Raw genomic sequence first — 144179 nt, forward strand, 5'->3', positions numbered from 1 at the left:
ATTTGATTGCAAACACTTAAGTTATTTTCTTTATGAGAGTTCCAGGCTTGATGCTGATTCATTGCAAAATGTAGAAAAATGTATATTTTTTTTCAACATAACGTTTACTCTTCAATTTACATTTTCTTGTAAATATAAAAATATTTTGTATTGATAAATTATAATTTATCATAATTACCAGGTAAAATGTAACAAAAGCAAACATCACTATGAAATAAAAATGTATATCTCAGGTAAGAAGGAACGATGTGGACGTAAGTATTGACGTCATCAAACAGTTACGAGGCCACACTTGATGACGTCACGTTTGTGGATCTTTGCCATGTTGACGTTATCTTTGTGATGAGGTTGTCCATGTCTTTGAACAACAATGAGGCTAAGCGTATCTTTGTGATTTATCAATAGCCGAAATTGAATGAAATTTGTGTATTAAGAGCGCAATGACTGTTTGTGCTCCTAATACACGTACGATTTTCCTATCACCACAATTAACATATTATTAACTCACAAAACATTTGAGATTTATATAAAATGTTATTTAGGTTATTTTAGCTTATTTTAAGCTTGTTATTTGCTTACCGCTTGCTAACTAACGTACCAGATTCATGGATGTGGTTGGTGTAGAAACGACGACAGTTAAATCACCTGATTTAGTGAGCAGGAATGATCCATCCCCGCTCTAGAGCAGCAATGAGCTATTTTGCGTACTGTTTACATGTATGACAGTATTAATTTCCATGCATTGGTAGGGAAAAGATATTTATCGTTTAACAGTAAAGAAGGACGATTTGGCATAAAAGGACATAAGCTTTAAAAGTTTAGTAATTGGAAAAACTGCAAGGATTGAAGAATACCCTTTTCATATCCTTTCATTACAATCAATTTGAAAAAGACTGCAATAAAGCTAACTATGGTTAAAAAAAAAAACAAAAAAAAAACACGTCCTACTGTGACGCTTACTAAGTCTTTGGAGAAGTAAATCTACAATGTTATCAATATGTCTTCGTAATAAAAAATGTAGAACAGCTATATTTATATGTGTCCGTTAGCACGGTAACTCAAGCAAAAATGATCCAATTTTGATAAGATTTGGTACAAACGTGTAAACCTACGTTTATTCGAATGAGTTCGCCATCCAGCATGATCGGACCACGGGAACGGGGGTTTACGGGGGGTTTTATGGGGTAAAAATAGGGTTTTCCCATATTTGACCCAATAAACATCAAATTTAGCAATTTCTTTCCAAACCATTTTGTAGAGCTTAAAAAAAACAAATAACTTAGTATATTGAAGCGTTATTATGCGCCTAATGGTTACGGAGAAAATTCAAAAAAATGGTAAATTTCAAATTCCCATGTTATTCTTATTGGGAATAAGTAAACTGTTGAATTTGGAAAATTTTGTTATTTCTTACTAACTATTAACATAAAAAAACTGTTTTACCCTCCCTGATGCAGCAAACCTAAGTACTTGTTAAACTGATTCTATTTAAATCGGGAATAAATGTTATATTTTTAAGTAAACATTTCAGTGTAAATCCAATCAGTCAAATGGAAATTCGCTCAGTCTGCAGGTTTGCTGCGGCGGGGGTATTTTTGTTATTTCGTGGTGTTGTGATAAACAAGTGAAATGTATAGTATATATAATACGTTTTTTCAGGTTATAACCAAGGTTAAACAATAATGACAGCCATTAGATAAAATTTATACTGATGTTATCCAACTGCAAAACTGAAATAAACAGAATCTTAATATTTTATGTTGTCTTTTATCACAACAATCCCACATAACATAATTTGCAGTTTAGGATAAAAGATAACATTCTGCTATGTTTTCACAAACTACATTTTTGGAGTTGTGTTGGAGTTTCCGTTACAACACTGACAATTTATTTCAACCTTAGGTTAGAACCGGAATTCTTATTGAGTGGAACACGTTTGCTGTTAATCGTTTTTAAGCGAATAAAGAAAAAAATGGCGATTTTTAAGAGACATCACCAATAAAATTATGTAAAAAAAATTTAAAAATTAAATAGTTACAGAACATTGAAGCATATTACATTAAATAACAAAAGAAACACATACATCTTAGCCTCATTAGTCTTGAGAATCAGTTCATTCACTGGTGCAGCTTTACTCAGAGCTAACATGCCTGGCAGGATATTACATTTTCAAGGACGTCTTCTAGTTTCTATGCTATTACGAAATGCTCGATAATGTTCAATAATTAAAAACGTATGTGTAACCACAAATATAAGTCTTATTTATATAACCTTCACGCTTTTAGTATAAAGTAAGTATAACAAGGATGAAAAAAACACACGATCTGGGAATGATATTTATCAAGGATGGTTTAAAAAATATCTTCATATACATGAATTAATTTTATTCAATTGACATACCTCTACATTCTACTTAAAAAATATAACATTGTACAATTAAAGGATTAAAACTCCTGAAATAATACCACTTGAAGTAAAGAATTACTTTTATAAAACAATTACACATTTGAGGGGCAGGAAATTTTAGCAATCCATTGATTTTGAAATTGTTATGTAACATTTATAATTTTGACTTACTACTAAATTGATCAGGCAAGATTTGTTTTCTGAATAATAAGATTACTTGCCTTGTCATCACTTGTAAATTGTTTGAATCTGACGAGATGTGTCTAAATCTTACCATAGACAAAACTTACACACGAGCTAAATATTTTACATATGGTACATATATTTGTGTTAAGAGTTTTTGCATGTCTTTGACTTATTTTTTTATTATTGTTTTTTGCTATTTTTTTTTATTGTTACATTTTGTTTCTATAATTGCGAAACATGCTAAGAAAATGCAAACAAATAAAATTTGAGAGTGTTACTTGTTTCACAAGTAAAAGAAAAATAAACGTATAACATTCCTAATGTGGCATTGAACAACAGCAATTTCTTGAGAGGGTGGTTGAATATTTATAAAAGCACTGATTATAAACCATGAAGAATGGAATGTAGATAGTGTGAAAGCCACTGAAGTAATATTTATTTCCACCTTTATTCTCCTATGCATATTAAAGCTTAGCAAAATGTAAGTTACAATAAACAAACATATAATTTGAGAAACATTTCTTTCCTTCACTTTTAGTCTTATAATAATGAGTCAACACTTAAAAGTTAATCTTTAGGACTATTAAAACCTTAATTGTTTTGTTTAGTGGGTACCAATGTTTATAGAACCTGCTTAACGCGTATTAAAGCTTTTCCAGTCTACGAGTACACTTTGAAAATTCTAACTTACATATACTGTAGGTAGATTTATTATTAGGGGTAATGTGTTTGATATAATTTATTAATTAGAAGACGGGTAGCATTTGTAATAGAAATATGTATACACAATATAATAATATACGTTATAAAGACGTTAAAATATAACTTTACTATGGAATATAATATTTAGCACACAATAACAATTATTTTTTCATAGTAGGTATTAATAGTTGTTGTAACCACCTTGTTTGACCGGTTAACTGTAAATAGACCACCTACAAAAGGATTTTAAAATGTTTCCAAGCAAGAGTCCAATACTAATGCAAGGTCCATACCAGGGAGGTTTGTGATAATATTAGCTAAGATATGAAGCTGTCAGCTCCTGACACGACTCATTTCCTGGAGACAAGTATCACTTAGGTAATAGAATTACTTATTCCTAAGGAACATAAATGTATTAACCTAGCTGAGTCGAGGCTGACTCAGTACTACTTACTTAATTAAGTAAAGTAGTAAAGTATACTTAACCGTTTAAATTTGTGTCATTCATGATCTCGTTTACTTCCTCCTTCCGTTTTATTAGGTTTTAAATAAATTTTATAAATACAATATTATACTATTTTTAAATCCTTCTTTAATGTTCGATACAGGTAAGTTGCCTTTTAGGATAATCATAGGCGTGAAAAGTTAAGAAATGCATGATTTAAACAACGCTTTTTTCTATATTAGTGACTGAATAAGTAAATAAACGGAGTGTTACATATTCTAAGGTAATAAAGTTAGACTCCAAGTAAGTTACTAATTATTATTAATCGTTTTAGCTAAGCAAAGCCCAACAGTCCTTAAACAGCAGTAGTTTTAAAGAGTGCAGAATAATAATCAAATAATTCCTTTTCATTGTGGCTATTATTTATTAAACCTTTATAATGCAAATGCTCCTTTAATATGGTTAAATTAAAAAATACAACCATGATAAAATACAATTAACGTACTGTTTAGTTGTTATCCTCTAGACCTGAAAGCTTGAGGATGTCCTATGCCACATTTTTTCAACTTCTAATATTGACCCTGGGCATCATATTATCTTTATTATGATAGTTTCTTATTTTTTGCGTTATTTTTTTATTAATCTGATAAGTAATTATACAATACTTATATTAAATATCTACACAAAACTAAACCAATATAAGTGCAAAAGGTAATACGTAAAAGCAGTTGCAAGAAAATACATATAACGTTAAGAAACTTTAGCCACAATAAAAAAAAAACAAAAAAAAAACACTTTCATCCATACGATCAGGTTATTACCTTACTAGAGAATGGCCATTTATGGTTTATATAAGATGAACATTAATTCGTAAAGTTGCCATTTTTAGGTAATTTTCTTTCTTTATTATATTAATTAATTTGTAAAATACGTTTTCGTAAATCAACATACATTCAGATTAATTATGCATATAAACTAAGATTACTTTTCCGTTTGTAGCAACTAATGTAGCTTTGGTAAAGGAATGATAACAATGACACAATTTGAATTTGAACATACAAACTTTACAGATACATTGAATTGCAAGGCTAGTGGTATGATGCATTGCTAAGTATATTTTGTTCCAAACGAGTAAATAATGCCAATTTCATTAACAAATCTAGAGTATGATACTGAAATTGGTCCAAAGATAGATTCCCCTCCTCATTATCAGTGACGTGAGGAAAGACGGTGACCAGAGATAGAAGATAGTGAAAATCACAGTTTTCTTATTTTTATCCCTTCTTTCATTTCCTGCTGGGTCTTCTTAAGCTATATCATATTAACGATAAAGATTTAATTAATACAGTTTAGCTAAATATACATTACAAGATATAGTAAAATTATTTTAGTTTACAATAACACATTATAGTCTAAATAAAATTAGGTAAATGTAATTTTATTAAATATACAGGGTGAATAAAAAGTCAAAACCCCCCCCCCTCTAATATTTTTCCAAGTAAATATACAGAGATATCCTTTTGGTGGTCGTGCAAGCTTAGCAGGAAGTTTCGTTTGACGATTTTTAAAATTTTGAGTGTCCCCCCAAAAGGGGGGATTTGGGGGGTAACTCAAATATTTTAAATGTAAACCCCCTTCAAGTGACACCTCATTTTGAAGTGTTTACAAAAAACTTAGAGAATGGTGAAAACTAGAGGTCGCTATCTGTTCTCTATCCTAAATGGTAGCCCGTCAAATGTTGTAGAAAATCAATGGTAAAATTGGTTCGTAATGCTAATATTGGCTACCATTTTGGATAGGGAAGAGATAGCGAACTCTGGTTTTCACCATTCTTTAAGTTTTTGTAACTTATCCAAAATGAGATGTCACTTGATGGAGGTTTACATTGAAAAAAATTTAGTTGCCCCCAAAATCCCCTTTTGGGGGACACTCCAACATTTTAAATGTAAACCTTCATTTTTTGATACTTTGTTTTTAAGTGTTTACAAAAACTTAAAGAATGGTGAAATCTAGAAGTCGCTATCTCTTTTCTAACCAAAATGGTAGCCAATATTACTATTACGAACCAATTTTACCATTGATTTTCTACAACATTTGACGGGCTACCATTTTGGATACAAAAGAGATAGCGATCTCTAGTTTTCACCATTCTTTAAGTTTTTGTAAACACTTCAAAATGAGGTGTCACTTGAAGGGGGTTTAAGTTTAAAATATTTGAGTTACCCCCCAAATCCCCCCTTTTGGGGGGACACTTAAAAATTTCAAAATCATAAAATGAAACTTCCTGCTAAGATTGCACAACCACCAAAAGGATATCTCTGTATATTTAATGGGAAAAATATTAAAGGGGGGGTCTTGACTTTTTATTCACCCTGTATTATAATTTACAGCGTTTTAATTTGTCATGATCTTTTGTGCAAGCAATTTTTAACTGTAAAAATTCTTTATATGCTGTAAAATACAGTTCTGACATGTAAGAACAAATTGTAAGAATGAATAATGGTGGACTCTTTTGTATTCATTGAAAGGGATATTTTTATGTACTTGAGTAAAATTGATGAAGCATATTCATGATCTATGTTTCATTGTAACCGGGATGTTTTATATAAATATTGACTTTAAACACATTTGCCATCACTCAAAAGTGCAACAACTAAGTATACGAATATACAAATGCATTAGTTTTCTGTATAACTAAAAACTAATAAATTAACATTAAATTGTGTTTCTATTTGTATAATTTGCTTTTATTTTACGGCCTCATTTAATATCATTGTAAATACAGTACATATACAAATATTTAAGTTAATGTATGATCTTACGGTCCGAAAAATGTTTTGACGTTCCACTTATCAAACAAAATTAGACTTTTTCAACCCCCAATCCAAGAGTAAAAAAGTATAAATGTCTTAGTTATCTCAAGTAGCGAGAAGTAAAAAACTTACAACATTACACGGACTTTACAGAACAACTTAGCTTTAGATTACGAGTCGCGCGCAGAGGCTCATGAACAATCTAGTTTATTGCTCTGTTCTCATTACAAAATCCTCTAAGTTATTTCCTTTGCGCGGCCCAAACTTATTACGTTTTTATAAATTCGTTAAATTGCTTTTAAGCTCATTCCTTATGGTTATTCAATTTATTGTATTACTGTATATTTCTAGGTACTAGTTTAGCTCTACAAAATGTAAGAATTTGTGTATAGAATAGGGTGAATTTTAGCTAAATAAATATGTTTTTACCAAACTCGCCGTTACAAAAGATTGACGGCGATGATGATTTTACTAAATCTGACTTATTACCCAAGCCGCGAAAACTGAGCAATTGGGGTCGGTTTGAAAAAAGTGCTTTTTGGAAACATTATTAAGTAAAAATAGCCCATGATGATGAAACAAGTAAAATATAAGTTTCCAGTATAATGGTTGTAAAACACAAAGTGTTATGCGAAACAAGTAATTACGCAAGATAAGAAAAAATATCTGAAAATATAGCGAGCCTTAAAAATATAGCTTATTCCATGAGAAAATATTTATATACCTTCACAAATTCCCGTAGGTATCTTCAGAAATTCTTATTGTTGTATAACACTTCTTTTGTCATTCAATCCGATTCAAGTAATTTTTCAAATTATTTTACTACATTTTCCTATTTTCCCCCTAGGACGCTAGGCACGAGCCTGGGATTGTTTTTCACATTACTTCAGGCTAGACCTAGGGGTTGCGGCATCATCACTTAGATAAAAACTATTGGTGACTTGTTGAGGATCGAACCCGGGACCTCAGGGACAGAAGTCCCGCGCTCACACCACTACGCTAGCTCGCTCCCCCGTATTAATTACAGAACCAATTTAACCTAATGCACTAGATTATAATTTTAAAGCATTTTTGTAAGTAACGGTGATTTGGGATTTAATGTACTATTTCTAAATACCGTGGTTCATGTATACAACAGTTATGTCATATAAATGTTTAGATAAAGGGCTACTATCATAAATATTAAATTAAACAAACTAACAGTTATGTTATAGAACAGTTTTAAATATATTTATAAATTATAAGATCTTACATTTTGATGTTCCTCTTACAACTAGGCTTGAAAATATTGTAATTAAATACTAGAATTCAATGTCATTCGTGGGTATAGGAGCGGAATAGACAATTCATAATTCTAGAGCCTATATAATTCATATTTTTAATTTTATAGTTAGTGTAGTAGTAAAACATATTCAAGTTTAATCAACCCGAGCGCTGAATCAGGGTAATAATTAAGGCACATGTACAATGTAATACAACTTTGCCTATATCTGGCCTAGTTATAAAATGTAACATATGCGAGCTTAATAACTGGGTATAACCTTTCTATATCTCAGCGAAAGAAACGAATAAATCATTCTCCTATAAAAGCGTTACAGGTAAAATAGATTGAGGGAAAACAGTGTCCAAACCTATGTATCTAGAGTAGTTTATTGTATAATTTCACAACTTAACATTACTTATTCAGTTAAGTTAGTATATTTCAGATATACTGCAAGAGCGAACATGTAAAAATAAAAAATAAAAATTTCAAGTTGGAAAGTGAAAATATTATACTGTAGTGGAAACATATTCAATATTTATTGTTTGTTATCCTTGTGATAAATAAAGTAAACATTAAGTTAAATAAAGTTAACAGCCATTTCCAGTTACTTAAAAAAGAGCATGCCTACATGAAAATTGGATTATTTTTTACTTTCAAGTTCGATTTAATTAAATTTCCATCATAGCAAACACCACTGTTTGACTTTGATTTATTTGCATTCAAATGGATTTCAAAGTCGTTTGGTAATCACAAGTGAGATATTTGACTTTCCTCTGAGTTAGCAGATACAAACAACCCATTTAAGTGTTTGTTAGTGTCATGGGGTAGAAACACGTTATGTATGAATTAGCTTTTATTTAAACACCCTCTACTTTCACTAGACTATGAACGATGTGACTGGCTTAAAACCGATAGCTTAAGTAACATATTTCATATTTGAATATATTTTAAATGTTTACAGTTTCAGTATGGATTTATCGAAGCGGTTTGAAAAACATATTGCATCAAATTCTTATAGTAACCCCAACACGTAAAATGATAGAGAAAATAAATAATAATATCGATGACAACTAAACAAGTGATGACGCGTGTCACCAAGGATGGCTTAAAGTTATTCAAGAAATGTTTACCAAATAACAAATAATTGAGAATTTCTGCAAATTGCATAATTACATTTCTTTTTCCAACCAAGCTGCGATAAGTACAATAAATTTTTGTAAATCAGAAACCAATAATTGTATTCTAGAATTTATTTTATTTTATTATTTTAATTAGGCTACTAATTCTATTGTAATATTTTTTTTTATTATTTGTCTAATCATTTTTATTTGTAAAGTGATTTTAATTCTATTTGTTTAGTTGTTTTTATGATTGGAACTCATACAAATTTAAATCCGTTAAAAATAGTTCCTGTAATTTCCTTTTCCAATATCAATGACGTGAGAAGGGTCAGTGACAGAGATAGACGTCAGTAGCAATTAGACTAAGTTGAGCTATTTTTGTCGCTTCTCCATTTACCATTGAATCTTCTTATCCCTTAACATATAAACAATTTTATATTAATAAGGTTTCTATTAATTAGGTTATTTTTCGAATTAATTCAGGATTATTTTTGTATTTAAGTACAATATAATCTATGTCTATGTTATGTGCATACTTAGAGTATTTTTTTTTAAAGCAAGACAATTGTATCTAATGGCTTTAGGTGGAGGGAAATTACCAAGAGACAAAAAGCTATACTCTTTTGGGAATCTTATCCTTATTGTTTTTCAACTTAAAATGTGTCAATACTATCACGTAACAGCATTATTACATAGGTAGAAACAATTTTTTGCTTGCTCCCTGAGCCCTCATTTCCAGTTCCACAAAATATTATACAATGACATACGATTTTATAAGGTTTTATTTCTCATAAATATTGCCCCCAACTGGAAAAGAAACGAATTAATTAATATAGTTAATAATGAGATATTCACAATGAGACGATACTATGTGTGTATTGTTCATTATATTTTAATATTTTTAGTAAAATTCTTTGAACAATATAGGCAATATAAAAAAAAAAGTTTTGCCAAACTGTAAAAAAGAATATTGTTGATATTCATTGTTAGGAGTATGTTTTACAACTAAAATTGACGTGGTGTATTCGTGTTATGTGTTTAATTGAATAATATAATATAACACCTGGAAAACATATATAGTGAATGTACTTATTAATGTGTTATTACTGTAGAACCATTCATGTCAACAATACCTCAACAGAGCAGGTTTTCACCCAAAAATTTTTTTTTTTTTACGCATATAGCTAGTATCTAAAACATATGAACTTTATTTATTTGTCTGTTCCCCAAACCTTATGCATGAATAAAATCAATAATTTTTAAGGAAATTCCACTTTTAATTTGACAGTATTGTAATTTTGATCATTTTCCTCATGAGAATACCTCTATTCTCTAACAAGTTACATCTAATTTATAACCATTATACTCTGAACAAGGGATTTTTTCCCACATAAACTTGCATTACTTTAGAACCATATGTAGCAATATTTTTAATCTGGTGATTAAATAGTAAATTATTATACTTTAAACTGTAAAGCAGCAAAGAGTTTAAAACTTACAACATTACACGGACTTTACAGAACAACTTAGCTTTAGATTACGAGTCGCGCACAGAGGCTCATGAACAACCTAGTTTATTGCTCTGTTCTCATTACAAAATCCTCTAAGTTATTTCCTTTGCGCGGCTCAAACTAAATACACTAACAGAAATAAGCTTGTTTCCAGTCTAAATCACGTATAATTTTACATGTCAACATGAAAATCGCATAATGTAACTTTCCTCTTTATAAGTTTAACTATTTCAAATTTATTGAGTACTTTTGCATTCTTAGCAGTTAAAATTACTTCTTTTGTTAAACGTTGAATAGTCGTGTTATTGTTATTTATATTTTAAGCTTAATGATTGGGACTATAAATAGGCTGTTTAAAACATTTATTAAATGTATCATATAACAAAAACAACGTATTCATAATAGTTTTGTCCAGTTGTTGGGAGAAAACTATAAACCATTTCTTGTAGTAGTGTTAAGTCAAAATAAAAATTATCGAGGAAAGTTGATTCAATCAATGAGTTTTCAAAGTTATGGGATAGGCCTTAGAAATTTAAAAGCAAAGTTAACTCAAACAAATTTAATCATCTAAAATAATATTTGTACAAAAACTTAGATAGATCAAACCTGAGACAATTTATTGTTTTCATTTACTTTTTAAAAGGGTTCAAAATTACATTCTAATTTTACTGTGTTTTTTATCGAAAATAATATTAGTAACACAATTTAGTACATTGATTTAACTAGGTATATATTTCTTTCGCAAAAATTAAGGTTGTTGATTTAACACAACTAGACCTAGAATTTAAGAGCTCTCATACGTAAAACTTATAGTATATATGTTTATTTATACAAATTATATGTTTATGTATAAAAAAGCTAGCTACAGTCGTAAAATGCTATACACAGGGTGATTTGGAACCCAATGATTAATGTTTTAATGCAATGGTAATTTATTATTAAGCTCAATAAGTAGTAAATTTAATTAGCTTAAAGAACTATGCGCAATGCATCTTAATGACAATTTAAGCACTGCAAAATTTAATGCACCTTGCCTGTATCTGACCTATTTGTATACAAATTCTAACATGTATTTCTGCATGTAACATGAGCCATGCCTACGAATGGACAACTATTCTATGTGCCAACGTAAGATACATTAGTTCTGAGAATAGAGTCTCTTATTTTATGTTTAAATATATAACTAAATGCTTATTTATGAATGAAACTTATTATTTACCTACCTAATCGGTAATAATAATAATAGAAATTATCTTATATTAAGATGTGTTAAATGTATAGACATATATTCTTAGGTCACTTAGTTAACATAAGTAATTCTTGGTACATATTGATACTAAAGTTATCATATTGTCCGTGAATCGGAAATACTATCGTAACTAGTTACAAAAACAATAAATAATGTAAATTAATATAAAAATACTATGCTATCTATATTAGAAGAATAATTTAATCTCAGAAAGTAATTCAACAGTAATATGGCAATCATGATCTAACAAAAAATTAAACATCGTGTAATACAAATATAATAATAGTATAATACAAACTACTATTATAATATTTAACCGTAAAATATTTAATATTTAACCATTCAACTCTACCAATAAAAAAATATTATCATTATGAAAGTAATACAACACTTTTGAAAAATACTGACGAAAAGTGAATGGAAGCGTTCGTTACTTTTATGTTTGATCAAGTTTCATATTTGTCATAGTAAACATCGCTATTTGATTTGAATCATTTGTATTTGACTGTGACTTCAAACACAGTGAGTGGTCGTTTTCGATGCCCCTTTCACTGTTGTAAAAGTCTATTGGAAATATTGAATGCAATTTATAAAACCAGATGTTTCCATAGTTTTGCTCAATAATTTGGGAATTCCCTCCATTTAGAAAATTTCTTTGTAGGGAATGCTAACTTCTATTACGGTACCGTAGGCAGCAACTACTGTGGAAGGACCAAGGACCGATTATCTTTTCCATTTTAATTTCCCCAGAGGCACATGTGTATATTCATAAACACAATAACTATAGTAATTTTGGTCCAATTAATATAAAAATTGGTACGAAAGTGCAGAACTGGTCAAACTTGAAGATCAAATTATGAGCACATGGCAATAAAATAAAATAAAATCGGCGTTCTTTCAATTTCTCCCCAATTTTCTTTACAACTATAGAGTAGAGCTTAAAAAAATTTTTGTGTGAATGCATTTTGTAAAAATAAAGGTTACAGATAACTGTGTTTTAAAATATCTTATGTTATTCATATGGAGAAACAATGAAGAACTTATTTATTTAACATTCTTTAAATGGAGATAACTGTAGACATAGAAAACAATTGATTTATCAGTTATTATTTGTACAAACTATGCTTATGAGATATCGACGAAATCTGCATACAATTTAATAACTTTACGTACACTGAAATCTTTTCGTAAAATTAACAGTTTTCTTGGAATTTGGCTTAAATATTTTTAAAACCCGTTGTTTTAAAACGGTTCTCAATATTTTATTCTTCTTTTGCACAAAGATTTGGCCAGTTGATAAAACAATTTTGCTGAACTTTAACGCTGTAGCTCAAAATTTTATGGAGTTATGATTTTCTTTTTAAAAACACACATACAGACGCTAAACTGTTTGAGATGCATGATGGATTGCAGTTTTTGCTTGTTTTGACCTCCCGAATAATTTTGTAAGGTTTGCCTTAGTTGAAGTTGGACACCCTGTATCTCGATAAAAATATTTCTTCAGTTGAACTTTATCAGCAGTATTTCTGGTAAGTTACAGCTAGCTATGTGTTAAAGTGTGTTTTGATTTTCAACTCATCTAATGAAATATTTTTTTAAGTTTTAGCATTTAAATAAAATATTCCCAAAGAGTTCAATTAGACAGATTTGTTGGGACTTGTACACTTTAAGAGAAAGTAGACTTCTCATTCAAGGGCTTTCTAGCATAATACTTCTTCTATGGCAATACCTTCATATTTTATTGCTAAAGACAAAAGTGTTACTTTGGACTTGGTAAGGATATCAATAATTATGATTAAGTGATGACGCAAACTAACCTAGATACCGGCAAATAAAAATTGATACGAACACTTTTTCATAATTTCAAAAATTTGGAAACTAAAATAAAGTGACAATTAACCGAAAACCCATTAAAGGTGTCTAGACCCATAACCTTTCCGATAGTTGTATGGCCATACAGTTTTATTCGCATGTAAAAATGTTTGTGTTCGTTTTAGCTATTTATTTGTCTTGTTATGTGCTTTGAAGACTTTCTGACGACATCCTAGGAGCGACAACCACGTCTAAGCTTGATAATTACACCAGTGGGCCAAACCCTGTATCCATAAGACTACCAAGGATTACGTTGGCAAAAAGGTATTTAACCTCTTGATTAATAATTGTTAAGCAATCCGGATGGCAACACCTCAGAAGTGAAGTAAAGTAAATTGATTTGATCACGCAATGTGTTATTAAATATTTATTATGTTTTATATAACGGATGGTGATTATGCGTTTTCTCTTTAATGCAATAACTTTACAGTATTAAATCCTAAAAAACTATGACCAGTTTCTATGTAGCATATTAATTATAGTTCAATTTTTTTTTGAAACAGATCTATTTACCTAGATACTTTTTATTATCTCTAGAACACATAGTTGTTTTTGTAGTTATTAGATGGACTATTAGCTAAAGTTGAAATCAGGACCACCATTGGCTGGCATCGGGCTTTAGCAGGATACAAACCCGGGTCCCGACGACAATCGTCACCCACTGTAAGCCCTCACTAAATCACTGAATTGAAATGATCTACTGCTAGTCATAATATACTCTCACAACCCTAGATTTATAGATTACTATTGTTGTATGCATGGAAGTTGGACGTTTCAAATATACGTAAAAGCAAAGTTTTGCATGTAGTTTTAGTTTGTTCCGTCGGATCCTAAAAATATACGAAAATCTCTAAGTTGATCAAGCTGAGAGAGGTGGCTGACCTCCGAATGGACTTAGTTTTGTCCAGATCCGATTAATTCTCAAGGGAAGAAATATTTATGTTGTCTCGTCCCTAGTGATCCATCTTCCTCTATCAATATTTTGTTTCAGTCAAATTGCAAAATGTGTTAGTGTTCAAACAAATTAAACTGATTGGTTTCGTTTTTTAAATATAATTATTTTGATGGAGTTAATAAACACATAGGGTAATTGTTCAGTCAAGGTAAGATGAGATTAATTAAAAGCCTCATACAAATGATACATGGATTATTTAAATTTATTTTCTTATAATTTTGAAATATTAATCTTATTCCAGACAATATTAATCAAATAACAAGAACCCTTAAAATCGGTGTCCAACTGATTCTTTTACACCACCAAAAGCAAACCGCCCACTTAATAGCTATTTACTTTGCAAGTGTAGTAAGAGCGTATTTACATCACGCAGGTGAATGTTGTGCAACGAGCGGAAGCGAGTTGCATAATTTACCGAAGTGATGTAAACACGCTCTTGCGTAACGTGTAACGTACAAGATTTTATTTGACCCGACAATATACAGAAGGTTACGAACAATATTTTTCATTATCCATTTCACTCATCTTCTAACAGTAACGTTCATTTGCAAACAAAAGCTAGGTAGGAAAATTCTTCAATAAATAACAATAAAATTCAAGCGCACAGCTGATTTCTAGCTTTGAACGTCGTTGGCTCCATATATTAAGTTAAGCATTCAATGCTATTTAAAAGGGTTTCATTACCTCACCAAGTGAGTTTTTTTCAACTTTACATCACTCGATAAGTAAAGAAGTTGTATACATCACGCTTGGGATAGGGATGTTTAACATGGCGGGTTAGGTAAACAATTTTGCTTTTACGTTAAAAACCATTTATCAAACTTCAGTTTCAGTAACTCAACGAAGAAGGCTAGGATATTGCTTATAGCTCAAACTAAATTCTTAAAGGCAGCTCTTAACATCTTAAGACTTCCGTGCGTCTAAACTGCTCCGCAGTAAACAGACCAGGAAATAACTCGTGAAAGTAACATTTATAAGACGAAAATAACAAAGAAAGTTAAGTCCACACCCATTTTGAAGACTTTTCAGGCAGCTGAAAGTTTATCAGATTATTTTAACAACCTAACTGTATTGATTTTAAATCAATGAATGCTACTGAAGATGAGCTGAAAGAATCTTTAAAACATAACTATATGTGACACCTGCTGACAAACGTAAGTTTAGCTATCTATGCTATTTTTTTTTGTTTATTTTTTTTCAGTTCATAAAAGAACAATCATTATAAAATCAACCATTTACACCTTGCGGCACAATGTTTAAACACGCAGGCTACTCTATATATCCATCTTATTGATGACTCCCGCGCTTTACACGTGACCTTTTAATGATCAGCTGGTGATCAGCTGTTGATCAGCGACGCCACCGTGTAGAGAGGTGGTGATTGATGACGATGATGACGCCTGGCGTCGCGACGCACGCACGCGCCAACACGTGACGACGCGCACACTTCAGTATCGGCGTCGCTCTCGTCCAACCACTATCGCACCTCTCATCTCTAAATTCTTCGTCATCTTAGAACTATCGATAACTATTGGATTTTACTCTCAAACTTTCTCTGTGTTCACTAATAAATGTTTTGATATTCCACATAATAAAATATGTATGAAATAAGTGGTTAACTGTAATTCGTAAATTGTGTTGCGTTCAAAAACTGTGCAATGGGGACGATTTGGGATAAACCGTTAGGATTGAGCTACGGGAAAATGGTTTTGAAAGGTAAGACATTTGTTTTAAGCTATGCTAGTTTACGGCTTAAGATTTAATCACAAAAACTAGGAGTATTTTTTGATGTGTGGTTAACAAATTGAAACAAAGGATTCCACAATTTCACTAATATGGACTGATTCGTTGATTGTCAATGCTTGCCATAATGGATTCAAAAATATGGGTAAGGTGTAAATATGCGTGAACACGCGTGTTTTAAGTTCCTTTCAAGATAATTTGGATAACGTATTATGGAGCATGTATGTAGGCCAATAATGTATACATTAGGTGCAATTAGCACATTGTTTAGATATATAACACAAATTGTAATGCAAGGCTTTTAACATTGAAGATGAATTGTTTCTTCTTTCTAAAAGAAACAAATACTTTGCTTTATGGTTTTTATCATTTAAAAACCCACAATAACGAAATGTACTATTTTTTGTTTGTTTTAATTTATAGGACTGTAAGACTGTCACTCCTCTCATTCCAATCAATTTCATAAACTTTTGAATTTTCAAAACATACATAACTACATAATAATTTATGCAATCAAATGCCTTTACTAATAAAACCAACGCATTAATAGAATGCCGTGTGAGCTCATCTAGTATTTATAAAACTAATGACATTAGTCATAGAAAGTAAGGTTTTAAACATTTTAAAGGATCGTAAAGAGGAAGATTAGTTGTTCGTTTAATTTATTAGAATCACAATTAATTTTGTTTTGATATATATGTGAAGTAATGAGTGGGCTAAAGTACTCATAGAGTAGTACATTTTCTTGGGACTATTATCAAAATAGACCATGGTTAATGTGTTTACAATTTCGTTACATTATAGAAAAATAACTATACTTTGAATTTTGTATGGATGAATAAAGTTGGGTAAAAAATATACGAAATTTAGTTAACTGAGATTAAATAATAAAATAATTATTGTAAGAAATCATTTTTCTAAAGTTTTTCACCTTCAACTTTATGTAGGTACACTACTATAAGCAAGAAATTAAACTTTCTTTTTAGTAAAAGGAGATAACCAAGACTAAATTCTTTTTTACAAACGAATCTTTCTTAACGATACATAATATAAAATTAAAATAAAGTAGAAATAATAGTTATAATTACATAGCTATTTAAAAAGGTAAATATATTATTGTAATGCTATAGCAGTAAGCATATTGGCTAGTAACTTTTGAAATTCCATTTTAATAGAAACGCAATTCAACGAACGAAACACTTGTATTTCTATCGCAGATTGGTATTTGTAATCGAGCAGGTTGGTACGATTGGCGTGTTGTACTTTCATTTCAGCTGGTCGATCTAAACGGAAAGTGAGGATGTTCTCTCGACGGAGGAAAGTTTTTTCACCCAAAGTAAACTCAACCTTAGATTTAAGTGTGTAACATAATATTTAAGCAAAACACAGTTGAGGTCATTGAGTGCGATTACTTAAAGATAAAATTTATTCGGTAGCCAAAAATATAAGTTGTGAATTTTTTAATACCTTTCTTAGACATGTCGTCTAACATAATGTGCACCCATTGTTATGAAATCGAGTCTTTAACTACCTTAATACCTAATTACCTAAACGTTAATTGGTGAGAAAATAGATAATGTAGGAGAATGAAGATCGTAGAAAAACGCATATAGGTAGCATCAAAACAATACATGCATTTGAGGAAAGTGCTGGTACAGTTGTTAGACTTCTTTCTGTGCCAGGAACGTTGGTAAATAACCCACAAATAACCTGTGATGCTTAGTTTTGTGATAATTTTGTGTCCCTGTGGTTCGGGACCGACCTTGAACTGCTGCACGCCTATTTTAACAACGCTAGTTGTAAGCATCTTAAGCGAGGACAATTAATTTTTCTGTATTGGATAACTCACTTCATAAAACCAATCCATTGTTAGTATTTTATTTACATCTGAGCTATGTATTTACTTAGCTATTACTTTCTTAGTATCTACTTACTACATATTTACTTAGCTCACTTACTCCAAACCTGGTTGGCATAGTTAAAAAGTACGTTTTAATATAATTATATAATATACAGTGTGTTAAAAATTTCCCGTAACGGCTAAATATTTATTAACCAACATAGATGTATGCAGTGGTACAGTTTTGTATCTAGATATTTATTATAAAAATCTACCTTTTTAATCAATTATCAGTTTTCCTCTTCTCCAGGGGGACGGCCCACAAGGTAAGAAGAAGAATTAAGAAAATCCTCAATGCTATTATAGGTTGATATAAACGTAGAAAAGGTATTTACTAGTAAAATACAATGCCGCAAATTGTTACTCAAACAACCGAGTGAAAAATTGCAGCCGTTCAAATATATCTTGAAACTGCCATTTTGAATCTTTGAATGGCTGTTATTTTTATTCAGTTGTTATTTTGAGTTCAAATATGTGGCATTGTATTCTTATAACTAGCATACCTTAATATATGTATTCTAATAAGACCTTTAATTTGATGTGTATATTGACATATGTATATGTTTATGATTTTCTTCCGACTTCTAGAGGCCCCTCCCTGAGGAGGTAGCTTACGATAGCAATGCAAATTCAACGCATCTTTGAATAGCTGTAATTGTTGACTCGGTAGTCCGTTTGAGTTTAAATTTGTGGAATTGTATTTTACTAGTGAATACCTTTAATTTTACGCACATATAAACCTAAGCTTACGTTAAAGATCTTCTTCTTACTCGTTGTAAGCCGTTCTCCTGGAAGAGAGGGAAATTGATAGTTGCTTAAAAAGGTGGGTTTTTATTATTAATATCAAGATACAAAACTGTAGCACTGTATCAAATCTATGTTGGTTAAAAAAAATAGTGAGCCGACAATTGGTCATTCGCCTATTGGGTCTGATGATGATTGGAGTGTCCAATCGAAATCGATCACCACTTAGCATCTTTTTTGTATATTTACGTCTTGTGAGAAACAGTTTAAGCGTTATAAAGACGTTTCATTTATTTACTTTTCGTTTTTTAACACACCGTATGTTTGTTACTATGAACGGACATACATAAGCTTTGTCCAGTAAATTTTGTATATATTTCTCGATCTTTGTTTAAGGGGAATAAGCAACTCTCTTATGGATTTATTTTTTAAACCAATACTAATATTAGTTTACAAACTTGGTTACGCATTGATATAACGTAAGCTATAACGTATGTGTATTAACAAATGGACAACTAGCTGTAACGTAATTAATTTCAATCTAATATGACAACTAATTAAAATTAATCATGACAAATCAATTAAAGAATAAAGTGCATATTTCTCAAAACAGATTGAATTCGGATAATGTTCTGAAAATAAAATTCCGGAACAGGTGTGACTAACTGCGTAAAATTAAATCTTATTGACTCTAGATTTTTATCGTTCACATTTACAACGGTAAGTAATAAAATGATCACTTATAGTAAACACTTCATCTAATATTACATAGTATTTCTTAAACAGGATTAATAATTTATTTATTTACTTATTTATTTATTTTTTTATTTTTTAAATACACGGCAAACGCCATTTTACAAGAGAGTTGAGTTGAGATTAATAAAAATTTGTTGTGAAATAGTTAAGTGCGATCAATAATTAAATATTTAACAAGTATGAAATACTAATAAATAATATGAAATATAATAATATGAAATACGATAAGAACACAGTTTTGATGAATAAATATACATGATTTACAGGACGTGACAGCTAAACGGGCATTTTGCACGAAAAACAATATAAATAGACAATTTAACAACAAAAACAATCATAAATAGACTATTAACAACGAAAACTACATAACAAACCATTTTGAACAAGACAATATAGATCATTTACAACAAAAACAATACTGACATGTAAAGTAAAATAATTGGCTTAGCCGAATAGATGTTGTTTACGAAAATAAATCTTACTTAGAAGTTTGCGATTTTTCTCAACAGGACTTAATTCAGTAAACAATAATAGTTTTTAATACATTTTTCTAAAGCGGAAACCCTCTTTCACCACCCAACCACTATATACTTAAGCTAATCAGTATGTAATGACCAAAACATTATGTCAAAACTAGTTTAGGTACATTAGCATGAATCTGGATGATATTCAACTGAACTTGCGAATCACTACACAGAAGTTCCAGCAATACAAATAGAGGTGGTTTATCTAGTAGCCAACCTATTGATTAATACCTGTAGAAGAAACTTTGACTTACATTAATCAATGTAAGCTTACAGTGTATATGTGACTCGCTTATTAAGAAATATGTTTACAAAAAGTATTTTAAAAGAAAAGTAAGCTAATCACAGTCTAAGCAGTTTTTTACCAATGAATGTATTTAATAGCGTAATCAAAGTTCTGAAAATGTTTGGTATGATTGTGTTAAATAAAAAAATATGAGTTATAAAGAATTGAAATAAGTAAAAATATGTTTATTAAAATATATAATATTAAAATAAATGTTAATGACTGGATCAAGTGGATTGCAATATCTTTAGTGTTTGCAGTAAAAGATAATTGCTAAAAAAATCCAACACTCCAAAGGAAATTCTTTGGACCTACTTTAGTTTATTCAATTACTAGTGAACCTGTGCGGCTATATGCCCCGCAAAATATCATATGAATTTTGTTTTTAAATGTACCAATTTTAAGGATCAGAATTTTCCTGTGTTTTGCTAGAATTTTGGAAGTGTCAAACAACGTGTTTTTTACAATAAAAATTTTATCTCTAAATTGAATGCAGAGCAAACCATCAACATCAAAGGGATTGTGTAAAAAAACTAAAGCTTAACAAATTAACAAATTGTAAAATACCCAAGTAACAATTGTAACTAAAAAAATAATTAAAAAAATATAAAAAACGCATATTCTTCTAAATTATTCAAATCTCACATTTCTTAAAACTTGTGTTCAAAGTAAGAAATAGTAAACAATAACAATTAGCCGTATTGAAATGCGCATACTTAATCTCTTATTCGTAACTATAAAATAAGTCAAGAATAAAAACACTGCATTTACAAATTTATAAACCTGTAATTGTACATTTCAGTTTTGATGCTATTGCCAATCAATACTTAAAACAAAAACGATTACAGGAGGTTCATACATATAACATTTACGATATTCAGATGAAGATTTGAGTATTTTGGAAGCGTCATTCAGTTGACAATAGTTCAGGGTGAACTTTGAACAATGGTTACTGCAGAGTGGACATGCAAGGACGAGCTGCATGACAAAGCACATTTTATACTGGAGAGTTCAGAGTCAGCATCAGATATTGGCGACTGTCTCGTCGAAGTATTATCCCACATACTTCTGTTTACGAAGAAAGGGTAAAGAGTTTTCAAGGTACGGGAAATAGTTTGGTCAGCAAAAACTGCATCTTTGACAAAGAACTTGGGAGAAAGAACTGGTATTTTTCAGGTTTTATCATTGTATAGATGTATAACCACTTTAATGTATTAACAATTTCATTCATTTGGGTAAAAAAAATCATTAATGTTAATCAGGACTTTCACAGTTTTTTTCTAATGTAAATTCGAACAATTTTTAATATTTACCTAATTTGTAATACAATTTAACCACATCTACAGAAGACTTAGAAATTTTTTTTTTTTTTAATATAATGGTTTAGGAAATTAGGATACAGCAAGTAATTTACCATAAAGATAAATGAGTGCAAAGTGATATCATAAATTGTCATAGAATAAACTGTAATAAACTGTTATATACTATTTTGTTTAGCAAGGTAGAACCATTCAAATGGCAAGTAACCACTTTTTTACACTATTGACTTTCGTTACCTTTGTGCAGGGGAACGGTAAAAACCCTTGCCTTATTACCACTCATACCATACTTGGTAGACCATTAAACACCATTTATTTGTATCCCTATCGCAAGTATCATCTGGATCCATAATCAGCCTATGTTGGTTCGACTGAAGAACAACTCTATATCCACTTGGCCACCTAGAATGTCAATTAAACTTGAACTAGATCTATGAACTGAGAAGAGTCAACGGGAAAAATGTGTTAAGTCACTTTTTGTGAATTTTACAAAATAGGGTTTTTAAGATTTGAATTTTGTGTAGTAAAAGTAAGTAAAAGTAGTAAAACATTGAAATTTGGCACAAGTGTGGAGAAAACACTTTGTAAAATGTAAAAATATTAAAAACACAAAACAACGATGAATTTTTAAGCCAAACATATTTTATTGGCTTGAGCACACTGTTTATTCGGGAGAAAAAGTGCTTATTCTCCTTTATGCAGCAGCAAAAAACCTGTTATGTAACTCTCGGACTTAACACGTTCTTTCCTTTTTATTAAGAACTTAAAAATCTTTTTTCCGTATTGGTTTCCCGGAATACTATGACAGGCAAACGAAACAACACATCAGCTGTCTGGTCAGATAAAACACTATTACTCCAAAACAGCCACCAGAATGCAGCACAACCACGATATGAGTAAAACGTAACTTGACACGTTTTTACCGTTGACTCCTTGTTTATTTTATATTTAATATAAAATAAACAACAGTGTAAAAAATTAACAAACATACCTAATAGATGTTTCGCTTCTCGAGACCCAGATGAAAAGATTTGATGAAAGAACTTAATTCAAAACAAAAACAGTAATCGCTAACTTAAAACACAAATATTAACTGAGCGAACATTTTCAGTAACTTTTGAACCCCGACTTTAGAAGCTAATGAAGTTAATAGTGTAGGAGTTTATAGCATAGCACATCAACAGGAGTTTATGTATAGAAAGTACCTACTTACATAAAAGTTAGTAAGTTTTTATGGGTCTCTTCATTTTAATTAATTTTTCCTACAGTTACCTAACAATGTACCTTGAACCCTGTGGTTATTTCTGATTTGAGAAAGCAAATTGGCCAATTTGCTCATCAGTGATGAGCAGCTTATGTTAACATTGTCTCACTCTAATTACTTTGTCTCACTCCAGATTTGCAACGTGAAGGCACGAAATAGTGAGCGCGTAACATGCAGGCAACGTCGTATGCGCGCAAAATACGTTGGCAGCACTGGTTGTAAATTAGCTGGTCAGCTGTTGTACTGTCGTATTTGTCACTTCACATTAAATGTTATATTAAAAGTTCACTTCTGTGTAAAAATAGGTTATGTTTCTTCACCAATTTATTTGTTTTATGGTAACTGTAGGAAAATTATAATGTGCAACTCGAGTTCAAAGTACAATTGCCTCACTCGAGAAACCATTCCTCACTCGCCAACGGCTCGTGAGTAAGGATTTCTCTCGAGTGAGTCAATTGCTCACTTTTCTCACTAGTTGCACAAATAACTATTGACTTTATGTGAGTTTTATTCTACGTCGCCTCTGCATTACCAATGAATGGACAGCTGATCTTGTCTTTAAACTAAAAGTATTAAAATTTTAATTTCAATTGAGTTATAAATCAAATATGAAGACCATAAATGAGGGAAAAAGAATACGTTTACTTATGATAACCTTATAGGTTACAATTATTCAGAAATTACTGCATTTTTTATATTAAGTTGTTTCGTTAAGATTTAATATTATGAGAACACAATGATGTTGAACAGAATAAGAAAGGTTGGTTGGAATAATTTTACATCAGTAACTATAATAAGTATACTTTAAGTTAAAGTGGTAAACCTTAGAGAAATAAAATTCCTGGAAGACGTTTTCATCTACGTTCAGTGTTAACATTGACACAGTCCACGTGTATGATTTGCAAACATTGCCTTATTCACACAGCTAATTACATCAACGTTAGCATTAAAAGTCGATGTAAAAATTAATTTTCAAAGAAACTAATTTAAAACAAAATATAATTTCCTTGAAATAACCAATTTCGAAGGTCCATAAAGTTGGCCCCCCCCATTTAAGCACTAACGTAAAAAATGGTACCAATCGTTAGTGCTACGTTAGTGCTGGTTAGTGCTGAAATCCCCAACGTTAGTGCTCTTTTGGTTCAAGTGTTATTATTAAAAAACTGTGGGTGGGGCCAACTTTATATAAAGTTAGCCCCCCCCAGTACAAATAATTGAGCACTAACGTCAAAAATGGTACCAATCGTTAGTGCTACGTTAGTGCTGGTTAGTGCTGAAATCACCAACGTTAGTGCTCTTTTGGTTCAAGTGTTATTATTAAAAATCTGTGGGGGGGGCCAACTTTATATAAAGTTAGCCCCCCCCCAGTACAAAAAATCGAGCACTAACGTAAAAAATGGTACCAATCGTTAGTGCTACGTTAGTGCTGGTTAGTGCTGAAATCCCCAACGTTAGTGCTCTTTTGGTTCAAGTGTTATTATTAAAAAACTGTGGGTGGGGCCAACTTTATATAAAGTTAGCCCCCCCCAGTACAAATAATTGAGCACTAACGTCAAAAATGGTACCAATCGTTAGTGCTACGTTAGTGCTGGTTAGTGCTGAAATCACCAACGTTAGTGCTCTTTTGGTTCAAGTGTTATTATTAAAAATCTGTGGGGGGGGCCAACTTTATATAAAGTTAGCCCCCCCCAGTACAAAAAATCGAGCACTAACGTCAAAAATGGTACCAATCGTTAGTGCTACGTTAGTGCTGGTTAGTGCTGAAATCACCAACGTTAGTGCTCTTTTGGTTCAAGTGTTATTATAAAAAAACTGTGGGTGGTGCCAACTTTATATAAAGTTAGCCCCCCCCCCCCAGTATAAAAAATCGAGCACTAACGTCAAAAATTGTACAAATCGTTAGTGTAACGTTAGTGCCGGTTAGTTTCAAAGAACCATTGATTATTTTCAAAGATAATATATTATTGTTTACTGTATAAACCAATTCTTGGGTTAATTTGCAAATTGTGTGTAGGCTATATATACATATGTGTGTGTATGTGGAGTGTGTATGTATATGCCTACCCTATGAATGATGTATGTGTATATACGTAATCGTGTAGGTAAGGTTAGGCAATAGCCTAAAAAATATATGTAGTGTAGTAGAATAAATAATAATGAAAGTAAACCACTCTGAATGAGCTTTTATGTTTCTAATCTTTTGTACGAATGCGTTTTGTATGTAATTTATTATGTAGTGGAATGTAGACGGTCAGACCCATATGTGCGTAAAATACAATTTGTAAGTTTGTAAACTATTTTGTAAAATAAAAAACTATTCTTATCTTATCTTAGTGCTGGTTAGTGCTAAAATACCCCTTAGTGCTCTTTTGGTTCAAGTGTTATTAACCGGAAATAGTTTACACTTTGTGGAATGGCGAATCGATGAAATTACTAGTTTAGATAGTAAAGCACGGCAGCTGCGGCCACTAGGGCTGCCCCCCACCCCGAGACGGCGGCGTCTCTGAGGTTGCCTGGTCAAAGGATACCGCGGCGCCAGTCTGCAGGGCAGGGATGGTGGTGGGGGCATGCCAAATGGTAGGGGTATCTTATGCGCATGTAATTTGAGTGGTCCTAGTTATAAATTTGTGAAACTTGGAAGAGTGTTGACTCTTGGGAGTTATATGATTTCATTCACCTTTGATCGTCTTCAATGATTGTATAACTAACTAAAGGTAAGTGTTTTTACTTTAAGTTTTGACCACAATACAATACAATGTAAATGCTCCCGTTGGGGATTTCAGCACTAACCAGCACTAACGTAGCACTAACGATTGGTACAATTTTTGACGTTAGTGCTCAATTATTGTACTGGGGGGGGGGGGGCTAACTTTATATAAAGTTGGCCCCACCCACCGTTTTTTAATAATAACGCTTGAATCAAAAGAGCACTAACGTTGGTGATTTCAGCACTAACCAGCACTAACGTAGCACTAACGATTGGTACCATTTTTGACGTTAGTGCTCAATTATTTGTACTGGGGGGGCTAACTTTATATAAAGTTGGCCCCACCCACAGTTTTTTAATAATAACACTTGAACCAAAAGAGCACTAACGTTGGGGATTTCAGCACTAACCAGCACTAACGTAGCACTAACGATTGGTACCATTTTTGACGTTAGTGCTCAATTATTTGTACTGGGGGGGGCTAACTTTATATAAAGTTGGCCCCACCCACAGTTTTTTAATAATAACACTTGAACCAAAAAAGCACTAACGTTGGGGATTTCAGCACTAACCAGCACTAACGTAGCACTAACGATTGGTACCATTTTTGTCGTTAGTGCTTAAATGGGGGGGGCCAACTTTATGGACCTCAATTTCGATATCAATTACGTGAAAAGTGAAGTTTAACTATTTTTAAAATAGTTATTTCTCAATTAAAAAGTCTCTCCTGAAGGTTAATCATAATTATAAATAAGTATCGTAGTTTTGGTATGATGGTAATCTAGAAATAATTAAATTAACGCGATATAATGAAGTAATTATGAGACGGTTTCACTGAATTGAAAAAGTTAGCGAAAGTTGTTTTGACGTTGTTTCATCAGAATATCACAGGGTTACAATTAGGAGAAAAATTTGACGGTTCATTTGATGGCAGGAATTTTCCGATGTTATTAAAATATGGAAATGAACTTCGTCTCACCTCCATACAAATGACAACGTTTGCGGACAGAATGTTTTTGACCTTTTCTACTATCTTTATCCTCTTAACCACCTTTATCCTCTTCATTCTTGTTTATCTCTGTTGGAGGGATGAACCTAATTTAATCGCTTTTCCCGCTGCATGAAGTTTGGGTTTTAGAGGTTTTACTTGAGGTAGGGAATGTAAAATTTACTTTCATAAAACTATGTTATTGTAATATAATCCTAAAAGAAGTATTGAATTATCTTATCTTACGATATACAGTGTATACATTTATGTCAGTTAATTTTATTAAATTTATATCACACATCTAGTCTCTAAAACATAGTTTTCCACAAAATTCTAATTCTGATGCTTTATAAAGGTACTGAAGTTTTATACAAATTATGATAACACATAATTCAACACCAACTCCTAGTTCGATTTATTGATTGTGATAATTACTAACCGGACCACAAATTACAATATGTTATGTATTAAAATGTTTGTTTGATCCAAATATTTCTAGTGGTTTTACAACCTTGAGAGAACAGAATGACAGAAACACCTTTTAACGGTTTTAGTTTTGCCTTAGACAGTGTGCTAAACACATGTCAGTGTACGTAAACATAGCTATCATAAAACAGCACACAACTACTTATTAAATACCAGACCACCAAACAACGTAGATACACCGAACCTTATATTTTTAGGTGTTATCTTTTCAAATACGAATAGATCAATCTCAATTTTGATATAGACTACCTCCTTAAACATTACGGTGTTGTTGACTTACAAACTACATAAACTCTTTACAAAGTGCAGGGTTCTCTTTTACTGGGCGACAGAAAGAACATCCAATGGCATGTTTGGTTCTGTCTCAGTCGTCACCAAAGTTCAACCACCGTGAGACATGTACTCTTTCGACCCCCCCCCCTCACTTGCTATCCTCCTTATAACCCCCCCCTTATAACCCCCCTCCAACCAACTCGACATCGTACAACTCCCCTGAGAATAACTGATCAAATATCTCCTCGTTAGTCTCAAAGCATAATTTTTACATAAAAATGTCTCTCCGGAAATATAGTTTTTCATAGACTCAAAGGAAACCTATACTTGTCACTTTTTCAGTTGCTTGTGACTGAAAAAGAAATAAATATATTTTTTTGTTCCACCTATTAGATGTGTTTTGGTTGCAATAAACAACCTTTTCAATTGTTATGTTTGCAAATTGGTATGAGCATATTTCAGTTTTAAAATTTTTTTAGTATAGAACAATATTAAATAAATAAATCTATTAATATTTTAAGCTAAAATATTCACTCGTAATTTATATAATAGATTTTTGAATTATGTTGTTTATGGAGTGTATGATTATTGTAGGCCTGCATTTTGTTAATCTTCCACAAAAAAACTCGTTCTTTTCGTATTATTGTTGGCACAAAATAGCAATCCCTTTATTTACACGCTTTTTAAACACAAATCGCTTTTCGAACTTAATCATTAATCATAAATAGTATACATTACGAGTAATAATTAAGAATTAATGAGTGTTTCAAAACTTAATAAAGCTCCTAAAAGGTATATAATTAAGTTAAAATGAAGAAATTCCAATACCGAGTTGAGGTGAAAAGTTTCAAGAGGTAAAGCGATATCGGATTTTCTGCTCTGACAGTTTTATAAGATAGCTTTACCTTCTTTACTTCTCAGCTTACGTTAATATTGTAAAACTTGGCTTCCCTTTTGAACTATGTTTCATGTTATACAACTAATTGTGTTTAACAAATAATGAGTATGTTCTTCTAGCCAAGGGTTTATTCTGGTACTTACTCGTACTCTTTTACCTTTATGTTTCAAGAGCATCTACCTGACTGTAAAATGTTAACTGGCTCTAAAGCAAGGATGCTTTAAAGAAGCGGAATAGCACTGTATTTTTAACAAAGCATTCTGCTGTAAAAATTAATTATTTTACTTGAGACCTGAAGGAAGAAAGAGCTAAATCCAGAATAATCTTATTGGCCACTTAAATATCACCACGCATGAAACTGGTTTAAATTCAAAGTTTCCAGAGAAAGTAGCTTTCACTCATTGTATCCCTAATACATCAGGAAAATGATGATCATGTTTGGCTTCTCTCAAACAAAATATTCCTTCCCAGCTGTTTATTAACTTCTTTATTAGGTAAAGTCATTTGAAGAAGAGGGGCACCACTCTTCTACAGCGGTTAGTTTTGGTCCGATTATAATAACCTAACCTAATAAAACAAAACCGCTATATCACATTTCAAAGCAGTAGAAAATTCTTAAAAAAGACCCATTAGGTATTTTGTCCAACTAAAACTTATATATACACTTCTAAATTCATAATACGTTCGTGTAATAGAGAAATCCAATTTTCTCTTGTATTCTTGGGTCAGTTGGAGCTGGGGTAGTAAGTAGCAGTTACCTTGGAAACAGACATAATATGCTTCTTACGTTGTAAACGATGTACACTGCTAGGGATTCTTATTTAAAATTGCATCTAAACTTACTCTTCAGTTGCGTGGTTCTAAATTAGCACATGAACCTTTCAACAGTATTAACCATTAAATGCGTTTTATTTGTGCATCCATGCAATTAGTATTATTTTGCCGCGTAAGAACCAGCCGAAAACCTCATAGGCCTAATTTACAAGTTTTACACATCTGTAATTTTTTGTTCTTTTGTAAAACTACATGCATCAACTTAAAAATTCTTAAACATTCTAAAGTTGACTAGATATCGAAATTGAGAAGTATTTTGATTCAGGGAGTTATATTGTGCACTGATAAAAACGCTGTTATGCCATCAATAATATTAGCATGTATACAGTTTAGTTTTGCATTATAAACCTATGTATAGGCTGTGAAACGAAAAGTTTGCTATTTTGAAAATAATACACGACACGCATCAAAATAATCTAACAATTTGAAATCCCGCATCTGCAACAAATACATAATCTTAAAATAATGTCAGAGTCCCACTTGATTTCAACCAACCATAACAAAAGGGTGTAACATAAAAATAATCGGTTAATTTCGTTAAAGAAATTTTATTTGGAATAATAATTAAAATTGATTCTTGATATTTTCCATTATTATTTAAGTAACTAAATCAAAGTAATCGCCTAATTAGTAAAAATTTTTATTTACCCCTCTCCTCTGCCTTTAGAGGAGAGGGGTAAATAAAAATTTTTACTAATTAGATTAACAAACCATCACCTTACTAATATAATAAATGTGAAAGTTTGTTTGTTTGTTTGTTTGTTTGTTTGTTTGTTTATTTGTTTGTTTGTTTGTTTGTGTGTTTGATTGTTTGAAGTTCAATCACGCATAAACTACTGGAGGGATTGGGCTGAAATTTGGCATGATGATAGCTCACATTCCTGATTAACATATCATTATAGAGCCCCAGTGGCTCTGTAGTTCCCCATGTTAACCTTATGAGTATTCATAATTAAAGGGGATTAAAGAATTTAGTCAGCTGTTTTAACTATTTTTTGTCCCTCCTTTTTGTTCTGATTAATCCGAATTCAATGAGGGTCAGGATTATTTCTTTTTAATATGTATTCTTAATGACTGTAGATTTTCAAAATTGTAAAGTGGTCAATATGTATGGTATATAAATTAAAAGCAGCAACCCCTTCGTGGTACACCCCGTTACACTTTATATTAAACGTAGGTATTAATTTAGCTTCCTTTATAAAATTAATTTATAAAACACAACATTAAATCTGTATACTGCAATTTAAATCATGTTCGAAATGCAATTCGATAGTAAAGTTATAGTTGTTCTTTTTTAAAAAGATTCAAATGATAATGGACACTTATGTTTATTCAAATTTTGTTTATAATTGAATACAATCTTTAATTTATGTAGTAAAATCAAAACTGCTCTGTCTAAAAGTAAAATATCTTAGAGTTTTTATTACCCTTACAAATTCGAGACTTTAATGTACTTAAATAATAAATGCAAACTAATTAGCAAAGCTGATGCTCTTTTGAAGTTTTTGCGATGATATAAAAAATAATTTACTTTGTCCTTTGACAATGTTCTCGAAACAATTATTAAAATCTTGGTAATTGGGTTCTAGCTCGATATAAGTAATTTACTATTACTATTCTATTAGCCACGTGTTTCTCAAAGTAATAAGCTCAGTGCCTTAAGTGATTAAACCACAAGTTCCAGATCATCTAACTACTTCGAAGTTATAGATACTGTAGCATAATTATTGCTTTAGTAATCGATATGGTATTTAATATATAATTAAAAAGGTTGTATTGTAGTGTTAAAATTGTAGTTAAAATATTGTAGTGTCTGAAGGCTCGGGCTAAATAAATATATTCTGCTAATCATAATTGTTAGTAAATATTATTTAAGTGTGAATATTTTAATACATTTTTAGCTTTAGATTAATATGGATGAACACTAATCAAAATGACATGCTTATAATAGAGTAACAAAAGTAATATTTTAACACAGGATTATCGAACTAACCTTAAACAATAAGCTGTCTATAAAAAAAGGTCATAAACAAACTGATTATTTTTTAAATTATTTATTCTCCGATTAACGCTTAAATACTAGTATGCGTCTGAATCATCTAATACAAAAACTAAATAAAATGCTAAACTTTAAAAATGTAATTTTATTTAAAGATTCAACAATTTGTAAAAGGTAAATATAGAAGTTTGTTTTAGGAACAAACAAATAATAAATTCGGTTACATAAGCAATGCATGAGTGGAAAGCCTGCAAATAAAATCCTTTCCATGTAGAGAATAAATTATGCAATCAACACAATAACACAGTCATACTGTTAGGCTTTCAGGCAACGTTTTTTGTCCACATGTTGCCAAAAGTTGTATTCCATGAGTTGAAGTATTTATGACAAATATTTATAAACGAATAAGTTCAGTTACAAGTGTGCAAAATATCTTTCTGCGAAATTATTCGGTGAATGTGCATTATAAAAATGAAATTTATTAAATTTTGCTGATTTAGAGTTCAAGGCAATAAATTGTTGTGTGAAAATTGCAAAAGTATGTAATATGTTTTGAACTCTCGGTAAATTTATTAAAAACAAGATCCATATTTTATTAGCAATGACATTTCAAAACAAGTTTGAATGCTTCACAATTGCCTAGGCTACCAAAATGTTTGCAATCTATAGAATTGTATGGCCACTGGTTCGACTCCAAGTGAATTGATTTCTGGACCAAATGCATTTAGTCAACGATAACCGAACAAAATGGAGGGTAAGTCAGTATAATGCCCTTATTCTTAAGAAGACGTAAAAAATGAAAATACTTTGGATAAAAACTAATAAAGAATGTAAAAAATAACTATATTACAATTTTAAATAGAATTTCTACGCTCGGAACATTTTTAGCTATGCCCAAAAAATTTAATCTAGTAGGCTGTAATAAATAATCCCTTTCGCAATTATTTGAAGCTATATTCTTTACTACAATGTTCATAACCAACAATCTAAAAACCTAAAACTATGTATTTGATTTGCAAATCATAGATCACACAAACTGTAAGTAAGTATGATGCAAATGTATAAGGACACGCCATTATGTTTAGGTGACCATGTAAGCATGTTCGAAGGTGGCACGCTATGATGGTATAGTTTATAGTTAACGATGTAGTGTGGCTTTTAACGACCACGCCTTTAAGTGGTAAGCATCAGCATACATTACGATAATAGTAGTTCATGCTTATGGTACCTAAATATTCTGTGAAATAATTCGATAAATACGATCATAGATTAAAAGAAGTAGACTATACTCCTTAATACTCCTGTCTATACTACTCCTGTCTATACTCCTGTCTGTACTTACCCCTGTCTATACTCCTTTTATCTATGGTAGGATGTACATTTTCCCCAGGCCACTGACAACATTAAAACTCTTTATGAATGTCTAAAACAGTGTTAATCAATTCATCGCCAATTCATTGATTATTGATTTATTTATTATTACTTATTTATTTAGTTTTTTTTATATTTTTTAATGTTGCAGCAAGCGCGAAAACTATTATAATTAAAGAACAAAGTAAAAGAAGTTTTAAATAAACTATGTTTCGTAGTTTTTTTAGTTAAAATACATCTTATAATTAAAGGTAATTATAGAAATGAGAAAGAAGTTAAAATGAAAATTCACCTATTCAAACAATCATAAAATCCAAATTTGAAACATAATCGAGTATCCATTTGTGAACAAGTAAATGATCAATACACAAATGAGGTACAAACATAATCAAAATCTTTGATACATCCCACATCCATGTATTAATATCATTCACTAAACATCAATAGACGTTTCCTTTCATACTGGTTTATTGTTTATTGCCGTGAGAAATTTGTCTATTTTCGAATGATATGGATCTTGTAATTCTGTTTAACAAAGTTCAAAGCATAAGGAACTGACGTGAATTTTGGTCTTCTTAAAGCAAGCTATTTATTTTTATTTCGAGGTTTTAGAACAATAATATTGCTTAACAAATTTTGAAACATTTTTGATATTTCCTTGTATTAAACTAAAGTTAATTTAAGGGTATACGGAAAGTATATTACTTAGCTAGTTGTGAATAATCTTACTAATATTATAAATGTGAAAGTTTGTGTGTTTGTTTGTTTGTTTGTTTGTGTGTTTGAAGTTTAATCATGCATAAACCACTGGACGGACTGGGTTGAAATTTGGCATTATGATAGCTTACATTCCCGATTAACATATAGGCATATTCTTATCTCAAAAATCCTTTCGGGCTCCGCCCCAGTGGCTCTGTAATTCTCCATGTTAACCTTATGAGTATTCATATTTAAAGGGAATTAAAGAATTTAGTCAGCTGTTTCAACTAAAAAAGTTGGTTCTATGATATGGAAAAGCATTAAAAAGTTATAAGATTTACCAACAGGGTGCAGCACTATATTTTTTTTTTTTGCATTTATGAAAACAGCTAATTTGAACTAAGCAGCAACAAAAAACTGTGATTCGCAATGAGAACTGTCAAAGTAGGATTGTTTACAGTTATGTTTATGTTTTTCATTTCATGAATAATTTGTGATATTTTGCGAATTGTTGATAATTCATTTTCTCTATTGTTTAGGTGAAAAGGTATAACATTATGGCTATGGTAGATGTATAATACTACAGAATACAAATTACTGTAAATTTAAAAAAGCAAATTTTATCAAACTGTTTCCTCCCTAATTGCAAACGCAAAGCTTGAGTATAACTGCAATAAGCATTTTATACCTTATATTCCAACCCCGTACGAAGGACGGGTACTCTGCTAGTACTACATATTTTACTGCAATGACAACTTTGTGTATTCATATTGCACAGTGTATTTTTTCATGCTCCTTTTAATATTGCATTTAATTAGAAAATTAGGTAGGCATACGTAAACTGAATTTACTTTGTAACATACCTTCTTTAAAATGATTGAATATACAATGAGGGTTTAACGGGCACAATATATTTAAAAACTATATATGCAGCTTATTCATGTTCATTTAATTTAGTGAACATTTATTATTGTTATAATCTAAGGCTTACCTTACGACCCAATTGATACAAGGTAAACAATCAAGGTACAGCCTTAGATCAAAACAACGTTTAATAACGATCCGTAGGCTATTTATTCAAATAAAACATTGTATAATTTTTAACAACTTGACGTCCATTGGACTGAATATTTCAAAACTGGTCTGGCACATGGTACAACTTCGTGCCGAAACCTAGGTCGCAACAGCCGACTTAATTTGAACTGGTGACTGAAGGTATTTAAAACCATTCTTTTAGTTGCTAACCAGTTCTGGGGCCGAAATGTCGAAATTATATTCATTATATAGTACAGTGGAACGGAGATCTTAACAAAAACACAATGTTTATTATATGTCCCTGTTCCTTTAGTCTATGTAATCAATTTAAGAGTTTCTAAACCAAGCAATTTCATGAAGTAGGCCTATGATTGGTGGTAAATACAAGAACATATGGTTAAACCTCGTTAGCAGCTTATATCAACATTTTAAACTATTAACATATTCATCGCTGGTTGAATATTTCCCTGGTGGGAATAAAATTAACTTCTTTATCTCACTATTGACCCTAAGTTTAACTGCAAATCTAAACAAACAATTAAACAAACTCTAATTTAAACTCGAGCTTATTCGTGTTTTGACCAGATAATCTAAAGCGTTAATTCCCTATGGAAATCACCAAGCTACTGTGTGCACACACGCAGCATTACCATAAACAGTTCTGTCTTGTCCCCCAACATTACAGTTATATAGATACCTCATGATTATATGATAAAACACTATTACAGCGATTAGTTCTCATGTCATACATTACAACTAACCTTAACGTGTATTATCCATATAAAACAGTAGCGTAATATTTGTTTCAACTTTATTAAAGTTAAATCAAAAAGTACTAAGTTTTAGAATAAAATAATACACTGTTGTTGTAGTATATGAAGAGCTATAGACTAAATAAAAAAATTATTTCTGCAAATATATACCAGTCCAGGATAATATAGTGGGAAAAGGGAATTGTGTAGGGCCTTGCTAAGATTCCATTTAGGGCTCTAATCAATATGATAATGTTATAAACAATAGGTCCAGTGTCTGCTTTTAATTATAGGTCCAGCCAGGGAGCCCAGGATATCCGGCTGAATAGTTTCACTGTTTGTATGCTAATATTATATACCATTTATATTATCATCTAAAGAAGGTCTTTTAAGATGAGTAGGTTGAATTATGTAAGGAAAAGCTCTCACTACTACTAACCGAACTTATTCTGAATTAATATTAAATTTTAAACAGCACGAGATTATGAAAACGGACAATACCTTAGAACAAATTAAATCGTGTAAAATCTCTTTTAGGCGATCTTACTTTTAGGTTAAAAAGGTATCAACACGTAAAAAATGTAATATCAATAACGCTTTGAACCTATGTGCTTGAACCTCTACTCATTGTGCACTTTGCCGTACACGTATAGAAAATGTGCCTATTAACGGCAGTTTCGTTCTCACATAAATTAAGAAATTCTTTCAATAAGCAAATCATAAATATCAATAATAAATTAAAAACTCTGTAATTAAAAAAAGATAACTAACATTAACACTAACAAAGTGGTAGTACTTTCTGTATTACGCATATAATTTATCTAGCATTTATAGTTTGCTTATATTTATATTGGATTTTTGTGTCATTTGCAATCAGGGTAGTTCGTGTTTAAACTTGTAAAGTGGGGTTTCGTCTGGTATACTAAATATTTTACAAAAATATTTTTAAATATTTATTTCTACATGCCTGACCAATCTTTTGTGCCTTTAACTGAAAGTTTGATAGTAAGTCTACCGAATCAAACCTTAGCTAAAGGGAAGCTTAATCTTACTTTGCTGTGAAATTACCTCAAACTAATTTTATAGTGTTAATTTTCACCCTGTCGTGTCTACTTAATTCCGCTGTTTAGTTTGAAATTCTAGCAGACTTTTTTAAAAACCTAAAGGTTTGATGAAAAAATCGTAACTTATCATGTTTCTCTTATAAGATTTACATCTTCAACCTAGAACACTTAAACTTTGTTTTGAAACTCATATAGTTACTCAAAATGCGAGTTTTTCACTTTTCCTACCTATTTAGCAGAATTTTTCCTAACCTAAAATTAGCCTAATTGGTTCAAAGTTATACAATATTTATTTGGTAATACCACAAATTGTTTTTAATTTAAATAAAAAAAAAAAACATTATTTACAAAATACTAAAACTAATGATTTGATGCATTATACGTGAGTACATTAATTCCATTTACTCATGTATTTACGTATATCCAAATTTCATTTAATGTATTTTCACATATTTTCAATGCGTCGTCCAATGCTTAGGATTAGAGGCCATGTTTCAATGATTGGCTTGGGAGGACTGATTTCTCCTCCGGGATTACCAGCCACTGTGTCAAATATTGCCATAAATCTAAAACATTAATATTTTTTTATGGTTAGTCCATAAAAATGAAGGCATAGTAAGTAATTTAATTAAATTACGTTGGTACCTACACCTTAAAACTAATTTGTGTATAAAAACCATTGAGGGAAATAGGTTTACCAATTATTTTCTTTCTGAGAAAATTGGTAAAAATCTATAATGGAAACGTCGGCTTTGGGCACGTGACAAGTGGCTGTCATTTATCTTTGCACAAGGATGCGGGCAGATTTGAAAAATGCTGTAGAATATGTTTTATCTTTCAATAAAAAACCTTGCCCTGTAAAAAAACTTTTTTTAACTTACGCTATAAACCAAGAAGCCAATTTTTATACTGAGAAGTTGAACGGTTTAAATGGTATTCGGCGTATTACAAAAATATTGGCTCCACATATGCAACGTATTTAGTTAAATAGTGTTTAAGATGATTGTGTTGAAAACATGGAAAATAAATTACTCTATTGGAATATGACATTAATGTTCAGTTGGTTTTACAACGTATAGATTACACTTACCATTCCATTTCAAGAAAAAAGTTAAAACACATAACTGTTATTTCATTAGGATATATGGGTACTGCTCCTGATCTGGTTAAGACACTTATAATGGTTTAATTACCTCCAGTCATCCAGTTCAACTGTAGGAGTTTTTTGACAATCAATCTAAGGTTACTCCCTTTTCCTTACTTTATTTGCTTATTAAAAGGGTTTACATGATTTTTGGTAACTAATTATCTATAACACCAAAATCCACCGACTTGGAAAAGCACAGCTCATGCAGTGGTTGTAACAACCTTTCGTAAAGAATGACCGATAGCTTTATAGGTACTTAGAAATTCTCTTCTGACTTAAGCTAGATTCAACAGTAAACTAAAAAGCTACATTAAAAAAATAACATATATTCAAAAGCGTTAAATTTCCGCCAAATTTAAATATTTTTAATTTAAAGGAACCCTTATCATTCCACTAACTGCTTAATGATCATGATAAACAGTTTCAATCTTAAGATTGATGTGTGGCTTATGGTAATGATATTAATGAATTTAAGTTATTTTCCCCATAACTTTTTAAAACAGCAAAACCAATATTAAACCAACAGAAACATCGCTCTTACGATTGTTACAACGTTAATGGAGTTAAGCCTAGCGATATATTGCAATGGCACGAAATTGGGTTACTTAAAACCCATTAGTTACTGTAACTGTCCCATGAACAACACCACTCAAGTGTTCAAACATTCACAGTAGCGTTCCATAAATTGAGCATCAATTCACACTGGTGATATCAATGTTTTATCTAGTATAAATAGTATTGGATTTTTCTCTTTTCTATATTGTGGTGACTTCGTGAATTGATTGAGCACTCTCGGATTAAAACTTAAGATTTTTACTTTTACCCTTTGCCCTCCAGAATGTGATTTAAATTTAAATAAGACTCCTGGCTTCATTACGTAGGAATTTATACCGTAACCAGCCTTAATTAAATGTTATACTAATACAGATTTGTGTATTATTTAGTTCAATATGATAAATTATTTCGTATACATTTTAATAAGTTGACTGTAACATACGATTACTTAAGTTATTGGTGGTTAATAAGAAACGCAATTAAATTGTATTTGGGAAAGTAACAAGTTAGGTAACATTACACAATGTAACATTGGCCATTAGTATAAATTATATGAGTTTTTCCGGTGTTTTGAAAGTCTTTGAGGCAATAATTTTCCTTAATTGATTTCTGTTGTTTCTTTTGCAATGTAGTCAACAAAAATCCTTATTAATTTCTTAAAGGTTTAACAACGACGAAGTATAAATCTTCAAGATTCATGTAAAGAGTGCATCCCTCAACGTAGCTAAAAACTTGTTTTCTACATTTCTATATATTATTTTTATTTCATTAGTTAGTTTTGGTAATCTTATAATATCACGAATAAAACTTTTTCAATAAAAAAAAATACCTAGGCTTATTAAATACACTTATTATTGAAACCCATTATTTTTAAACAATATTTTAACTAAGTTAGTAAAACTGTTACAAATATGTGTACAAATCGAACACAGCTGTAACCAATTGTTACTGGTTAGTGTTACCACGTTCCTTGGTGAGGGTACATTTTCCTCAATACATGAAATACAGTGCATGTTTTTGAGCGCAGCTTTGAAGTTTGTAATATCAGTTGCCACGTGGACTGAGGAGTAATTACTATAAACCAATCCAAGCGTGATCTTTCAAACCTCCTGAGAGATATCCCTTGGCACTTTCAGGAAAACTTATATCTCTCTTAGAACTTGGGGAATAATATGTTAAATCTATAAAATATACAATAAATTACACTTTTGAACTACTTTTTTACACTTGAACACCCTCAAAGCCCATTTTCGTTTTTCATTTTATACATCAAGTAATAGTAAAATATGAGTTTAATGCAAAGTATACCTTTGTAAAATACAAAGAAGTGATATTTTAGTATCAGAGCAACGCAATGAATCAAAACATTTTATTACTGCTTAAAATATGTATAAGAGTCGTATGTTGGGTTGAGGGTCAAAAATGTGGGTCACCGGTAAAAGTTTGTACCATGCCTGTTTTCTTTTTATATTGTCTGACTTTATCTGCCCTATGGACCAAGTTTTGTATTAGCTTAAAACAAATAACTTAAATTATGTGATAGGAAATTAAACAATGATTCAACTATTTGATTATTAAATGAACACTATCATCGCACTGTAACATCATGTAACTGCCTATATATTAAACCTTTTGAAACATCAAAATAATTTAATTTAATAATCTTCCTCAACACGTATTATATATATAGATTTAACTTATTTCAATATAACAACATTAATATTAAAAAACTAATTTAAATTTTCTGTGGTTTATGTTAAATGTTTCACCAGTCACTACCATTTTCTGTTTCATTATGACCAACATAACTTGTGAGCTTGCTTTGTTCATATCATGTTATGATACTCTAGCAAAGTTCCATTTCCCAAGTGAAAGTGCCATTGTTTACACCATAAGGTTTCACATAAACATTCCTGTACGGTCCCAAGACACGACACTCGCTTCGTGAATTCTTTACAAAGTCAAACACCATACATGCTTTTGAGCTGAAGAAACTTTATGTATTATTTATATTTTCAGAAAATTTTATATATGTGTTGTGCAAAAAATCTACATTATTTTTCATTTATTAATTGTATATTGTTTGTAGTAAGTAGTTATAACGTAGATGCCTATTCCTAATCGTCACCGTATCCAAATTGATAAGTTATATAAAAAGTTAAAAGCAAAGATCCATTTATAAAAAGTGTATGTAGAACAAAAATTGTATAGATATAATTAAGAGAACATGTTTAGTTAAACATTACTTTACTATCATAATTGTCCGTACTTAATTATACATTGTGTATTTCAATATAACATAGCAGAAACGAAAGTATACAATTTGGATTATCTATAATCTATTTTTAATTTTGAAGTCTATAATAATATTCTCCTAATGTATTAAAAAAAACTTTGCTCTTTCCTTTCCTGTAAAGCATCCTATAACTTAAGTCAGTATTCCTGAATCACCAGGGCTCTTGCTTGAGATATGTTCTTAAAAACTAATTTAATTGAGAAGATTTAATTGCAATAAAATATATTTCGCAATGATTATATTACATCATGTTAAAAAGATTTATATTAAACATTTCTCTTCGAGTTTATAATAAAGTTTCTCAGAATTTGCATTAAGTTGAAAAACAAGTATGCAAGTATTTAATTAGTTTCACGATTAAATAAGAAAATTTATTAACATAAATGGGAAATTCCATTAAGGTGTTGAATAAGACACGTACACGAAGTAAAGTGATATCCGTTTTTCACCCTCGACAGTTTTAAAAGCTAGCAAAGTCTTCTGAACTTAATGTAACAGATTATGTTCAGCTTGGAAAAGTCTACATTCTAGAACAAACTGCAAAAATTGTTTATTTTGGTAATTCTATGTAAAGATAGATTTTTTTCTTAAGACATTACATACTTATTGATATATTGTGATCCTATTATGAATAATATAGTAAAAGCATAAAAGCATTAATATAAACTCATTGACAAACATAAAATTATCTTCTAAAATGCAAACAAACTGAATAAATTATTTTAAACTGTTGTTTTTTGTGGTGTAATTTATTCAGAATGTTCAGTTATTATTTATTGGATTGTTTATATTTTCCAGCATTATTATAATGTAATTATGCTTTATTATTCATTTTAGTTCATTTCCTCTTTGGTCTCATAGCTAACATTTATTTTAATTATATTAAATTTATCGTGTTTACTACAGACATTCTTATTCTTTAAATGGAAATTCTGTTTAAAAAACATAAATTGTGTGCAAATTTCAAATATTTGTTTCAATAAACCGATAAAAATATTTACCGTATTTTACAGAATTATAACTCACTTACCTTCTTTAAGAATCTACCGTTACTGAAGTTGTTCCATTAATTAAACGTGTAATTTAACTTAGACACAGCTTAAAACTACTTCTTGGTGTAGTTAGGATTGTACTTGGTTGTAAAAGATGGTATTCAATTTTCTATTGTACTGAGTTCAATAGAAGTTGGAAGCCTTATTGCCATTCTCATTGGAAACTGGACAGAATAATATACTTTACATGCCGTAAACTCTTTGGCTTCTCCTGTTCTCCACAGGCAAAGTGCAGACATGGGATTTGTATTGTAATTGAAATATTTTGCAATAATTTTAATAGCATTAGGTTTTAACGGGTAGCATACTCACTTGCTGCTACAGGGATGGTAAATCTTGTATTTAGTAAAATGGTACAGCAATACTTGTCACTTGGTAAGAAATAAATACATTTTCCTACAGCCACCCGACAATGTGGGCTTCCTTGTACAGATTATAGTACAGGAAGCTACAACAGTTTAAATATTATCCATAAAAATAATATAAAAATTTTATATTTACAATTTTTTACTTTTCTCTCCGTAACCAATAACCGTACAAGAACCCTTAAAAGTACTAAAATTATTTTCATTTCTCAAGATCTTCAAAATGGTTTAGAGACGTTGGGAAATTTTATGTTTTGAGGTTCAAAAATGAGAAAGCCCTATTTCTACCCCCATAAAACGCCTTTCCTATGGTCCGATCATTCTGGTACTTCGAATAAAAGTAACTTTAGACTTCTGTACCAAATTTCCTAAAATTAGTTTATGTTATCTCCATTTAATGTTATCTCTAAAATCTAATCGGTTTTGAGATGGCGGCACATTTAGAACGTACACTCAATATCTTTTATATTCGGAATCCTAATGCTTAAATGAGTAAGTTTGGAGAGGAAATTCTAAGAATAAAAAGTCTTAAAAGAACATTTAAAGTATATAGCGATAACAAATAGAGAAATTACTATGAGACATTTTAAAGTTCACCACCATATTGGAAAATAGCGGCTATTAAAATATTGGAATTTATATAGTTAATGTCATTTAAAATTAGTTAGAGTTTTTTTCATTTAAAGTTTTCTCTCAATCGAATATTTTCTAAGATACCGATGGTGGCAAAGTAAAGTTGCTCTCCTTGTACATAAAAATAAATAAATCGTATAACTATTAAGATTAGAGCTTTTACAAGGCTGAAGGACAAATATAGTATACTTAATCAGTACCGATTAAAAGTAGTCGTCAATGATACAAGAATAAATTACTTATCTTCTTAGAATCGGTTTCAAAACTTTATATTATTAATAACTTTTACAATACAATGCTACGCGAGCTTCTATAAACCATCTAACTGCTTTGAAGCTGAAAATAAATAATTAATAGTTTGTTGAATGAGATAACGGTTATTGTGTTGGAAAGTAATAGCTCTAAAAGGTGGCATAATATAATATACAATATAAGAATATTTTGTGACCTCTAGCATAGATGGTTGTGGGGGTGAGGGTGATACGGGTGAAGATGTCTCGTGTCTTAGAGTCGAATTAGTTTTATTTTAAATATTATTTGTATTTATAATTCTATTGAACCACTCTTTTGGGAGGACTGGAAACCTGGCATATTAGCTGCATCGGCAATACAAATAAGCAATGCAAATATACCTTGGTTTTCTCGGGTTATTATAACCAATAACATCACTATAGAATAAATAAACGATGGAATAAATAAATAAAGTAAAAAAACTCAGAGTTAGAAGGACCAATTTATGAGGACCAAGATAAACAAATTTCTTGGCATATAATACAAAGATTAACAGGGTCTCTGGATGGTCAGTTTAGTAAGTGATGGGATAAACAATTATGCCAACACAGATAAATACTTTTAACTATACTCTTGACTGAACTTTCTACCATTATTTCAGAGCATCATTTCTAGGTAAAAAACATATCTAAATATCATATTTAAATTGTTCAGAAGTCCTTAGTTACTCACATAGCCACCATTATGTCTTATTCACTTATAAATGATTTCTAAAAAGTAGTTAAACATATGAAATTGAAACTTTGTACAAACATTTATGACAAGTAGACAAAAACTATGACAATTTGCCAAATTCATAACACAAAATTGTGACTGTGTGAGTAACTAAGGACTTACTGACGATTTAAATATTGTATTTAAATATGTTCCTTACCAAGGAACAGTGCATTAAAATATTGGTTGAGAGTTCTGGGACACCCTGTATATACATGTAGGTAAGGCATTAAGAGCCAATAATACAATGTATAACTAAGGTGAATAATGCATTCTGAATTCGAATTTTTGCTTACATAAACAGTTTTGTAAATATGGATTCCATCAGTAACTAGATTTGTAGGTCTTTAAAATGAAATTGTTACTATGAACAGAACCAGTTATGCAGTCGGTTTAACAACATCAATATTCGATACAACAGGATTTTTTAAGATTCCAAAATGTGAAATTTGAAGTTTTACAAAAACCGTGTATTTTATCAAAGAGCTGTGTTCTTGATATAATTATATTCATACACAAATCCAGTTTTCTAAGACAAGAGAAGATATTTGATCGTTTAAATGGTAATTTGTATGACACCAAATGCAACAACCGAAGAATTAAACATATTAAACAATAATTAAAATTAATCAAGCCATAATTAAAATATAAATCTGTTACACAAACTATTAAATAAATATTGCAAATACATATCCAACTTAATTGATTAATTATATTTCACTCTTATTATAGCCAAGCAAGACTTGTGTCTTTGCGCAGTTGTCAAATTGATTTAAGTATGTTTGGATGCACAGAGGAACTTAAGCGTTCCCCCCTACAATGAATTGCTTTCAACCAACTTCCATGATCTCCAGTTTCAACCGACGTGAGACTTGATTACTTTGTTTCCCAAATAAGGTTTTGCAATCATTTGACTTGAAAATTATGAAAAGTTGTCAGACAAGTATTTCATAACCAGTTATTTTGTAGTTATTGTTCCTCACAACAGGTAAGCAATTTGTTGACAGTTTTTTTTTTTAGACCTTCACAACCATTTGAGGTAAAACAATTTCCTTTCTAAAGGTTAGAAAGAATTGGGTTATGATAACCAATGAAACCACTATATAATAAATAAACGGTGGAAAAAATAAATAAAGTAAAAAAGCTAGGAGTAAGAAGGACTAATTGATGAGGACGAAGATAAACAACTTTCTTGGCATATAATAAAACAATTAACAGGATCTCTGGATGGTCAGTTTAGTAAGTGATGGGATAAACAATTACGCCGACACGTATAAATACTTTTAACTATACAGGGTGTCTCTGAACTTTCTACCAATATTTAAGAGCATTATTTCTGGGTAAGAAACATATCTAAACATATTTTGCAAACATTTGACTTAAAAATTATGAAAAGTTGTCATACAAATATTTCATGACCAGTTATTTTGTAGTTATTGTTCCTTACAACAGGTAAGCAATTTGTTGACAGTTTTTTTTTTTTTATATAGATCTTCACAACCATTTGAGGTAAAACAATTTCCTTTCTAAAGGTTGGAAAGAATTGGGGATTTTTGTTGTTCAAAATACTAACATAGTACTATTTTGTAGAAATCTGTATACAAAATCTGCGAAAATGGGGTTTTAAAATGTATAACCAGGCTGAAGCACTAATAAAATATACGTAAGGGTGCACCGATAATTAGTAGTTGACGATGATGCAAGAATGAGTTATTTATCTTAGATTTGCTTTAAACATTTATCATAATTTAATTGAATTCCTTTGACATAATACACGTTTATTCCACAGCAACTGTGAACTTCTCTAATTATTCCAGATTAAATGTAACTGTTATCCTCATTGATATGGTTATTTATATACTTATTGTACGTCTATATTATTGAAGTATTCTACATGCAATTTACTATTCATGTTTACAATTGATCAGCATCTGTAATTTAAATTAATGCTCGGGTAATGTAGTATTATATAACGTTATAGGTGATATACTCAATCCCTTTTCCTAGAAATGGGATAACATGAAATTACATAATTTCATAATACGTTATCAAATGATAATGGTTAAAATTATTACTAGATAATGGGGTTAGTTGTCCTTTATGCTCTCCCATTCTTGTCGCTAAGCTACTTTTTATAATTATATAAAGTCTACTTACAGTTTTCAAAAACCTGAATAATTATGCAAGTGTGCTTAATTAATCAGGATTGCGAAGAATGTAAGTAGACTTTATATATTTATTACACGCAATCTGCTAAACTGAATAATCATTTTTATATATTATTGTTGTCATATAATTAGTGTGGACACATTTTGTTATTTTTTTTTATTTTGTTGTTGCGTTCAAATTCATTTTTTCTTATTCTGAACTCCAATTCAATATTAAATATTTTATTATTAGAAATTTAATACTTTATTGTTATTATATTATTGCGGTATATTTTATTTAATTGATGTCCTAATGTTTGTTATTTTTGTTGTAATGCAGTTTCTTATCTATTAAAAACCTATCTATACTTATACGTACTTCTGTTGTAAATGTGCAGTGAAAATGACTTATTAGAAGGCCATGAGCCCAAAGATTGATCTGGGAGGAGACTAACCTTACCTCTGCGAGATGTACTTGTCCTTCTGGACCTTTGAGACCGAGCTGAGTAATGTTTAACTACTATCAAACTTGTTCGAGGTATTTTCTAAATGCTGTAATAAGAACGAACAAAAGAACACAAAACTAATTAACATATTAAGTACAGTGAAACGACCATATTATGATACAGACCAAGGCTATTTAATTGGTGAAATGGTTTATGTGGTTATATGAAGTATTGCACTTATCACATTTAAGGTAAAAAAAATAACATAGGGACAGGGGTAGCATAGCTTGAAATCAAATTTGCCCAATAATTTGTTGAATAACAGGAATGTTTTTCTAAGTTAGAACAAATAGTTAACAAAAAAAAACATATTTTTTCATTATTGGTTGCTTGTATATCATCCGTTCTATACTATTACTTTGTTGTGTTCTTTGAAATAGTAACTATTATAGGGGAACTAGTATTGTGGTTTTACGCAATAAAATCACAACCACTACTAAGTAAAACACATAAGTTTGCTCAAATCGATGGTATTACACTTTAAAGAAAGTTGGGTGAAAAACAAAACTCAGATCCAAAATTCATGCTGTTTTTAAACAAAAGGAAAAACTACATGGAGTAATAATTCTACCAATGGGGTAAGTTGTTTAAGTAACAACATGTACACCAATACAAAATTAGCAACAAAGAGGTTAAGCTTGGAGATTGGCAGTATCGGCACGAAATCCAGTTGCTTAAGCCTAGTTCCATCAGAAAATCCATTCAACGAACAAACAGAAATCAAACCTTCAAACAATGTCAATATTTACAGTGAATGAAACGTTGATAAATGTATGTATTATTTTATTCAACTGGTTAACAAAAAGGTGACATCAACAGGGTGCATATCGCTGTTAAATACAAATGATAAACTCTTATAATATTAATGTCATCTCAAATTTAATTATGCAATTATATGCATAACATTATGTAAATTTGATGCCGCGAATCAAATTTGCATACACAGTTTTTATTATTTTATTAAAACATAAACTTATACTCTTAAGTTGTGGCACAAAAGGTCATAAAGACGATTAGTTACTTGCTATAACGACACCAAAATATGCCATCACTTCGTAAACTTTACTGCCTACTAGCCTACTGTAAATTTAATGTCATAGCTTATTTGTAAATCACAAATAAACTAATATGTTAATTTTGAAATTTTGTCAATTTGAAACACATAACCACATTGTAAGGGTTTCAATGAACATGCTGTACTATTTTCGAAGCAACATGCATATGGCAAATTGCCCACTACCTCGTAATATTAACTTGATTTTCCCTTGACATTCACTTACATAGGTAGTCCATGTTCGTTGGTTTTGGATGTGGATGTTATGGCACGTTATATGTCTTTTATGGCTACACGATAACATTAACTTCTACAGTGCTACACTTTGTGTACAGGACACAATGACTGCAATATAAATAAAGCATGATTAGCTCGTGTTCTTGTTGAAGTAATCGTAATATTATCTAATTTACACATTGGTTTAAAATACAAACAGTTTTCCCGTTTTACGGCCTGAAGGATGTGTTCAGCTGAATGTTATCACTTCTTATGTTTTGACGTTTAAATTATAAAGAATAAAGTTATTGAGGGGCAATTAATATATCTTCAATATATTTATCACAAAAAGTGGTTTTAATTAATGTCAGAAATGAGGATTAATAAAAAGGATTTCCTTTACTTTTGTGTTTAAAATCTAAATACGTAAAACATTTCTTTTACGTCAATATTTCTAGTTTGAGATGGGTATTTATATCGATAAATATTCGAATACCTTAAGAGACATTATAATACCAAAGGCTGTGGTATCCCATCGTATACATTGATGTGCGATCCCTAAGAGTATAGGTCACTTATTGAATTGTCCTGAAAAATGTGATGAACGATTCCAGGTGTAAATCCAGCAGTATACAGAGTTTTGTTTGAGATATATTCTGATCAATGCAGGAGACTTGCACTATAACCTGACGGCCTGTGTGCGTAAATTCCTCCCCCCCCCCTTTTAAAAGACAAATAAATAAATGTAAATGAGAATAAATAGTTCATGGAATTATAAAAAAAATTCACTTTATTTATTATTGTTCTCATGACAAAAAAGTAATTGAGACACCAAAATAGTTGAAAATTTTAATTCCCATACTTACATGTAATTGCACGCATTTGCTTGTTCATAGAAGAAAAATCTGTGATGGGATTTTTTCGCTTGTTTTACTATAGGCACACTTACAATTTTCTATTCTATTTCTTCTTTTAAAATGTTTGCAAAATAATCAGATTAGTTTTACATTAAAAACTCTAGTGCTTTGCCTGGCTAGACATTATACTCTCTATGGCAACCATTCTGTTTGTTTTAATCTCTAAATGTTTTCCTTTTAGCGAATTTCCCTATAGGGAAGTAGCTATTACCGTAGGTCTCATGGTAAGACCTAGGCCCGGGACCGATTTACCTTTTCATTTTGATGTCCCCAGAGGCCAAAAACACCATTCGTTCAAATTTTTATATATCTATATATAGAGATATATATACAGGGTGTTTCGGTAAAGCGTAGCGGGCTATGCAGATTCAGATTCTACATGCAAAAATAAGTCGAAAATATAGAATAACTTTTTTTCGATTTCGGCTTAGTTTAGCTGTAATCCGCCATTTAGTATTTTTTTGAAAATAATTAATAACTCAAAAACTTTTGGAGTTATTTTTATGAAACTTGGTAACAACTTTTAGGCTACAGGTATTAATATTCTCTGAAAATATCTTTGATCAGGCTCATCAAATTTCAAAACGGCGGCCATTTAAAATTTTGTTTTAATGGCTGTTTTTAATTGAATTTTACTTTTTAAAATTTAAATGGCCGCCATTTTGAAATTTAATGAGCCTGATCAAAGATATTTTCGGAGAATATTTATACCTGTAGCCTAAAAGTTTATACCAAGTTTCATAAAAATAACTCCAAGAGTTTTTGAGTTATTAATTATTTTCAAAAAAAATACAAAATGGCGGATTACGGCTAAACTAAGCCGAAATCGAAAAAAAGTTATTCTATATTTTCGACTTATTTTTGCATGTAGAATCTGAATCTGCATAGCCCACTACGCTTTACCGAAACACCCTGTATATATGTGTGTCCATCCGCACGATAACTTGAGTAATTTTTGTCAGATTTTGATAAAATTTGGTTTGAAGGCGGGATAAACTCGAACGAGTTCGCGAACCAGCATGATCGGACTATGGGAACGGGGGTTTACGGGGGGTTTTATGGGGTAAAAATAGGTTTTTCCCATTTTTGAACAAAAAAAAAATAGAATTTTGCAAAATCTTTTCAAACCATTTTGTAGAGCTTAAAAAAACAAATAATTTAGTATATTGAAGTGTTACCATGCGCCTAATGGTTACGGAGAAAATTTCAAAAAAATGTAAATTTTAAATTCCCATGTTGTTCTTATGGAGAATGAGTAAACTGTTGTAGTTTGCTTGTTTATGAACATATTTTGATCAAATTTGGAAAATGTTTTTATTTCTTACTAACTATTAACATTTTACAAAAAAAAGTTTTACCCTCCCTGATGCAGCAAACCTAAGTACCTGTTAAAATAATTCTATTTAAATAGGAAATAAATGTTAAATTTTTAAGTAGACATTTTAGTGTAAATCCAATCAGACATATGGAAATTCGCTTAGTCTGCAGGTTTGCTGCGGCGGGGGTATTTATATAATTATTTTAAGAAAATCGTAGGCTGGAATGGTGTTTAAAATATAAATTAGCAATTGAGTTTTCATATTTAAGTGATATTTTATTGATTATAATAAAAACCGATTGTATTGGGTCTGCGTGTAATCGTAAAAAGGCACAATACTCATCAAACACGTTAGACTTCTTTAAATAATATACAACAAAAGGCTGTACTATGATTCTCAGACATCACTTCAGCACATAAAACATAATAACGAACTCCCAGGTATGAAAACCATTAATACCTTTTTCTTGTCGATTTTAAAAGCTTTTAGGATTTTGCTTTGCAGACTTAGGTGAGATTATCAGCACAGAAACTTTTAATATTAGCCCGCCATAAATTTTAAAAAGGATATAACATTTTAGTTTTTTACCACTAAACCTGAGATCTAAAAATCTGAGATGTATTTCTTACAATTTGAGTATTGTTATAAGCATTTTTTTTTTAAATACAGTAAAATAAGTGAATAACATCAAACGTAATAACAAATTATAAGAGTAAAATAAGTGTCAAATGACAAAAATTTAAAAATCAAATTTTATATTAAAGCCATACTGTCAATAATATCATACATTTTCTTTTTAAGATATTAAGTATGGTTAATAAATTACAGTAAATTCGTCTAATCCTATTTGATTTCAGTCAACCCTGCGAAGTACAAGACAGCATTTGTTTATTGTGCGATAAGTGCATAAACAAAAAAATATTCCCTTGTAACAATAAACTAGAAGCAAATGCTAAGGTTTGTTGAATTTAAAACGAATGTTTGAAGACTTCATTTACAATGCTTCAAAGTGTTTATTTATTTATTTATTTATTCATACCAACGGTCAAACCAATACATAAATATGACAAAGCATTATGACTTAATTTAAAAATAGACATTTTTGAAACAAATTAAGCCAACTTGAAGTAATCAATAAATAGATTAACAATAGACAAGAAAAAGATTAAGATATAACAAGATGAGGGACATAAAAAGATATAAGAAAAGGATTTAAGACATAACAAGATATAAAATGTAACAAGATATAGATAACAAGATATAGATATAACGATGTGACAAGCAACAACAGTATAAATAGGAAATAAATATACAAAATATAATAAATAACAATATAAATAGATATGTAACAATAAAGCATAACACGGACAAGAAAAAAAAACAATATTATTCAATGTATGAGGAACGCATGCTGCTAACAAGTTTGATTGCGCTATGTTTTTTATAACATTTTCTATTTCCTTACACAGTTATTGAGCTTAAAATCCGTTAACACGATCTTCCAAAAATGCATCCAACTCGTTTATAAATTGTATTAATTGTAACAACATTTATATCACCAAAGGGAAATATCTGTGCCAATATTAACACTGAAATACTATTCCATTTTGCACTTAGATTCACTAAAGATATTAATTACAATAAACTAACTAGAAATAATTAATTTGATTTTAAAATACTTATGGAAATAAAACACTTCCTCACAAATACTCGTATTATTGGTTAAAAGGTCCACACAAATAAAATAAAATCAGGTATGTTCTAAAAACTACTCCAAAATTACGAACACCTTTTGCTTTATAATGTTACCAGATCCCTAATAAAAAAACCTATGTTACAAGTAAACGTTTACTGGGATTGAAATCATTTTTATATTTACTAATAATGTTAGTCCTTCTAAGCTTAGTTACGTATTTTGAAATCCAAATTGCCACTGATATAGTTTTTAAAACTGAATCCACCCTTACCGGTTAACCCCACCCAAACAATCAAACTAAGTAGGTCCATCCCCTTCCAGATCGTACAGATTCAATGGGACATAGCTGTTTGGTTAAGTTAGGAACTAGGTTAATTGATATTTTCGTGAAATGACTGCACTTCTATGTGATTATTTACACCTCTTGGTGGACAGTAAAATATGTTATGATTGAAAATTCCACTAACTTCTTTCAAAATTATATTTAATTAAAGCCAATTGTGGGTTGTTTAAACGATGCCCTCGTTTTTCATAGGTTACGAAGTTTTTACTTAAATATCAAAATTCACTGTTGTTAGCGATACTAGTTTGTTTATTGAAGACCAGGCATCAATTCAATGATATTTATTTATTATGAAAATACTGTCATCATAATGTTTAAAGCAAACTTGCAAAGCATAGAAAAGGTCTATAGGCAAGAAAAATTAGTTTTATATTGATCCAACATTATTTTGTAAGTAGAAAAATCTCTGTTAGCTAGGAAAAGCACTATTTGTACAACACTTACATCGTAATAATACAAGATTAATTGTAATGGTCTATAACTGGGTCAGTTGCAACTCCATTAGTACCCATTAGTTGGGGATGTCCGATGTCAACAGAACAAACAGAAATATAGTGACCAAACATTTAAGACGTCGATCACTTAATTGATCACCCTAAATCCTTTGACTTAGAATAATTTCGTAAAATCAACATATTATGAAGATGGCTTTTTTTAAATCGTATTATAAACATATTTTACAATAATTAACCATACTATTAATTATACCTGTTTATCGTACTTAACATGTTTATACACATTTAAAACATTTTAAAAACAATGTCTAAAGAAACTGCTATTTAGGCTATTTTTATTACCCACCTCAACGTGTAACATAAAAGCATGTCACAAACAATCTCAGGCCTCTTTCCAACAAGGTACAAAGGGGGTTTAGGGAATGGTTAAAGCAATTCAGGTGTCTGTGTGTAAAAGCAACTCCTCTTCGGAAATTAAAATAAAGAAATAAATAAATGTTACATTACATTATTTTTTCACATCTTCATCCTAAAGGAAATACAATCTGGGTAGAAACAGCTGAAAGGCGCAGCTCCAATCTAAATATGACTGATGATTGGACGTTGTTTACAGTGTTTAGTGTTTACAAGTTAAGTTGTTCCCAACAACAAGTTCAAGGTCAAGGGTTCATGCACTGAGTGAGGTCGATGAAAGCTCACATCTGCCTATTCATTTTAGACATACCCGACATTCCATCGCTCTCAGCTCGCCTCAAAATGTATCAATTATTGGGTTTTCACCAGCTTACGAATAATTGACAGCGAATTTGGTATATCGTTATTAGTTAATTTTGGATGAATTTACAAAGTTTTCTGATTGTTTGGATTTGTCTTTTTTACGTTAATCTGCTAAGCTGGACTGATGTTGTGTTTTTTTTTTCTAAAAAATAATTTCTTTGACAGGAATGATGAATAAAACTTTTTCCGATACGACAATACTGAATAAATTGCTTACACAGATTGAAAAGTACATTTACTCTCCTTTGAAAACACCTTAATGTCAATCGTGCTTCAATATTGATTTTTGAGAGGCAGCAAGGTTCTGTAGATAAGCAAAAACCAAACAAAGATAAAGGACTGACAGGTAAAACACCTACGGTTTTCTTTGGTGGTAGTTTGTACCTACCTAAAAATTGCTGTAATTTTCTTCCCTATGTAGACAATTTTAAGTTGTCGTTTTAAACGTAGAGTGGACACTTGTGAGGCAAAATAAATCTTTTCTTTGCTATGACAGAGTAGGCCTACTTGCTATATCACAGCTATCTTTAAAAAAATAAAATAAACAGATCTTAAATATCACTTATTTTCAAGGCTAATTTGTACAACTGTTTTCGTTATACATAATCCATAATATGTATAATCCACATTACTTGTGAGAACGGCTTGTTTTATCATGATATGACACACAAACTAGAAAATTTCAACTCAAAGCTTTTGTTTACACCCTAAACTATTCACATGAACATTCGTGTATGGTTGTAGAACATAGCTTATATTCTTGAATAGCTTACATATAAACCCAAACATAACATAACGCTGGGTTGATGTACCGTAGCGCATCGTGGTTTCTCAGTTTAAAACTAGTTTCTTCGATTAATTTAGGCTATATCCGAATGGAAATAAAATATAATCCTTTGTCAGAATAAACTTAAAAGCTGTGATATAGCAAGTACTCTGTCACAGCCAAGAAAAGATTTATTTTGCCTCACAAATGTCCACTCTACGTTTAAAACAACTTACAATTTTCCACATAGGAAAAGATTACAGCAATTTTTAGATAGGTACAAATTACCACCAAAGAAAACCGTAGGTGTTTTACCTGTCAGTCCTTTATCTTTGTTTATACTTTGTAGTTGACGGCCCTTTGCTACGTTCAAAGGTTTCCTCAATTAGTGTATAAATGGTAAGGTTAAACATAGTATAATATTTCCTTGAATTTTCTTATATTATTATGTACAAACCTGTATTTAAAATATATTTCACGATATCTACAAAAATTGGTGATGTCAAACCACTTTTGCACATTGAATTATTAGACTGTTGAATATGTTTATACGTGATTTCTCAAATATAGAGTTGAAAATAAGCAGTATTTTTGTTGAAATCAACGACCAAGACGATTGGTCTTAAGAAAGGAACGACAAATTTGGCAAAGTGATTGCTTCCAAAAAGAAATCATACGCGGTCTTTTAAGGGGATATGGCAGTGAAATAATAAATTTTTTTCAAAAAAGTGATTTTTAAAATTTGTCTATTATTTATTATTTATAATGCTAAAAATAAGAAAAATTGGTCAAAAATAAAAAATTTTTTTGGTGCTTAGTCTATATTAAGAAAAATACGGAAAATATTTTTAAAAAGTCCGGTCATTGACTTATTTTGGTAATAATAATAATAATTATCATTATTATTAATATTTATAATATAATAATTAAGTAATAATTACATAATAATATAATAAATAATAATAAAGTGCTTGCACAAACAAAAAATTGATCCATAACTCAACAATAAGTATCACCATGGTTACACTGACAAGTGCAACTTTAGCGTGCGATTCCCGCTAATCAGTTTTTAAACGTTTTTAACTACTAAATTTGACATATCTTCAAAACGGTTTATGCTACATTATTCAAATTTTTACCAAGTGTTTAGAATGTTATTATCTAAATAATTAGGTAGAATTGTAAATGTATGTCTATTCTAAAGTGAAAAAAGATTTTTTTATTTCCACAGAAAACCAATTTATTTATTTTTAAATTACAAAATGACCCATAAAAAAGTAATAAATAAAGATACTGTTATAATTCTACCTAAATATTTAGAGGGCATTATTCCCTGCAAACTGATAGTTTAATGATTAAAATCCAATAGTTAGAACTGAAGTTATATCAAATTTAGTTAATTACAAAAAAAAAAAACTAAAAAAATAAGGGTGTACTTAACGAAAAAATTTACTTTTAACTATGTTTATACATATTCTTATGCATATAAAACACATGGTATAAGTTTAAAGGCCTAGTGATAATGCTAAGGAAGTTAGCATTTTCACTGCCATATCCCCGGTAATAACGACTTTTCTGCTTTCTTCTCTCCCTTACTATATGTCCGTAAAAGGGTTTACAATTAATACACTTTTGAAATCATGTAGTCACTGAAGTAAATATTTTATTCCTGCAATTATTTTAAAAACGTAATCACAACACTTGTGTAATAAGTTTAGTTGGTGTTATAAATAGGATGTTGTATGATTAAAAGTTCGGGGAAAATTACAAAATAATTAAACAAATAACAAAAATAATATTATTAATTTAAATTCTTATCTTTCTCTTGTAAAGGATGTATTAACTGCTGTAGATTGCTTGTTTATAATTATATTTTGATCAAATTTGGCAAATGCATCTATTTAATACTAAGCTTTTGAAAAAAAAACGATACTACAATACTTTCCTTGTAGCAGCATACCTAAGAACTCTATTAACCTAATGTTAGTTTAATAGGAGAATAAATTCCATAAGTTCAGGAAATATTTCAGTGAACATGAAATAAGGCAAATGGAAATGCACTTTTGCAGGTTTGCTCCAGAGGGGATTTTTATAATCATCTTATTTTGCTTTTTAGACTTAACATTTTCAGCACAGAGGATGATATTGGACTGCCATAGAATTTGAAAATGCTTTTACATTTAGGTTTTTAAAATTGTTTTCCCATGAATAAAATATGTATTTCTTACAATTTCCGTATTGTTAAATAAGTTCATACACTTAAACGTAACAGCAAATAGTGTGATTATAATTAATTTCATTTGACAAAAATAAAAAGTAAAATTGTATATCAATGCCATACTGCCAACAATCTCTTATATTTTAAAATGTAGACGACCTATGTGAGTGCGTACAACGTATTGCGCTTAAAACTAAATGCTAGGTTTGAAATTTTTTTCGTTCCAACAAGAGTTCTATAACTCAACGTAAATTGTTTATATCGTGTGTTATGATACGCTACCTCGTGATTATCAACTCTAAGCTATTGTTTACACCATAAAGTTTCACATAAACATTCCTATACGGCCCCAGAACACGGCATCTGTCTTATGAGTACTTATAGAGCTAAACGTGTAGACTATTCTAGCTCACTTTTGCTTAAAGCATTTTAACATTGTGTTTGATGTTGGGGATTTGTGTACTAATGTAATCTAATTGCATATTTCAACTCCATTTTGTATTATAGTTAAGGAAAATCCAAACCAGGCCAAAAGAAAGAGAGGTTTCTTGTCACCAATGTTGAGGTGATCTAGGATTCAGAAAATGAAAAATGGCCAAAAATAGTATTTTATTTTAATTTTATTTCTATATTAATAGGTCATTTCTGAATTACAAATTATAAGTTTTGTAGCAATCTAATAAGGGTTTCATGTTTAAAAATGCTTTTTTTCTATGATACTGCAGACCGGCAGCATGAATAGTAGGTGCTTCTATCACAATTATCCACAATCCTTTCCTAGTGTTTTGTAACAGAAACGTTGTGATATCTCAGCCAAATATTTTACTATCTAGTGAAAATATTTACTAGACGTTTTTCATTGTATTTATAAAAGCGTTGGGTATAAATATCAAGTTTTTATTTTATTTTTATTTTATTTTACAAGAATTAAAATTATTTTTTGTTTATTTTTAAACTACCATAAAATGCAAAATAATTCTCCTTAATATAAAATAATACCCAGAATTTCAGTCAGCTGCCACAGGAACAAAATGACATCCAGTAAAAAAAATCATCAATCACTTTAGGAATATATAAAATTTTCAAAACTGTTAAATTTTATTGCATAAACATAAATAAAATGGTATGCATAGTATATTAAATGGCTATAATGATGAAAACTATACTCTTTAAACCCTATCAATGTAATAAACATATTAAAAAACAAATTAACCCAAAAATAAAAAATAAAATATGTCTGAAGCCTGGATACACTTGATGACATGACATTGCTGTAAATATAGAAACGATATTAGTACTGATATGTTACCAGTTTGGTAACATAAATATTGTTGATTTGAATGACTGGTTTCCAAATAGAGCTATCGTTGAATAAATATTAACAAGCCTTAATTATTGTCATATTATTTTTACTAAACACATTACAAAAATTATTGTAAAGCGTCAAGTACAATAATTTGTATAATGATATCATATTAGCACCATGCCACACATTACCAAGCAATAAATACTTTGCATTAGCTTACAGTAATTTGTTAAACGTAGATAATGGATATACAGGGTGTTCAAAAAAGGTACGGACATGATTTACGTAGTGATTCCTTGGGGTTTTCCAAAATCACTTCGTTAACCAGATATCTGACTTTTTTACATACACATTTTTATCTTTGAATTAATCAAACCGATCCATATGAAACTTGGTATGTATGATAAGGTAAAAAACAATGCAAATCTGACTAGCTTAGCTCCATTCAACCTCATTTTACGAAAAAAATCGTGGTGTTTCAGTAATTTTTTATACGATCTTTTTGAACTTGCTTTTTTTGCATAATGCCTAGGGAGGGCACTTTTAATACTAATAATTTGTTTGTCATAAAATCAGTGATTTTTTAGATAGTTATGATTAAATATTTAAAATGGCCGCCATTTTTACATTTTGAATTTGATCAGGGTTAAATGTTTTTCCCACATGGGTCGCTTTTACCTTAACATACATACCAAGTTTCATAAAGTTTCGTTGGATCAATCCAAAGATAAAAATGCTTATGTAAAAAATACAAAATGGTGGATATCTGGTTAACGAAGTGATTTTGGAAAATATTTTATTCGGGACTTTCTCTTTATTTTCACGCCCGAAATCACTACAATAATTATTTCTCTACATTTTTGAACACCCTGTATAAAAGTAAACAATTTATTAGACTAATTCCCTTCAACTATTGGTTCTGTACAGCTAATAGAAGAATGTATTGCAGAACTAAGAGGTGTCAGACATGTTATAACCTTTATCTTTAAATCTGTTTGTGGAGCGTGTGTGCTCTTGGCAATTGACAGGTCTTTGCTAGTTCAAAGCATCTTTCCTTTTCAGAAGGCAAAGCTCAGTAAAGCCTTGGTTTTATCGGGTTTTTTTTATTTCAAAGAACTTTTTATTCAATTCACTTTTTGAGGAAGTAATTGTATAATATCATTATCATATAGGCCCTATATCATAACGTGACAGGGGTTTTTTTTATTTCACGATTCTGAATTAACCACTTGACGGATTTTCATGATTTTTGCGTTAAAAGACATAATTTTGAGAACTAAGGAATATTGAAACCATAATTTCAGTTTAGGTTTTCAGGTTTTAAATAATTGAGTTTTAATTTTTTTTATCTAGCAGCCGACGCTAACATTCTACACTATAGCTTTTGGCATAATATCATTTGCTCAACGTAACAGCTGTAAACATTCAGCGTATGTGACACAAATTTCGCATTTGGATAAAATGATATACGAAGGTATGACTTATCTATACTTCTGTATGTGTAATGTTATAATAATTGATACATTTATTTATTCGTTAATAGGATGACATATTAATTATTTAAATATACATAGTAAAACTTTAGATAGTCTTTTTTATTTTTTAGAGCAGTCTATAAAATCTTAAGTTTAGTGCAATATATTTTTTGCTAACTAACAGCTGGTTGAAAATACTAATATTATATATAATCATGAGATTAGTTTATTATTTACTCTGGGATTTAGTAATTGATAAAAGAAAATAAGTAAATTCTATAACCATTGCTGTATAAAATCGATGCTCTCATTTTATGTTTACTAGACTGTGTTTTGTCTTTGTTTAAAATATGATTTCACCCATTTAAATGGCAGAATTTGTCTATATGTGTGTAAACTAGCTGTCCTAAATTGTATTCAATTTTATTTGACTACTTGATTCCCTACGTAGGACGGGCCAACAGCTCGTTTTATTTTATACGTTTAAATTTGTATGGTGCTTTGTGTACACGATACTTTCTGTAAAATAATTTATCTGTAAAAGCATTTTTAGATTGTGTTGGACTAATAGTGTTTTATATTCTATTCTGTTCAAATAAGTTCCTAATTGCTTAGTAATAACGTTTTATGTTTTTTGGGTGATTATAGTTCGGTATACCAAGTAAAAATATGTAATTCAACTTTGTCAGTTAATTACTTATACCTCATCCAGAAACATAATCCAGTTGTGATTAGTATACCTTATTACTTCAAAAAAGGGTTTTAACGTAAATTGATTTACAAAAAGAAGATAGGTAAATTCAATGCATATTGTATTCTCAAAAGTTAACCAGACTTTGGCAAGTGATTTTTTTAACTAAACAATGAAAATATGAAAATGTGAACTAAATGTTCTCTGATATGCCTATTGGATGGCGTGTAAGTACATTGATTGCAAACGATTCGTTTTTAAATCATTTTTTGTTATTTTTACCACTTAATTATTTTGTTCCTTACGATATCGTTATATGGAATGAACTTTTCAGATTAAACCCCGTTTAAATTACATTCCTAAAAATACCAAACTTCTTTCAGAATTTTACAAAATAACTCCAAGCACTCATTTGAATAATTCATCAAATCCTGCTAAAAAACGAAGTTTTTTACATTGAAATTAAATTTTGTACGGTTATCTTCTCACATGGGTCGCGTTTACCTTAACATACATGCCAAGTTTCTTCAAGATCGTTTGGATCAATCCAAAGAAAACACTTTTTGTGAAAAATACAAAATGTTTTATATCTGGTTGACGAATTTCTGGTACTTTTATGTCTGGATATCTTGCTCATGAGTGTTGCTTCACCAATCGAATCTCAATCAGTTGCAGAACTAGACACGACGAGATATGCGTCTACGCGGCGCCTCGTTGTAAACAACATTGTGGACGATTATATCTCGGTATATTTAGAAATGTCTGTGAAAATATTCGAGGAGCTGCCATTTATCAAAGCAGGGTCTTCCAGAGAACTAGGTTTATAGAATTTTATGCTTTATTGGTTTTGCTTCTAGGTTGTCGTGCTGTAAAAAAAGATAATAGATCAAAAATAGGCAAAAGACAATTACAAATAATTTGTTTTGTATATATACTTTTTATATACATTTATTTATTATAGTGAGAATTAATTTACAGTTTTAAAAATACAATTCAAAAATTTGTATATTAAAATGTTAAAACTACTTACATCACTGTCTAAAGTGTCTAAACTATTTTTAGACGAACGTATCTATCATTAGTGTTATTAGGCGTCCGATTATATTCACTTAACAATCAAGAGTTAATTCTTTTCCAGTTTACTTTAGATTCTGTTCTAGAAAAGTAGTTACAATTAATTATTACTGTACAAAGAAAAAAAGTAACGTTTTTGTATAAAAATAACTACTAAGCACTGTTAACAACATAACTTTGAACAATGTCAAAGAGCTTAAAGTTAAAGAAATTGATATTACACTTTTTTATTTTGACAACAAGTCAATCAAGTAGTTTAACAATCAATGTCTAAAAGTTAGAAACAATTTCAATCGGAAAAAAGAAACTTAAAAAATTAAATTTCAAAAAGGACATTCGTTCATCATATAATTAATTGTCTAAGTTTCATGAGTAATATTTTGTCGATAAGGGAGGATAGTAAATGTGATAATGAAGTACTGGCAGGACCTTTACCCATCCACTTATTCTTCATTCAATCATTTTATGTTGATGATAAACAATTGAGCTGTGGAAATTATGGGTTGTATTTCTGCAATGGTTGCTAAAAAACCTCAGGAAGCTACTACCATTGCTGAGCACCATTCAGTAGCATGCTCAACTGGTGTGATTACATTATTTTGTACCATACTTTCTAGTTCTAGACACATTAGGGGTAAAGGTACTGTCCTAGGAGTGGTTATTGCATATGGCTTTGCGCCATCCTTAAGTGCTATTGTGTAGGGATCAAGAATGACGCCCAGACCACTAAACATTTCATGGTATTCGGTAAAAAAGTCACTGTCTACCTCTGCAACTGAATTAACAAAAGTTAAAATTTTCAAGTCCTATATTAAATAGAAATTCCATAAACAAAAACACAAAGCAAATTTATACTGTGCAATGCTAAATTAAGGTCAGTCCGACAGAAAAATCAAGGCCACTCTTTGGCTGAAAAAGTTGAATTAGTTTTGGGTGAAAAGTTCTCTACTGTATGAATAAGGCACTAAGAAAATCCTTCCTGTTTATTTGTTATTTAAAAATAGTTTTTTGGTGACAAAATATGTTAAGACATGTTGAAGCGGCTTTCGTACTTGACATTTATGTAGTTTTAAAATTATAAATTATCTCTTATGAATCTTTGAGCAATGTAGGATTATGTTGATAATCCAAGGACCTATTACGTAAGTGATTGCAATAAAGTATTATAGGTATCCGATATTCTATCCGACTAAATGTTCAATTAAAAACTCAAATAATAAACCATGTGTGGTTATTTTTGTGGGTTAACCGTCTTGGATATTTCCTATGTGTAGAAAAAAATTAAAAAAAAACATGTCCACAGTTATGAGCTTAGTTCATGTTAGTAGATAGATATCCACCTCGACCATCTATGAGTCGGTTGGGAATGGATTACTGTGTTTACATTTTAAGACACGCGCAGGTGCGACTATTGGCAATCAGGTCCAGCAGAACACACAAACACTTTCTCGGTTCCCTTGGCAACTGGGGAAAGTAGATTTTCAAAACATGCAACAGTGCAACGCAATTTAATATAAATTGAGACCTCTTAGCAGATTTCCCTATAGCGAAGCATCTATATGTTCTTAATGATGTAACCTAGTTATCACTGTGCCAGGACATTAAAAAGCACCATTCATTAAAAATTCTTTTGTGTATATGTTACAGGCAAAGTTTATAATGCAGAATGACTGGGAATTCTATGAAGCTTTTGGGGAAATAAATAGAATAATAACGGTAGGATTTTATAAGCTTTGACTAGGCATTGTATATAATGCATCGTCATTTTAAAGAATGCCCGTAGGTGTGTCAAGTAAAGTATAATTTAAATATATTTGTTGAAAAACATTTATTTTACAGTATTGATTTATTTTGCATATGATTGGTTCAGGTTTGTTAATTTGACTTTATTTTACATTATTATAAAAAAAAATGAAATTAAATAAAAATTATTAAAGATTTGGCTAGTGCCAAAATAGGAATAATATGTCTAAAAAATCCTTTAGAATAATGAAATATTGTGTATAGGTTAGGTTCGATTATTTTAAATTAGATGAATTAATGTCAAACAAGGGTACAAAAGTCTGTGAATGACCAATCACAATGATTTAATTTAATACAAAATTTAATACATTTCTTATAGTGCCAACAGGCATTCTATAGAATATGACTAGGCAAAGTATATAAAGCTATATAATGAACTCTGCTTGGTGCATTTTAGTCATTGCATAGAATGACTAGGCATTCTATTGAATGCCTGATTATAAACATTTTCTGTAACATCTATATATATAAAAGGCAAAGCCCTCACTGACTGACTCACTCACTCACTCACTCATCACTAATTCTCTCACTTCCCATTTACCTAGGAGGTTGAAATTTGGTACACTGATTCTTTAGGCATTAAATAGGAAAACTAAGTGGTTTTTATTCTGATCGGACTATCGGGCTCCGCCCCAGTGGCTCTGGAGTTTCCCATGTTAACCTAACGAGTACTCATATTTAAATGGAATAAATGAATCTTAACAGCTGTTTCAATTAAACAAGTTGTTTCTGTTCTATGATGTTCAATAGCATTAAAGTTACAAGGATTACCAACAGAGTGCAGCACTATTATTTTTTTAAAATATATTTGACAACAGCTAATTTTAAACCAAAAGGTGAGTGAGCAAAGCGAACGAACTTCAACCCGGGGGCGAGTTAGCGTAGCGAACGAGCTAACCTGAAGGCAAGTGAGCGCAGCGAACGAGCTCCAACTTAAAGGTGAGTGAGCGTAGCGAACGAACTTCTACCAGGACGTGTGAGCGCAGCGAACGTGCTCCAACCTAAAGGTGAGTGAGCGTAGCGAACGAACTTCAACCAGGACGTGATTGAGCCATGCGAACGAGCTCACATATGAAGTTAAACGGGGCAAAGCCCGCGGGTACAGCTAGTGGTTATATATTGATAAAATTTGGCAAATTTATTTATTTCATCCTATACTATTGACGTATGGTCAAAAAACACTTTTTACCTTCCCCGTAGCAGTAAACCTAAGCACTCGTTAAATATAATGTTATTTAAATAGGGAATAAATCTATATAATTAATACGCTACATGAAACTTTGTCGGTTGAACTCCTTCGCCATTTCTTAACCGATTTTATCCATTGACGTCTCATTGGAAAGAGCGTGTCGCGTAGATTTGCAAACTGGCCTTACATTTTCGAAAAAGCCCCTTGGGCTCTGCCCCAGTGGAAAGTTGAAAGTTCCCATGTTATCCTTATGAAGAACATAATTGTTTACATTTTGATCAGCTGTATAATTTACTTGCTGTTATTTATTTTCCAATTCAAGGAAACGCATAGGTTACATTTACTGATTTGGTTGAAATTAAATATTTGCTACTTTAATTTACATTCGTACTTTATTCCGATGTAAAAAATCGAGAAAGCCTGGGCAATTTGATATATTTTACCAAAAAAGAAAAATGAATTGACAGGTTACTGTATTTCTTGAGCAATAATTGAAAGAACCGATTTTTTACCATGGAAACATAGGAGTCATAGAACACCACCAAGTAGAAAAAATAGAGATAAAAAAACCATTTACTATCGTTATCATCCTAAATAATGAAGAGCATTTACAATATAAAGATTCCCACAAACAATGAACAGGGATGTTAGCCAAAGTGTTACTATTTTGTAGTTAACACTGACTTAACTTTATGATGATTGGCAAAGGAAAACACTCTAGGGCTGAATTAAACTGGTACGGCAAGGACATTAAATATATGTTTTCATAAAAGTCAAGTGATTTTAAAATAAAATGACTACATCCAAGAAACCCTAATAAAAACTTTCACTGAAGGATTTGCATTATTCACATTTAAGGGAAACAAAAAACCATCTGAACGACATTTGGCCTTTCAATTCTGCATTTTTTTCAGGTATATATAACTTACGTTATCAGGCAGTTCTTAAGTAATGTAAACAAAATGTCATCGCTATAAAAAATTACTGAAATTTGTAAACATACTAGCGACAACGGGTAGTACTATGCAGACTACATTATCATTGACGAAGATCAACCTGGACCACCTAATTCGGCTATAAGTGGGAAAGATATGTAGAATATATAAAAAAAACCAGATCAGCTTTTGAAAAATGATCAAATATTTACTAGAAATGTTGATTATATGTAACTGTTGGCACAGAAAACATACTTCTCTGCTGTTAGTCACGTAATCTATGAACTGAGTCTTTTAAACTCATCGGAAATTATGACTTTTATTCGTTTTTAAATAAGTTAATTATTTGTTTTTAAATACTGTAACTACTTTACTTCTTTGCAATTGCTCGATTTCGAGCAACATGTACACTAGTATGTCTTATTTATGGAAATATTTTAGTAAAAATGTAATCAGACAAGAAATTTCCTGTATCCTTCTGTATCACGACCGTCTATACTTCTCGTGATAATAATACTTAGGAATGATCTAAATTGGTAACATTTTATTTGAACATGTCTTTTGTAAGAAGTCTCTAACACTAATAACAATATTTGTTTACCTCTGATCATAATAATATAATATCCTAAATAAAACATATGTTTTATTTACAGTCTTGAAACATCCCCCTCCTTAAAGGTCGAGTCTCCTTGGAGGATGTACTTGACGTCCGTGTCTAGACGTCATAATTATAATGATATGTTAGTGTATGTAATAATATGTTAGTTATATATATATTATATTATTATTTAAATTATAACTAAGTTCATATATAATTAAGAGATTAACAAACATTCAAATAAGCTTACAAACGAATTCGCCTTGATTATGGAATTAATGGTTCATAGATAATTATACGGTTACAGTTGTTAAATAAAGTATTACAATACTATTCCTATAAACGCATATGCACTTTTAAATATTAAAAGTACAAAGCATTTTTTCCCATTCTTTACTAGTTATAGATGAATTATTTGCTTTTCTTTAAATACAGATTCTAAACATTTTTCCAGTTCATTTATTTTATTGTTGGCTTAATTCAAAACAAGAAGTTAGTAGTTTCGCTAAATTAGTTACGAATCCCATTCACTACCTTCTTAAAAGCTGTTATTCAATTTTATTACAGTATTTGCATTCTTAATGCTAAGTTTCAAGAAGCAAACGTGTATTAAGTCAAAAATAATTCTTCAAAGTCAAAGATAAAAATCTCAAGTCGTATCAACGTTGTGGCTTCAGAATTTATGAAACTCCTAAACTGTTCTGATTTATTACCAGCGGAAGCGGTGTTTCAGACTCATTCAATCTGAAAAAGTCATCTGAAGAAGAGTTATAAGCTTGTTTAAGACAAGGTTAAGACTTCAAGGTCTCTTTCACATTTATTTAAAGGAACCTTCGTTCTATTAATAAAATACTTCGTTACGCCATATGGTTTTATTTATTTATTTATTTATTTATTCAACGGTAACACCATTTTTACATTGGAATATACATTAAATAGGATTAAATCACTTTATAAACATAGCATAATTAGGTAATAAATATGAGCAATAATAAGAATAAATTAGAAAGCAGACATGACATGCAAAAGACATAACCAGTATAAAAGAAAACAAAAATACATTCAAAGGCTGAATCATTTCAAGTGTAAGACATACAAAGACATAGCAAATTTGGTACAGGCTACTAAAATACGTGCAATTAATAAGAATGAAAATGAGAAGCAGGCATAAGATGCAAAAGACATAATAATATGGCGCAAAGATAACAACAACAGGTAAAATATGAATTGCAAAAACATAACAACAACAATATTTAACAATATGCAATCGAGACATAACAACAACGAGAAAAAAAAGGAAACAACAAGTGCAATACCGGTAGGCTAACAAAAGAAATAGTATTTTAGTAGGTAATGAAACTTAATTGCCTACAGGCCTACAAAGACAGATTTAGTTACCAAATAATATTATAAAGTAAGTTTAATTTTGGTTGGTCGCTTTAACTGATATATCGACCTAAGGAGTAATTGTGTCACTGCATCAAAAATAACTTTTTTTTGCTGGATTACAACCAATTCCCTGTATTGGATTTGGGTTTAGAGCAATTTGGTATTTACGTATTAGGTATTTGCTCACCACCGTACAATACCAATCGTTTTACCTCATCATGTATTACTCTAGCTTTTTTGTACTAAGTATGAAACCAATACATTCGCTGGTCAAATATATTTCCATTTAGTGTAAATATTTCAAAATATCAAAAAGGTGTACTTTTCATCTGTGATCGTACAAACCTACATACCTGAAGCTTTTGGGGAAATAAATAGAATAATAACGGTAGGATTTTATAATCTTTGACTAGGCATTGTATATAATGCATCGTCATTTTAAAGAATGCCCGTAGGTGTGTAAAGTAAAGTATAATATATATTTGTTAAAAAAACATTTATTTTACAGGATTGATTTATTTTGCATTTAATTGGTTCAGGTTTGTTAATTTGACTTTATTTTACATTAGTAAAATAAAAAAATAAAATAAAAATAAAATAATTAAAGTTTTGGCTAGTACCAAAAAAGGAAAAATATGTCTAAAAAATCCTTTAGAATAATGAAATATTGTGTGTATGGACATTAGATAAGTTAATGCCAAAAAAGTGGCTTGTTCAAAAAGTGGCTTTTTATTTTGGTTTTACTAAAGTTTTTTTATTATCTTTACTCCTTTACAAAATTGTAGCGAAAACTTAGTATTTGATTTTTGTTTCAGACAGAACCTGGGATGGATTCAATCGATAGCGACACGTGTGTGTTAACCTTCCCCAATGGCTGAGGTCCCGATTGCAGTATTTCTGTTGGAAAACAGCACAAATATAACAACCTCTTTACCAAGGTAACAAGCATCTTAGAAGAGTAAGTTCGGTTAACTCTGCAAACCCCTTTTGGTAAATGTGTGTAGATTAAACTACTGATTTGAATCTGTTAATAAATCAAACAATAATTTTTATTAAAAAATTGAGTGAGTTGGTTTGGCATTAACTGGCTGTTTGCTTGATTTGTACAGTACTAAAAATTTTCTGTTTTAAGAGATTTTTACTACATAATAAGGTGAGTGGAATTAAATTTTATTCGATAAATTTAGAGTTTGACGCAGACTTTTACGTTGAATAAACAAACTAAATTTCTCTGTTTTATGACATTATGTTATTGAAAATACTTTTAAATTAAAATTACTTTCCTGATTTATACAACAAACACGTTAGTACTAATAACCAAGCCATTTAAATAAAACACAAGCTGAGATGAAAAATCACGTGAAACTGCAATCTATCCTTGCCAAAGTTTCCTGAACCAGTTTACAAAGTGAACCAAACACATTATTCTTTAACAACTTTTAACAGGTGTAACTTAATCTATATTCCTTTTTACTCGACAATTTAACTAGTTTAATGTAATCTGAAGCTAAATATTATTTAAACAAACAGTATGGTAAAGATAACATGTATAGGGTAGCTCAATAATTTTCTACAGGTAAGAAAAAAACAATTAGTATGTATTTTCGTAGCTTTACTTAATCATTCTGTTTGGGCACAGATTGTTTTTCTTTCTTTTTTTTAAATTCTATTAGAGTCTTTATACTTACCAGTAAAGCAAAGTTGGCCATCATCATAAAGTGCAAGGAAAACAACGCTTTTAGGGGCGTTGCACTAAACATCCACTAAACTCGTTTAGAGCTTAGAGTTCTAGTTTCACTTAACAGCTGTGAGTAAATGACTAAACGTTTAAGATGATTAGAGATTCGCTTCCCTTTAACTTTACAATCCAACATTAACATGCCCGATTGATGTTTAAATTAACGTCAAATGACTTCGAACCAAAGTGTTTAAATTTGAAATAGGTAGTGTTTTTACTTTGTATTAAATGACGATTTATTTAAAAGATAATACAATAATACCAGAATAAGAAAGGTAAAGTCTAGGGGAAATGTAGCTTTGGGCTTCAATGTTATACTAATAATATCATCTACTACCTATTGACAGGGAAAGTACTCATGCAGTCAGGGATTCATTTTCAACTCAGAAATCTGTTTTTTTTTTATGTTTACACCTTTGTGTAATTAGGGAAGTGTTCACAATTTTCTTGTTACTGTTTTTTGGCCGATTAAATATTGCATTGCTTTATTGATTCTTTAAAAATGGAATACATTTTATAACTTAAAAACGTATCCTGTCTGCTTAATACACCAGACATATTGTTCTAGATAAGTTGTTTTAGTTTGAACTAAAATGTTAAGTATTGACAGAAATAGTTTAAACGGTAAAAAAGTAAAAGTAATACTGTAAATTACGAACAGTGATTTGCAATAATGTTAACGTAGATAGAACAGCAAAGAGGAAAAATATAATCATAATATGTTGAGTGTAAAGTTGAAATGGCAATGAGTTTCTTTGTAAACGTGTTCAATCTCACAGGTGGATGCCGCCAAGAGTTCTAAAGGAAAATTCATGTTGCAAACATTTTGACGATTTACAAGAATATCTTTGGCATAGTTATCTATGTAACAATTTGTAGTAAATGCTGACATTATTATTTGTAATTTTCATTCAGTATTTCTTTATTCTGTTTGTTCATTATTAACCTTCTCGGTCTTAAATGTGTCATAAATAATTAATTGGTAATACAAAAGGTTTAAAGTATAAATTTAAGGATATTATAATTTTCAAGTACAAAAGGGTAATTTTGCTTCAGTAAACCTTAATGTAATCGAGATTGGAGAGTTAAATTTGAATTTTAAATGCCGTCTCCACATCACCATAAAAACGTAATCCAGAGCCCATTTTTTATTAACAAAATTGGATAATTTAAAGTATATGAATACATGGAATATAAAAATCACATACCTAAGGGAAATGTGTGTATTTTGCGTTGTAATAACGTGTTTTTATAACAATGTGTTACCAAATATACTTCAATTTAAAATAACTTAATAAAATACTAATGAATGTAGGTTGTCAAACTAAAGAACCAAATACCATTATGTGTCTGGACAATGGAAACCCAATATTTTTCTAATTTACGGTTTAAACTCATGAGATTCTCGAAAAAATATACATTAATTTCTAAATAGTTGACTTCATTAGAATGTAAGCCTAATCCATTCATTTTTCGTGGAAGCGTGTTTTAAATGCGTGAATTAAATCTGGTAAGTATGTATGTTCTATATTTTATGAAAAAATTATTAATATTAGGTTTCCATAGTAAGTGCCTCAGAAAATTTTTTATTACTTGTAAATATTGTTTTGTGTGTTTTATTTTTATCTAATATGTGTTTTTACTGTACACAAATGTCCTAGAATACAGCACTTATTTCTTTCTTTGTTATGTACAATTAAAACCCAATGACCTGGCATGACGCTGTCATTCCCTACATTATGTTTTTCACGAAAAATTGCGGTTTCAATATTCCAACAAAAGATGTTATTACCTCTCAACTTAACGAACCTTAATCCTCTCGAATCTCAGATCAGCGTGTCACACGAATTCTGCAGCCCTATTTATATCTCAGCGACGTTACTTTCCCGCTCTATTGTATACTCAGTGGGGGGCGAGCTGGTCTAGTGGTAGAGCGTTGGGCTTCGGTGTCCGAGGTCCTGAGTTCAAATTCCGCCAATCACTAATGGATTTTATCCACGTGGTAATGTCGAAACCCTCTAAGACTAGCCTTAAGTGGTTACAGCAGTTCCGGGATAGATATAGCGTCCCAAGATGTGAAGGTGGGACAAAAATGTTATATTCAGTAAATCTTCCTGTAATAAGTTAGAGCCAAAGCTACGACCATTGTCTTACTATTTCACAATCATCTATCAGTAAAATTAAGGTTAAAATATATATTTTTAGCATCCCAATTTCACATCAATGATATAGTCATATTTTTCCAGTCACTCAGCAACAGGCAGGGAGTCCACCGAAGGAGGGGGGACCCAGAACCTGTGGGGCCCCAAGCGGGACCCACTGTGGGTAGTGGTGCCTGTGACAGTATATTACGTCATCATCTTCATCAGTGGCGTAGTCGGCAATGTCAGCACATGTGTCGTCATCGCTCGTAGTAAACACATGCACACCGCCACCAACTACTATCTGTTCAGCCTGGCTATCTCGGACCTACTACTGCTGTTGTCCGGTCTACCACCAGAGATGTACCACATTTGGTCCAAGTAAGCAGTTTAGACTTAGGTTATAATTGAAAAAAGACCGTTAAATAATCTTGACTTAACAGTAATGAAGAGTCATTTTGTGATTCGTTAACGAATTTGTTGTAGCTTAATGTTATTCCATGCACAAACATAAACCAAGAGTTTTAAGTATCAAGGGTTTAAATTTTTTTTTAAAGATTCGCAAAGCTATTTATAAAGAATATTTATGCGAATTTGAGCTAATTTAAAAGAATATTCCGATCTTATGGATTCAAATCTAAGTAGTAATTCAATTAATTACTTATGTCATGTGTAGGTTTCACAAATAGGCTACATGAGTGAATTCACCTTATTACAAAAACATTACCAAATCCGCTAATGTGTCTAATAATGTACCCAGCAATGCTTTAATATTGTGTCTGCACTATTTGTATGAGAAGTAGTTTTATTGTTTAGTCGGTATTTGATTAAAAACTAAAACACCAACTAGTATTACTTCCTTAAGTAATTACTAGGTAGTTTAAGTTGATGGACTTAACATAAAATTATTCATTCAAAAGTACGTTCCCCCAACCACCTTCTGATATATTTCTTCCGTCCAATACATTTACACGTTCCAGCTACCCCTACGTGTTTGGCGAGACGTTCTGTGTGCTGACGGGGTTCGCCTCGGAGACCTCCACCAACGCGACTGTCCTCACCATCACCGCCTTCACTGTAGAGCGATACGTGGCCATCTGCCATCCCTTCCTGTCTCACACGGTCAGCAAACTGTCCAGAGCCGTCAAGTTCATCATGGCCATCTGGATCTTCTCGATGATCCTTGCTGTGCCTCAGGTATGCATCTGTAAAAACAACTCCTTAATTAGACCGAATAGTCGAGTAAAATGAAACTGTTATAACCTAACCTAACATGATCATTAAGAAAAAAAAAAACTAATGAAGGATTACTAATTGAATCGGTATTAGGACAGCACTGACCATACATCTAATGAACAACACGGCAAAAAATAGGACGGCACTGGCTCCACTTCCCTGAAAAAAAAAAAAAAAAAAAAAAAAAAAAAAAAACACGGACAGAAACACAAAAAAGATCTTATGGTACTTATGACCGGTGCTACTATAAATTAAATGCATCTTCTGACACGGCTCAATAGATTGGAAAGATATCGTGAAGTTTACAAGACAATCATGTAAATGTTTATCCCACATTTGGCAAAACAGACAGGACATTATTGACAGTAGTAGTTGAACATCACTAGGCCCAACTCGGTACTAGAAATAAAGTGGCGTTTCGACTAAAAATATAATTGGTCACAGATACCTTCGATTACGATTGAATTAAAGTTTACCTCAGTAAAAAATTGAAATTTAGATTAAATATATGCCCCTCCATTACTTAAGTATGGCTCGGATAAGTGTTTTCCTGGAACATGTTTTAATCCAGAATTACGCATCATAACCCCCTTGAAACAGGTTTCATTTGAGTGATTGTAGAGAGATGTAAAATTAAGTTTACACGTTGCTTTTGTCATAAAATATCATGCTTTATGGTTTTGGTAATTAATTGCCCATAGTAAAAGTTGTACGTTTAAAAGTTAAAGTTACCAGATGAAACACAGTATGGAAAAGAGGTTGACTTAAAGAACACCTTCTTCTCAAACAAAATTGAATTAGCACGTTATTATGCCTACATCTTTGGGAACCCAGATTGAACACCCAAGTAAGATATAGCCCACAATGAAACCTAAATTGTATATATTACTCAAGAATCACGACTTCCTGAAGACGAATCTGATTTGCGATATGGGTTTTATCAGTCAGAACTTAATGAAGACCTTCAGATTCTTGAGCGTGTAAAGGGATGCCGTAAAAGATAATGTAAGTGTTCAGAGACTCAGAACCAACTGTAGAAGTTAGAGTGCATTTGAATACTAATGTAATGAATGCAGATGAAGAGTACATTCTCATAGTACTGGAACAGATTTTATGTCTTTGTAATTGTGTTGACGAGGCGAATTTAAATATGTGCTCTAATTAAGCTTCACAATCCTGCAAAAAATGTAGTTACAGTTAAGATACATCATATTCCTGTGAAACTAAAAGAGGTTAGTGATAGTTTACTTTCTATTCATCAAACAATCTTTACGTGGTCATACAAAACCAAACAAAGATTAAAAACAAATTAAACATTAGAATTATTTTATGTTTTGGCTATTGTAAGCTGATGAATGTAAAACTATATATCTATTATGCATTTTATACACATTAAGTTTGCACCACTGAAGCCTATAAAGTTAAAGTATAAAGCTTAATAATAATAGTCATTAATTATATATTTTATAGTTCCTTGACTTCTTTTATAATAAAAATGTCTTCATTATCCTCTAATGGTAGGTAAAGGTTTCATCAAAAGAATTCTGATGGAAAACTAAACTAATACGCTAACGAAGATTGGTTGAGGTGTAACAATATAGTTATAGTTAAAACTGTAGTTATAGTTTTTTTCTGTTTATGGTTTAGAAAATAAGGTTATTTTTTTTCGTTTCTCGTCACGATTTTTGATAGAATCTTTTTATTTATTTTTATGTTTTAACAAGCTGCAAGCTTTGGCAATGTTACGAGATAGGGTAGCCTATTTTGAAATTGTTTGTTATGAAAACTAATATTTACTTTTCCAACACATGTTTGAGCCTGTGCTGGACTACGAAAGCTATCAAATGTAGCAAATATTAATCAAATTGAGTCTTAATGATATCTTATATGGTTTTTATTCTTAATAATAAACAAACAAAATGACACCAAAACGATTTTTAGTCAAGAAGAATACATACATCTTTCCTCAGGCTATCCATTTGGGTCTTATCTGAAAGACGAGTTATTATCGAAGTAAAACAGTGCTATGTGATCATAGAATTAAATTATAGTGGCAAATATTTAGTTTTTACCGGGTATAATCTATCGTTTACTTTTGAAAGAACAACATTGTAGTCAAATTAGTTTAAGGGTTTGAACTTAAAGATTTTATATTTTTGTCTACAAAAATAAACCACGTAAATAGATTAATACCACACCAATTAAAACTAAAGAAACTCTCAATTTAAAATGTGAACTACCATAAAACACTACTAAAAACAGTGCAATGCTATTTCACCGATGTATGGTTGGATCAATTTTGCACATCTACAACATGCTGAACTTTGTTTGCAGGCTATCCAGATGGGCCTGGTCTACCTGAGAGACGAGGATGGCCACATAGTCAGTGAAGAGTACACCTCGTGCACCATCAAACACTCCATCATCCCCTACTCCTTCTTCATCTCCACCGTCCTGTTCTTCCTGACGCCGATGACGCTGATCACCGTGTTGTACGTGCTGATAGGAGTCCGTCTGCACAGCTCCAACCAGATCACCCACGACAGCTCCCAGCGACGTCGCAGAACTCTGGTGGTTGACAAGGAGACCCATGTCATCGTGAGGGGCAGCCAACGCAACGGGCAGCACTCCAAGAGCACCAAGAGAGTAGTCAAAATGCTAGGTTAGTGTATGGGTTTGTGAATCTTAATGAATCAATGGTCGATACAGTGACTATATTAATTTTTGTGCTATTTCCAAGCTGAGGAGCAATTATTGATGTAAGTTCTCCTTATGCCTCTAAGTACCATATGAAGGCTGATACACATTTTTTCCACTTGGCAAATCATATTTCAAGAATCAGAACGTGGTCTTCTTCAAAATAAGAAACTTTTGCCCCATGATTGTGTTAAATAAAAAAGGTTTACGTTGTCAATGTCATTATCATGAAAATTATACTTGTTGCTTATGCCTGGTGATATTTTTTACATTAAAAAACTGCTTTAGAGGTATATGAAATTAATTAAGCTGTCTTGTTGCAAATATAATTAGATGCATGCATTAAATATCTAGGAATATAGTAGTTGGAATCTTAAATTATAGCAACTCCAGGAATTGTATTGAATGGTTTTTAAGTGTGAACCTTTTATTTACGTATCTTGTCCTTGAGTGCAGGACCGAGTGCCAATTGCCTAACAACTTTGACGAGGGTCATTTTTAAGTCTGAGGCTTGACGGTGCGAGTGCCAGCCAGGTATCAGTGACCGGTTCCACTGTCAAAGGGTATGGGGATGGACAGATCAACCAGGAAGGTACAGGATGAGCAATACTTAAATTGAATAAAGATTTACTAATCAAATCGATATTTTCAATCGATATTAGGGTAGTCCGGTTTAAGAATTCGTACCCGGTCTCTATTACATCCTGCCCAATACACCCCCTTCCACTAATACCCCTCCCCTGAATCACTCTTACGCCCTGAGGAGTCAAACAGCACTGGGGCCTATGTGACGGTTTTGACAGTTTATGACCCACACGGCAAAGAATATAACGGCACTCGCTCCTTTTCCCCTTGTCCTTACTTTTTTTCAAACATATTGGGAAGAAGAAAGGTGTTTTTATTTTGGCATTCATATCGTGAATTCATATTTAAACTTGATATTAACCTTAATGCCGAAGTAGGATAAATAGTTTTCCAAATTTTGTTAAAAGAACTATTATTAGGTAAATTGTATCGGTAGAACAACAAAAAAGCTATAAATAGGACATTTCAATGTACGTTTTTTGTAAAGCTGAGTAATATAAAATAGCTCATTAGTAAAAAAAAAAGTTAGTATTACGGTATTTGATCAAAACCAAGCAGAACCTATTCTGTATTCATTATTCGTAATGAAAAACAGAAAGCATTACTAACTCCCAGTAAAAGGTTTCAGTTCATCAAAAGTCGCCAAGGTCAAAAAAGAAATGTTCACAGCCAGTAAAACACCCTAGTTGACAGTTTGTGTGACACAATGTTTTGCCTCAAGACGACAGCAAAGTAGTTACTCACCAGTTGGTGTGGTTCCAGCCCTCAGTCTGTGTCATAAGCCCACAGCATAAGCTACTTGTTGACGATACGAGTTCAAACAGCTACGTCATCTTGTGGGGATAAATAAATTAGATAATTACTTCCGGAATTGTGAACAAACCTTGGCAGTAGTATGTCATATTTTGTTCGAAATACCTTTTTAGTATCCTGCCTAACATAATACTAATTCAAGCATATTAGTACTACTGACTGGTAGCCTATGTTTTTAAGAGCAGCATTGAACCATCAACACATTGATCACACACACATTCCACATTTCACATTCATTTCACATTCACATTTCATTGATGTAATGAACACGAGAAAAACATTTACAATGTCAATAAAATGTTTTGATTTATCGTCATGTTTAAAAGCAACATGGCGATAATTAATTAAGAACAACGTTCTAGTCAGATGTCTTTAATGGGTCGGAGTATTGTTGACTGCTCACATTGACTTACCAATCAAAAAAAAAGTTTAAACATGAAGTAGGATATAAAGATACTGTAGATGCAAAATAAATGAGAAGATAGTAAAATCAATTTATTGTTATCACAACGATATCCTTACACTATTATAATCCCTAGCAATGGTTGCAAATGCAATAGATTTCTCTTCTTTATAATGCGTTTTATGACTTTTATAATTAGATAAATACTATTGAAAGGTTAACTAAACAAGTAGGTTTATAATCTTGCACCACTCAATTTCTATTTTTAATGCAACAGTTTATTCTGGAGACACGCTTTTATTTTCTGTAGTTTCCGCTCTTTTGGGTCTGCTGTCAGTTTGTTGATGTCATGCAATATTTGTATACAGTGGCTGTTGAGTGCGTTCTTCATCTGCTGGGCACCATTCCAAGTGCAGCGACTGTACGCCATCTACGGGTTCGCGGGAGAAGACACCACAGCCACCGAGATCCTCGTATATAAAATAATGTCTGTAACTATCATGATGTTTATTCACAGTGGCAGTGGTAGTGGCTTTTTTCATCTGCTGGGCACCATTCCAAGTGCAGCGACTGTACGCCATCTACGGGTTCGTGGGAGAAGACACCACAGCCACCGAGATCCTAGTATATAAGATAATGTCTGTAGCTATCATGATGTTTATTCACAGTGGCAGTGGTAGTGGCTTTTGTCATCTGCTGGGCACCATTCCAAGTGCAGCGACTGTACGCCATCTACGGGTTCGCGGGGAAAGATACCACAGCCACCGAGATCCTTGTATATAAGATAATGTCTGTAGCTACCATGATGTTTATTCACAGTGGCAGTGGTAGTGGCTTTTTTCATCTGCTGGGCACCATTCCAAGTGCAGCGACTGTACGCCATCTACGGGTTCGCAGGAGAAGACACCACAGCCACCGAGATCCTCGTCTATAAGATTATGACCTACGCCAGTGGCCTCCTGTATTACCTCTCCACAACTATAAATCCAATTCTCTACAACATTATGTCGCTCAAGTTCCGTCAAGCCTTCAAGGTCAGTCTGTAAAAGTGTCATAGGGTATTGTTTTGGAATCTCGAGGCTTTTACACGATTTTAAAAATTGAATTGTAATGATTAATATCAGTTTCTGTGATACTTTGCTCTTATTGTTTCTTACTTTTGATCATTTTACCCTACCTATAGGGTCTATACTTTTTTTAAATAAACCATACTTAAAACAGAGTGAAAGAATGTTGCATGGTATGGGAATGGACATAATAAGGCTGGAATCATATTTAATGGAAACTGCCACATTTGAACTAAACACCCTCAATCAATGTATCATAACAAATATAAAACATATAAAATATCGCAATATTAGTTTTAAGCTTTATGATGATTGTCAAGGTCATTTTACATCACTTAAAAATCAACATAGCTGAGTTATTGTTACAGAAGGATTTATGAAGTAGATAACAATCTGTAAATCAACAAATAAATTACACATTAAACCATATTGTCTTAGTCATTGATTAGCCTATTAACTAACTCAATCTCATTCATTTACCGTTTTCTTCTTATTTTACAAAATTTCCGAGAACATAAGAGAATTAGTAGCCTAAATTTGCTATCAAAATATGCTTTATCCTACTAAAATATGCAAAATTGACTGTTTAAATGTAAACATGTATCGATAATATCAGGGCGAAATAAATGCCTATATATTAAACAATCAATTTATCTCCCAAATATTGTTTGAAGTTAAAGCAATAGGTCATTGAATCACTTCAAATTAAAGATTATATACATAAACTTACTAAAATTCGTAAACAAATTGTTTTTAACAAATGCCACTTGAAAAATATTATATTCAGAATTGATTTGATAAATATAAAAGCTTTACGTAGTAATGGTTAAGCAACAATCATTGTCATAACGATTTCCAAATAATATTTTTACCAAAAGTTGTAAAGAAACCAAAATACTCGATGGTGGAAGATGAATCTTCCCGTGGTTGGCAAATCGTTCTATTTGTAGATTGGCGAATCACGTTAATGGAAAGCTCTAGTGGGCACTTATGACTATTCATCAAACAGGATTTTGAAATGTGGCTATATTAATAGAATATGTGTATGAATTCAACATTGAATATTACATCAAGGGAAGATTCCAGTGCTGGAGTAATGTAAAACGATATTCAAAATTTTCAACTTTATGACACTGCATAAATTTGTGTTATATTTGTTCAATTATGGGTTGATTTGTATTTAATTGTGTCATAAACATTAATTTTATTGGTTTAAATATTGGGTGTCACATATACTGTTAAGATTAAGATTAAGATTATGTTAAGATTAAGTGATGTGAATATGCAGTGTTGTTATTATTTTCGGCAGATTTCAGGTCTTTAGTTTTCTTAATAATAAGGCAAAAAATTAATTATATTAACTAAACCACTGTAATACTTGAGGTTTTTTTGGATAAAGCTAATGTATTTAAATGAAAATTAATTTAATGCAGAGTTTGATTTTGATTTTTAAATCAATAAAACTAATTAAAAACTGTACACGGTCACCCCCAAGCATGTTCCTTGTTCCTTTCAAAAAGCAATTTATGAATTCAGAAATCAAGACATATATCGTCCTGTTTCCCGTTTTTAAGTGCATAAGTTGATAGGAGACTATTTGATTGGATTTAATTTATAGGAGTCTAGAAACATAATAAAATATTTCATTATGTTTTTGACTTAGTTAATGCATTTTTTTGTTAGTTTTCACCGAATAAACTACTTATGACTTATTTGTTGCCTTTGTAGGATTTAAAACCGTCCAAACTGCAGAACTTAGGTTATCATTATAAGATGTAACTGTCAAGCACAGCATATGACACCTTTATAGGATATGAAATAGCATATTTACTTTTCTTGGCGTAGAAACACAAATAGCTTATTATTTTCTCTTCTAGAAAATGATTTAGTAATCAAAACTAACGTAAATTGACAACGAGCGAATGGTCATTTTCATGGCTAGACAATGTTACACAGTCCAAACTCACGAGTCAGCGAATTTTTTTGAAATCATTTAAGAAAAAAGTTGACGACAAAAAATACTGAAAGAATCACCTCCAGTAGAATATTGATTTCTTTTATCGCGTTTTATGAATGGAAACTGATTGTCGATTAGCACAGCCACTGCAACAGTCGTTGAGAAGTGAAAGCTGCAAATTGTTGCAGTGTTATATTGAATGAGAATTTTTCCACCTGACCTCTATTAATATAATGATAGTCAAATTATTATTAAAATTAAAATTAGGGACTGTTAGTTAATAACTATTAAACTCCAGATTTATTAATAAAAGCAGAGAGTTTATGCAAATATTTATATAGCTAATTTATTGTTTTTTCTCTCAAATGGTAGTATATATGTATCTGAATTCATGTTAAGGACAGACTATAAAGTTAAAGTCAGATTGTACATTAATGGTGGTTTTCAGCACATCTTAATATAGCACTAAAATGCTGATCAAGAAGTAATTTAGGTCTATTTATAATAAAATATAATTAGCCAATTTTAGTGTAGTTTTGTGCTATACTGTATAGAACGAAGCAAAATTCATAAAACCTATTTAAAAAGTAACTTACAGTACTAATTTGATGGTAGCAATAACTATATCCAACAAAATTTGCCAAACATAATAATATCATGCAAGTCCGAAGTAGTATTATCTACTCACTAAGCAACCAAGGGCTAGGAACCTGCTTCTAAATTTCTCCGTAGTTGATCTTTTTAACCTCTTTCCCCAAGGCATGTCCAATCAAAGAAAGTTAGCGAAATGAAAGGCTATAAGATTCAGTAAAGAATATTTATTTATTTCACTCACATCAAAGTTAATCCTCCTTATAACTTTTTTAACTGTAATATTTGTAAGATAATGTCCACGAGCATTTGTTGCAGAGCTCCCTGACCAAGTGCCTGGGTCGCGACCGCCTCCGCAGGTCCGGGGAGTTGGCTAGCAGCGGAGGCGGCGGAGGTGGCAGTCTCGGCGCAGGTAGGTTCCACTTTGGTCGGTGTTCTTCCAGGAACCACAACAACAACAACAGCCTAAGCAGCGGCAACAGCAGCTACGTTGACCCCGGGACGGACCTGAGCAAGAGGCCACTCGTGGTGAGCTTCCGAAGAAGAAGTGTCAGAACCTCAACGAGCTCTCTACCACCAACCACCCAACCGGCACCTCCGTATCTTCTGAACGTCCCGGAACTCAGTGTAAGCTCAGGGGACGACAGCCAGTGTCCTGTGCCGTGTCCTCGCCTCACCTCCACCCCTGTCCCCCGCAACCCCCGCATAGAGGACATCGAGATCTTCCAGGAGTGCCAACTCAAGATACAAAGGTCGGTCAAGCGACACAAGGACTCCAGCAAGTCCTGCTCTGTCATCCGTCCTGAGAAGAGCAAGTTCCATCCTGTCGACCAGGATCCGCTGAGATACGTTCACAAGTCCTTTACTGTGCCGTGCTTAGTGCTCCACTGAATATATAGTAACCACACACTTTTGCTTACGAAGATTTCCCATCTATTGTATAAACCAGCTGTAAGAGGTTTTCCATTCAAAGAGAACATATTAAGCCAATTGCAGAGTACGTTGATTTAAAAATTCAAGTTCCTCCTTTATTTTATTTTGGTACTACGATATTTTTCATTTTTTGTCGATGCTGTATACACAAAAATCACCATTCAATTTGGTTTGTGAACTCAACTTCAAATCAGTAATCTATATTTTCTTTTTTATAGTTTTAAAAAGAAGTTGGTGGTCTCTTTTAACCTTGCTGCCCGTCCACATGGACTTTAACATAGAATTGACATTAGTGTACTCTATGGGTGGTTCAATTCAACTACTTTTGCACTCTGAATTGCCTGTAACTGTACAAATGGGAATGTGATACTGTATCTACATCCCACAGGGCAGAGATTGTTGACTAGACTATTTCCTATTCCTAGTCAAAAGTGAAGTAGCTAAGATTTTTTATAGAAATGAATATACGTAAATAATCAACTAATCTTAATGTTTTTACGTGATCATCGTAGCGAATTTTATGCAAAGATTTTTTTGCATATTTAAGAAAAAACTAGTACTGAATTTTTAATACAAACAAACTGATAATAAACCCGCAACTAATCAATACTTTCATTGTGAATCAGTTTTCATGAAAATTGAACCTTATTGGTAAGCTATTTTGTACGTATGTAGCTATAATTACAGATTGAATAAGCCTATTGTTTAAAGCTTCGAAGCTCAGCGGCTTAACTTTGTGGCCAAAAATTAATTATTTAAGTTAATAACGTTGAAGTTATTGAAATATTCGTTTGCCTCTATCACCAGTACAGTTTAATATTTATTTGCATTAGGCTAACACCAGTGACAACATTAAAAATTAATTATTAAATAAACTACGTTTTTGGGTTTTAAAGAGTTTTTAAGTATTAATGGTAAAATATTAATAGATAATGTATTTTATTGTCATTTACAAGGTATATCTATATTTTAGCAATTATGTGATTGTTATTCAGGTAAGTAAAAATTAAAAATAAGTAATATAGAAATAATTATTGCTTAAATAAGACTATGTGTGACAAAACTATATGTTTTATGCTGTACCTATTGAAATTCATGTGATATTTAGCGATGTATTGAGGTTATTGTTTTAGAAACTTTTATAATGATGTTTTATAGATGTATTAGAATGTTAAATTAAGTGACTTAAGTAATTCAACTTTTAATATTGTTAGAGTAATTGTTTAACTTACTTATGTATGTATGTCTCAATAAACTCTGCAAATGAGTACGACCGAATAATATAATAAATTTTCAAGTGCAAATGCTAAATGTATTATCTTAAGAAAATATGAAAATAACTCACTGTGAACTTATAAGTAAGAGACATATATTTCCTGTTTTGAGAATGATGTTAGTATAAAATATTCATCTGAAACATTCGTTATCATTTACGTATAGTTTCAGCATAATATCAACAAGTGTAATTAGTCAATTCAATTTAAATCATCTAAGTTGCAATGGCCATTTTCAGAATAGACCTGTTTAGTAAAAAAAAATAAAAAAAAATAAATTATTAGTTAATTTTTCTATGAAATATGTTTGAATATAGTTTTGGTATCACTATTATCTTTGCATACTAGAAATGAATATTCAATCGGTTGTGATAAAAAATCTTTCGAAATAATTACAGTATGTAGAATTTCTTTAATGACATTTTGTGAGGTTCTTTATACATTGGCTATCAAACAAAATCGTGTAAGAGATTTTTTCAAAATATGGTAATCTAGAGCTAAAAAACAACTTATTTATATATACATCGTTTAATTTAAAACCGTAAATTGGATTGTTTATAACTTACTTTGAGTTTTAAATATACAGTGATGTATAGGTGTTCTCTGTTCCAGAGGAAATCACAAAAATCGGGGTAAAAATGCACAGCATCACGATGAAATGGAAAAGCCCGAAGAAAATCAAAGAGACGGTCCTTTGAGGACGTATGAATGTTATAAAAGTCCTCGAGAGAGATTGTGTTGTTGCCTCCATGTTTCGGACTGTGTCTAAGTCCTTATTGGGCCTAACTGTTTGCACATGATTGTTCGTAAGTCTATTTATATACTAAATAAAGTGTTAGCTTTGTAACGAGTAGTTTTTTAAGCCCTTTCAGCCCCCTTACAGAGTGTCCATAAAATTTCAGGACTCTGGTAAAGTATTCTCATACCATATTCTGCAATACATTCTCATACTTAAAGAAAGAAAACAGTTCATTTGAAGGCATGTCTGAACATTCATATTTACCCAGATATCCGCCATTTTGTTTTTATACGTAAAAATCTTTATCTGCATCATTATGTGGAAACTTGGTGTGAATATTACAAATGAAAGAAGTCATAATTAATACCAGACATTCCTTCACATAAACTGTTTTCTTTTATTTTGGCATGATGATAGGCCCTACATAAACTAAAGTCCTGAAACGTTTCTTATGGACACCTAGTACACCAATTGTTCTACTTCAGTTCTTCTTCCTACATTTACAAGTTTATTATACACTCCAAAAGAGTGTTGAGAAAATATTTATTTTTTATATGGAAATTGTATAAGGTCATTTAATAATTTCAATGAAGTTAGAGAAAAAACTTAGTCTATACTTTAAACAGCACGACATCATAACTGTAAACGGTAATTTCATTGTTTGAAAGATTAGGCGTATAGAAATAACAATTCCACTATATTTAAAGACAATATTTATGATAGATTGCATGTCTTAAAGACTGCATACATATATTTCTTTTCGTTCAGTCCAACCAAAAAAATATGAATTTTCAATACATATTAAAGATTATAAAAAAATATCAGTAAATGCAATATTGTAATAGATTTTTGCAAGATATTACTAGATTTACCGGAGTATTTTGGCCAACACAATAGCCGCTTGCACGTGGAGTGTAACAATGTTTGTCACATCTGACACTTATCCGACACGAAGATCGATGAAAGTATGTGTGGGAAGTACTCAGGAATTCGGTGGTGAGTCCATACTGATAAAGAAACACATTCTTAAATCCTTAATAATAATAATCCTTAACGCATTAGTTAAAATAGCTTAGGAATAAATAATATATAAGTAATTTTTAAATATCCTCTTCAATAAATAAAGTATCATAGTAATAGAGAAGTACAAAACCAATATGTACAGCTTTTAGCCATTTAGACCAGATTTCTATGAGCTTTTTTGGTTTAAGCTGGTTGGAGATATTATAAATATAAATGCCAGTGGCATTTTTTAAGTTTTGAAAGGGAACGGTCCAAACCGTGGTCTTGTTCCTAACGTCGACCTTTTTGGATTTAAGCACACATTGTAGGTTTACAGTCGGAATTAACTTCAATAATAGTTATAATCTATATACAAATTACAGTACAAATACAAGTAAAACACTTGTAAACCTTGCGACTTTGGTAAATGGTATGCACATGAATATACTCGTATTGCACTCGTATTAATTATTAAATAACTACTTTACCAGCATCCTACGTGTTAATAAATTTTATGAACACACAGCAAATACGTCAAATAGCCCCTTGCGAAGTGTTTACAAGTGTTATTTTTGTGCTTTCAGGTATTAATTATTGTGATTTTATACGTGCAATTTAGATCAATTTAGGAGACGTATGTAGCTGTGAAGTTTAATATTTAAAATCCAAAACTTGAGTGAGATGTAACACGTATGTTTGGAAAATCTGTATTCAAAACAAATCGTAAATCGTAATAAAAGTAGTGAAAATAACTTAAAATATCATATATAACTTATCATATATTTACAATATAATTATTCGCATTCTTGCATAATCAGTAAACTGGAAACTGTTTCCCTTCAATGTATTTTACGTCAGTTTACGTTTTGATATCAGGATGGTTCAATGTTTCTGAAATGACTAAACTTGGGTTGTAATCTTGAAAGAAACAACAATAGCTGTGTTTTATGAGTTTTGATATAGCCATTTGACATCGAGCTATCTTGTATCGGAAAGTAATAATCTCGTAAACATTCCTTCATACGGAAGTTTATGTTGAAGAGCTTAATCCCTCGTAGTTAAGTTGTTACGATGTGTAAGAACTTATCATCATTGTAATATTTCTATGAAACCTCAGAGAAACTTTTTGTAAGATTAAAAAAATGGGATGGAACCAATAGAAATTTAAATGGTACCATAACATAAAACTCAGACAAATAGTTTTTTTACACCAACAAAATTCTTAAACCCATTCAACCATTCAAAATTATTTTGAACAAATTATGTAACATATTAAACAAGCATTCTGAGTAGAGTTATTTACAGAAATCGCTTCTGAAAAAACAAGTACTAAACTGAAATAACTTCTTACCCGGAGTGTAGTTTTAGATGTAGTGACATATGTTATAACACCTCAAAATACCAACGGATCTTAGTTAAGAGAAAATACTGTGGCTCGTGTTGTGAATGTTTTGGTGTCCACCCAAAGCAGTAGGTCACCCTACTAAATATTTAATAAAATATACCTCTTTTAAACGAGTAATCATTATGGAAATTTTGCTAACCTTCTTAAAAAAAATGTAATAGGATACATGAAATGGTAATTTTTTCATCAAATATTTACTTTTTAACGACAATGGAACGCTATTTTAGCATAGCGAGGACTAAAATCAAAATGTTATTGTTGAATATTGCAATTCAAGATTTAGTCTGTGTTAAGGCTGCCTAAATTAACACAATACTATTTCCTCTAGTCTAAATACAATGATAATCAAGCATTACGCTCTAATGATCATAGAACGTTTCAAGATAAAATAAATTCGGTTAATTAGAATGAAAATCATCCTCGATACAATGGAATGTATAGAGGGAAAATTCAAAGTAAGCGTATATTTACAGTGCATACATTTCAAATTGCGAACCAAATTCGTTATAAAATAATTGTAGCATTCTGTATTTTTATACGTATCATAATAAAACCTACTACTTTAAAATATATTATTCCTACCATTGCATGGAAATGAACACACAACGATACCCAAAATAGCTCATTGCCGCTCTAGAGTGGAAATGGATAATTCCCACTCACTAATCAGCTGATTTCACAGTTGTAATTTTTACACCAGCCAAAGACAAGGATTCGGTATATTACGTTATTTAACAACGGGTAAGCAAATAATATTATCTAAAGAAAATACATAACCTAAATTATATTTAATATACATCTGAAAAGTTGATCTACATGTTAATATAATGTTATTTAATTATAGTGGTTTGAAAAATCTTGTGTGTATCACGTGCACAAACAGTCATTGTACACAAATAGCCATAATAATGAATTGCCAAAATATGCTTGTAAATAGTTCACTTCAGGTAACTAAAACACCTTGCCAAAAGTTTTCTAAGAACAAGTAATCGAACTTGGCAGTGTTGTAACAATCCTCCTTTGAGACAAATTCCAAACAGTTAATCAAAGTAATTGTGCACGAATATAAATACAAATGGAATATATGAAATATCTACCCTTACGTTAAATAATAATTAATGAACTCAAGCGTAACGAAACAACATCTAGAGAAATGCTTTTGTAGCAGGTTTGTTGTGGTTGAAAATGTATTCCTATCCATTTCCCGGCAAATAGCCGCATATGTCATGGGGCTTTAGGTAGCATACTGGTTTCAACATCTTTGACTGCTTAGTTTGGTAAACATTTTTCTTTTGATAATTGAGATTTGTAAACATTTTTTTTTTAAACGTGGCTAAAAATTATTAATTTAGGATTTTATATCACCACAAAAAATTTACAATCTCAAGAACAGTTCAATGTTGCCTTATACAGTTCTACTCTGTTACTTCAATTGAATTGAATTACAGCTGGGTAGCTCAGTGGTTATAGTGCTCGCCTGGTAATCAAAAGGTCACCGGTTCGATCCTGACAAAAGTCTGTAGCTATTTGATGGCTCGAAACTGGACCCAGCTGTCCTTGATCATTGAGCTTTCAATAAAAGGTGAAACAGCTGGTCTTAGTCAGTACCGAAGCTGAACAATGCATCTCACTTCATTCTACCCTCATTCTGCACTCATATTCGGGTTAAAATACGCACATAAGTGCCATCCCCATTTCATATGGTAATATTAAATTAATTACCACAGTATTAGAACGGTAAAATTAATTAAGTGCAGTTACAGTAATTATTGGCTTACAGCTATTCATTGTTGGTTTGCGACAAACGAGTAGAAAATAGAATTTCAATTACAGGTCGGTTTGATAAAACTGTCACTTATTGACAACAAATAAACACATGTTTGGTGATTGTAAATAACAAACTCTCATCTGGACCACGTCACACTCGCATCAAATATTCCATCCATATAAAGTGTTCAAGTGCGACTAAATCTGTCAATGCGGTTTATTGGAAAGGGTTTGAAAGTTGTTTAAAAATTGTTTTTGTTTAACTATAAGTCATATATACAGTTTTTTTTTAGACAACAATACTTACTTACCCCAAAATGTATATAGTATTTAATAATTTAAGAGGAAATCATCGAGTTATATCCCATAGTTTCTAGCTAAACGTACTAGTAAACATTCATTTATATAGTTGAACTTATTTATACTACATGTAATTCACACGACTACCAGTTCATTATTATCACCAGAAATGCATCATCAATTACCTAAATTGTGTTATCTCAACTTTAATATAAATTGTATTACCAGTAGAAACTTTCTTAGTAATTTTATTGGTATGGACTGTGTTACGTGACACTTAGGCTAATGAGCTAATTAATTACTTGCTAAAACTCCCTGATCTTGTTACTAAGTGACGTCATTGTTATTGTTTGCACTTAAATTTTAGTCCATCAAAGCTGAAAAAATAAGCGAGAAACAATTAATTAGAATAACCGTTCAAGGTGCAAATATATCAATTTTATTCTCATATATCTTGATTTTCAATTGAATGTCAATTGAACTGTAAGGGATTTAAATAATCTATGGAGAAAAATCACCTTGTAATGTCAAAAAATATTATAAATACAAAATGTTATTACTATTTGCAACTAAACATTAATACTTGTTACTAAGGTAATTTGAAGTGTCCAGACCCCAAGGAAATCATCGAGCTACTGCGTATACACACCATAAACATTAGTGGATTGTCATCCCAACAGTAGTGTTGAGGGACACTTGACTTTATGGGAGTAAATACGATAGGGAGTTGGAGCATACGATTATTTTGCATCCTATCAGTTCACTAAAAGCAGTAAAAAACAAACACCAATAGAAAGAGAGAGAGAGTTTTCTATACTGTATATAATGTGGTATGTTACATGAATCGACGATTTATTTGTAAAGTTTTGTTAATGATTTATTCTGTTGACTTACATTAAATTGAAACTTATGAAATTTTAAAACTCTTTAAAAAAAATTATGAAATACCAATGGATTGAGCGTTTATCTACAAGATATAGACTTATGATCATAACAGTGTATTGCTAGTTAGAATATTCGCCAATCTGGTCCTGAGAAAGGAGTGTAGCTTTAATTGATGGTTCTTAGTTAGTAACAAAGTTACACAAGGCATCTCACTCCATTCTACACTCATTTCCAACCCATTGCTTTCAATACACCCCAAGATGAAGTCCCTAAATGAATTGATTATGGTAATGACAAATTTTAGGGCTAAGTGGGGTGAGTAGGGTGAGGAAAAACCTTCTCTAAATTAAAAAAAACTTCCTTCCACAAAATCCTTACAATGGTTATATCTAACTTACAGGCATTTTATTGTCCATTTGTAGGTGGGGTGGAGTGTATGAAATTCGTGTACTAAATTATAGGACGTGCTGTTAAATATCACTCTTACACACCATCAACGCACTTGTTGCTTATCGTTAATGAAAAGCTTTTAGGATGACACCCTTTGTGGCTGAAGTGACTGTATCAGTTGCACGCAGAAAAGTAATGGACTGGTATGGACTGGTAGGAGACTTTCTGTTATTTTATAATTTTACTAAAACATGATATTAATCTGATTTTGACATATTAACTGTGACTGTGGTATATATAAAGACCGTAAAACATCAGTAAAACTTAATATACCGTGATACATAGACAAACTTTACCGTTTGCATGGCATTTTAAATTATATTTATCTTTTACTCGTTACCGATTATAATCAATGACATACGTTAATACATATTCCGCCTTCAAAATAGAAACAAATTATAAACTTGTATCATTATTCTTCAATTTGCAGTTACTTTTGATTTGCAGCGAGTTAATTTGAAATAATATTATTTAAAAAGTTAAATAAGTAGTGCTTGCAATTATTACAATTTTAAATAAACCTAATAACTGATGATAGCTGATAGCTAGGTGATAGATACATGTTTACCTAAGATAGCTAATGGTGAAAAATAAATACTAAGATTATTTTTATCCTAAAAATGTTTTTTTACGAAACAAGTCATTAATTGTATATGATGTTTTTTGTTTAAACTTTTGAAGTAAAAAAAACTTGTAATTTGTATAAAATAATTAAATAATGCATTTGCTTCGCTTACTATTTACCAATTTATAAGCACTCTTTCGTTAAAGATTTATCATATTACGTCATAACGTATTTAATCGGGTTGTAAAAGTTTTACTGAACTTTTTTACATTCAACCAATGTTCAAGGTTCGATAAAGGCCAAATCCATTTAAAGGTTTTTGGTTATCTTGTTTATTGGTTTGGGGTCTAGAACAACTAATAAGACTTTGAACGTGATTCAATATGTATGTAAATAGAGGTAAGTTCTACTCGAATCTTTATGAGTCTATGTAAGAATAGGTTGAATCCAGAATGTTTAATCAAAAATAGTATAATTCATCGCTACGTAAGTGATTATTTTCGACCTGAGCTCAAGGTTCACGTCAGAAAATGTACGAGGGACTGAAAGGACACTTTTGACCGTAGTATGAACTATGTTTTACGTCATATTGCTACATTGAGTGTATTAATAAATTTTCTGTTACTAAGCTAGAAAACAAGTATTACTTTTCATGCAAAAATAAACCTCTCAAAATGACTTCCAACCCGTTAATAATTTTTCAGTTTCAATCAAAAAGCTGTTATTCTATTGTTTCCTCTTTTCGAATTGTGTTGTGTGTGTATGTGTGTAATTGTGACTGTGTTTGTGTAGAATTTTTGTGTGTTTTACTACAAACATGTCAAACTATTGACAAATCTCATCAATAAGCTAGAACCTAGTTTCGATAAATGCGATATCTTACAATCGAGGTTTACAACTGTTTACTTCCTAGGGACTAACAGGCTTTTTACTCCCTAGGTAGTAAAACAGCTATTTCAGACTTACAACGCATGCACTAAAACGCTGCAGTATGACATAATGATGTCATCAAAATGTTTTATTGAATTATTTGTCCGCTGTTTAAAGTATTTCCTTCAGAGCGAAAACAAAATTAAAAGAAATAAACAATAAATCTTACTTTTGAAATTTGCTCAAACATTTGCATCAGTATTTTATCATCACAATAAACCTAGAATGTAATTTTGACTATTATTTTTAACATATCAGACAGCACAATGATTTATAGAACCTCTAAGCCACTTCTTCACCAGATATATTGCTGTTATCTTTGATATATGACAGGTAGCTTAAAGAGTAATAAAATATTGCTTAAAAGTTTCATTACAGCTGTAATATATTGAAAACCATACAATTGTTACCTTCTCAAATTGAGATTTTGTTCCATAGCTAAAAGAAAATATAAAACTAAATAATTAAAATAAGATTATTATTATTTTGTACATTACAGGTATGAACATGTATGATTGCACTGGAAACTTTTAATTTTTCAGCATTGATGTTAATTTAATATTAGTTAACAAATACTAACTAGTTAAAGCAGATCCTATTTTGGGGTAAAAAAAGTCACTGTGATAGTCGTCACAAACACTTTCAGAAACACAAAATCATTTAACTAAAACTACCTGTTCCCTTCACTCGTGTAGTAAATATTAGAAAATATTAACTGGTAAATATTGAATAAATATTAACTAATAATCAGCTGTAAATATTAACTACCTGTTATTAAATTATTTTTATTTTGTCTATGCTGTTACCCACGGGCTTCTCCCCGTTTGACTTTATAAGTATTAAAAAACTATTGATTGTTTAAGTTAAGCTGAATAAAACAAAGCAGAATACAGTAGGTAATACAAAAAAATAATCACACCTGATTTAAATAAGGTAATAAATTGTAAGAAAACATATAAATAAGTGCAGCAGAGGTATTTTTAATATTATAAAATGGAAAGTTCCCTTTAGAAAGTAACTACGACCTTAAAGGGCAATTTATGAAATAATGGATAGTTTTGCGCAAGGTCCCCATGACGTCTCACCATGACGTACATTTAAGTATATGGTTTATGTGGGTGTGACTTGTAGCTTTCTCAAAAGTTCAAGGGGACTTTGATATTTATATATGGATTTTCCAAATTATAATAGCAAGTAGTGTAGCCAAGTAGTGTAGGCAGAAGTGGAGCTGAAGGATGATGTGACCAGATCCCTTGAAAGAAATGTTGAATGGAATGATGATTTATGCTTAAAGACTCTTATATATGACTTTCATATGGTAAACATTACTTTGCTTAGAAATTGAAAATAATTTTGAATATAAATTTAATAATGTTTTGTGTATAAAGCTCGTATGGGTTCATTTATACAGAATAAACGTGTTGTCAGCATGGCATATGTAATATATTATTTTACTAAAAGCATCTCTGCATATTGAAACGGATCAACTATTGATTCTTGTCACGAACAACACTCCAACGACAATGTGAGGCCTGACATGAGGCCATTCTCGTATATCGCATAAATGTTTAATCAGAGTTTTATAAAAATTAATTTTAAAAAGTCTGGCTTTGAAAGGCTATTTAAAAATTGAAAAATATAATAACTCTTGTGTTAATTAATCGTAGTTTTTTATATTATTAAAACTCTGAAAGATCTTGAGAATAGCAATCTGCTTTGAAAGCGGATACATTTTTTTGAGATTTAAATTTCCCAATAATCCAAACCGTTAAATTAGGCTGACATCCACAGATTAAAGGAAAAAGCCCCTCTTGAAAGAAATGCGCCCACTTTCCATTTATACAATAATTTTATAAGATTTGAATCTTTATCTTTATTCCAAGATATTTTAACCAAAATGGTAGAAGATCTTTCAAGAAATAAATAGGATTCTATAAACTGAACTACACCGATTGTCATACTTTAGGCTACATTAAATAAATATATATATTTGTTCCCAGTTTCTGGCTTTTAACTTATTTAAAAAGGAAGGAAATTTTAAATTTGTGATAGGACAGGTAGCAAATTGAAAACTGAACGATAATTTTCCGAAGCTTTTCCAATCCAACCGCTTCTCTTTACATCGATTGACGGCCACCACCCGTCACGTGACTCGTAACAATCGTTTCCTATTGTAGTTTTATTATTACCACAAAGTAATGGAAAATTGTTTGAGTTTTTCTCAGAGGTTTTGATCTAAGACAAAGTTCTAGACCAACGATTTTCAAAGTATTTTAGTACCAAACAGAGTCTAATAAGCTATTGATGATTCGATAGACACACATCAACATTTCAGTATTATCTCGATTGTTAAATGTATCACGAGAATAGCGAGTTGGAAAAGTTGGTACATTAAAGATGTGTATAGATTTTGCAGAAAATATTTGTAGCAAATTAATTTAACGTACTTATTTGTTTTTACTAGTTTAACTCGTGTAAAAATAAGTTTTTAGCTTATATACGACATGTAATATGGAAAATTCACAACATATGATCTATTATTTATTTTATTTTATTTCAAAAGGGTTTATTTGTATCCTTCCATGTCGTATTAGTCTACTAAAATAGCTCTTTGTTGTAGGTTTGGCTACATAAGTAGGATAATTGAATTTGATGTACATTTAAAAAACGCAGGAAATATTGCTTATTTATTAATCTTATTAAAAGATGTTTAAATACTTTTAGGCCTACCTAGAATTTTTCAGCAAAATTTTGCTGAAATTAAATTACTTTCAACCCTACTAATAAGGAAAAAAGATAAATTTAATCTAGAATTATATTAAATTTAAAAATAAATTCATTATACTGTCAAAAGCATGAATTAAACATCAATTTAAAATTTGTAGAATATACTGTAATACAAAAAAAATGGAGAACCTCATTTTAGAACAACATAGAATTGACATTAGTGTACTCTATGGGTGGCTCAACCCAACTACTTTTGCACTCTTAATTGTCTGTAACTGTAAACATGGAAATGTGATACTGTATCTACATCCCACAGGCAGAGATTGTTGACTAGACTATTTCCTATTCCTAGTCAAAAGTGAAGTAGCTAAGATTTTTTATAGAAATGAATATACGTAAATAATCAACTAATCTTAATGTTTTTACGTGATCATTGTAGCGAATTTTATGCAAAGATTTGTTTGCATATTTAAGAAAAAACTAGTACTGAATTTTTAATGCAAACAAACTGATAATAAACCCACAACTAATCAATACTTTCATTGTGAATCAGTTTTCAAGAAAATTGAACCTTATTGGTAAGCTATTTTGTACGTATGTAGCTATAATTACAGATTGAATAAGCCTATCGTTTAAAGCTTCGAAGCTCAGCGGCTTAACTTTGTGACCAAAAATTAATTATTTAAGTTAATAACGTTAAAGTTATTGAAATATTCGTTTGCCTCTATCATCAGTACAGTTTAATATTTATTTGCATTGGGCTAACTCCAGTGACAACATTAAAAATTAATTATTAAATTACGTTTTTGGGTTTTAAAGAGTTTTTAAGTATTAATGGTAAAATATTAATAGATAATGTATTTTATTGTCATTTACAAGGTATATCTATATTTTAGCAATTATGTGATTGTTATTCAGGTAAGTAAAAATTAAAATTAAGTAATATAGAAATAATTATTGCTTAAATAAGACTATGTGTGACAAAACTATACAGACTGTCCCAAAAGTCCCGGACCGGTTTAATATTTTCTGAACGACAACAGAAAAATCAATAAGATTTTGCACATCAACACCACACTTGAAAATCTACTTTCTTAAGGAACTATCAATTTTCTGTCATATCATGGGGACGTCCCGCAAGGAGTCAGAAGAAAATCTTAAATAGAAGCATAGGTTGACATGCACATCAAATTAAAGACCTTTACTAGTAGATTACAATGCCGTAAATTCAAGCTCAAAAGAACGGCTGAGTAAAAAATGGCAGCCGTTCAAAGATTTCTAAAACCTGCCATTTTGAATCTTTGAACGACTGCCATTTTTTACTCAGGCGTTCTTTTGAGCTTTAATTTACGGCATTGTAATCTACTAATGAAGACCTTTAATTTGATGTGCATATCGACCTATGCTTACGTAAAAATTTTTTTTTCGATTCCTAGGGCTGTGCCCCCAAATGCAAATTAAACGAATCTTTGAACCACTGTCATTCGTGACTTTGTTGTCCGTTTGAGTTTAAATTTGCGGCATTATATTCTGCTAGTAAAGACCTTTAATTTGATGTACATGTCAACCTATGCTTCTGTAAAAGATTTCCTTTCGACTCCTTGCGGGACGTCCCCATGATATGACAGAAAATTGATATTTCCTTAAAAAAGTAGATTTTTAGGTGTGGTGTTGATGTACCAAATCTTATTGATTTATCTGTTGTCGTTTAGAAAATATTAAGCCGGTCCGGGACTTTTGGGACAGTCTGTATGTTTAATGCTGTACCTATTGAAATTCATGTGATATTTAGTGATGTATTGAGGTTATTGTTTTAGAAACTTTTATAATGATGTTTTATAGATGTATTAGAATGTTAAATTAAGTGACTTAAGTAATTCAACTTTTAATATTGTTAGAGTAATTGTTTGACTTACTTATGTATGTACGTCTCAATAAACTCTGCTAATAAGTACGACCGAATAAAATAAAAAATTTTCAAGTGCAAATGCTAAATGTATTATCTTAAGAAAATATGAAAATAACTCACTGTGAACTTATAAGTAAGGGACATATATTTCCTGTTTTGAGAATGATGTTAGTATAAAATATTCATCTGAAACATTCGTTATCATTTACGTATAGTTTCAGCATAATATCAACAAGTTGAATTAGTCAATTCAATTTAAATCTTCTAAGTTGCAATGACCATTTTCAGAATAGACCTGTTTAGTAAAAAAAATTAATACAGTAACAAATAAATTAAATAAATTAATAAATTATTAGTTACTTTTTCTATGAAATATGTTTGAATATAGTTTTGGTATCACTATTGTCTTTAAATACTAGAAATGAATATTCAATCGGTTGTGATAAAAAATCTTTCGAAATAATTACAGTATGTAGAATTTCTTAAATGACATTTTGTGAGGTTCTTTATACATTGGCTATCAAACAAAATCGTGTAAGAGATTGTTTTCAAAATATGGTAATCTAGAGCTAAAAAAAACTTATTTATATATACATCGTTTAATTTAAACCCGTAAATTGGATTGTTTATAACTTACTTTGAGTTTTAAATATACAGTGATGTATAGGTGTTCTCTGTTCCAGAGGAAATCACAAAAATTGGGGTAAAAATGCACAGCATCACGATGAAATGGAAAAGCCCGAAGAAAATCAAAGAGACGGTCCTTTGAGGAGGTATGAATGTTATAAAAGTCCTCGAGAGAGATTGTGTTGTTGCCTCCATGTTACGGACTGTGTCTAAGTCCTTATTGGGCCTAACTGTTTGCACATGATTGTTCGTAGGTCTATTTATATACTAAATAAAGTGTTAGCTTTGTAACGAGTAGTTTTTTTTTAAAGCCCTTTCATTATACGGAGTGTCCATTCAAAATTTCAGAACTCTGGTAAAGTATTCTCATAGCATATTCTGCAATACATTCTCATACAAAGAAAGAAAACAGTTCATTTGAAGGCATGTCTGAAAATTCATATTTACCCAGATATCCGCCATTTTGTTTTTATACGTAAAAATCTTTATCTGCATCATTATGTAAAAACTTGGTGTGAATATTACAAATGAAAGAAGTCATAATAAATACCAGACATTCCTTTACATAAACTGTTTTCTTTAATTTTGGCATGATAATACGCCCTACATAAACTTAAGTCCTGAAACGTTTCTTATGGACACCCAGTACACTAATTGTTCTACTTCAGTTCTTCTTCCTAGATTTACAAGTTTATTATACATTCCGAAAGAGTGTTGATAAAATATTTATTTTTTCTATGGCAATTTTATAAGGTCATTAAATAATTTCAATGAAGTTAGAGAAAAACCTTAGTCTATACTACAGCTAGACATCTTAACTGTAAATGGTAAATTAATTGTTTGAAAGATTAGTCGTAAGGAAATAACAATTCCACTATATTTAAAGACAATATTTATGATAGATTGCATGTCTTAAAGACTGCATACATATATTTCTTTTCGTTCAGTCCAACCAAAAAAATATGAAATTTCAATACATATTAAAGGTTATAAAAAAGTTCAGTAACTGCAATATTGTAATTGGTTTTTGCAAGATATTTACTAGATTTACCGTAGTATTTTTGGCCAACACAATAGCCGCTTGCACGTGGAGTGTAACAATGTTTGTCACATCTGACACTTATCCGACACGAAGATCGATGAAAGTATGTAATGGAAGTATTCAGGAATTCGGTGGCGAGTCGATACTGATAAAGAAAAACAATGTTAAATCCTTGACGCATTAGTTAAAATAGCTTAGGAAGAAAGAATAAACAAAAGTATAAGTATAAACAAAAATTATATAATTTTTTAATATTATCATCAAAAAATAAATTTATCATGTTAATAGAGAAATACAAAACCAAAATGTATAGCTTTTAGCCATTCAGACCAAATTTCTATGAGCTTTTTTGGTTTAGGCTGGTTAAAGATATTGTGTTTTTTAGATTTTTTTTATTTTGTGTTTTTTAACGCCAGTGGCATTTTTTACGTTTTGAAAGGGAACGGTCCAAACACTGGTCTTGGTCCTAACGTCGACCTTTTTTGGATTTAAGCACACATTGTAGGTTTACAGTCGGAATCAACTTTAATAATAGTTATAATCTATATACAAATTACAGTACAAATACAAGTAAAACACTTGTAAACCTTGCTACTTTGGTAAATGGTATGCACATGAATATATTGCACTCCTATTAATTATTAAATAACTACTTTACCAGCATCATACGTGTTAATACATTTTCTGAACGCACAACAAATACGTCAAATAACACTTGCAAAGTATATGACGAAGCCCGAACATCGTCCCGAACATATCACCAGTTTACATGTGTTATTTGACATATTTATTGTGATTTCAGGTATTAGTAATTGTGATTTTATACGTGCAATTTGGATCCATTTAGGCGACGTAGGCAGCTGTGAAGTCTAATATTTTAAATAAACTTGAGTAATATGTATGTAATACGTATGTTTGGAAAATCCGTATCAAAAACAAATCGTAAATCGTAATAAAAATAGTGTAAATAACTTAAACTATCACCCAATCATATATATACAATATAATTATTCGCATTATTACATTATCGTTAAACTGGAAACTGTTTCCATCCAATGTATTTTACGTCAGTTTACGTTTTGATATCAGGATGGTTCAATGTTTCTGAAATGTCTAAACTTGGGTTGTAATCTTGAAAGAAGCAACAATAGCTGTGTTTTATGAGTTTTGATATAGCCATTAGACATCAAGCTATCTTGTATCGGAAACTAATAATCTCGTAAACATTTCTTCATACGGAAGTTTATGTTGGAGAGCTTAATCCCTCGTAGTTAAGTTGTTACGATGTGTACGAATTTATCATCAGTGTAATATTTTTATGAAACCTCAGAGAAACGTTTTGTAAGATAAAAAAATGGGATGGAACCAATGGACATTTAAATGATACCCTACTATAAAACTCAGACAAATACTTTTTTAACATCAACACAATTCTTAAATCCATTCAACCATTCAAAATTATTTTGAACAAATTATGTAACATATTAAACAAGCAATCTGTGTAGAATCATTTACAGAAATCACTTCTTAAAAAACACGTACTAAACTGAAATAACTTCTTTGGTGTAAATGGTGACCACCCAAAGCTGTAAGTCATCCTACAAAATATTGATAAAATATGCCTTTTTAAGAAACTAAAACCATTATGGCAGTTTTGCTAGCCTTCTTTACCAATAATAGAATAAGATACACGAAATGGTACTTTTTCCATCAAGTATTTCTGAATGAAATACAATGGAATGCTATTTTAGCACAACGAGGACTACACTCAAAATGTCATTGTTGAATATTGCAATTCAAGATTTAGTCTGCACTAAGGCTGCCTAAATTAACACAATACTATTTCCTCTAACAGTCTAAATACAATGATAATCAAGCATTACGCTCTAATAAAACGTTTCAAGATCAAATAAATTCGGTTAATTAGAATGAAAACCTTCCTCGATACAATGGAATGTATTGAGGGAAAATTCAAAGTAAGCGTTGTTCAGTAATATTAAATCAATAAATAATTTATATAGTTTATACATATATTTACAGTGCATACATTTCAAATTTCGAACCAAATTTGTTATAAAATTATTGCAGCATTCTGTATTTTTATACGTATTATAATAAAACCTACTACTTTAAAATATATTATTCCTACCATTGCATGGAAATGAACACAATACGCTACCCAAAATAGTTCATTGCCGCTCTAGAGTGGAAACGGATAATTCCTACTCACTAATCAGCTGTTTTTACAGTTGTCATTTCTACACCAGCCACAGACGAGGATTTGGTATATTACGTTATTTACCAACGGGTAAGCAAATAATATACGGAAAGTAAATAAAAGAAACGTCTTATAACACTTAAAACATATATTTACGCTTATACTGTTACTCAAAAGACGGTAAATATACAAAAACGATGGTAAGTGGTGATCGATTTCGATTGGACACTCCAATCATCATCAGACCCAATAGGCTAAGCTACAAGCCTATTCATTAGCCTATTGGGTCTGATGATGATTGGAGTGTCCAATCGAAATCGATCACCACTTACCATCGTTTTTGTATATTTACCGTCTTTTGAGTAACAGTATAAGCGTAAATATATGTTTTAAGTGTTATAAGACGTTTCTTTTATTTACTTTCCGTAAATTTAATAACACGTACAATGCTGATCAAGAAGTTATCAAATAATATAATCTTAAAAAAATAAACATAACCTAAATTATTTTATATACATCAGAAAAATTAATCTACGTGTTAATATAATGTTAATTAATTCTAGCGGTTTGTAAAATTTGTGTGTACACGAGCACAAAATGCCAGTGTACACAAATAGCCATAATAATGAATTGCCAAAATATGCTTGTAAATAGTTCACTTCAGGTAACTAAAACACATTGATAAATTTGTCTAAGAACAAGTAATCAAACTTAGCAGTGTTTTAACAATACTCCTTTGAGACAAATTCCAAACAGTTAATCAAAGTAATTGTGCACGAAAATAAATACATATTTGGACATTTAAGGTGTGATATGAAACATCTACCCTTTCGTGAAATAATAATTAATGAACTCAAGCGTAGCGAAACAATATCTAGAGAAATCCTTTTCTGAGAAAACCCGGTTTGTTGTGGTTGAAAATGTATTCCTATCCATTTCCCGGCAAATAGCCGCATATGTCATGGGGCTTTAGGTAGCATATTGGTTTCAACATCTTTGACTGCATAGTTTGGTAGACAGTTTTCTTTTGATAATTGAGAATTGTAAATATTGTTTTAAAAGGTGACTAAAAATTAGTAATTTAGGATGTTATACTACCCCAAAATATTTACAATCTCAAGAACCGTTCAATGTTGCCTTATACAGTTGTACACCGTTACTTCAATTTAATCGAATTACAGCTGGGTAGCTCAGTGGTTATAGTGCTCGCCTGGTAATCAAAAGGTCACCGGTTCGATCCTGACAAAAGTCTGTAGCTCTTTGATGGCTCGAAACTGGACCCAGCTGTCCTTGATCATTGAGCTGTAAAAGGTTCTGACTAATGAAACAGCTGATCTCAGTAAGTGACAAAACTAAACAATGCATCACACTCCATATACCCTCATTCTGCACTCATATTTGGGTTAAAATACGCACAAGTGCCATCCCCATCTTATATTGTAATAATAAAGTAATTATGACAGTATTAGTACGGCAAAATTTATTAAGTGCAGTTACAGCAATTATTGGCTTACAGCTATTCATTGTTGGTTTGCGACAAACGAGGGGTAGAAAATAGAATTTCAATTACAGGTCGGTTTGATAAAACTGTCACTTATTGACAACAAATAAACACATGTTTGGTGATTGTAAATAACAAACTCTCATCTGGACCACGTCACACTCGCATCAAATATTCCATCCATATAAAGTGTTCAAGTGCGACTAAATCCGTCAATGTGGTTTATTGGAAAGGTTTTGAAAGTTGTTAAACAATTATTTTTGTTTAACTATAAGTCATATATACAGTTGTATTTTATACAACAATACTTACTTACCCCAAAATGTATATAGTATTTAATAATTTAAGAGGAAATCATTGAGTTGTGTCCCATAGTTTCAAGCTAAACGTACTAGTAAACATTCATTTATATGGTTATTTTATTTCTACGATAGGTAATTCACACGACTACCAGTTCTTTATTATCACCAAAAATGCATCATCAATCACCTAAATTGTGTTGTCTCAACTTCAATATAAATTGGATTACAAGTAGAAACTTTCTTAGTAATTTTATTGGTATAGACAGTGTTACGTGACACTTAGGCTAATGAGCTAATTAATTAATTTCTTGCTAAAACTCCCTGATCTTGGTACTAAGTGAAGTCATTGTTTGTTTTCACTTAAATTTTAGTCCATCAAAGCTGAAAAAAATAAGCGAGAAACAATTAGTTAGAATAACCGTTCAAGGTGCAAATATATCAATTTTATTCTGATATATTTTGATTTTCAATTGAATGTCAATTAAACTGTAAGGGATTCAAATCATGTATGGAGAAAAACCACCTTGTAATGTCAAAAATTATTATAAATACTAAATTGAATTACGATTTGCAACTAAACATTAATACTTGTTACTAAGATAATTTGAAGTGCCCAGGCCCTAAGGAAATCATCGAGCTACTGCGTATACACACCATAACATTAGTGTATTGTCATCCCTATAGTGGTGTTGAGGGACACTTGACTTTATTTGAGAAAATACCATTGGGAGTTGGAGAATATGATTATTTTGCATCTCATCAGTTCACTAAAAGCAGGAAAAACAAAAACACCAATAGAAAGAGAGAGAGAGTTTTCTATACTGTATATAATGTGGTATGTTACATGAATCGTCGATTTATTGGTAAAGTTAAGTTGATGATTTATTCTGTTGACTTAAATGAAATTGAAACTTTTGAAATTTTGAAACTCTGTTTAAAAAAAATTTATGAAATACCAATGGATTGAGCGTTTATTTACAAGATATAGTTTTTTGATCATAACAGTGTATTGCTAGTTAGAATATTCGCCGATCTAGTCATGAGAAAGGAGTGTAGCTTTAATTGATGGTTCTTGGTTAGTAACAAAGTTACACAAGGCATCTCACTCTATTCTACACTCATTTCCAACCCATTGCTTTCAATACACCCCAAGATGACGTTCCTATATAAATTGATGATAGTAATAACAAATTTTAGGGCTGAGTGGGGTGAGTAGGGTGAGGAAAAACCTTCTCTAAATTAAAAAAAAAACTTCCTTCCATAAAATCCTTACAATGATTATATCTAACTTAAAGGCATTTTATTGACCATAAATAATAGGTGGGGTGGAGTGAATGAAATTTGTGTGCTAAATTATAGGACATGCTGTTAAATATCACTCTTACACACCATCAACGCACTTGTTGCTTATCGTTAATGAAAAGCTTTTAGGATGTCACCCTTTGTGGCTGAAGTGACTGTATCAGTTGCATGCACTGGACTGGTAGGAGACTTTCTGTTATTTTAGAATTTTACAAAAACACGATATTAATCTGATTTAGACATATTAACTGTGACTGTGGTATATATAAAGACCATAAAACATCAGTAAAACTCAATATACCGTGATAAATAGACAAACTTTACCGTTTGCATGGAATTTCCGATATTTATCTTTTACTAGTTGCCGATTATAATCAATGACATGATACGTTAATACATATTCGGCCTTTATATAGAAAAAATTATAAACCTGTATCAATTTGCAGTTACTTTTAATTTGCAGCTAGTCAATTTGAAATAATATTATTTAAAAACTTAAATAGGTAGTGCTTGCAAATTATTAAAATTTAAAATAAACCTTAAGTTAACAGATGATAGCTGATAGCGAGGTGATAGATACATGTTTACCTAAGATAGCTGATGGTAAAAAATAAATACTAAGATTATTTTTATCCTTAAAAAAATTTTTTACGAAACAAGTCATTAATTGTATATGATGTTTATTGTTTAAACTGTTAAAGTAAAAAAACTTGTAATATGTATAAAATAAGTAAATAATGCATTTGCTTCGCTTACTATTTACCAATTTAAAATCACTCTTTGTTAAGGATTTATCATATTACGTCATAACGTATTTAGTTAGGTTGTAAAAGTTGTACAGTACTTATTACATCCAACCAATGTTCAAGGTTTAATAAAGATCAAACCCATTTAAAGGTTTTTTTGGTTATCTTGTTTATTGGTTTGGGGTCTAGAACAACTAATAAGACTTTGAACGTGATGCAATATGTATGTAAATACAGGTTCTACTAGAATCTTTATGAGTCTATGTAAGAATAGGTTGAATCCAGAATGTTTAATCAAAAATTTTTATAATTCATCGCTAAGTAAGTCTTTTGACCTGGTCACTCTTTTCGACCTGAGCTCAACGCTCACGTCAGAAAATGTGCGAGGATTGAAAAGGCCACTTTTGACCGTAGTATGAACTATTTTTACGTTATATTGCAACATTGATTGTGTTAATAAATGTTGTGTTACTAAGCTAGAAAACAAATAATAATTTTCATGTAAAAATAAACCTCTCAAAATGACTTCCAACCCGTTAATAATTTTTCTGTTTCAATCAAAAAGCTGTTATTCTGTTGTTTCGTCTATTAGAATTGTGTGTGCGTGTGTAATTGTGTAGAATTTGTGTGTGTTTTACTACCGACATGTCAAACTATTGACAAATCTCATCAATAAGCTAGAACCTAGTTTCGATAAATGCGATTTCTTACAATCGAGGTTTACAACTGTAGCTGAATTTTACTTCCTAGGGACTAACAGGCTTTTTACTCCATAGGTAGTAAAAGAGCTATTTTAGACTCACAAAGCATGCACTAAAACAGCTGTTCGCTGCAGCATGACATAATGATGTCATCAAAATGTATTATTGAATTATATGTCCGCTGTTTAAGGTATTTTCTGCAGAGCGAAAACAAAATTAAAAGAAATAAACAATAAATCTTACTTTTGAAATTTGCTCAAACATTTGCATCAGTATTTTATCATCACAATGAACCTAGAATGTAATTTTGACTATTATTTTTAACATATCAGACAGCACAATGATTTATGGAACCTCTAAGCCACTTCTTCACCAGATATATTGCTGTTATCTATTGATATATGACAGGTAGCTTCAAGAGTAATAAAATATTGCTTAAAGGTTTCATTACAGCTGTAATATATTGAAAACCATACAATTTGCTAACTTCTCAAATTGAGATTTTGTTCCATAGCTAAAAGAAAATATAAAATTAAATAATTAACATAAGATTTTTATTATTTCGTACATTACAGGATGTAGGAACATGTATGATTGCACTGGAAAATGTATATTTTTCATAATTGATATAAATTTATTAATATTTAACCAAAACCAAATAGTTAAAACATATTTCATTTGTAAGTATAAAAAGTCACTATGATAGTCGTCACAAAAACTTACAGAAACACAAAATCATTTAACTAAAACTAGCTGTTATCCTCGGGCTTCACTCGTGTATCAAATATTAGTAAATATTAACTAGTAAATATTAAATAAATATTAACTAATAATAATCTGTAAATATTAACTAGCTGTTATTTAATTCTTTTTATTTTGTCTATGCTGTTACCCACGGGCTTTACCCCGTTTGACTTCATAAATAATAATAAAAGTATTGATTGTTTAAGTTAAGCTGAATAAAACAAAGCAGAATACAGTAGGCAATACAAATAAATAATCACACCTGATTTAAATAAGGTAATAAATTGTAAGACTAACATATAAATAAGTACAGCAGAGGTATTTTTAATATTATAAAATGGAAAGTTCCCTTTAGAAAGGAACTACGACCTTAAAGGGCAATTTATGAAATAATGGATAGTTTTGCGCAAGGTTTCTCACCATGACGAACATTTTAAGCATATGGTTTATGGGGGTGTGACTTGTAGCTTTCTCAAATATTCAAGGGGACGTTGGGATTTATATATGGATTTTCCAAATTATAATAGCAAGTAGTGTAGCCAAGTAGTGTAGGCAGAAGTGGAGCTGAAGGATGATGTGACCAGATCCCTTGAAAGAAATGTTGAATGGAATGATGATTTATGCTTAAAGACTCTTATATATGACTTTCATATAGTAAAGATTTTGACTTTTCTTAGAAATTGAAAATAATTTGGAATGTAAATGCAATAATGTTTTGTGTACAAAGCTCGTATTGGGACATTTATACAGAATGAACGTGTTGTCAGCATGGGTATGCCATACGTAATATAAAATTTTACTAAAAGCATCTCTGAATATTGAAACGGATCAAATATTGATTCTTGTCACTTCCAACACTCCAACGACAATGTGAGGCCTGACATGAGGCCATTCTCGTATATAATATAAATGTTTTATCAGAGTTTTATAAAAATTAATTTTAAAAAGTCTGACTTTGAAAGGCTATTTCAAAATTGATAACTATAACAACTCATGTGTTAATTAATCATAGTTTTTTTATGTTACTAAAACTTTAAAGATCTTGAGAATGATGGTCTTCTTTGAAAGCAGATGTATTTTTTTGAGATATAAATTTCCCAATAATCCAAACTTTAAACTAGGCTAACATCTGCAGATTAAAGGAAAAAGCCCCTCTTGAAAGAAATGTACCCACTTTCCATTTATACGATAATTTTATAAGATTTGGATATTTATCTTTATTCCAAGATATTTTAACCAAAGTGGTAGAAGATCTTTCAAGAAATAAATAGGATTCTGTAATCTGAACTCCACCGATTGTCATACTTTAGGGTACATAAAAAAATATATATATTTGTTCCCAGTTTTTGGCTTTTAATTTATTTAAAAAGGAAGGAAATTTTAAATTTGATGATAGAACAGGTAGCAAATTGAAAACTGAACGAAAATTCTCCGAAGCTTTTCCAATCCAACCTCTTCTCTTTACATCGATTGATGGCCACCACCCCTCACGTGACTCGTAACAATCGTTTCCTATTGTAGCTTTATTATTACCCCCCACAAAGTAATGGAAAATGGTTTGCATTTTTCTCAGAGACTTTCATCTAAGATGAAATTCTAGACCAAAGATTTTGAAAGTATTTTAGTACCGAACAGAGTCTAAAAAGCTATTGATGATTCGATTAGATACGATAGGCACACATCAATATTTCAGTATTATCTCGGTTAATGTATCACGAGAATAGCGAGTTGTAAAAATTGGTACATTAAAGATTTGTATAGATTTTGCAGAAAATATTGTTAGCAAATTATTTTTACGTACTTATTTGTTTTTACTAGTTTAACTCGTGTAAAAATAAGTTTTTAACTTACATACGACATGTTATATGGAAAATTCACAACATATGATCTATTATTTATTTTATTTTATTTCAAAAGGGCTTATTTGTATCCTTCCATATCGTATTAGTTTACTAAAATAGCTCTTTGTTGTAGGTTTGGCCACATAAATAGGATAATTGAATTTGATGTACATTTGAAAAACGCAGGAAATATTGCCTAATTATTAATCTTATTAAAAGATGTTTAAATACTTTTAGGCCTACTTAGAATTTTTCAGCTAAATTTTGCTGAAATTAAATTACTTTCAAACCTACTAATAAGGAAAAAAGATAAATTTTATCTAAAATTATATTAAATTTAAAAATAAATTCATCATACTGTCAAAAACATCAATTAAACATCAATTTAAGATTTGTAGAATATACTGTAATACAAAAAAAAAAAATAAATAAATAAAATGGAGACCCTCTTATGATAATGCTACTAAATAAAACTACTGGCAGTGCAACTAAAAAGCTGAAAAGATTTGCTTAGGTTAAATATTAAATACCTCATACTAACAGAAACAACAATGGAAGATCTGTTATTTGTAGTACAATAAATAAGGTGAATTTAAGATATTACTGATTCTAAAAAAATTGATTGTATTACTTTTAACACTCCGTAAAAAATAGCGTTGTGTAACAAGCAGAAACATCGCTCTTACAATTGTTAAACGTTTATGTAGTTAAGCTCCATGATGTACAATAACTTGACAAATATCAACATAACATAAGGGAACATAGCACATTGTATTGCAATGGTACGAAATTTGTGTACTTAACACCCATCAGTTACCGTAACTGCCCTATAAACTACACAACCCAAGCGATCAAACATTCACAGTATCGTTCACCTGATGCTCTTCATATACTAATGTTTGATATATTTAATATTTCTATAATTAAAACATACTTTTTTACCAAAGTGTAATGGTAAAACAAATTTTATGCACACTGTCGGGTTCAAATGCAGATTTGTAACCGTATTTATTATCCTCTTCACTTATAAAGGCTTGGTTTCTTTGAATCACGCAGCGTCACTGCGGGATGCGGGATGCGTGATGACGTAATCACGCAAAAGTCTGTCGCAGCTATTGCTACGGGGGTGTTTTCTCTGACTTCACGTGCGCAATTCTGTGATTCCCGCCAATTTAGTAATGCGTGATTCCTTTGCGCGACGCACTGAAATCTGGGATCCCAGACTTTTTGCGTGGCACGCAGTAGTTAATTCCCATCTGTTCATTGTTGGTGACTGATAATTGTGTTGTTAATGAAACTGCAACTATGAAATCCAAGGTTTTTACTGCCCAGTTTTATGAAAAGCTTTCAGTACTATATTGTTTCACCCAAAAGAACTACAAGAAATCAAGAAGAATCGTTTACAATCAATAGTGTCAAGCACAACTTTGTAAATGGTGAAATAGGTTTTTAGCGAATTTCCCATATAGGGAATAAGCTATTACCGTAGTACTTATACTCATACAAAAAAAAAACTGTTTTGAAAGCCTAAAAAATTCCCTAAACATTGTTTCAATGTTTCATTGTTCAATTAAATGCCTGGTAATCAGAATTCAAAAACACCCTTCTTCCTCCATGCCAAAGAGTCTTCATTTACTAAATTCACTAGTAAATTTTCTTCATTATCTTCTTCCTCCAGCAGCAAAGCTACGGCAACGAGTCTGACATCCATGTTGTCCATGGCTGAAGATATAATCGCGAGCTGCAAGGATGGAGTCATAGAAAACACCCTAATTTTGTATCACGTACGCGTGATTACCACGTATCACAAATCACGGATCACGCAATAACGCAGCGTGGTTCAGAGAAACCAAGGCTTTACCTTGGTAACAGGACACAATACACTTATACTGTAAAGTGTGAACAATGTAAGTTTTGGTGGCTTCTTAAGATTGCTTGTAAACGTGGCACTCGAATTTCTGCAGTTATTTTTCCATTTGAGTATTTGTACATGTAATCTTACTATTTCATAACATCCAAGAGAATGATGACTTAAACTATTAACATATTTTAATCAAAATACACAGCATTAGTTTTCTTTATTTTGTTTCAAAAAGTAAAATGTTTTTAGAGATTACAATGTCCAAAAGGTTTTTGAAGTCTAACGTAGCATACTATCCTAGTTTTATTCAGGCGATTGACAAGAAATTCCCTTACATAAAGATTCTTTGATTAATTTTAAATCACACTGGTTTTATATTGGACAGTTTGTTTGTTGCTATGAGATTTTCTGGTGAAACGTAGATTTCAACTCGTTAACTTTACAAGAACCAATATGTCAGTCTACAATTTATCAGTTTGAAGTTAAACATGAAGATCGTATATAACAAAAGTGATATAATAGACTCAATTGTAAGGTGACTCAATAGTACCATAGGAAATCCCACTATTTTTTTTTTTTTTTTTTTTTTTTTTTTGTAATTCCCTACATCAAAGTTGAAAATAAGTTAGAATTTTTTTCCAAATTAGACTCTTTCCTTCACTCTTTCCTGTGATGTATTAATTTTTTAATGCTCATAAATAAATCCAAGGTTTTATAACCATCTAAAAACAGTTTTAAAGGCTATTTAATGGTTCGATCAATATTCCACACTTTAAATAAGGTTAAAACATAACATTGTAAACACTTTGAGGAACGGAATGCTTACTTTGGTCGTAGGTTATGGTGCTAGAGAAATTATTATAGTATCATTTATCATGGGTCTCTCTGTTGAAGCTGAGTAGAATATTAATCTGATGAATGAATTATGAATTAAAAAACATTAATATTATTCCCTCTTCAAACAATCGATATACAAATTATGGTGTGCAGTAACATGAAAATTTAGCTGTTTTCATCTAATGTATTGAATTAAATTGCCACAATGAGTAAATTATACCACCTACTATCTTCAGGTAAACAATTTTACTACATCTTGGAAAATTAGTAAAAATCCTTGTAAAACTTATAATTGCACAAATAATCTTACATAGAACGATCTCTGTTTTACATTTTTGCTTTGGTTTCTTCCTAGAAATTGTAATAAATTATTAGAATTCCATTCTCGTGTAGAATGTTGCGCCATAAAACGAAGAAACCTCGATTGCGTGGAAGAATGGTCTCGTGTGTTGTGGTAAACCTTGTTTTTACACTACAGTGTAAGTTGAAGAAACTGACCGTGGTCTTTGCGTATTTAACAAATACATTTATTATAGAGACAACACGCAACTAACAAATACAGTGTATTTTATCGATATAGAATATAATACACGATATTTAGATTCAATAATTGATACAATTATTTTAAACTGTATAAAATAAAAACAGTGTAGATTACGAATGGTGTTCTAAGGAATTAAATAGCACATACAATTCTTATAGCAAATAAATTACACTAGAAAGTGTTTTAGCGAATTATTCCATTAGAGTGTGCCTACTGCCGTAAATACGTCAAACTACCCATCGTAAAACTAGATTAGATTTACAGTAGATTAGAGTTAAAACGAGACACTTCTGATTTTCGTTTTAGGATTTTACAGGAATTAAAAACAATTTGCTGAAAAAATGCCAAAAATGTGCGTACATTATGAAAAGGATTTCTAGCCATTTCACTCAGACGAATAAATCTGCAGTTTTATTGTTTATCATAATTTTTAAGACATCTGTGTAAAATAAATCAAGGAATGAAGGCTGCACGTAAGGTTTTAGAAAATAGCTGACCAATGAAATGTGAGAGCACCAAATCCCATTAAATGAAAGTGCGTTACCAATTTTAGTAAATTAAATAAAGATTCAGTTACACGTGTCGTTGCTTCTCAACAGTATTTTATTAAATCATCGTATTCAGCACATGAAAATTAATACTGTTGAAGGGTATACTCTACTTAACAAAGCACATACCAGAAGATAAGCTTGTATCAACAGTTCAATGGTCAAGGTATTTTCACTGTGAGAGTAGTGGAAGGTCAAATGTATTCACGTTTCACACATATGTGTTTGACGGTCACCTTTTATGAACACAGAGGAGATTAGTTTGTTATTTGAATTGTTACTGCAAGCCATGTATAGTATATTAACTATTCCAGGACATTTTACATTTTAAAATGAAGGTTACTGCGATGCTTGATTTTAATAGAATAGTAAAGAAATTATTTAAAAAAAATCATGTACTCGTATTTAATTTTTAAAAAATCTCCTTTGTATTTAAACCTGCAGATTTGCCTAGCCATAATAAAAGAATTAAAACACTCAAGTGTACCTGCCGTTACAAGCTTCAAGATCCTATAATCCAATTTTTTTCCTAAAAACTGAGTGATTATAATTATTAAGTTGTGAGATTGTTTTTCTTATCAAACAAAGATTCGAGCACATTTGCACTAAAATCACTAGCCAAGTGCATTTAAAAATACCCCCGCCGCAGCAAACCTGCCGACTAAGCGAATTTCCATTTGTCTGAATTGATTTTCAGTTAAATATATTTTAATAACATTAGGTTTAACGAGTACCTAGGTTTCCTGCTACGAGGAAACTAATAAAGTGTGTTTTTGAGTAAAATATTGATAGCTTAGTACAAAATAAATAAATTTGCCAAGTTTGATCAAAATATAACCATAAACAAGCAAACTACAACATTTGACAATATTCTCCACAAGAATAACATGGGAATTTTAAATTTACAATTTTTTTTAATTTTCTCCGTTACTAATAACCGAAAAAAAATACTTTTATATACTAAATTATTTGTTTTTTAAGCTCTTTAAAAAGGTCTAAAGAGAAATTGGGAAATTTTGTGTTTTGAGGGTCAAAAGTGAGAAAAACCAATTTTTACCCCATAAAACCCCCAGTAAAGCCCCGTTCCCATGGTCCGATCATGCTGGTTCGCGAACTCATTCAAGTTTATCCCGCTTTACACCTTTAAACCAAATTTCATCAAAATCGGACAAAAATTACTCAAGTTATCGCGTTCACGGACGTATATATATATATATATATATATATATATATATATATATATACCTAAGCAAATCAAAATACCACAGTACCCTAAAAACATTTTATTTTATATTACTTACATGTTTCGGACATTAATGCCATGATCACAGTATAGTATATAACCTATTAGACAATAAATAAATAATTACAGAGAACTCTCTAAAGATCCCACACTAGAATACAGTAAAGAAATTAATAGTACAATATCTAAATGTAAAACTTTAAATAAAAGTGACATGATACAACTAAAAATGATAAATCCAATAATACCAAAATTTAGAGGACAACCTAAAACACATAAAACAAATGTACCAATACGTCCTGTTGTTAACTACCGAAATGCCCCAGCATACAATGTATGTAAGTACCTAAATAATAAACTAAAACATAAGATAAACTTTGAATCTGGATACAGTATCAACAATACATATAAATTAATTGAAAAAATTAAGGATGAATTAATACCTGAAAATGCAATTTTTATCTCCTTTGATGTAACTAATATGTATTCAAATATTCCTACAAAAGATACCCTTCAAATCCTTCAAGAAACTTTAAACAAAAATAAACAGGTTTCAAAAAATGAGTTAAATGATCTTATGAAACTATCTAGAGTAGCAATCAATCAAAGCTATTTTGAATTCAATGGCAAAATTTTCAAACAATTAGAAGGATTGGCTATGGGTTCTCCACTTTCTGGTATTCTAGCAAACATATATATGCAGCATCTAGAATCATCAAAAATCATAAACGACGAAAATCCATTTAAAAAAGATATAATCTATTGGTATAGATATGTCGATGATATATTATGCTTATACAACGGCAATAAAGACTCATATCAAGATTTTTTGAAATACTTAAATTCTATCTCCCCAACAATTAAATTTACGATGGAGACACAAGAAAAGAAGATAAATTTCTTAGACATAACAATTACTAAAGAAAACGATCGACATAATTTCAATATATATAGGAAACCTACCCAAACTGACCTAATCATTCCATTTGAGTCAAACCATCCTTGGCAACACAAAATTTCTACATTCAAATCAATGGTATTTAGATTACTTAACATACCAATGTCTAAAGACAACTTTGAAATAGAAAAGAAAACTATAAAAAGAATTGCAGGAACAAATGGATACAAAGAAAAAATGATTGAAAAATTAATAAAAAATGAAAAAACAAAAAGAATGAAAGTAGAAGAACAAGAAAACGTAAAGAAAGAATTTATATGTATTCCATTCAGCTCATCCTTAAACAAAACCTTAAGAAAGACATTACCGAACTCAAAATTTAAACTAAGTTATAAAACAAGGAATAACGCTTTCAACATAATACAAAAAAGAACAAATACGATACCCAACCCACCAAATGTATATAAGAAATCAGGAATTTACAAATTATCATGTAACAACTGTGAAAAATACTATGTTGGTCAAACAGGTCGAACATTTGAAGTCAGATACAAAGAGCATATACAGGCAATCAGATCAAACAATATGACAACACAAAAATCCTCATACGCCGAACATATACTTAAGACCGACCATACATACTCAGAAATGAATAAAAATATGCACATTCTGGATATTGAAAATAAAGGTGAAAAAATGAATACAAAGGAAGACTTTTATATTTATACTCACCATATTAATGACAAAGACAATTTACTAAACTTGACACAAATTCAAAATCAAAACGTAATATTCAATGAAATTATACATCTTAAAGAAAACACCTCCTTCCCTTAATATAAAAGTTATCACCTGTTCTTTAATAAGAAATATCTAATAATGTTTGTAAATAAAAGAAACTAATAGGTTATATACTATACTGTGATCATGGCATTAATGTCCGAAACATGTAAGTAATATAAAATAAAATGTTTTTAGGGTACTGTGGTATTTTGATTTGCTTAGTAACATTTAAAGTAGCCCTCATTGATGTATACAATAACAAAATATATATACCTATATATATATATATATACATATATAAAAATTTGAACGAATGGTGTTTTTGGCCTCTGGGGACATCAAAATGAAAAAGTAAATCGGTCCCGGGTAAATCGGTGCCACCTACGGTAATAGCTACTTCCCTATAGGGAAATTCGCTAAAAGAAAATTATGTTTAAACATCATTCTTAAGTTACTTAAGAGTTAAAATACCTAACTCAAGATAGAATAACATAAGTTCAAGGGGTAAAGGTTTCCAATATAAAGTAAATATTTGTTGAATAATAATTTAACTCTCCCTTTTACTTGCATTGAATCGGCTAACATTATTTTTACGGTAGCTTTCAGTATAATTGCCTAGCTATTCTCTTGTAAATAAAACCACGGGTTTTTACAAAGGTATTGTTTACAATTTCAGTTTTTATGTAACAAACGACTTGTCAGTATGAATCGGTCATGTATCGTGTTATGGCGCTACCTTGAGAGTTCCAGCTCCAAGCTATTGTTTACACGTCAATGCTTCACATAAACATTCCTGTATGTTCCCAAGACACGGCATCTGCCTGGGGAATTCTTTATTGACCGAAAACACCATCGTATAGCACTTTAGGTATTGCACGATAATATAGTATTACACTATCTCTTATTTTATTCATAGTGTTCATAAACCAATGGTTAAATAACGTTAGGTTTGTAGCATAAACCTATTCTACCGCTAGGTTAAAAACAAAATCTACTTTTTTGGAACATGAACACAGTTTCTTTTTCTGAGCATCTGAAATGTTTATTTCTAAATGTTTTATATGTGGGGTTCCTGTACATGTTTGATATAATGTCATTATTAGGCCTAATTATTAGAAGATCAACATAAAAAAGAGAATAATGTCCCCTACTTTAATTATTGTAATAAAAAATAGTAGTTTTTTTTTAATGTCGTACAAATACTCTATCTCTAATTTGACATTGATTGTTACCATCTAGAAGTGATGGTTCAATAACTCTAAACGATTTGTTGGGTTTATTTATCGTTTAGCCAAGGCCGCACTAGATATACTAGTATAACTAGTGCGGCCTTGGTTTAGCCCAATACTGAAGAACAATACTGTGTATACAAGCATTTTATGCTATTTTGCAAACCCTTAAACAGTTGACTTTTAACTACTATCCAGTACAATTATTGGATTGTTAAAACTAATAAATAATGAATTTAGATAAACTGCCATACTACGGTGTTGAAAAGAGCTACCAGGTAAAGATTCGATTCACTAATATCAAAGTCCACTAGTTCAGTCTTATTTTAACGTAGTGTTAGTAGTATATTAATTTTTTTTTACTTATCAATCGATCCATTTTCCAAACAGAACGAGTTCATGCATGTGTTATAAATTGGTACAAAAATCTGTTGCCATAGAAACGATTAATGAAAAAAAGCGTTTTAAATTATATATTAACAAGGATTAGTCAGGAACAAGACAGTTGTTGAGTGACCTACACTATGTTCCCCTAAAACTATTCCGAGCATAATTTAAATAATGAACAGGCCTCTGCTACTAAGTTTTAAATCTCAGAGAAAATAAATATTATGAACGAGAATTAAAAACAACAAATACACTTTAACAAATAAGCAACACTATCTTATTAATAAATATTAATTTTCCTTAACTTGGTACAGTTTGACCATTTGACTTGTTCTATGGTAATGAAAATAAAATATACAGGGTGGTAAAAAATTCCCAGTACAGTTAAATATTTTAAAAAATAATGCAGATAGAGCTACAATACTTGGTACAAAGTTACAGGGCATGAAACTCTATTTTAACACATATTCAGTGATCCAATAACTCTTCAGGGGGGCGGCCCACAAGGAGTCGGAAGAAAATCTTAAATGGAAGCATAGGTCAATATGCACATGAAATTAAAAGTCTTTTTTTAGTAGAATACAATGCCGCAAACCGCACTTCAAAAGGTTGATCCTGTGAAAAATGACAGTTGTTCAAAGATTCATTTAATTTACATTGCTATTATACGCTCACTCCTCAGGGGGCACAGCCCTAGGAATCGGAAGAAAATTTTTAACGTAAGCATAGGTCGATATGCACATCAAATTAAAGGTCTTCACTAGTAGATTACGATGCCGTAAATTCAAGCTCAAAAGAATGCCTGAGTAAAAAATGGCAGTCGTTCAAAGATTCAAAATGGCGGATTCGAGAAATCTTTGATCTGCCATTTTGCGCAGGATAAGCCTTTTGAAGTGCAGTTTGCGGCATTGTATTCTACTAAAAAACCTTTAATTTGATGTGCATGCTTCTATACCCTATGCTTCTACCTATGCTTCTATTTAAGATTTTCTTCCGACTCCTTGTGGGCCGTCCCCCTGAAGAGTTATTGGATCACTGAATATGTGTTAAAATAGAGTTTTATGCCCTGTAACTTTGTACCAAGTATTGTAGCTCTATCTACATTATTTTTTAAAATATTTAACTGTCCTGGGACTTTTTTACCACCCTGTATAATTTTCTGTAACAACTTTTATCAATTTAAAGAGTAATTTATCAGTTTGTAAAGTTAAAATTAAGTCCTGTAAACACAGAGCAGTTTTTCAACTATAAGAAGAATATATATTTATTTTCTCCCAGTAATACAAGTATTACAGTAGTACATAACTCTCACATAATCCCTTTACTACAATGCCATCATAATAAAGTACGAGAATACTTTTAGTGGCGTTCCAGTAAACTCGTTTAGAGCTCAGAGTTCTAGTTTCACTCAAAGTTAATGACTAACTAAACATTTAGTTCTATTACTTATTCAATTCACTTTAACTTTCAAACCCATTACGAAGCAAATTCAAGTATCAGTTATTTTATACAACTTTCTTCTACTTACAATTTCATTGGTTCATGTTTATAATTAGGCCTCCTAGTTTAGTTTAAAAAAACAAAACAAAAAACAACTGCTGGAACAATTGATCTAATTAGTATTTCAAACTTATTGCCACCCAGGCTAAGTTATAGAGATAACGGTATGGTAAAAATAACTGTTATCTCCTTCTTCAGTCTTTTTACTCGTCATGTTGCATCTTTTGTGCTTACCTTTTTATTGTTATCTTGCAAAAACAGTCATGGTAACCAATCAACTGATAAGGTCCATGTTAAAATTCACGTAAGGAAAACCCGTGTAAGCTAATTAATACATTTCAGATTTATACGTTCCATAGTACGTAGGTAGCAGGGCCTATTACCGTGCTAAATTACATGCGGATTGCTTCAGGCGTTCAGGAAGAGTATTTGTAAAATAAAGTCAGGAGTTAAGTATAAGTAGTAGTATCTACGTAAATAAAAATATCGTTCAAGGCCGTTTTCAGTCTTTTAAATAATCAATGAAGTTTTTGAGATTGCCTGCCATCAAATTAAAAAAAAATTAATAGAATTTAAATTCAAATACATCTTCATTGTAATACAAAAATCAAGATAACACAACGGACCGGAGCCATTTAAATGCAAAACGAATGAATAGTAAATACACCACTACCTTTTTTATATTCTTTATTTTCGCTCACGGTGGCAACCACGTTTAAAATGGTAAATCTCATTGGAAAACAGTACAGTACAGAATGAAAAACATTAGGTGGTAAAGTTTCATGTATTCTAATTTACGTTACGATTGCAATAAAGTTGGATCCGGAAATGGAACAGCAAAGAGGAAAACGTGATCATTATATGTTGAGGATAAAGTTGAAATGCCAATGAGTTTCTTTGTAAACATTTCCAATCCCACAGGTGGATGCTGCTAAGCGTTCTACAGAGAAACATTATTGTTGCAGATACTTCATCGAATTATATTATTTGTTGTAATGGTTTGCTTATAATGGTTATACAGATTTGTTTTCGTATGCAGTCACATATTGTTGTAGTGAATTGTTAGTAAATTTCCTGCGCTATTAAACTTAAACAGAAATAGCAAAAATTTAAGTAGGGGGTTATTAAGTATGGAATTATATGTATGGAGATATAGCATTATAACAATCTAAAATCGTATTTAAAAGTAAAATCCAATTCCGATGCAAAGAACAGTTTAGTTTTAATTTTAAATTCTCTCCTCAATCAATTACCATAAAAACTAAACCTAGTAATGAAAAAAACCTCTTTTGTGAAAAAGTATGATGAAAGGTCACTACGTAACTACAAATAGTAACCCGTAAATAATAATAAATAAGTACTAATAAAAATTACCCTTTTCATATAAATAAATAAAAAAAAAACAGTATTACATCTCCATCACACATTATGAGTTCGACGTGATTGACGCATTCAGGCATCTCGGCAACAATACACCTCTATTGTAGACAACTTAACTCATGGTTACCAACCTTACATTTTTGTTTTCCAACATTGAGTACCAAACATGAATTTAAAATCGTCCAAATTGCCAAACTTGGGACGTTATCTTTGAACCCAACAATCTAGCGATCGTATATTTTGTGTTTATGGGAATCAAAATCATTCTGACTTTAGTTGGCTCTTACCTCTGGTAATGGTTAAGCCATAAAGACAATCCTTAAAGGAATATCGATAAATACAGTTTTCTTTGTCTAGACAATGTTAACTAGTCCAAATGTATGCGTTACTAGAATTGTGTTTTGAATTAACAAATACTATCGAACGTGACCAATTAGGGCTCGTTTTCATTGAATTCGTTTATTTAATTCCCTCCACTGATCTAATGTTATGCACTATTTGCTTGCTATTGAGGTAGTAGGTCCTTTGTATACGGTGGGAGTTTGGAAGTGAATAATCGTTTCTCTATACAATATGAGAGAGTATTGTTCCGAGTTGCCTTAAAAAGAGTCTTTCAAAGAACGTGGTGTGAAATAAGAAACTTATTAAAAGTCACGAGCTTCTTATGTTATCATAAAATGGATTATGATTTCGTGTTATTTTAATTTTAACAGAATTTCATTGAAATTCACACTATGCAAATACAAAGTCGTACATTTTCATTCTGGCTCAAATGTTTATGTTCAACAGAAATAAATATGAGATCGATCAAACTATTTTTACATTTTGGTTAACACAACAAAAGCCAGCTGTCACACGAGGCTTAACAATGTTTGTCGTATCTGACACCAATCACACAAGAGAACATGGCGGTCGATAGAAGTATGTGTGGTCAGTACTCAAGGAATGGTTGGCGTATACATCATGGCAGTAAAAATATAACAATTCTAGATAGGCTAAGCTTGTTAGATGTAACAGCATAGGTATAATATAATTAAAAGATAAATTATTATGTTCCTACTAACTCGACCTTAATGTCAATAATGAACAAAAATACTTATTGTATTTGTAGAATGAAATAAAAACAGGATTGTATACTGAGGCTTAAATTGGTTGGAAAAATAGGTTGCTATCGATATAGAATATCACAACTAAAACATCTTGAATATTACAATCAGCATATAATAAAAGTTTGCATTACAAACCGTTAACTTTAGCATTATCCTTGTCCCTATCTTAATGCACGCTGTGATTTTACACTGAGAATATAATATGTCTAATAATTAATACATAATCTGTAAACGGGGAATAAAAATATTTTTAATATTCTGACCCTTAATCTATGGTTATTACGTCCTATAAAATCGAATATAACCTACTTACAACTTTGGAAAATTATAAATTTATATTTTTTTTATTTTTTTGGACATACAGTACTAGGATTACCGTGTAAATTAAATTTCTTTAAAAAAAAATTAATGAATTCCATCATTGTGTACTGCCGTTCAGTACCTATCACTACAACAGAAGCACTTCAAAAAATGAAAGGCTTGTTTGTGAAAAATATTTTTAACGACCATTTACGTTTTGATAACAGGAACACTCAACAATCCTGATATGGCTGAACTTAGGATATAATCGTGGAAAGCAGCAACACTTCAATAACTGTGCTTTATGAGTTTTGATTCAGCCATTTGACATCGAGCCATAACGTATCGGAACTAATACACTCGTAAAGATCTTTCATACGGAAGTTTATTTCGAAAACCTTAATCGATCTCAGTAAGTTTGTTGTTAAGAAGACATTTTTTTCTAGTAAAATCTTTTAAGGATTTGCAAGGAAAAGTTGAAAAGGAAAAACTTTCAAACAGAATTTACCTTTTTAATGTTTTGTTTTAATCTTTATTTTGTGTTTTTATGCCAGTGGCATTTTTTACTTTTTGAAAGGGATCGGTCCAAACCCTGGTCTATAGTCGAAATTTTTGTTAGATATCATCATTAATAGCAATCATCGTATATTTTTTTATTAACAAGTTTCGATAGGATTTGGCTTTGGGTGCTAGGAGGGTTCAAGACTTACTAATGACTTTTGTAATAATCTTTTTTATGACATCATGTTGTTTGGAGACCAATCTGAAATATGGTTACATCGGGAAAACTAAAAAAATGTATTTTTTAAGTAGATCACTGTCTACTAAAACACATATATGATAAACAAATTTGTAAGTAAAGGTTTGCTTGGCATTATTATTTTATTACCATAACTGAATTACGAGAATTGTACTTGCAATACAGTATTACCGTTTATATCTTCGTTGTATTACAGTGAAAAGATTGATGCTATATCAAGATAGCTTACCTAGAAACGATACAACTAATTGGGCCTAAAGGGTCCTTGAGATATTTACACCTCAATAAACAGCAAAACCATTCCAGACTAAATATGCTGTATTGTTTGATTGCCAAATTAACCATAGGTTAGGTGTCTTCGACCAAAGGTGAACATTGAGCCATTTGTTCAATGTAATATATTGTGGCTTATTTAAGTAATATATATATATATACATATATATATATATATATATCTATACTTATTACTTATTTACTCATTTTATATATATATATATATTTATTTATTTATTTATGTATAACTTTACCAACTAAACAAATTGCACCCACACCAACCTCATATCGATGACAAAAATGCTTTGAGTAACTGTACAAGTGTTTCAAAGCTGAATGGTATGTTGGCTTTTGTCGTCGAGATATTGTATCACTATTCCTTTCTAAAACATCCCGAAGAAATATTGTAATAATACCAAAGTTTTTATTAAAAAATACCACTTGTATCTAATTTAATATGTCCTTGTGTCTCGAAAAGGTAGCTTTGACCAAGTAATTGTGTCATTAGCAGCAAATGATATAACCAAACCGAGCATGTAATCAATTAAAATCGTAAATACTCCTGTGTTTCTAAAGTATCAACTACAAATATAGTAAGAAAATTATGTTAACAATTCAAGGTTTTTGTTCAAACATTAATCTTATAAACGGACTAACTTTTCTTGGAAAGTTTGCGGCATTGTTAGAGATAATGTAGCAAATCACTTTGGCTGATGAGCTAATTAATCACTCGCTTAAATGAAAACTTTTGAGCCTAAATTACTGAAAGACTTTTAGCAACGCTTGTGTTTCCTTCATTAGGCTGGGAAAATAATGCACGACTTGTTTTGTATTGAAACAGTTATAAAACAACTATAACTTATTACATTATTTACCAAAACTCACTAGAGCATCGCTTTGAGAGTTAAATAAGCATGCTCTTCAATAAGACGTACGATGTGCGATGTGCCCATCTAGATTGTGGTAAAACCGATCGATGAAAATAAATTAAAGTAGTTTCGGATAATATATTTTCCGAAGAATAGATCGGTCCAAAGAGGTCAACGGTAATTATTTTATTTGTTATTTAATTACTATTAAAACGTACTATTTTGTATTCTTGAAATGTATTTATTAACTGACTATGATTTCTTAAATTTACCTTACATTTCGTTGGCAAACCCGGGCCAACCTCTGGAGCCTAAAACCACATATGCTAGTAGTTAAGACGAAATGATTTATCATACGGTTTCGGTTAACGCAGGTTTTGATTAAATAAAGCCCGGCGAACCCGGGTCAATATAACGACTATAGCAAGGAAACTTTATCTTTCAAAACACTTTTCTGCTCATTTTGGGAAACTCTTGTATTGTAACTACCCAGCTTAGACAGACGATGCTAGGAAAACAATGAATATAACATGAGCATATAACATGAGCATATAACATGAACATAATATGAGAACTGAGCTATCACCTATTTCTCAACATATTTGATAGTTTCAATGAGTGGATTATTCATTCCGTCGTAAAAAAGTTTCCAAAGTAGACAAAAAGCTGTTAGGACGATTGCTCTACTATGAAATCCTCAAAAAAGATTTATATTCATCAGGAGTTCAAAATATTTCATAAGAGTCATAGTAAAACAGAAAATAAATTAGGCTGAATAGTTTTATTTTATTATTTTAAAGTTTATAGTTTAAAAATACATTCGAATTAATTGCGTACCTTAATATCATGGGACATGTTTTTTAACTAAACTGATTGTCAACTGGATATAAGTTATTGCTCATAATTTGACTCATAATTTTTATTTTCGGAACAATTCTGAAACCAAATTACATCGTGTGTTCCAACCAACAGCATATTCACGTCTAGATGTAAACATACACAGAGAAGGTAAACCAACTCAAACAGACTTATTGTTGTTCAAGCTTTATTGTGTTTGGCTGAAACAGTTCCTAACAACAATCAAATAGATCACGGACAGATTTGGATACTGTTGGTTTACGGTTAAATTAGAACCTATGTCTTAAATTAGAACCAAGTCCAACTTTATTGAGCTAAATGCCTGACGTACCAGGGCAATATTTAATGGGCCGCTTTACAAATAGTGAGCAAATAAAAGTGTGTTTATTGATATTAACTTTTGATGCATAATACAAAATGACGAGCAACCGTTTTATGTATATTTTTGATCGCCTTGACGACCTCATTAAAAAACACTGAAATTACTATTTTTATTATTTACTAAACAATAGTTTACTCATTCCCACCAGTTTCCAACGTTCAAATAGAATCATAAAATAGTAACAACCATGAATTTGAATGGTAATAAGCTTTAGATTATGTGAATACATAATAACTGGCTAGGGACCCTCTTATCATCAATACAATAGTATTTACACTGGAAAATATGTCGCCATCATAGATAAAGGAAACTTGTTTCTTTCACTACCTATTAAAATTAGTAAATAAATTAGCTGTAAACATTATCTTAACTTTTCATGAAGTATGGACATTTTAAAGCCACCTAAGAATATTCTAGAACTCCCGTTGTGCAATTGCTGTAAACAGTAATAAATATAACTATTAATTAGTTAGCCTAAGCTGCCTTACGTTTTCATACCACAATAAATCTTTCTTCATGTACTTTTTGTGAAAGTATATGCAAGTATGAAATTTCCATTCCCCTAAACACCTACATTGAAGAAAATTAATTAATTAAATGTCGTGGTAAACATATTTTTACTTTATCGTCTTTATTTTTACATATACTGTACTGTGCAAAAAACCCGCAAGCCAGTTAATTATAATATTGATTTCATACTTTATCTATGAAAAGCCAATCTTTCTGTTTAAATCAAATACAAAACGCTTCTTAATTGTAATAATTAAAATCCAAGACCGAAAATACCATACCAACAAGAACAAATATATATCCACATTCCTTGAAATATATCTTTAAAATTTAATACAACTATACAAGAATACAGCATTCATTTTTATTTTGCATCCAAGTGCAAAGGTTTTAGCGAATTTCCCTATAGGGAAGTAGCTATTACCGTAGGTCTCATGGTAAGACTTAGGCCCGGGACCGATTTACTTTTTCATTTTGATGTCCCCAGAGGCCAAAAACACCATTCGTTCAAATTTATATATATATATATATATATATGTATTGTAAGAAAGGGGATTAACCCCGTACCCACGGTGCTCATCTATGCAGACACTCTGTTCACATTACACTTAGTCGACCAGTTGGTGTGAACAGAGTTGAACAGTAGCATGAGCATCGATTTACAAATTCCTTTCCCAGCTGATGTGAGCTAGGCGATGACCGGTAGGGCTGACTTCCAAGAAACACCGTTAACCTATAAGCCACACACCCTATCGGTAATCAGCCTATGAGAAGGGCTAATGAAGAAGATGGAGGGGTCAAGACTCTTGGAGCTGGAGGATCTGAAGGAAAACATCGAGGAGATCACCACGTGCCACCGGAGAAAGAAGATCAGGAGTTTGGGAGTGCGTGTATCGGTGCGTGTGCTTCTGGGACAATAGACAGTATGTAGAAAGAATAAAATATCTAACTAAAACTTTGTCAAACATAAAAGTCATATAATTTGTCAGTAACTAATTCTTTTATATTTTCAATTGATTTTCTTTTCTTGTAAATTTAACGTTGTAAATTAATTTATCTTATTATTGTTGATTTTTGCCTTTTCAAAGTTTTCTTTTGCTGTTGTTACACTTTGTAACTTTTGTAGTTTTTCTAAATTTTAATTTTTGTTCATTACACGTTGAGTAACACCCTTAAGCAGTCTTATGTCTCATTAACCTAACACCTCTTGACTAAGCTAAGCGAGTGAATCATTTAGGGAACTTAAACTTAAAGTGAGGCATGGGACTCGCATGGTGGAGGCAGCCGCACGGCGAAGGCTGTCTTTGCATTTTAACTTAACAGTAACGATCCTACATTTATTTTAATAAATTATCTTGAAACAAATTATATGACTTGTGAATTATTTTAGTTTATTTATAGTCAATTATAGTCACTTAAGTTAATATCAGACTCACGAATCGTAAAATGTATAGGGTGTTAGTTTAAGATAAAACTTAAAGATTATGAACAAAACAATATAGGCCACTAACTCAAATAAAAACACGTATTTTAACTAGGCCCATAACCTTAATAAAACCACCAAATGAAACAATAGCTTATGTAGGTTTGTCACATTACTAAAACTTAAAAGATAATTTATGGATTTAGATTTTGAAATTGTTAACATTGACATATATAGCTTAAACAAAACTGAGGCTTTACAACTAGCTTGTCAATATAAAATACAACTCCCACCCATCCCTGAAACCGAAACCCTAGCCAACCTAAGAACAAAATTAGCTTTCACCAAAGATGTTTTCAAGACTGCATTTAGACATCCTAGTTTTGTTGAGGCATTAACAGACTTGTTCTTTAACAACATACTAGAAGACAAAACAAAAGAACAGTTTAGAGATTTGCTAAAATTCAAGAAAATACTTCAAGAACCAACATATGACACTATAAACACTTCTGACGACCAAACACAACCTGAACCTGAACATTCACAAAACCTTTATGAAAACAGGTCAATAATAGAACACGAACAATTGTTACATAGCTTTAATTCGTTAAACTTAAATGAAGAAACCCATCAAAATCACAACCAACCAGAAACCCCTAACACATTAACACAAATCGTATCTCAACCTAAATCATATATAACCAACAAAAACATGGCTGATGAGTCAAAAGAGAAACTTCCCCTAATAAAAGCAGGCACATACTCAGGTCTTCCTTCAGAAGATGTACATGAATTTATTCAAAAATTCAATATTGCATCAAGGTGCAACCATTGGTCCGAAAAAACTAAAATTGAACTTTTCCCCACACACTTAACGTCTACCCCGTATAAATGGTTTGCACTCTACAAACATGAAAACAATGAAACTAGTTGGGCAAACCTAGAGTCTGAATTTATTAAAGCATTCAGCCCAGTTGCATTAATTGATGACTTACAGACGGTCCTTGAAAATCGAACACAAGGAGAAAATGAATCTCCAATGCAATTCCTATACGAAATCATTCACCTTTCCCACAGAATAGATCCCAATATGAATGATGCAAAAATAATAAAATTCGTAATTCAGGGAATAAAACCGGAAATTTGTAATGACCTAGTGAGAATGGAAAACAACTCACTTAAACAGCTAAACGAAAATCTGCTAAAAATTGAATCTCAAAAAGCTATTAGGAATAAAAATCAGAGAAAATACCAAACCTCAGCCGAACGCGTTACCCTAATAAACCCTAAACCAAAATCGGTAACGTATGAAACTGACGAATTAGACAACTTAAAATCTGAACTTAGGGACATAAAAGATACATTATTAAGTCTCAAGGTCAAACCTGATGAAACAAACTACCCTAGGGACAACCCACACAAAGAAACTTATCATCGTTCAAGATCCACACAAAGAAGAGACATTTCCCCTCATTCCAGATATGACAGGTCAGCTGAAAAATATAGGCCCAGAAGCACTTCTCGAAACTCACAAAATTTATCGAGAAGCTCTTCACCTCACAATTCACATCACTCCAACAGACAACCTATCCCAAGAACCAGATTAGATTATAGATCACCACACCGATCACAAAACACTCCACTCTTTTGTCACATATGTAACAAAAATAATCACGCCACAGAAAATTGTTGGTACAATGCTAGAGCTAACCGTAGGAATCCAAAATACTCAAATACACCTTCCAAATTTTGTGCATATTGCAAAAAAAATAACCACACCATTGACCAGTGCTTTAGGCGTCCTGCTAAAAGGGAACAGTTTCCAAAAAACTTCTAAAGCAGGGAAGTCAACTACCACAAAATAGATATTTGGCTTCCCAAAATAAACAAACACACACGAGATATTTCTGGAACACAACTAAACGTTTCCCACATTTCAACAAATCATCAATCTTAGACGCATCCAATAATTCAAAATGTAATATATTTTCACCATTAAGCCCTCAATACCAATACAACTTTCCAACAATTGAGGATTCGTTTCGTGTAAAACATAAAGTTAAAGTAACCTCAATAACTAAATCACTTCCTCCAAGAACCACAATAACATCAAGAAATATTCAGCACACACAACTCAAGAACCAGGTCAACACCATTCCTACAGCTACGGCTGAACCTAAGACGACCTTGCAGCCAGCTGATGGAGAAGATAGCGCACCACAACAAACGCCTACGTCACAAGCGTCGACCCACTGCTGCCTAGGAACACCGACTCAGCAACTGACGTCACAGCACCGCACAGCTGATCAGCCCAAGACTCTACGTGCCACATCTGTTAACTCTTCACGACCTTCAACGTCGGATGACAGCAACAGCATCAGTATGAGTACATCACTTCCAGGAACCTCTACGGATAGACACGTGGATTCATCAACTGCAGGAGTTTGTTTAACAGCTAGCGAAGCAACAACCCTCCAGAATCAAATTGACAAAGAAGTTTTCCAACAAAGTTCTAAACACCTAAATTTGAGAACCCTAATTAAATGTGATAAAAGACAATCTAAATGCACACTATCGGATATTTATGACTGAATTTTTAATGTTAAGCAAACAAAAACTTTCCCTACATTGACACTAAATATTGATATACCAGAAAATGGACAGACTTATTCAGCTACCTTAGATACTGGTTGCAACTATTGTCTGATAAAATCATCAATTGTAAATAACCTATCCTTTCAAACAGATAACTTACCCTTAATTGTAGCTGCTAACGATCAACCAGTCAAAGTATTAGGAAAACTTTTACTACCAATAACAATTAATGGCTCTGTGTATCCAACCGACTTTTATGTAATTGAAGATTTGGCAACTGACGTAATCTTGGGAAATTGGTTTTTATTCCAAAACTGCATGGAATTGGATTTTAAGAAACAAGAAATCAGACTAACGAATAAAGATAAAGTTCATTGCATCACAATGGACAAATCTTGGTTACTTAATTTAAAACCGTTTGTTCTAACAACTATAGCGGAGTCTAGTAATGACATGATTGAAATTAAAGTTCCTACGGACACAGTTATTGCTCCTCAACAACACTACAAATTAATGGAAATCTTGCCAGAACATCATCAATATGAACTTGATATAGATTTAAATTACCGAGACAAAAAGAACCTCCACTTTTATATCTCATCAGAAAACGAAAATTCACAAAAGTTTATTTACGCGTACAATGCAAGTAAATCTCCAAAATGGTTAAAACAAAACGTAATATTAGGTTATTTAAAACCAAATGCCGGAGTAAAAACAAGAACATGCACACATCCACCTAAAATAAAACCACTTCATCCTTCTAAAACAATTGCACTTGACAGAAATGGCAACCCACTTGATATAAATCCAAAATTAACGGTCAAACAGCATAATAAGTTAGCAGCAATATTATTTAAATTTAGCCACATGTTTACTAACAAGACAGAAGATTTAGGTCCAGCTAAACTACCACCAGTTAAACTTAACCTAAAATCAGATGCTAAACCAGTATATCATCCTCCTTATAGGCAAAGCCTAAAAGAACGCAAAATCCTTCAAGAAGAAATCGAAAAACTAACAAAGGCAGGTATACTCGAAGAATCGCCCGAATACACAGAGTTCGCCAGCCCAATGTTCGTAATAACCAACTCTGACAGCTCATCGCGTGTAATATCTGATTTGAGACCAGTTAACAAATGTTTAGAACAACAAAATTTCCCCATAGTCTCAGTAGATTTGGTCTTGTCTTGTTTATCTGAAATGACTTATTTTACCCACTTAGATTTGAAAAACGCTTTCTTTCAGTTAGAAATAGCCCCAGAAGACAGAAAATATTTAACCGTTATCACACAAACGGGAAAGCATCAGTTTAGAAGAATGCCACAAGGGCTATCCATTGCTACAGTAGCTTTCCAAAGAGCCATAACTAGAATTTTATCAAAACATTTGTATAGCAGATGCATACCATTCATTGATGACATCACCGTGTTAGGAAAAACATTTGACGAACAGTTGGAAAACATAGAAATTATTTTACAAGAGCTAAACAATGTTAACCTAAAGCTTAACTCAAAAAAGTGTCAACTCATGTACGATAAAATAAACATACTTGGACATGAAGTAAGTTCTAAAGGCTGTTTGCCATTAAAAACAAATATAGAATCCATAATTAAATTTAAAACCCCAACTACCATTAAACAAGTAAGATCGTTTCTTGGAGCTGCAAATTACTTCCGTAGATTTGTTAAAAACTTTGCAAAAATAGCCATGCCCTTAACAACACTCATAAAGGAATTCAACGCAACGAAGAAGTTTCAATGGACAAACGACTGTGAGACTTCATTCCAGGAACTCAAGACGATTCTCACCTCACCGCCACTTCTCAGCCACTTCGTAGAACACAGAGAGACCAGAGTGTACACAGACGCATCAAATTATGCTATAGGAGCAGTAATGACCCAGTATGATCCAGAAACATCTACAGAACATCCTATTCAGTATTTAAGTAGAAAACTAAAACCAAATGAAGTTAACTACAGCGTTTCAGAAAAAGAATTCTTATCCTTAGTCTATGCATTGGTAAAATGGAGAGAATTTTTATTCGGAAGAAAAGTAAAGGTTTTCACTGATCATTCTGCATTGCAATATTATAAATCATTTAAAGGAGCTTCATCTAGACTCACCAGACTCTCGAATTTAATATGTGACTACGACCTGGAAATTACTCACAAGGCAGGTAAATCCTTAGTCTTGCCTGACTTCTTAAGCAGAAATCCGGTTGACAAGACTATAGAAGATGATTTCACTTTCAACCTTACTTCAGTAAATGCCCTTCATCTCGTGGACTTGAAGAAATTGCAAGCTCAGGACGATGACCTAAAATGCATCTTACTTGCTTTGGAAAATCCTGATCTTGTGGAACAAAAGTACAGGAAAATGGCCACGTATTACAAGACGGAGAATGGTGTACTCTACCGAATGTACAACGATTCTGATCCTCACAGACATGTTATAGCAATACCACGAAAACTCGTCAACAACATCCTTCAGGAGTACCACAATTCACCGTTATCAGGAGGACATCTAAGTACATTCAAGACTCTCGGAAAAATCAAAGAAAGATATCATTGGATTGGTATGTCAACAGATGTCGAAAACTACGCAAAATCCTGCGAAAGTTGTCAGAAAAGAAAGAACTCTCCGAAGAAGAAGTATGGCTTCCTTAATCCTATCCCTCCCACTAACAAAATATTTGAACGAATCCAACTTGACATAATTGGTCCATTAAATCCTAGCAATAGATATAAATACATTTTAACAGTAACTGATGCCTGTAGTCGATTTGCATTTGCTTTCCCACTTGTAGTTGCAGATGGTAAATCAATTGTAAAATGTCTCTTAAAACTAATTTGTACTTATGGAACACCTTCTATTATACAATCAGATAGAGGTACTTAATTTAACAACAATTTGATTCGTGACTTAACCACAGCAATAGGTACATGCCAAATTCTAAGTAGTGCTTTCACACCACAAGTTAATGGACAAGTAGAAAACTTTAATAACACGTTGATAAATATGATTTCTCATTATGTAGCTGAAAAACCAAACGCATGGTCACAATACATTGACTATGTACTTTTTGCTTACAATAATAGTAAACACCAGACAACCAAGTACAAACCATCGTACTTATTTTTAGGCTTTGAGCCAAGCTTTCCAAGTGATACTTTGTTTGTAAATCCAAATGTAGAAAAAGATCTGTTAGAAAACTTAAGAATTGTAAATGAAATTAGGGACACAATACCTTCTATCATAGCTAGTGAACAAAAGAAACAAAAAATGTATTACGATAGGAATAGGAGAGACTTAATCTTACACCCAGGAGACCAAGTTCTCATATGGTACCCTAAAAATTTGAGGGAAAATCAAACAAAATTTTCTTACCGCTACAAAGGTCCTTATACTGTATTAAAACAAGTTACACCAGTCTCTTATCTAGTGGAAATCTTAAAAAATGGAAAACTTGTCAAAGAAGTAATTCATGTCTCCCGAATGAAAGTTTTTCAAACAAGACTTGTAAAATAAAAATATTTAGTTACGTTAGGTCAATAGGTACTATGTTTATTTTATAAGATAATTCTGGTAACATACATTAATTCATAAATATATTTCACAAGCTAGCTATTTAACTGATTTTGATTTATTGCTACACAAAATAATTAACCAAAATACATATATGATTCATATGCTTTGACCTTACCTAGTATTCACTTAGGTTTAGTTAGTCATACGTAAGCAATGTGTATTCTAAGAAACAATTAGTACGTTTATTCCCGAAGCACACGCACTCCCGCAAACTCGTGTAAATGTTATGTAAATAATGTGTAGCTACACAAAACTCAAGTGTTAAGTCGACTTTTAATACAAAGATATCGCGTGGCCACGCAGACACACACAGACAATCGTAATCAAGTATACCATTGTGACTGTATTTTTAGTTCTTGTAACGAGCAACTTACTTACACGTTGGACACTTAGTGATTTTACTAGTGCGCGTAAGATGAATGATAATTAGTGACATTCTGTGACATACAAGTTGGTTTGGTGTACAGCACAAGGACTAACTCTACTCAACGAGAAGTAATTAAGGATTGATCACCCTTAATTGTTCACTCAAAAATTTCTTTACAACTCTCTAGATTATTAAGGAAAGAAAGGACTTTCACGCAAGAATTCATAAATAAATACAATTTAAAATAAAACCTTTATGTTCAAAACTCTTATAACAAAGTGTCGTCATAAAGTAATTGTGAACCAAATACCATTTTGAACATAGTATTTATGTGTCTAACAACATCAGGTATCATTCAAGTGTCATATTTTAAGTTCCATGTAACATAAATTTCAAACAACTAAATATTCATTACAATAAGTAGATAGATAGTGTTATTAGGGAAAGCATATGAATCGATTAAAACTGTATGTTACCAAGTACCAACATGTGTGAATAAAACTATTACAACATGTAATAATTCCACTGTTAAGTAAGTTTCAGCAGTTAAAGAGTCCCTGAAGCCAACACCAAGTACAAGGTCACCGCAACACGACATGACTTCATCGTCATCGCATAGTCAGCAGTCAGCACTAGCAGTCCATTCAACCCCGACGCCGTGATGCTGCCCATTTCACCGTCGCAGCCCTGCTCGCCGCTATCCTTCTCATATGGCAACCTACTCTATCAGCTGGCGCGGAAATTCCAAAGCATATCGTGACCGGAATAATTTAATGGAAGTCTCATAAATCGTAAATCCATATCATTCTGTTGCGCCACCTAAAATAACCCAATCGATCCCTAAATCTCATCAAACATTTTATTAGTCTGGATAATAATATTAACAATCGTACTCATCATTTCATCATATTTCATCCATATACTCAATATTAAAATAAATCTAATCACAAAACCTCAAACCCCTCAAAAAGACTATTAATATAATAAAGTGTTACCCAGAATAAATCATTTATAATCTCAACATCAAAAAATAATTTATAATAATAAATTTAAAAAATAAAAACATCTTAACAAACAGCTGATGTTGTATATTTTAAATAGTTCAAAATTAATGAAACAATCAATTAACTTAAGGAGACTCGATGGGGCGAAAGAAGACGTGAGCGACTATGAGCTATACACCACCAGCTCATTCTACCGCGTCGCTGGAAGGGTCGCGAAACAAGAAAATGCGCCGATCCTCAAGATCGCGTCGCGTCGCAGGAAGGGGGAAGAAGAGTCGGAACGCACATCAAGATATCCGTTCGATTCCCACCTTCGCGATTGTTGTTTCCGTGTATCTCCTTAAGTTGTTTTTTTTCCTTTTTATTGTCAACCGGTGGTAGGTTGACGTTTTAACCAGGGGTGTGTAAGAAAGGGGATTAACCCCGTACCCACGGTGCTCATCTATGCAGACACTCTGTTCACATTACACTTAGTCGACCAGTTGGTGTGAACAGAGTTGAACAGTAGCATGAGCATCGATTTACAAATTCCTTTCCCAGCTGATGTGAGCTAGGCGATGACCGGTAGGGCTGACTTCCAAGAAACACCGTTAACCTATAAGCCACACACCCTATCGGTAATCAGCCAATGAGAAGGGCTAATGAAGAAGATGGAGGGGTCAAGACTCTTGGAGCTGGAGGATCTGAAGGAAAACATCGAGGAGATCACCACGTGCCACCGGAGAAAGAAGATCAGGAGTTTGGGAGTGCGTGTATCGGTGCGTGTGCTTCTGGGACAATAGACAGTATGTAGAAAGAATAAAATATCTAACTAAAACTTTGTCAAACATAAAAGTCATATAATTTGTCAGTAACTAATTCTTTTATATTTTCAATTGATTTTCTTTTCTTGTAAATTTAACGTTGTAAATTAATTTATCTTATTATTGTTGATTTTTGCCTTTTCAAAGTTTTCTTTTGCTGTTGTTACACTTTGTAACTTTTGTAGTTTTTCTAAATTTTAATTTTTGTTCATTACACGTTGAGTAACACCCTTAAGCAGTCTTATGTCTCATTAACCTAACACCTCTTGACTAAGCTAAGCGAGTGAATCATTTAGGGAACTTAAACTTAAAGTGAGGCATGGGACTCGCAATATATATATGTGTCCGTGAACACGATAACTTGAGTAATTTGTATCCGATTTTGATGAAATTTGGTTTGAAGGTGTAAGGCGGGATAAACTTGAATGAGTTCGCGATCCAGCATGATCGGACCATGGGAACAGGGTTTTATGGGGTAAAAATTGGTTTTTCTCACTTTTGACCCTCAAAACACAAAATTTCCCAATTTTTCTCTAAACCTTCTTAAAGAGCTTAAAAAACAAACAATTCAGTATATCAAAGTGTTTTTGTACGGTTATTGGTTACGGAGAAAACTAAAAAAATGTTAAGTTTAAAATTCCCATATTATTCTTATGGAGAATATTGAAAAATGTTGTAGTTTGCTTGTTTATGGATATCTTTTGATCAAACTTGGCAAATACATTCATTTTATACTAAGCAATAATTATTTTACTTAAAACGCACACTTTATTAGTTTCCTTGTAGCAGCAAACCTAGGTACTCGTTAAACCTAATGTTATTTAAATAGATCAATTAAAAATCAATACAGCCAAATGGAAATTCGCTTAGACGGCAGGTTTGCTGCGGTGGGGGTATTTTTTTTAGAATTAGTGTAACAGTGTGTGTGTCTCAAGGAAAACGCTTGGTTTATCCCAGACACTTTCCCATTATGGCCAAACTTCTTTATATTGCACCTGGGTGTACACACGCTTAGTTGGTTTACCTACTTCTTAGCTGTTTCAACATCTTCGAGTTTAATTCGTGTCTTCTGGCTTGATCCTTGGCTCAACAAATAAAAATATCTCATAAGGGACAGAAATGTAATATACAAACAAAATTATTTGACCTAAAGAAACTTGAAGATATATTTTCGTTATTATCTTAGACTTTGATTTTTACTGTTTGAAACTGTGATTAATTTTACAAACACATCCTGTATTAGGCATTATATTTTAGGTGATGTTACCTTTTATTTATTGTAGGATATTGTACCAACCAAACTAAGCATATTTGATAATTTAACAAGAATGTTGCCATTCTATAATAAACTTTAATTTCCATGTGTGTTTAAACCTTTCTTAATAAAATACGATAAATGTGATAAATTAGCCTTTATAATTTACTCCCATTTGTATGAAATTCTGTATACAATTTATGTTTACAGCTCTTCTTAAAGTCACATAATTTTGTAAATAAGCGCAACAGCGTTAAGAAGCTTATTTGTTTGGTTATTGGTTATTTAATAATTTCAGTTATTGATATAGTTATGAAAATATCCAGCAATATATTAATATTTTAACCATAGTTTTTTTCTAGTTCAGGCGTATGTCAAACAGTCTGTTCGTTGACAGCGTGTTTATGATAAACTCGTGTACAGAATGTCTAAAATGAGGGTTTAAATATGTTATGAGCCTCGTGCAAGTATCCTCCATCCATCTTCCATCTCTAGAGTCTGCAGAAGTGTCAATATAACATCTTCCCCTTTTTAAACCTCATTTTAAAGTCCATGGGATCTAAGAATTGAATTGTTTACCTCGCATAAGAATCAAATGTATTATCTAATTCCATGGACATTTATGTTCAATCGTTTTGTTTAAAACTAAACATAACAAATTAACTTTAATTATAAGAAGAAAATGGTGGAGAATATAAACTGAGCTCTTTGCTATAGACCATTGGCTTAATCTACATATTTATGTATGATGATCATCTTCCGCAATAAAATGATAAAATATCATCACTTTGAAATACACATTTTTATATTTTTACAACGGGAGAAGTTGTTGCGGGGGTGAAGTTTTACTGTGATTCAGAGACAATTGGGTGGAAATTAGTGGAAAGTGAAATTATAAGTTTTGCGGTTTAAAGAAGACAAGAAAAGTTGCATTACGCTTCAAAGCATCTTGTCGGTAATCAGTTATTACGGATTCTATTACAGCTTACTTTAATAGTAGGTTTATTAAACAAAACGCAATTCCTGGTGACAAAATAATAATTTAAATGAAGAAGATTGTTTTTTTTTTATTCACTGTGGAACGATTATATCAAAAAAATATCGTTGATTCAAAATTTACGTTCATGATAAAGGTATTTTTAGGTTTATTGAACTAGTTAAAATTGATTGTTAATTTTTTTTAGTTTAAGAATATTTTATATACACTTTGTAGGGAGCGTAATCAATATAGCTCACAGAGTCAGTAGAAATTCACAAAAACACCGAACAACAAAGGGAAATGTATAATTCTACACAAATATATCGTTTCTGCTGAGAAAGCAAATGGCCTACATTGGATGTCTCTTTTATTACACATAAAACATGACAAATTGGGCATTTTGGGAATATCAAACGAAAATTACGATCCTTTTATAAAACTGGCGTAGTATATTTTAGATGATAAAGTATTATTTATGGCGGATATTTTATTTTTTATTCTATTTTTATTTTTTTCCTATTCAAAGAATAGCATTTACAAAAATACCGTAATGGTTATTTCTTTGCCATCAACCTTTCTTTTATAACTAACAACAATATAAATTGTTTACCTACTCGAATGTTAAATCGCAAGAAAATATTTAACCAAAGTTTATTTATTTGAAAAAAAATTTCAAAACTTGGTCTTGTCACAATGTAAAGTAGGTAGACCTTTTGTTAACTAGCATGATTAAATATTAGTCCAAAGCAAAATGGCAGTTGATACTATAATTGATCTTGCTTATAACTGAATCTATAGTTCACGGCAGGAAAAAGGCTTATTTACATTTATCTGGCTTTGTTAGTAATTACTAGAAATAAAGTTTTTCGTAATTAAAAATACATTAAAGTCATTGGGGTTTTAGGCACAATTTAGTGGTATCATGATGGGTATTTATTTAACTGAATGCTCCTCAGTTTTTTTGTTGTTTTGGTAATGCTTTAGTAATATTGAGAGCGAGATTGAAATCATAATGCCAATCTATTTTATGGTGCGAAGGCAATTAAAAGACGTTAAAAGAAAATATAAATATATAACTGCTTGAAACGACGTGATTGTAGCTGGACAATTCAAGTTTACCGAACATTTTCCAACACAAAGATAAAGTTTCATTGTTTACTTATTAATTATAGATTAGATGTGAATAATATCAACCGAGGTTACGATGTGTAGGTGATGTCAACATCACTAGGTCAAATTTGATATCTTAGGGGAGTAATTTAAATTAAAAACTAATTAAAACTTTTACTAATTACTAAATACTATTTGTTAATTAGTATGGTATTAGTTATAATATCATATCATTATAGTATATGATAGTAGTTGTATATAAAGTTAATAGTATATGATATTAATTTGCTATAAATTTGTTATAACTTCTTAAGACATTTTTTATACTTAACTATCATTAGTGAATATCTGTGGGCTTTCTAGTTTATAACAGAAAAATATGCAACACATTGGACATATTTATTACTTATTATTTATAATACTGCAACTACAACTCAATTATGACTTTTAAATATTCCAAGCTTTCTGGGATACTGTAAGGGAAGGCCACACCACTGAATCCTTTTTTAATGTCAGAGACAGAGTTTGTACAATTTACTGGAATATTCTTCCTCAGACGAAAAAATCCCGGAATTGTTTTGAGGATGGTGAAAATGAAGATTGTAGAAGATCTTGAAAGCTTTTATCGATCAATGCAACTTTTCTGTAAACGTCCTTTGTATAGAAGATTATAACTTAACTCAACACTTTATTTTTGCACCACTGGCTAACTCTTGGACAGAACCAGTGATGACAGTTAAATAGTGGATACTGTAAACTCCTTTGGGGTTCATTCGTTAAAACCACATGTGTCATATCTTGATTGCTTGTGATATTTCACGTTTAAATACTTAATACAGTAATATCGCCACAATTTCGACTATAATTGGGCACTGGGCTGTATATTCCTGTTGATAGTAGATATAAATGATGATAAATAAAAGAATCGATTTTACTTTGTGACCTAACATATCGAATTCATGTTTCTGGCCTCTGGACTATATTGTTGACGCAATAATAGGTTTTACATACCTTCGTAATATAGTCAAACGATTAATACTAGGCCTACGTATGTACAGCCTATAATTGTCTCGAATATCAATAAATTTAATGTCTTTAAGGTAAAAAATAAAATTAAAAAGAAAGTTTAACCAAAAAATTTAACAATTGGTTTTAAATTTAAATATGCAATTTTTTATTACATTACTAAAACTGTCTTAAACTGCTACCATTATGAACACTTTAACATTATGAATAAATAATGCAACTTTTAAATAAACATAGTTAATAGAGCAAATAAATCAAACAAAGTTTGTAAATTATAAAGTAAACTTTTTTTGAGAGGTTGATGGCCTTTATTAACCTTATTTGACATAAGCAGACATAAACCTCAATAGTGTAGCATATGGTTAGAAAGCTTATAAAATGGCGCAGTTTTTAACATATTCCGACACTTTCTTGTATACATGGTGAGAAAAATGCAATGGACCATTGTTTTTTAAATTTGTATCAAACATCTTAATTTTTATCTTTGAATCTATTTCCAATGGAGTTTTTACAACTGATCCTCCGTCATTTTTAATTATTCTTGTTAAAAATTTTATGTAGAACACGAAAATGACATTATCTACTCAAATCCATATACAGGTAATTGAGAAATCGCTGTATTAAGTTTAAAAGCAGGGTTATATTTGAAAAACATAAAATAATTTTTTGGGAAGCTAATTTTGAGACTTTGATCATTTGATATGCATCATCACACTTCATTTACTTTGTATTTACAAAAATCTTTTGTCACACTGAGTACAAATCACCCTGTATATTTACTGTGATGTTTGCGTTATCAGTTAGTTCAAGTCAAATATTATACCAATATTACCACATGGAACCTATCCTGACAACTAAAGGCTTGTGACTTATATTTTGGTCTCCAAGGAGTTGTTTTCTCTAAGGAGAAGTTTATTATAAAGATGAGAAGCTGGCTTGACAGATTGCAAGAAAGCTTCTTACTTGAACTGTTTAGTGACTAAACGTTTTCCTTTCCAATTTCCACATTATAAATTAGTTATCTGAATACAGTAAAACTAACTTTTGGTCTATAACAATTTACATTTCACTTAATTCATTTTATAAAGTAGTACTTTAAAATATATATTTTTGACATGCGTTTCTTTAAAGTCATTTTGCCTTTTAGATTTACGTATTTCAAATCAAACTGCCCTAATAATAGAGTAATTAATAAGTTCAATATTATCGTTTTAAAATTAAAATGAATTTATAAAAAGCTTTTTTGTCCTGTTAGATACCACCAATCTTATACAATGGTATGCTATTAATCTTATCGATGCCATATTTTACGGTTTCATGCTGATATTTCTATGCATTTTAATAAGTTTAGACGATGCAAATTTTACACAGAAATAATTACTCTTTTTATTTATTTTAACTAAAATACCATAAGCAATTACACTAAACATTAAACAATTTGGTAGAAGATTAAATTAAAACACATAACTATTCCTGAACAAGATGTATAATTTGCTCCCCTACTCATAAGTTAACTGGACACGAACAACAAAACTCTGCCGATAGTCTTAAAAGCCAACTTTTACAATTTACTTTTATGATTTCTTTGAGATCAAGCTATATTGTATCGGAAACAAATAAAATCACAAAGCCTTTTCATTTCAAACTTTATATGACAGTGTATACGCAGCAAAAACTATTTTAACTACCTAAAACGTATTTTGATATAATATGACTATGTAAAGAAAAATGATATTTTCATAAATCAATTAAAATATGGAATAGACAAGGATCACTTTACAATAGATCCTTTATTAATAATTTCATATACCTTTCTGCACATATTCATGTATATTTGACCACATATTACTAAAGCACTGAACACCAATCTCTAACACTCTGCCAAACCATAACCAGGTAGAAGTGGGCAGCGAAGTATTCATGTAGGCTGGTTAAAACGTGTCTTCACCCATTTATTTGCAAAAAAACTCTTTATGTCACAAGGCTTTTGACAAGTCTGTAAAGCAAAATTACATACAAACATACAAGTCACTACACTGATCTTGCATATACTACAACATCTTTATACTGTTTGTCTTTTAAGAAATATTTAATACCAATTTAATTCCAAACACCACGAAGCCTTTTTATGAAGTAACAAGGGTGCTTTTTTGTTGTAGTAATAAGGAAGAAAAATAAAACAATCAGATATTGCCTAGCTATGATTTAAAATATAATATTTTGCCAATATTATCCCTGTGTGTACGTAACAAAGAAAACTTAAACGTTTATAAATGATACACTTATGCCAACCTGAATGCAATACATATATTTCTAGGAATAAGAAACTAAACGTAAGATCAAAGTTATACAGTGCACAAAGAAAGGCAAATGAAACATGTAGTAAGAACTACACAAGACACCTAGTACTACTGTCATTTAATTCTTGAACCAATACACAATTGAAGGTAAAGTAATTTGTTGATTAGCTCATTTTAAAATCATAGATTTTTAATAAATATAAGTGGTTGCTGATGTTTAATGTTTATCGCAACTACCTACAAAACATCCATATCTACACTCTGACTGTTCCAGGTAAAACAGTAGTCCATTACAAACATTTAAAATATTAAATATGTTTAAAATTTAAACTAAATAAAGACACTAAATTATATTTAATATCTTCACTTTTACAGATCTTATACATAAATGCCATGTATAATACATTAACTATTGTATAGATAACAAGGATTTTTCTTATTAAGTGTTTTAATTCTGAAGTTATTTATTTGGCAATGTATGGTTATCTTCAGTTAAAACACTAACCAACATTCATTCACTAAAGTGAAGAGAAACTTACCCAACTCAATGAAAAATATTATAACAAATGGGCTTAGGGGAGAGAAGCGTTGAAGTAGAAATTAGTTTGGAAGTGTTTTATTGAATATCCCATATAAAGAATAAGGTATTACTGTAGGTCTCATACGTAAGACGTAGGACCCAGGACTGATTTACTTTTTCGTGTTTAGGTCCCCAGAAGCAAAAACACCCTCCGTTCAAATTCATATTCATATTTATATATATGTTTGTGTGACCGTTAGCACAAGCAAAAATGGTTTGATTTTGATGAAATTTGGTACAAACGTGTAAACCTACGTATATTTGAACGAGTTGGCGAACCAGCATAAACACTCTATAAACATAACATTTTCAATTTCTTTGCAGACCATTTTGTATAGCTTAAAAAAATTCTATTGAAGTTTTATTGTATGTCCAACAATTACGGAGATTAAAAAAAAAAACTGTAAATTTAAAATTCACATGTTATTCTCATGGAGAATAAATAAACTGTAGTAGTTTGCTTTTTTATGGATATATTTTGATCAAATGTGGCAATTTTGTTTATTTAATACTAAGCTATCGACATTTCAATACAAAACACACATCAATACCTTTCATGTAGCAGTCAACCTAGGTACTCATTGAAATTAATGTTTTTTAAATAGGAAATAAATCGGAAAATTTTCAGAAATATTTTAGTAGAAATTCAGCCAGGTAAATGGAAATTCGCATAGTCTGCAGGTTTGCTGCGGCGAGGGTATTTACATGTTAAAAACTGAGATCCAGTGTATATATTGTTGACTCCAAACAACTATGCAAGAATAAAACGTAAAAGTTTATCTACATTACATTAGCATGTATAAATTCTAACCTAACTCAATTTATTATGTTATAATTGCATTTATTCATACACAGCCAGTTTTCATTACTTTGCTTCTGGGCCTAATCGTCCTTGTCCCATTAAATCTGATTAATATTTTCAACCCACTTGCAGAGAACGTTGGAAAAACATGACATGACACAGATTTTTTTAAGGTTTCATATAATGTGCGATAAAATAAATTATCTTTCCTTATTCTCGCTTAACATAGTGCGTAGCAGCTTTTAAATAATTTAGTAAACTTAAAATAATACTAAGATGGTGTTTGTTAAAAACTATGTTTGAAAGTACGAAAATTATAACGATAAACGCCAACACAAAGATGAGATTTCAACAGAACAACTTACTTCTTTGTATTTTAAACTAAAACCTATATTTATTCGACCGAGTTTGTGAAGCAGCGCGATCGGACTGTGGGAACGTGGGTTTATGGGGTAAAACCCACGTTCCCATTTTTTCCCATTTAGTTTTTCCCATTTTTGACCCGAAAAACATGAAATTTAGCAATTCATTTCCAAACCATTAAGTAGAGTTTAAAAAACAAATAATTTAGTATATTGAAGCGTTATTGTGCGCCTAATGGTTACGAAGAAAATTCCAAAAAAATTTAAATTTAAAAATCTCATGTACTTCTTAGGGAGAATAAGTAAACTGATGTAGTTTGATTGTCTATGAACATATTTTGATCCAATTTCGAAAATGTTTTTATTTCTTACTAAATATTACCTAACATCTTACACAAATAAAAATAAACACTTTTACCCTCCCTATTACAGCAAACCTAAGTACTTATTTAACAAATTCTATTGAAATAGGGAATAAATGTGATATTTTTAAGGAGACATTATAATGTAAATCCAATCAGGCAAATGGAAATTCGCTTAGTCTGCAGGCTTGCTGTGGCGGGGGTATTTTTTTATACATCTAAATTACTATTTTTTATATTGACAATAAAATACAGAGCATATTAACCAATTGAAAAAGTTGAAGATTTTAATGAAGTGAACAATTATACGAATTACTGAATCATAATTATAACCATGCTTGAATGATGGGTAAATATGTTTATTGCCATACGAGTAGAGGTCATTATTTATTCTTTGAGTGTGATGCTTCTTTCTCCTATATTCACTAATGTTAATGTTCAAAATTTAATTTGCACAACGATAATCTTAAACACACTTTGATACATTAACGGACACAATTTACAATTTTTATCATACATTTTAAACTACTACATAAATTAGAAATACTCGTATATCTTTTTTTATCAATTGATGGAACTTAAGAAGATGTGATCAAAATATTGTTTGTGTATTTGAATATTGTATTTACTTTTAAAACTGTTTAGGTATTGATCAGTCAAAACTCATGTCATCAATCAACATAGAGAGATATTATATTTATATTCCACATCTATCTAGTGACAAGCACTATTTGATACAGTTAAACTTAAAATGTCATAGATAATCATTTTACATTATGTTTTAAAAGAATTGTTTCAAAGAAAGTGTACAACTGAAATGTAACAACCCTGATAAATTCCCGTTTATACGAGCTGTCGATACAGCCAACTCTCGACACTGTTTTGGTCAGATATCCACTGTCAATTTCGTTGAAAACTATAAGCGAAACCACTTTACCATTGCCACATATTCCTTTGAAAGCAAGTGAGCAAGTGAATAAAAATACCCAACAGAGGAAATATCGTCTTTTATTGTTTACTTTCATCACAAGCCATTGGTGCATACGTTTATGTGAGTTACTGGCATATTTATTTAGGACATTTCAGCCCTTTGAGAGAAAATTTAGAATGTGTTTAAAACGACAAGTTGACAGAAATAGGGTAAGTATGACAAAAGTTATCAACTAAAATTGGAATATAATCTTTTATAATTAAGTGACAAAATAATAATTAAGTGGCAACTAGACTATGAAAATGTTTCTTCATAATGTCAAACAATCACACAACGTAAAAATATCTTTTTACTTATATCATAATTTGTTTCGAAAAATGAAAAAAAAATACAAATTTTGTTTGTATTTTACTTACAAAATCTATAAACCTACAAAAATACCTATTTACATGGTTAGGAATAATCCTAGTAAAAAGTTAATAAAATTAAAATTTTTTACGTTTACCTGTTTTTTTATTTTTTATTTTTTACTTAGGCTAACTAAAAATCATTATAAATCAAAATGAATGTGTTATAATTATGTATAACTATTTTATGTGTACTAAAAACAATTAAGTGTTCATAATGTTAAGCTATACTTGTTAGTCCTTTGACAATGAAGTAATTTGACAAACTGATTTTAGATAGAAATAGTTTAATCCAAAAACATAGTTTAGAAAGAGAATAGATAAAAATACTAATATTTTAAATTTGAATTCAGTACTTTAACAACAAAAACAAAAAGAAAAAGTCTAAAATATTGTTTTGCAGTGCTCGTAGCTGATTTTGACTTTCTGTTTCGTTATCAAAGTGAAACCGGTTTATATTAATACATTAACTTAATATTATGTACCTTTATCCGGTTTGACAGTTTTTACTCTAATATTAGGGTGTTTAGCTGTTTAACAACCTAAAATACCCCTTGCTCAGATGAATATTTTATAAATTTGAGGGAAAGATCCTCTTGTGGGTTTTGTGTTCTACTCCAAGTCAGTGCATTTCCATACGTTTATGTTCCATATGTTTGGCAAACATTGTATATCTTATCCCAAACACTAAAACAGTGAGTGATCTATAACCTGTGGAAGGACCGTCACTGATGTTGTATGCATGTAGTATAAGGCGAGAACATTTTATCCTATAGTGTTTACACTTCAAATAGCTTCGCTTTATAGCCTTGTTAAACTAAAATACACCGTTGCACACATTAAAAATTAATTAAAGCGTTTTAATTTTAACTTTAACCAAGTAAGGTTTTGTTCTTACTTAAATGTACTTGAATAACTAAAACACAGTGACCTCACTGATTATTATCCTCTGATATCATTAAACCGTAACATTTATTTATGACATTGCGATGGCGAAGAAGTTGAAACTATAGATTTTAAGATACATAAATTTGTTCTTGGTAATATTGTGGATGAACTACTTCTTGATTTGGTTGTTTGTTGCACTTAGGTAAATATATAACATCTACCTCTTTAAAATAAAATGAAGTCTTCAAGTTACTAAGTTTTTAGTCGGTAAGTGACCGTTACAAAAACCGCACATTTAATTCAGTAAAGTATTGTACTATCCTATCATTTTGGTTGGTAAATTAAATTAGGTATTCAATAAGATTATATTGTGTAAATAAATTTATTTTAGTGTATAATATTTTGAACCAGAAGTAGAGTACTTTTAAATACGTTAGTTATATCTACTAGAATTATACATGTATTTTAAATAGTTACGCTATAATTATTCAAACAACTACTCTAGTCTTAACAATGGAAATCCATATCATTATTGCCTCAAGGATTAGTAAAATGACAAACTTAAGATTATTACAGCAATTAAATATGGTTTTATCTTTGTAATATCCATAGGATAGATTTAATTACTGTAACATCATATCGGTCGAGATACACCAACCAGGTTAACCATATTCTGATTCGTAAATAAACTACAGGTATTATTTTAAGTCGAACATCGTTTAACAGTACTTTGTTTATCCAGTTAATATTTCCAATACTTTAATTGAATCAACGCTCTCTCACCTCTCATCAAATAGTCGTCATTAAATAAAATAACTGTTACAATCTAATCAGTGTAGTCAACATGAGATTATGAGTTATAACAAATTTATCTAATCCAACAAAAAACTCATAGTTTCAATTTAATTTGCCATTATGTTTTGTAGTATATTTTATACCAACAGAAAAAAGTAAACAATGCTTATTCAACCGTTTGTGATTTAACTGCCAGCTTAACGGCGATACCATTACATTTGCTTGTTAACATGATAGTGTCAGCAATATTTGGCACTTTGGGAATGAAAGTTCGTCGCAATAATAAATCATACAACAACATTGATTGCAGTAAATCTGATTGTAATATCAAGTTTATATTGTTTTTGTTTGAGAATTCCAAACATTATTATTTGGATTGTTATTCTTTTGTGGTTTCTATGTGATTTTAGCATCTAAAGAGCGTATCCAGTTGAGAGTCTATGTTTATTATATTTTTTACTTACTCTTTACTTGTTTTCAAAAAAACATCTAGGTCTCACCAATAAAAATTTACTTTCACATGTGAGTTACAGTATTGGTCTATTTATTTTTTACTATTTAAGGATTCTAAAAAAAAAATACTTTTTTTATATCTACTATTTACTTAGGTCATGGTGTGTGGTAAAATTTGTTCATATGAATTTAAGTTAGTACACATTAACTGATACCTTTATAAATACATTTAAGTATAAGATGTACAAAAATATTTTTGTTTTTCAAACCAATGATCTTTTCACCCTGTTCAGCTTTTCTAGTTCCTAATATATCATGTTATTATAATGGTTATGCATAGCTGGAGTTTCATTAGGCTTTTCCACCAAAAAACCAGAACCATTACAACCAAACAGAGATCAATAAAATTTGAACTAAGATTATCAGATTATTTGTCACAGTTAACAAAAATATTCTTTAATGGATTTTCTATTGCGCTATCTACACTCACCCGTTCCAGTCCCGTCAGTCGCTCTGCCAGCATCCGTCAGTCAATTTCAGATTTATTTTCAACGATATTTTTGGATTGTTCGGACGCCTGACGGACCTGTTTGAGGTTATAAAATTATGTTTTTGTTATTTAAATGATTGTTTTTATATTTTAAGTA

At 31.0% G+C, this 144179-nt stretch overlaps 1 protein-coding gene across 1 annotated transcript; it reads left to right on the top strand.

The window, feature by feature from the left end:
• The first annotated feature begins 16096 nt into the window (after positions 1 to 16096).
• LOC128988859 (pyrokinin-1 receptor-like) lies at positions 16097 to 82309 on the top strand. Its single transcript, XM_054410578.1, has 9 exons — positions 16097 to 16240; positions 66909 to 67031; positions 70078 to 70353; positions 70953 to 71169; positions 73543 to 73870; positions 76224 to 76348; positions 76642 to 76740; positions 79640 to 79733; positions 82141 to 82309. Exons 2-9 carry the CDS (start codon positions 66964 to 66966, stop codon positions 82224 to 82226), a joined length of 1293 nt encoding a protein of 430 aa, XP_054266553.1. The 5' UTR covers positions 16097 to 16240; positions 66909 to 66963; the 3' UTR covers positions 82227 to 82309.
• Positions 82310 to 144179: the final 61870 nt, after the last annotated feature.

The sequence above is a fragment of the Macrosteles quadrilineatus genome, unplaced genomic scaffold, assembly GCF_028750875.1.
Source record: "Macrosteles quadrilineatus isolate MER2022 unplaced genomic scaffold, UCM_ALF_1.0 Scaffold_3__2_contigs__length_128488019, whole genome shotgun sequence".
In the NCBI taxonomy this organism is placed as follows: Eukaryota; Metazoa; Arthropoda; class Insecta; order Hemiptera; family Cicadellidae; genus Macrosteles; species Macrosteles quadrilineatus.

Bases quoted from the DNA above. Each gene is read 5' to 3' on its own strand.
- LOC128988859 (XM_054410578.1), top strand. From the start codon at position 66,964: ATGGCTGAGGTCCCGATTGCAGTATTTCTGTTGGAAAACAGCACAAAT. The intron at 76,741-79,639 runs GTCAGTCTGTAA...CATTTGTTGCAG, and splicing joins AGTTCCGTCAAGCCTTCAAG to AGCTCCCTGACCAAGTGCCT. The intron at 79,734-82,140 runs GTAGGTTCCACT...TCTCTGTTCCAG, and splicing joins AGGTGGCAGTCTCGGCGCAG to AGGAAATCACAAAAATCGGG.